General features: G+C 33.6%; 5 protein-coding genes, 2 long non-coding RNA genes and 2 pseudogenes across 7 annotated transcripts; 7 read left to right on the top strand and 2 right to left on the bottom strand.

Annotated features, from left to right (window-relative positions):
• The first annotated feature begins 38,329 nt into the window (after positions 1 to 38,329).
• Positions 38,330 to 39,481, top strand: LOC116111935. Its single transcript, XR_004125151.1, has 4 exons — positions 38,330 to 38,359; positions 38,591 to 38,681; positions 38,884 to 38,951; positions 39,385 to 39,481. It is a non-coding gene; the product is annotated as an uncharacterized LOC116111935 (long non-coding RNA).
• Positions 39,482 to 39,808: 327 nt separating this feature from the next.
• LOC116111933 lies at positions 39,809 to 69,819 on the top strand. Its single transcript, XR_004125150.1, has 3 exons — positions 39,809 to 39,859; positions 67,288 to 67,394; positions 69,763 to 69,819. It is a non-coding gene; the product is annotated as an uncharacterized LOC116111933 (long non-coding RNA).
• Positions 65,517 to 66,034, bottom strand: LOC116111932. The gene is made up of 2 exons (XM_031398090.1): positions 65,929 to 66,034; positions 65,517 to 65,856 (listed from the first exon to the last, which is right to left on the bottom strand). The coding sequence occupies exons 1-2, from the start codon at positions 66,017 to 66,019 to the stop codon at positions 65,519 to 65,521; spliced, it is 429 nt and encodes a 142-aa protein (XP_031253950.1). The 5' UTR covers positions 66,020 to 66,034; the 3' UTR covers positions 65,517 to 65,518.
• A 4,708-nt stretch (positions 69,820 to 74,527) lies between the features above and the next one.
• LOC116111937 (caffeic acid 3-O-methyltransferase 1-like) lies at positions 74,528 to 76,203 on the top strand. The gene is made up of 4 exons (XM_031398097.1): positions 74,528 to 74,883; positions 74,974 to 75,290; positions 75,729 to 75,793; positions 75,904 to 76,203. The coding sequence occupies exons 1-4, from the start codon at positions 74,537 to 74,539 to the stop codon at positions 76,201 to 76,203; spliced, it is 1,029 nt and encodes a 342-aa protein (XP_031253957.1). The 5' UTR covers positions 74,528 to 74,536.
• Positions 76,204 to 82,174: 5,971 nt separating this feature from the next.
• On the top strand, positions 82,175 to 82,546 carry LOC116111918 (caffeic acid 3-O-methyltransferase-like). Its single transcript, XM_031398076.1, has one exon. The coding sequence runs from the start codon at positions 82,175 to 82,177 to the stop codon at positions 82,544 to 82,546; it is 372 nt and encodes a 123-aa protein (XP_031253936.1).
• A 4,030-nt stretch (positions 82,547 to 86,576) lies between these two features.
• LOC116111916 lies at positions 86,577 to 87,525 on the top strand (annotated as a pseudogene).
• Positions 87,526 to 92,157: 4,632 nt separating this feature from the next.
• On the top strand, positions 92,158 to 92,994 carry LOC116111938. The gene has a single exon (XM_031398098.1). It carries the CDS (start codon positions 92,248 to 92,250, stop codon positions 92,782 to 92,784), a length of 537 nt encoding a protein of 178 aa, XP_031253958.1. The 5' UTR covers positions 92,158 to 92,247; the 3' UTR covers positions 92,785 to 92,994.
• A 421-nt stretch (positions 92,995 to 93,415) lies between these two features.
• LOC116111913 (mitogen-activated protein kinase kinase 9-like) lies at positions 93,416 to 93,892 on the bottom strand (the record flags this gene model as incomplete). The annotated part of the gene is made up of 1 exon (XM_031398075.1): positions 93,416 to 93,892. A coding segment is annotated over exon 1 (477 nt), but the record flags the coding sequence as incomplete, so codon positions are not given.
• An 11,282-nt stretch (positions 93,893 to 105,174) lies between these two features.
• Positions 105,175 to 122,018, top strand: LOC116111915 (annotated as a pseudogene).
• Positions 122,019 to 135,395: the final 13,377 nt, after the last annotated feature.

The following is a 135,395-nucleotide window of genomic DNA, read 5'->3' as shown; positions in this document are numbered from 1 at the left end:
TGATATTCGTACCATCCCGAGGGTAGACTGCGGATGGTGCCATCCCGAGGGTAGATTGCGGGTGGTGTAGCTTCATGTCTAAGTTAGGGACTGGTTCCGATAGTTATGATCCAGGCCCCTAAGTGCTAGTAGGGTGGTGATAATTGATTTATTTTATATGATAGTGGTGTGTGATTTCATGGCATCGAAGAATATATATATATATTGTTGTTGCCTTATCATGTAAGTGCATTAGTGTTGTGTGGCATACAATTATTCATGCATGTGTTCAAAGTTAAAGTTATTTTCATATAAAATATATTATCCGCTTACTGGGCTTCCCAGCTCACTGTTTTATGCTTCCTCCCCCAGGACCATAGATCGGGTTCGTGTAGAGCATACTCTACGCTCTAGGTTGGCCTTGACGCATGATGATTTGCATCTTTTACAAACTTTAGTGGACTCTGATACTACGTTTCTTTTGTAACTGGATTTCAGTTCCTGTTTTTAGAATAATTATTTGTGTATTTCCACCTTCTAAACCTTAAACATGCAAATGCACTACCTTTCACTTTCGTCTATAGACGGAATTGTTTTTATGAATGTTTTTTTTTTAAAGAGTATTCACTTTTCTTTCGGGATCTTGAGTCTCCTGGAGTGCCCGGATCCAGTGGGATAGGGATACTTGGGAGGGGGCGTGACAGATTGCTCACCTACTCGATTGATTTCCTTGACTTGTGCAGGGATTGGACATGTGGAACGTTTCCAGCCTTTCATCACTCTGGTGTATACCCACTACACTGGCAGGAGCATGCTGCTCATGTCAGCATGCGACGTGCCTGTGTCTGAACGGCTGCAGAACCTACCTAAGCTCTAACTGCCCACGTTGACAAGGTTTGGCATCAACCCTACTTTTTCAGGCATAATAGTTATGACTATAATTACTGGTGTAATATATGTTGAGTCTTCACCAACCATATTTCAAGAAAACGAAAAAAAAAAAAAAAATCAGAGTTTGATGTGAAGGACTTGATAATAATCTTGAAATTTAGAGGTTACTTAAGCTTAAGTGGGATGGTAACTTACTACCCTTTTAATTGGATGGCAACTTAACAATAATCTTGAAATTACTTTAGCGTCGATTTAAAGGTTATTTAAGTTAGGCGGGATGACAACTTACTATCGTTTTAGGTGGATAGCAACTTAACAATAATCTTGGAATTAGCGCCTACTTAAGGGTTACACTCATCTAAATTTATTCTACAATTGCAAATAAAATATAACAAAGGATAGAAGATGGGCTCTATAGATAACAAAGAAACATAGTCCATTAGCAAAGCAAATGAAGTATTTGTTGAAGCCATGCTCTTCTGCAACTCAATTGTGTTCCCCATGGTCCTCAAAGCAGCCATCGAGCTGAATTTGTTTAAAATAATTGCTAAAGTAGGCCCTGGTGCTCACATTTCAGTTGATACGCTACCTTCCAGTAGGCCATCCACACCTTCAATGCTTGATCATGTGCTGTATTTCCTGGCTAGCCATTCAATGCTATCCTACTCATTGCGCACCCTTGAAGACGGTAGAATTGAGAAACTTTACGCTTTTACACCCGCCTCTCAACTCTTTGTCAATAACAATGATGAACTCATCCGCTAATCTGACGTATCGGCTCTTTTTTTACCACCCAGCTGCGCTACCAGTTTGGTATGGATCATGATCTTTTTCTTATCTAGAGTTATTACTTGAACAAACAAATGCTTGGGAATTGGGATTGACAATTACTAATGTTGATACAGAAATTTGCACTAACCAGAGAATTCCGATTGACTTTACCGGAACATAAATGGATGTGTACGTAATTTAATAAAAATCAACAATGAAGAAAAAAGAAAGAGCCATAAATAAGAATACAAGACAATTTTTAAAGTGGTTTGACAAGTTAGAACTTGAGCCTACGTCCACTGTTATTTTATTGCTTTTGAGAGCTTACAAAGAACAGTATAATTCCTAGTAAAATTTGCTTAGAAAAATTGCCCAACCCCCCTGAAAACAAGTTATGATGGGTTTATATAGCACACATTTACATGATAGAGTTGAGATAAGATTCAAATACGTAGAATCAGGAAGTTGCATGATCTTCGGCTACCTTAGTTGGAGTCTAAGTCAATCTGAATATATTCCTTCCAAATTGGACCAATCTAAATATCTTCTCTCCTAATAGGGAATTATCCTCTCCGGATTAACCGCACAACAATAGGCCCCTAGTTTTTGGAGTGTGTAATTGTGCTTAAAAAACTCATGTCTTTGATTTGGATGGTTGTCGCACTATAGGCTGCAGTCTTGAATTGAAGAACTTGAGTTATGCTTGGCGCAATCTAAGAGATCTTGAACACGCGATCTCAAGCGAATGAGTGAGCTTATGAGCTTAATCAAGAAGCATAAAGAGCTCAATCTGAGAACATAAATAGTTCGATCAGAGAGCATAAAGAGCTCGAGCTGAGAGTGCGAAGAGTTCGATTAAAAAGCATGGAGAGCTAGAGAGCTAGCTTGAGAGTTTGATAGCTTGGGAGCTAGAGAGCTAGCTTGAGAGTTCAATAGCTTGGGAGCTAGAGAGCTCAATAGCTTAGGAGTTAGAGAGCTAGCTTGAGAGCTTGATAACCTGGGAGCTAGAGAGCTAGCTTTAGAGCTCAATAGCATGGGAGCTCGAGAGCTCTGTCTAATCTAAGAGATCTGAGCACTCGATCTAAGCGATTTGCTTATGTGATCTGAAGTTGAAGATCAAAGTGATCTAAGCGCGTGATCTAAGCTATCTGACCACGCGGTCTAAGAGCTCTGATTTGGAACGTGCTTCAATATTTTGACAATAACTTGAGCTGTAGACCTCGGATTTGGATGATTCTTGACCGTTGGAAAGCTAACTCAAAGGGCTACAATTCTTGTGTTTACCACTTTGCTAGATTCAGACTTTATCCTACTCAGATTTTCACATTTGATAACATGATTCTAGAAAAAGAAGCTCGGATTCGCTGAAGAATGAGACTTGTTGGAAAAACACGGAGAGTTGATGTGAATCAGGCCCTCCTTCTATTGCCAAAATGTTGATACATAAATCTGTACGAACCAGAAAATTCTGATTGACTCTGTCGGAATCGGAATAGATGTGCATGTGAGTTAATGAAAATCAAAAATTGAATAATTAAAGCGAAAATACAATAATATGAGGCAATTTTTAAAGTGGTTCGGCAAGGTAGACCTTGAGCCTACGTCTACTGTTTCTCTTGTTGAATGAGAATTACAAATGATGAATCTTTTCCTAGAACAATTGCCCAACCCCCCTAAAAACAAGTTATGATGGGTTTATATAGCACCCCTTTATATGATAGAGTTAAGATAAGATTCAAATACGTAGAATTAGGAAGTTGCATGATCTTCAGCTATCTTAGTTGGAGTCTAAGTCAATCTGAATATCTTTCTTCCAAATTGAGCCAATCTAAATATCTTCTCTCATAATAGGAAATTATCCTCTCTAGATTGACCGCACAACAATAGCCCCCTAGTTTTTGGAGTGCGTAATCGCGCTTCAAAAACTCATGTCTTTGATCTGGATGGTTGTCGCACTATAGGCTGCAGTCTCTAACTGAAGAACTTGAGTTATGCCTGGCATGATCTAAGAGATCTGAGAGATCTTGAACACATGATCTCAAGCAAATGAGCAAGCTTATGAGCTTAATTAGGGAGCATAAAGAGCTCGATCTGAGAACATAAAGAGCTTGATCAGAGAGCATAAAGAGCTCGAGCTGAGAGCGTGATGAGTTCGATTAGAAAGCATAGAGAGCTTGATCTGAGAGCATAAATCAATTAGAAAGCATGGAGAGCTTGATGTGAGCATAACTTGATTAGAAAGCATGAAAAGCTTGATATGAGAGCATAGCTTGATCAAAAAGCATGGAGAGCTTGATTTGAGAGCATTGCTCAGAAAGCATGGAGAGCTTGATCTGAGAGCATAGCTCGATCAGAAAGCATGGAGAGCTTGATATGAGAGCACATCTCAATTAAAAAGCATGGAGAGCTTCATCTGAGAGCATAGCTCAATCAAAAAGCATGAAAAGCTTTATCTGAGAGCATAGCTCGATTAGAAAGCATGGAGAGCTTGATATGAGAAATAGACTTCAATATCTTGACAATAAATTGAGCTACAGACCTTGGATTCGGATGATTCTTGAACTGTTGGAAAGCTTACTCAAAGATCTACAACTCTTATGTTTACCATTTTGCCAGACATATACTTTATAATGCTTAATACTCCCCATCTGTCAGCGGCTTTGATTCCAGAGTTTGATTTGGTGACATGGATTGTAGCCACGGCTGATTTTTTTTTTTTTTTGGTTGGAAGATGGAAAAGAAACTGCTGGAAAACAGAGAGAGGTCAAAGTGTTCTAGCCCTCCTTTTAGCGCCAAAATGTTGATACATAAATTTGCACCAACCAGAGAATTTCGATTGACCCTACCGGAACTGGAACGGATGTGTGCGTGATTTAATGAAAATTAGCAATGAATTAAAAAAAAAAGAGTAATAAATAAGAACACAAGACAATTTTTAAAGTGGTTCGGCAATTTAATTTGAACTTGAGCCTACGTTTACTATTATCTTATTGCTTATGAGAGCTTATAAAGAACAACATAATTTCTAAGAAAATTTGCTTAGAATAATTGTCCAACCCCCCTGAAAACAAGTTATGATAGGTTATATAGCACCTATTTACATGATAGAGTTGAGATAAGATTCAAATACGTAGAATTAGGAAGTAACATGATCTCCGGCTACCTTAGTTGGAGTCTAAGTCAATCTGAATATCTTCCTTCCAAATTGAGCAAATCTAAATATTTTCTCTCTTAATAGGGAATTATCCTCTCCGGATTGACCGCACAACAACTAAATAAGAATGTAACAAATAAGTATATTTGAACCATTGATTAGTGTAAATTCACATATACCATGAAATTCTTAAAATTTCACGAAAGTTCAAATTATGAGAGGATCCAAATTCATTGGTATATGCATTGAAATGTATTCAAAACCTAATTTCGTAGTTTTTTTTTTTTTAATTCTTTTTTCTGTTGAGTTATTAATCTCATTGTTTGTACAATGTACAGGTGGAATATGAAGGAAGTGATTCTTGAAGGAGTTGGTGATTTGTTCAAGAAAGTTAATGGTATTACCTTGTATGAGTACATGTGCAATGATCCAACTTTGAATAAGGCGCTGGATATGGTATTTCCCAATTTCTGATGAGATGAGGTATGCAGAGGATATGAGGGACTTGCATCATTGGTTGATGTTGGTGTGGTGGAACCGGCAAACGCCTCCACATGATCACCTCTATGTACCCTCACATTAAGGGCATTAATTTTGATTTCCCTCATGTTATACAAAATGCACCAACTTTTCCTGCTATTCATTTCTATACATAGATACTCCCAGATGCCTAATCAGAGTTGTGTAAAATTTTAAAACACAGTAAAACTTTTGTACAGGTATCGAACATGTTGGAGGAGATATGTTTTCAAGTGTCCCAACCGCAGAAGCAATTATGTTACAGGTTGTTTGGAAATTAACTATTATTTCACTAGAATTTTACATTCAACATTCAATGACTTAAATGGTTCACTTTCTCTTTCTTTCATAATTGTTATTATCTCTTTTTTTTACAGCATGTACTTAATAATTGGAGCAGTGAAAACTGCATAAAGCACCGGAAGAATTGTTACACGGCACTGCCAAAACATGGAAAACTGATTATTATAACTGTAGTAATGCTAGAAGAACCTGTGTCAAACAAGTATTCTATGTATACTTCTAGATTGGACATGACAATGCTTTCTCATCTTTCAGCTGGGTTAGAAAGGACAACAAAAGAATTTGAGAGCTTGTGCTAAAAAGCTGGATTTTCCAACTTTCATGTAGCTTTCCAGGGCCTTGAAGCCGTCTTAGAATCTTATAAGGGTGTGTGTGAAGTGTGATCAACCTACGGGGGTATTTTCTTTCTTTTGAAATAAAATCAAACACCTGAATGCCGATGGGTAGGTCAGATTGTACTGTGTAAAGCCATTATATAGTACTAAATAGTACAGTACAATGTTTGGTGTATCTCTGTATTGTATTAGCTAATAATACAAGGTACAAAGTACGTAATCAATATATGATGTACTATTTAGTACTCTTAAGTTATCATCTCATCTAAAAATTCAAACTATTAGGTGAAGGTTCAACACGATATTAGTAGGCTCGACAAATCAGCACACTAAGAAGCTGTTAAAGTTAGTCGTGTATCTCAACATTATATATGTTTATGAAATTTCATGGCATATATTCGTTATGGTGTTCTGATCTTGAGATTGATTCAATCTCTATTGTTGTATTATGTTATGTATATATTAGCCTTTGCTCTACTTACGCAAAACCTCATTTACTGGAATTATGTCCAAATCAACAAAACATATAGTATTGTCGAACGGAATACAAAACAAAATAACATAGAAGATTATTCAACAAAATCTGTAAGTATCTTTCCAAATTAATTACATATATTTTTTTGAACATCAAACAAGATTTATTCAACTTTTTCTTTTTATTTCTTAAATCATTCTGGCATTGAAGGTATTGAATAGTTTTTCCAATTGTCAAAACTATAGAATTTCACTCTTGGCTCCAACCTTCCTTACAAGTTCAAAGAATAAGTTATATATGTTGGCTTTCCAGGACCAAACGTGCTCCGAAAACTGTGCAGTAAATCAAGAGCCTATCTCTTATATATGTAATAATTATTCATTCATAGAAATGCCAAAGATTAATTTGGATGCATCTTGAGATGGTACATGAATCTCAGCTAATATCAAAATGTATATTATGAGTAATTTATAGAATTAATACATATTTGTTAAATTATTTCTTCTATAGGTTTATCACTCAATAAACTTTTTTTTTTTTTTTAATGTATTAATAGGAGTGATCATTAAAGTTTTTACCAAACCGATAATTCTAGAGTCTCGAGAGGTTAGTTGAAATATACGTAAACTGATTCGTACACTCCCGATGGTAAATTTTTTTCTATGAAACGTCTAGTAATAAAAAAGATTTAATCAAAGATACCGATAAGTTCTTTTAAAGAGATTCAAACAGTTTAGTTATAGTTGTCATTTGGCCATGTAACCCAGTCAAAAAGGAATAAATAATGTTCTCCTCAAGTTTAGAAAGCAAGTTTTTTATTCCAAATTATGTATCATTATTATATATTAGTAATACATGTGAATCATATGATTATGATCAACCAATATATTATATACTTGAATTGATGTTATTCGAGACTAAAATATAGTACGCTATACACCATTTGGATAAAATCTAGGCGGACGTTAGTTGGATTTTGTTGAATTATATTTATTTAGTTCTTCATTAAAAAAAATCTAAAATATTATAAAATTACCAGAATAGTCATACCACAAGATAATATTTTTATAACACTCACTTAATTTTTTTTTCTTGTTATTTTTATATTGCATAGTAAAATCAATGAGATTTATTCTTTAGATGAATTAGTAACATGATTATAGTAAACAAAATATATAATCAAGCTACGATTAAACTAAATTAAAGAGATATATATTGTTAATGAAGCATAAATATCTATATGAAATCTATAGTAGCAAGATTACAAATTTTTAACTACCACTGGATGACTTGATCATAAAATAGCAAAATGAGGTTCCATAAACTCTTGAGTTCGAATCCATACAGACCCTAATAAATGTGGCTCTTAATAAGGGTGACATTTGAAGGGTTTACTTGGTTGTCAACTTCAGGGTTTCGGGAGATTAGTTGAGATATGCACAAGTTGGCTTGGATACCTTCGGGCACAAACAAACAAAAAAAAAAAAAAAAAAAAAAAGAGAAAATTATTTACCCCTACGGTTTTGGAAAGTCTGTTGTTTCGGATAGTTATGACCTTTTAAATCACCTCACTCCCAGATGTTTCAAAGACTACCTCTAAAATCCTATTTCCGTCCAACTTCTGTTAAATTCATAAGGGTATAATGGTATTTTCATTCTCCTCTCCTCCCCTTTCTTTTCTCTTTCTCCCCCACCTTCTTTCGCTTTTCCTTTGTCCCCTCCTTTCCTTTTTTTTTTTTCTTTTTTCTTTCTCTCTCCCTCACCCTTGAACCTCTCGAGGTATTAATCCATTAGCATCTTTGTAGTTTGTACTCTCTTTGTTGTATTCTCTATGCTTCCCAACCATGTTGATCATGGGGGAGAAGTTCAACTATCAACTTTTCAAGTACTGTGGCGGTTTCAATCAAGTCGATGGCGGCTTTTAATTCTGCTGGAAATCGACAAAACCTACAAATTCCACCACCTTCAGGTGTTCATGAGGACATTTTTGCATATCTATATTTTTCTTTTCTTCCGCTAAAATGGACACATATATAGTATCTGCATACATTAATTAATTAATTTGATAAAATTTAATTACCTTTAATGCTAATTTATGTAAATAAGGACAAGTATTCTTCGTGTGAGAAACCAAACCAATAAGGCTTCGTCTAGAACTTCGAACCATTTAAATTTAATTAATTACTAACCACAATCAACCAGTATATATTTGTGCAACTCGAGAATCTTGAGCCAAGGAGAATGCTTTCAAATTGAGTACATAAAGTTCGTTACTGGAACTACCAAAAGAGAAGCAGAACCACCAATTAATACATTGTTAAGATGTATCTTGATCTCACGTCCAACCTATTTAAAAGATACAAGAATCGGGGAAGAAACTTCAATTTCTTCAATTTAGTGGCAACACTGGATTTCTAGGTAATTGAGTTGGGTTGATGAACCAACAGCCTTTAAGGTTGTAAAATTTGAAGAGTATGTATGCCACATGTAATTGCTCTAGAAGTGGGCAATTGTAATTAAAAACCTCTTGGGTAATGCTCACAGCTTCTAAACACACAGATATTCTCATCGTCGCAACTGTTTGTGTGACAACCGTGGGGACATATTTCCAGTTAAATGCCGAGAATTAACATTGGCATTCTTTTCTGCTACCTCAGCAACTCTTTATGTGTACCTGTACTTAATATATTACTACTACGTGAAGTTTAAGATGTCAGGCTTCTTCCAGACCAGCTTATGTTTTGTCTTGGCTTAGGAATCCTTTGTGGAAATATCATCTCTCTTGTCCCTGGCCTCCCATTTAACATATGTTTTTCTGTTTTGTGAGAAAGAAGTTTTGACTTAAACTGATGAATTGGGATATGGTAGAAATAGTTTTTGGTGGTGCTGGGAGATGGTTACGTTGATGGTTCAACAGTAAGGGAGAGAAAGAAAGGGCAAAAAAAAAAAAAGGAATGGAGAGGGAGGAAGGAAAAAGGGAAAGAAGGAGAGGGGGAGAAAGGAGAACAAGGAATAGAGGGAAGTGAAAATCCCACTATACCCTTATGAATTTAGAAGAAGTTGGACGAAATTAGGGTTTTAAGGGGTTACTGACTAGTTTCTGAAACATGGTTTGATAAAATTAATATCGTAATGTTCTTATTACAGAATTTCCTATATAGAGTAAAACCTTAATTTAAAACCTAAACCTACTTGTACATAAGGATGTCAACGGGGTGGGGCAAGGCCAGGTTTCCCATTCCTACCTAACCCATTCCACCATCAACTTTTTCGACCAACAATCCATTTACCAACGAAATGCAACGCGGAAGCCGTGGCGATGTCTGCCATGCCAATGCCTGCCATGGTGGCGCTCGCTTTGGCGACCCCCTTGGTGTCCACCAATAATGTTTTGATGACCTTATCTCTTTGCTCAGATGACTTTATACCTGTTTTACAAAAGAAGGCAAAGTCCTTACAATTGTTAAAAGCAAAATTGTATTCATCAAAGGTCCTTGTTCCTTGGAAAACTCGGTGGCAGTCTTCACAACCTCATCGGGTGGCTTGTAGTACTTCAAATTACTATATAAAATATATAATGAATGGCCATCAAGAAAGCAATCCAGACATGTTTTGACGATCCCACCATGTAATCTTGGTGTGTGCTTACATTTTGGGCATGTGAAAGAAGAGTTACTTTGCTTTGTAGGTGGTAGCCAATGAATGACCATGTCGTCCCCCACATATATTCCTATTAAAATCAAGAGAGTTTTCAACTAAAGATAATATAAATACATATACAATATGATTGTATATGATTTTTATTGAATAAAATATAAGAATAACAATTTAGATTAATATATGGAGTCTATGATATACTTACCTACCAAATTATCAGTAGTACCACAAAATATAATAAGATTGCAATAATTCCACTGAAAATTTTGTCAATTATCTTAAGAATACAGATTTATGTTGCCGCAAAAAGTTGGTGAAAAATTGAGTTGATATATCATTAAAATTGAAGAAAGCTTAGATGGTGTACGTTATCAACTGTGTATATATAATATATACTAGGTTTTTGTTTTAGAAAGTGAATTATATTTATATATACTTCCAATTAGATGTAAGTTTAAAGAGTGTGAAAACTGAAAAACTTACCGTGATAATTGTAGTTTACAAACATGGATCTGTCAGTAGTGATGAGATCACCCGGTTGGAGCTGGCTTGAATTTTGTCCCATCTTAATAAAATTTTCCTTTAATTTCCAATTTGTGATTAGAGATTAACTGCTTTTTAATTAAACCATTGCAAATTTATAGATAGATGGAGAGAAAATGCAAGAATAATTAGAGATTGGAATATATTCTTAAAAGAATATGAATTCATTATAAATGAATTTTTTTATAGCAAATGTTAAACTGTTAAGGAATAAACTTTAATAATAGCTCTTTTGTGAAATCCTACCAAGATATGCCAATAGATTAATTAAAAATATAGTTTAGAAGATAGAGAATCCATGAAAATAGGAAAAAACGAACAAATTAAACTGTTAGTTTATCGAATAACGTTTTATATGAGTGGTTAGACTAAAAATGTTTAGGAATCACTTTATGTTAATTATTTACGTGTTATATATTCCACAGATTGCGTCATCCTGTAGTCTTGAGCCTTAAATACCATTGCTTTCTATTTCCAATGGCCTGTCTGAAAATTTTAAGCAATAAAATAGTATTTACCAAAGCCATTTCCTTGGAGAAGATCAATGCCTACGTTGACAACTTCGTCGGGTGATTTCGAAACTTATTAGCCTGCAAGAACCATGACATTTAAAAAATATATATTTTTAGTATTACTGAATTTTGAAACAATGACAACTGTATCTTATATGTGTGATTGAAATTAGCAAATTATACCCAAAAAAAAAAAAAAAAAGAAAAAAAAAAGAGTATTCCATATATTCATGCAGAGATATAGACATTAGAATAATTCAGGTGTGAAAATTTAGTTGAAAAAATGGAATAAAACTACTAGTTTGTCAAGGAATCGTTTTACTTTTATGTGAATGGCATGGCCTTAGCTATACAAGAGAATACCTTGATAGTTGAGCAATCTTCATACTTTGGGTGATGCATATGATCAAAAAGCATGGAGATGCTTTTAATGTTAGAATAAACTTTAAGCAAAGGCTAAAAATAAATGTTAGAATAAACTTTAAGCAAAGGCTAAAAATAATCAGTACGAAGTTCATTAAAAAATGATATATATCCTCTGTCTCTTCAAATATTCCGGGAAAAAAAAAAAAAAAACCGAAAAATGAAAGAAATATGCAATTGTTTCAGGGACTAATTGACCACCTCATTAATTTGCTCTTCATTTCAGAGACTAATATTGATGATTATTGATATTAAAGAGATGAATGAAGAATAAGGGATTTGCAAAGACTTGTAGCCGCCATCTTAGCTTGAGAATGTTGACTTTATTTGAGAGACATGAAGCTAAAATTTTGCTTCCAATTCGGTGGCATTAAATGTCTCCATAGAAGTCCAATTTCAAGTCTTTAAACGTGTGAATGTGAGACAAAAATATTCATGGTATTTATGAGCTATAGACCAAAACCATGTGAACTCACCTTTGCACTATTTAAGCTACCTTTTCTAAACCCACCCTAACCTTTGATAACATAAACGGACGCCTGTTTTGCAATAGGATGCAAAATCCTCGCAATTGTTTAATGCAAGGTTGTACTTGCCAAAATCTAGTTTTCCTTGGAGAAACTCAGTGACAATCCTGATAACTTCATCTGGTGGCTTGCAACGGATGAGATGTTTAAAGATAAAAAAGGTAATTGTCATCAAGGAAACAGTCAATACAAGTTTTGATGATTCCACTATCCCGGTCTCCACTGTAGCCACAGTTTGGACACAGAGAAACTGATTTATCTTCCTTTGCAGCTGCCATAAGATGAATCACCATGCCGTCGCCCACATATATTCCTATAATTACAAAGGAAGAATGCATTAATGTAAGAACTCGAACAAAATTATAATTAAATATAAAGTGAATGAAAATTACTTTCCGTGATGATGGTAGAGAATCCCCGCCCTATTACTAAAAATATGATCTCCCGGATTAAGCATAGACGAGTGCTTTGTTTTAGTCCCATTTAATTTCTCTCGTCTAATCTGAGCTACTTGGCAATACAAACATTTCTCAACCAAGGATATAAATATAGATTTGGATCAATAGTTTAGCAGCACAAGATCGAACAAAAGCTAAAAGCTAACATGGTCCAATATTGATTCCCATGATAAACCTGGATAGTCAAGGAATATATTGCTTTTATATATATGAATGGTTACAGATAAACTTTAAGGAATTGCTTTAGGTAAATAATCCTCATGTAATTGCAATATATATATTCCATAAGTTCAGAATTTCTTCAAAATGTGCTACATGTTACTGCTAGCATCAGATGCTAATGTCTTTAAAAATATTCTAGACATTATTGGCAGTGTAGTTAACATAACTTTGTAATTTTATAATAACACAACCATTAACCTTTAATTTTTTTTAAAAGAATTCAAATAATAAATAAGAGATAGGCATATGCAAATTAGAATTTGAACTATAGATAGGTATGTTCAAAGATCACAAACATTTAGTCCTACTGTCAGAATTAAACTTTTACATATAATTCTAAAAGTAACTGGGATCTGCCAGAAGCATGATATTATGAAAAAAACAAGAAGGGTTGTTGGATAGATATGGTGAATAATAACCCTCTCAGGGCTAAGTTTCAGGATAAATTCACTTATTTATAAATTAACAAGATATCACATAATTAATTATTTACATGTTATATATTCCACAGATGTGTCATCCTGTAGTCTTGAGTCTTAAATACCATTGTTTTCTATTTCCTTTTGTTGAATAATGCTTTGTACTTTGCTGCTGCTAGCGCCAATGGCCTGTCTGAATTTTTTTAGCAATAAAATAGTATTTACCAAAGCCATTTCATTGGAGAAGATCAGTGCCTACGTTGACAACTTCATCAGGTGATTTCGAAACTTACAAGCAGGCAAGGACCATGGCTTTATTTTTTATTTTTTAAATATTTTTATTATCATTGAATTTTAACGAGGACAACTGTATCTTATATGTGTGATGGAAATTAGCAAATTATTAAAAAAAAAGTATTCCATATATTCATACATAGATAGATGTATAGAATAATTCAGGTGTGAAAATTTAGTTGTGAAGGATTAATAGCTGAATTGAAAAGAGAATTCAAGAAGTGAACGAATTAAGAGAGAAAAGAGAAAAATCTGTTTCAAGTGTTCCGTTATTGAAAAATTGGTAAAGCAGAATGGTTACAGACGACTTTATATAGTCTGTTACATTTGTTCATAAAACGCATCGTGTGGTGCCAACTTTTGTTTCTGTACAAAAACAACCCTACTCAACTTCTAATGTTTGCAGAAACAACCCTGCTTCAGTGCTTCTTATACTTATTCCAATTTCTTCCCGTAAACCAAAGCCCCTGAACTGATTCAGTTAATCTCTCTTGATCAATATCTTCCCGTAAGCCAGAGCCCCTAAACTGACTTTATTACTCTTTCTTAATCAATATCATTCATCACAAACAAAAAATTTGCAAAATTCCACTGCAAAATTTCCATTGCATTCCACTTGTATCACAAAACAGATTTCATTCCATTGCATCACAAAACAGCTTTCATTCCACTACATTTCACTGCATCACAAAACAGATTTCATTCCACTGCATCACAAAACAGATTTCCTGCTGCAGAGACTCCAAACCATATCTCCTTACTGCAAAATCTTACAGCTTCACAAACAACAAAACAAGTTTCTGCAAACTGAAAAATTTCACTGCATCACAAACAACAATAAATTTCTGCAAACTGCAAAATCCCACAGCATCAGAAACAACAAACAAACTGCAACATTCCACTGCAAAATCCCACAGCATCACTGCATCACAAACAACAATAAATTTATGTAAACTGCAAAATCCCACAGCATCACAAACAACAAACAAACTACAAAATTCCACTGCAAAATCCCACAGCATTGCTACATCACAAACACCATAAATTTCTGCAAACTGCAAAATCCCACAGCATCACAAACAACAAACAAACTGCAAAATTCCACTGCAAAAATCCCACAACATCACTGCATCAAAATCAACAATAAATTTCTGCAAAATTCCACTACATTCCACTGCATCACAAACAACAATAAATTTCTACAAAACCTACTGCAAAATTCCACTACATTTCCTGCTGCAGAGACTTCAAACCATATTTACTACTGCAAATTCTTACTGCATCACAAACAAATATTTCTGCACAAAATCCTACTACATTACAAACTATATCTCCTGACTACTGTGAACACTGGTTACAAGCTTAGATGTGACAGTTAGCTTCTCCCTTAGCATAGCAAACCGTGAACAAGGGAGGGCTTTAGTTAGGATATTAGCTATCCGATATTCAGATGAAACATACTGCACATTTAACAACCTTTTTGTAACTAATTCCCTAACAAAATGTGCATCAATTTTGATGTGCTTTGTTCGGGCATGAAACACCGGATTTGAGGATAATACCCCAGCACTCATGTTATCACACCATATGATGGGAGTGTTGTTTATATGAATGCCAAGTTCCTTGAATAAGTTCTGAATCCAAACAAGTTCAGTGGCCATTTGACTAAGAGATCGTTATTCAGCTTCTGTAGAAGATAAGGACACTACCTTCTATTTTCTAGATGACCATTGGACCAAGTTATCTCCAAGAAATACATTGTACCCACTGGTCGACCTCCTATCAGTTTCATCTCTAGCCCAATCAGCATCTGAAAATGCTTCTAAAGTAAAGGGCTGTTTCTTGGTAAAAAGAATACCATGCTGCAATGTTCCCTTGACATATCCGAGGATTCGTTTACATGCTGTCCAGTGAGCTTCAGTGGGCTGCTGCAAAAATTGACTGAGCTTGTTGACAGCAAAAGCTAAGTCTGGCCGAGATAGTGTCAAGTATTGAAGTCCACCAATGAACACTTCTATACAGTGTAGGTTGTTCAAACACCTTGCTATCCTCCTTGCCAAGTCGAAGACTAGTAGCCATGGGAGTGGAACAGGGCTTCGAATCTGCCATTCCTGCCTTAATGAGAAGATCATGTGCATATTTGGTCTGGGACAGCAGTAAACCAGAATCATTTCTCTTTACCTCAAACCCCAGGAAGTACTGCACTGTACCAAGAGTTTTTAGGGCAAATTTGCTATTCAAGTCTTTAACTAAGCTTGATATGAGCTCAGAATCATTCCCTGTTACAAGGATATCATCTACATACACTAACAAATACATTAATTTGAAATCCTTTTTGTAAAAAAACAAACTCACATCTGAAACAGAATTTTCAAAACCCCAACTGATCAAGGCAGATTTGAGTTTATCAAACCAAGCTTTAGGAGCTTGTTTTAGACCATACTACGCTTTATGAAGTTTGCAAACCTGCTCAAGATGACCCTTGGCTGCTGTAGTACCAGAATATCCTTCAGAAGGAAGCATAAACATAATTTCAATTAGTTCCCCATTCAGGAACACATTATTAACATCCAACTGCTGGATTTCTCAATTTTGGTGCACTGCATAGGATAACATGACTCTAATTGTGGCTGCTTTAACAACCGAAGAAAATGTGTCGAAATAATCTAGACCAGGTGTTTGTTGAAAGCCTTTAGCCACCAACCTGGCCTTATATTTTTGAAGTGTCCCATCAGAGTTTAATTTTGTTCTAAACACCCATTTGCATCCTACAATATTCATTCCCTCTTCATAAGGAACAATCTCCCATGTGTTATTGCTCATCAAAGCTTGATATTCAGAGTCCATGGCATGTTTCCATTCAGGACTTAATAATGCTTCAGTAACTATTTTAGGTTCCAGAAGAATAGGAATATGAGTAACTTCAGTTTGATAGGCAGTGGAACCAGGATAAGTGGCTGACTTTGATCTGGTGATCATGGGATGTGTGTTTAGAGATGAGATAGAGGGCAATGGAAGAACTACTTCTAAGTTGATGCCAGGATGTGTTAAGTCTGATTCAAGGAAGGAGGAATTTGCATTTATAACTGATGTATCAGATTTATCCGGTTGAACTGATGATATGGGAGAAAGATTGGATGTAGCAGCAGGTTGAACAGGTTCTGAATCAGGTTGTAATGGTGATATTGGAGCATGATTGGATGAGGTAGCATGTTGAACAGATTCTGGATCAGGAACACATTGGGGTGTGAAAGTAGATTGAGAATAATGTTCAGTAGGAGTAGAGTTGGATGAAACTGCAGGTGAACCAGAGTCTGTACAAACAAGAACACTTTGAGGTAGGATCCACGAGCTATTAGAGGTGTTCAAACTAAGATCAACTGGAGAGGTACACCTATGCATTGTGAGGGAACCAAAATCACCTTTGAAGGGAAAATCTGTCTCATTAAACTTGACTTGCTTGGCAATATACAATCTGCCAGTGGAGGCCAAACACAAATATCCTTTATGGGCAAGGCTATATCCAAGAAAAGCACACTTCTCAGTGTGATAAGAGAGTTTGTGTTTGTGATATGGTCTCAAGTAAGGATAACAACTACAGCCAAAAACCTTCAATTCAGTGTAGTTGGGTTGCTGTTTAAACAAAACAGAATATGGTGAGGCAGATTCAAGAAATGAGGTGGGTAATCTGTTTATCAGGTATGTGGCTGTGCTAAAGGCTTCCCACCAATACTTTAGTGGCATACCAGGATGAGCTAGAAGGGATAACCTAAATTCTGTAATAGTTCTGTGTTTCCTCTCCACTCTTCCATTTTGTTGGTGTAAATGTGGACATGGATGCCTAAATAAAATACCATTATGCTGTAAATAACCATTGAATGATCTATATTCACCTCCCTAATCAGTTTGTAGGCTCTTTAGTTTATAACCTAACTGTTTTTCCACAAAGCAATGAAATTGTACAAATGCTCCATGAGCTTCTGATTTGAGTTTTAAAGGATAAATCCAAGTAAAATGGCTAAAATCATCAAAAAATATGATATAATACTTGAATCCTTCCCTAGAGTTGATTGGAGCTGGTCCCCAAAGATCAGAATTAAACTAACTCTAAAGGATCCTTGGCTCTAGAGTGAGAAATAGGAAATTGGCATTGTTGTAACTTACCAAACTGACATGCCTCACAAAAGAAACTTTTATTTCTACTTAAAGAGTGCTTTACATTCAGTTTGTCCAAAATGACATGAAGGGTTCTAACATTGGGATGTCCTAACCTTGCATGCCATAACATACACAAATCTGAATTTGCAAACTTATTCAAAACAGTAACAGATTGAACATCGTCAGTGGAACATTTATTAACCATAGTTGTGATAGGAGCATGAGAGGATTCTGAGAACTGACAAGCAGCAGGGAGATATGAAACTGAGTTGGATGACTGATGAACCAGTGGGCTGACAAACTATGACAACTCAAGCTGATACAATCCATCCTTGACTACAACTTGAAGAAGCACAACTCTACTACACTTATCCTTTACCAAACAATGGTTAGAATGAAACTCCACAATGACATTGTTATCTTTAGTGATTTGAGAAATACTTAGTAAGTTCTTGGCAATATTGGGAACACATAGTATATTCTTAAGATGAATCAATCTAGTTGTATCATAAGAGGGTACTAACATCATACCTGAATGAGTAATAGGGATGGATTCCCCATTCCCAACTTGTACCTTTGAGCCTCCTGAGTGAGCAGTTTTGAATGCCAAGTTGGAACCATCTGCAATCATGTGATTTAAGGCTCCAGAGTCCATATACCAGGACTGGTCTTGCAGAATTTATGGAGAGGCTACTACTTGATAAGAGGTTGATGAAGATTGAGATACTTCATTGGTGACTGTTTTTGGTGTAAAGCTGACAGAATGACCAGTATTGGTTGAAGTTCCAGGATAGTATTGTTAATGTGGTACTGAAGAGAAATGAGCAGGAGGTGGTGCATTTGATTTAGACATAGGAGGAGTTGAGTAATCATGAAAATCTGCAAAATTATTGTGGAAGGTATTGGTGGAGTGTTGTGTGTAGTTTGCTGCAATTAAGGCTTGTGCAGGTTTAGTAGAATGCTCAGTAACAAACAGTTGGAGAGGGACCTATTGAATTGTATAGAGTAGACTATATTTGGGAGCTGTAAGAATTGGCAGTAAAGCCTTGATACTCCTAATCAAATCGGTGGTAACACTAGATGGCAGAATGGCCTGTTTGCCCACATACTTGACATACTAATCTTGGCTTAAAGTAACTTCGGCCTCTGCCCCTGCCTCTCATCATGTTGTTTTGAAACTGAAAGTGTCCAGCAGAGTGACATGTGTTGGGTGAATAACCAGTTCTTCCATAATTTGTTCCTTGATAACTGTTCTGTCCAAAATCAAAATTACTTGTTGTATGATATGTTGAACCAGGGGTTGGACCCGAGGTTGGAATGTTAACATTGGGGCTGTGTGAATACTCATGACCAATAGCTTGAGGACAAAATGGTACAACCATTCTTTGACCAGATGAATTAGTGAGAGGATTAGAGCAATTGGTGGTGTTTTCTTACTTGGAAGCAAACAGAGCAGAATTTAAATGCTTATGAAAGTTTGACAGAGCCGAGTGTTTAACAAACCTTCTCTTGCTAGTATATTCATTCGTTGTTGGCCAATATGGCCAAGCCGTGCATATCATTCATTCACATCATCATTATTGGAACATGTAATGAAGGAAAAACAAGCATTACTATAATTATAATCAATGTCAAGTACGATAAAATCACCAGAAATATAACCACAACCATAGTATGTTGTGTCCAAAAATAAATGGACACCAATACTGGAAAAGTAAAATTAAAACCTAGTTTAATAAGTTCTAACACGGAAATCAAATTTCGACGAATATCGGGTGCATATAACACGTCATGTAGGTATAGGATTTGCCCTCCACGCATGATCAATTTGCATCTGTCGATCCTTTTAACTTCCACTTTTGAATTATTACCGATTGTATTATATATATATATATATATATATATATATATAATAATATATATATATATATATCATATATATATATATATAATGCCACTTTATTTCCCATGGTATTCGTCAAAACTCCACGAAAGCACTCCTGTCTTTCACTATGTGGTTTCTTGCTGCTGAATCTACAGTCCACAATTCAGTTAGAAAAACAAAATTGGAAACATTTATAGAACTTACTTGTGCAAACAAGTAATTTACCTTCTTCAGCTTGCTACAATTGCGAGCAAAATGTCCATTGTTGCCACAGTTATGACATTTCACCTTTGCCATGTTTCTCTTCCTGGCATGATGCTTTCATTTTCCGTGTTTATAAAATTTTCTTTTCTTCCTTTGAGCTTTATCAATATTGCCTTTTCTTTGGGATCCACCTTGGAATGTACGCTTAAATCCCTTCCTACCATGTGAACTGGAACCAGTCATATACACATCAATATTTGTCTTACTCACATTAAGGCCATCTTCTTCCAGTTCTAGATGTCGTGTGGCATCTTTTAAATTTTTGATGCCTTCATTGTGGGTAAGTAGTATCTTCATGTGTTCCCAATTTTGAGGCAATGATCTTACAACAGCTTGAACCTGTTGTTCATCAGTTAGGACATGATCTGCATCTCTTAACTCACTAATCATGTGTGACAAATGCCTTAAGTGTACTCTCATAGTATATTCAAGCTTTTTTTTATATGTGTCAAACTTGATTGTAAGTGACCAGAGTTTGGTAATAGACGTACTGCTAGACTTTGTAGCAAGGGCGGGCCATATGTCCTTTACTAATTCGTATTCTCGATACTTTTTATGAGATTATTGTCCATACTACTCAACAAAGTGATGTGAGCAGTGGAATTTTTCTTCTTCCACATGTCATAAGCCACACGATCTCTTCTATGTTGAGTGGTGGCTCCTTTTTCTGGCTCTTCCATGGTTGTGGTAAGAACCTCCTGTTCTTCTAAGACATATTGGATTTTCATGCTCTATATCTCATAATTTTTGCTGTTAATTTTTCTCTTTTATTAGTTTCAATGACAATGTCCTTAGATGTAGATTCTAAAAACAATTACACATTGAATAATGCATGTTATTCAATGCTCAGAACATACATATATTTAATTAATTATATTAGTAATAATTGCATATTAGATTTGGAATCAAAAGTTAGCTATGTCAACAATCGTCATCCAAAATTCTAATCTTCAATTATCATAAATATAATTGATTGCAATTCTAAAAAAATATTAAGACATAGAATAAATAATTCAAATTATTATTAAAAAATAAATAAATGAAATTCAATATGTAGTGACATTAAAACAAACAAATGTCTTAAAAAAACTAAATGTAACACCACATCCCATAAACCGGGAAGGATTTTATAAGCCTTATCCTAAGGTTTTTATCTAACTTGTAAGTAATCCTAGGCAAGAGAACTCCTAATTTCTTGTGATGTCCTTTACGAGTGGAGACTCCAATAGATGCACCAGCTATATTTTTGTCACCCCAATCTATGTACTCCTTGGTGTAGTTGTTGACTAAACGTCAATAATCTTTATTAGCATCCTTAGGGTTTTGAACTTTCAGCTTGTGCCAAACCAAATCAAATCAAGGAGACCAACGAGACTAGGGTAATTAAGAGTCTCTTGGACTTCGTATTTCAACTCATCTCTAATTAATCCCTCTTTCTAAACAATTTCCTATATCTTTTCATTCACATGAATGAAATCATTTACTAGTTGTACCAACTCATCCTCCTCTGTGTCTCTTAATATTAAGGTGTGAGTTTTTAGAGTTCTAATCATGTTCATAACATTTTCCTTCTAAACAGGTGTTTTAGCAACCATTGCACGTCTATAACTTAACATTTTTTTGTAACAAAAAAAAAAAAAAAAAAAAAAAAAATATATTCATTTATCAAATAAAAGTTAACTATATTTGATAAATAATATATTTATATGTTTTTATGGCTCAACAACTAAAAATAGACTCGCAATATCATACCAAGTATGCATTTTATTCTTTAAAGAAAAGGAAATGACACCTTTAGAACCATCCACGCACCGCCACGAGACTCCACGAGCCACCAGGAGTGTCCACGTGCCTCAATCTCTTAGTCGGTTTGACTTGTTTCATCTTTGACCAGGTTAACTTGACCTGTTTGGCCCGTTGACTTTGTTTGACCACCTGTTTGACCATACGAGTCATCTGTTGATCGAGTCGGGTGACCCGGCTTACCTTTGACTGGGTTTGACTAACCTGTTTGGTCGTATTGGCTGGGGTTGATTGGGTTGGTTGACCCAATTGACCATTTACTGGGTTTGACTAACCTGTTTGAGGTTTTAGGTCGAATACTCGGGTCAATTTGACCCAATTTATATTGTTTTGAGTTGGGCCTGGGCTGAAATATTATGGATTTGCAACAATAATTAACACAAATCAAAACTTAGCCCAATGGTTAGGGATTTGGACCTTATTCTAGAGACTTAGGTTCAAGTCTCACCAACCTCATTTTTTCTTCAACAATTTATACAAATGACATATGGTATGGAAGGCTGAAAATAAAACGACATGTAGGTCAATATGGTCATCTTCTACCTCTGCCACTTGGTACTCGACTTGGAAAATAACCCATTATGAACCTAAATCTTGCAGGAACCATAACTAAGCCATTTTAACTCCCTTTTTTGTGATTCAAAAGCCATTCTCTTCATAATTCCATAAAAAATCTAATAATCTAATTATTATTACCAGAAAACAATTCTTTAGACTTAAAAAAAAAAAAAAAAGGAAAATACATAACTGAACTTAATAAAATTATGCAGAATGCTTTAACATAATAGCACGAAAATTAAAAAAATGCAAACCACGGCTCTAATACCATCGTTAGAAAATTAAGAATAACAAACATTTGATTTCTATCCCAAGATCTTATTAGCATAATCATCATTGCAATCACATTAACATAATCAACAAATTGCAATAAATAACAACACAACATAAATACCTTTCGTAGATACCCAAATAATTCTTCAAAACCACATAGATTGACAGAACGTAATTGGAGAGTATGTTCATTGCTCTGTGAAAAATAGAGAGAATAGTGTTTTTTTGTGTGCAGAAGAAGAGTTAAGAGTTTTTAATCAAAACTCTTATACTAAATGGCGAAGATAGTGGTAACTGCCAAAGTTACCACAACACAATCCATTTAATATTCAAATTGGGTGGGTCCCATCATGGGTGTCCCACCCATATCCAATAAAGATAATTTACCAAAACCTCATTAAAAGAGACTAGCTTACTTCATTAAGTGAGAAACGTTAGTCTTACAAAGAGAAATACAAAAAGGGGCATACAAAGTGACGTGGCAAGTGATGTGGCATTGGACACAATCTTTTTTTCTTTTTCCTGAATTTTCTTATTCTTCTTCGTCTCTCTCTCTTTTTTCCCCTTCTTTCTTTGATGTTTTCTTCCCCTTCCTCCCTTCTCTCTCTCTTTTATTCCTCTCTTTACCAATTAAAGAAAACGCTGCAGCCATGACCGTATTTGTCTATTTGAGCAAGGCCGAGCATGGGTCACCGCCACAGAAGGTCACCGATGAACGATAGCCTGTCACTACTTGACCCAAGCTTAAGCCGACTATGCTTCTCTCCTAAGCTGCCACACTCTGGCCTTGTGATTTTTATGTGAAAAAAATTAAGAGATTTTGAAAAGAATTTGTTGACTTTGTTAGATTTTTGTTGATTTTATTCCATGTAAAATTTAAATTAGTGTTGGGTGATTTTGTGCAGGCAGTGTTGAGTGTTTTGTTGGCTGGTAGTGTTAGGTGTTTAGAGTTGCAGTGGTGAGTGTTTGTGGTGGTTGTCATTGTGGTTGTAGTGGTGGTGGTGAGCGGTGGCGGCGGCGGTGACGGTGAAAGCAACTGGCTGCAATGTTTTCTTTAATTGGTAAAGAGAGAGAAATAAAAGAGAGATGAAAGAGCGGAAAGAGACGAAAGAATCAAAGAAAGGGGAAAAAGAGAGAGAGACGAGAGAGAGAAAGAAGAAGAGAATTCAGAAAAAAAAAAAAAAAAATTGTGTGGCAAGTAAGTGATCTACCACATCACTTTGTATGCCTCTATTTGTATTTCTCTATGTAAAACTAACATTTCTCATGTATAATTAGTACATTTTTTTATTTAATAGTGGTCAAGCACATAGTCTAATAGAATTAATATCATAACGTCCTTACATCCCATATAGAGTAAAGCCTTAATAAAAATCAAAACGTATAGATATACCAATCCTTCCATCACTGATTTCTGAACCAACAGTCACTTTACCATTGGCTAAAACCGACCTTGTGTCTGCTTTACAAAAGGATACAAAGTGGTCACAGGTGTTAGAAGCAAAATTATAGTCATCAAAGGACCTTTTCCTTTGGAAAAACTCGATGGCTGTCCTCACAACCTCATCAGGTGGCTTGTAGTGCATCAAACTAGTATAAATATCTAATGAGTGGCCATTGCGAAAGCAATTCAGGCATGTTTTGACGATCCCACTATGTAAGCTTGGTGTGTGTTTACAATTTGGGCATGGGAAAGAATAGTTACTTTGCTTTGCAGGTGGTATAAAGTGAATGAACGTGTTGTCCTCCACATATACTCCTATTATAATCAAGAGAGTTTTCAACGAAAGAGAATATAAATACATATTCAATATAATTATATATGATTTTTATTGAATAAAATATAGGAATGACAATTTAGAATATATGGTGTCTATGATACTTACATACCAAATAATCAGAAGTACCACAAAATATAATAAGATTACAATAATTGCACTAAAATTTTTGCCAATCTATCTTAAGAACACAAAATTAAGTCGCTCTAAAAAGTTGGTGCAAAATCGAGTTGATATATCATTAAAATTGAAGAAAGCTTAGATGGCGTACGTTATCAATACTATATATATAATATATACTAGATTTTTGTTTTGGAAAGTGAATTATATTTATATTTATATATACTTCCAATTAGATGTAAGTTTAAAAGAGTGTGAAAATTGGAAAACTTACCGTGATGATTGTAGGCACCTGCAAATTTGTTAGTAGTGATGTGATCACCTGGTTGGAGCCTCCGTGGCTGGCTTGAACTTTGTCCCATCTTAATAAAATTTTCCTTTAATTTCCAATTTGTGATTAGATTATCCATTTTCTAATTAAACGATTACAAATTTATAGGTAGATGGGGAAAAAATGCAAGGACTATTAGAGATTGGAATAGAATCTTAAAATAATATGAATTCATTACAAAGGAATTGCTTTATAATAAATGTTACACTGTTAAGGAATAAATTTTAATAATTGCTCATCTGTGAAGTCCTATTGAGATATGCCAATAGATTAATTGGGATTTATTCATTTTTAGAATAAGAGTAATATTAGGTTAACAACCCAATGTTACAACCTTCTCTCACAACCCCCGAAGTGGCAGCTCGTCATTGGTCAGCTCATAAAATGGGTCCCACCTACCAATTTGCGAGTTAACCAATGACAAGCTGCCACATTGGAGGTTGTGAGAGAAGGTTGTGGACCTAACATTATTGTTTAGAATAAAATTAAAAAGAAAAATATATTGGAGTATCTCATTCTAGTTGTAAAATTCTCAAAAGAAGTGACAAGCCTATCTATAATGACCAAGGACAAGAGCAACCAAAAGTTTAATGTGGCTAGTATTACTCTTACAAAGTTTGTATACAAAATTAAGCATACAAAGTCATATGGAATTGTCCTTTAATTAAAATTTCGTTTATTTTCATTTAATGAGTTACTTTATATTTTCAATTTTCCAATTACTGTATGACACATCACTTTGTATACTAAACTTTGTGTATGAACTTATTAAGACTAGTATTTCAAAGTAAAAGAGTTGTTTTCATTGCTTGTTTATTGTAAGGAAAGAAAAGAAGCAAACAAAGAATCATTTAAGTTGAAAGATCCTCATTCTTTACGTTATTACATATAAATTATGTACAATGTCCATGAACTTCGAAGAATTGAACTCAAGAACGATCACTGCTAGAAATTGTGTCTTTATGATGCCAGAAATTGACATTGGCGTTTACATAGATCGCGTTGGAATAATTCTTCTAAGTGAGTTTTTTATGATATGTGATAGCATTTTTTAGATATCATATATTGCATCCATGATTGGGTCTGAAAATCAATGTTCTAAAACCCGAACCAGGAGGTGACCCACTCAGGTGAAATCGACCCAAACCCATTCTTTTATATATATATAAAAGATATCATATTTTGCTTCCTTTATTGGGTCTGAAAATCAATGTTCTAAAACCCGAACCAGGAGGTGACCCACTCAGGCGAAATCGGCCCAAACCCATTCTTTTATATATATGATCAGTAAACAACATGTTCCTAACTAAAGATTAGCAAAAATCCAAGTTCTCACCCATGTTTTCATTTATTACAGATTCCCTCCCTTAAATTAACACCGTTAATGATTTTTGGGTTCTAAGTGTTTTTACTAAACTACCCTTATAAATAAATTAATAAATTAATTTTTAACCCAAGGAAATCTGGATTTTTTGGGCATCCACAAGGAAGGGGAAAATCGCAAAGAAAAGGCTTAGATTCAACCAAAATGGAGGTGGACAAGGTTGGGGGATGGATGGTTTTTGTTAGTGATGAGTAGGGGAAGCTAATGGTGGTGGTGGTGATGTCAAACGGTGCCGGAATCTGGCTAGATCTGGATTTTTCCGACAGTCGCGAGAGAGGAAAAAATCACGGAAAAAAGGCTTAGATCAGGCCAAAATGGAGGCGGGCGAGGCTGGGGGATGGATGGGTTTTGTCGGGGATGAGTGGGGGAAACTAGTGGCGGTGATGTCAAATGGCGTTGGAATCTGGCTATATCTGGATTTTTTTTACAACAGTGAGGGAGGGAAAAATTGCAAGGAAAAGGCTTAGATTCAGCCAAAATAGAGGCAGATGAGGTTGGGAGATGGATAGGTTTTGTTAGGGATGAGTGGAGGAAGCTAGTGGTGGTGGCGGTGATGTCCAACAGCGTCGGAATCCGGCCAGATCTAATTTTTTTGCGACAGCCACGAGGAAGGGGAGTGATGATGGGTGTTTGTGAGAGAAATTTGAGATGTAGAGGATTATTTTGAAATTTTTATTTTCATTTCAGATTCAATGCAGTTCAAATGACCACTTTACCCTTTGACCGTTACATTAAATGATTTTTTGTTAATTTAAGGGTGTGAATTTGGAATAAATGATACCAAGGGTGATAACTTGGAATTTTGCTAATCTTTGGGTAGGAACATGTTGTTTACTCTAGAAAAATTTGTTAATTGTGTCAGTTTTCTTTGTGGTCACATAAATAACTTAATATACACATCCCTACTAGGTCAACATTACAAAATAATGGTGGCTCATAATTGAACGTTGTAATTGATAAAAGAGAGATATAAAATTGGCTTATTATATTCGTAGCATTTTACAACTTTAAATACATCTCAAGGAACCATTTCAGCTCTACAAACAAGGAAGAAAAAACTAACCACAATCTCCACAACACATTACACGTTCAACCACAAACAAACTAAAACTAAAAGAAAGCCTATGATTTAGGAGCAGTTCTTATCATATCTATCATGCCTTCGCAAGAGCAAGTCATTCGGTAGAATGCTAAGCTCGGATTCGATGAGATTAGAACAGAGCCCGGGCTAGTGGTTTTGTGAGAGAATCGATCAACTGGTCAGAAGTATGCACATGAGAAACATGAAGTTGCTTCTTGAATATTTGATCTCAAACAAAGTGAAAATCAATAGCAATGTGCTTCATTCGTGAGTGGAATACCAGATTAGCACATACATATGTTGCTTCGACATTATCATAGCAAATAGTAGGCATAGTGGATAGATTAAAACCAAGTTCTTGGAGGAGGTGAGATAACCAGTTAACTTCAACTGTAGTGGAAGCTATGGCGCGATATTTAGCCTCCGTAATGGACCGAGCCATAGTTGGTTCCTTCTTGGAGCTCCAGCTGATGAGATTAGAACCTAGGAATATGGCATAGGCAGAAGTAGAGGAATAGTTATCTTTGTTGTGAGCATAATCAGCATCGACAAAGGCATGGAGAGCCAAAGAAGAATGACAACGAAGAAGTAATCCGTAGTGAAATGTACCCTTAAGATAACGAAGAATACGTTTGACTACATTCCAATGATTAGTAGACGATCGATGCATGAACTAAGAGAGCTTATTGACTGCAAAGGAGACATTGGGACGTGTAAGAGACAAGTATTGGAGAGGACCAAGGACCTACCTATACTCCGTGGCATTGTGATCTGGGAAACCATCATGAAGCAAAAGAGACTCAGTAGAAGTCACTAGAGTATTAACAGGTTTAGCCTCAGTCATGTGTATTTTGGCTAGAAGATCATGAACATACTGATGCTGTGAGAGATGAAGACTATAAGATGTATGAGTAGCTTCAACACCCAAAAAGAAACTTAAAGAGCCTAAATCTTTTAGTGAGAATCGATTGGAGAGAGTATCAATAAACTTCTGAATAGCAACGTCACTATTACCTGTAATAATTATGTCATCCGCATAAACAAGGAGATAGAGAGTAATAGTAGAAGTCCGACTCACAAATAGAGAAATATCATAGCGTGAATTACAGAAACCATTGAGGGTGAGGAAAGCTCACAGCTTATTTTACCAAGCACGAGGAGCTTGGCGAAGGCCATAAATGGCTTTGTTTAGTTTACACACATAGTCTGGAAACTGAGGATGTACAAACCTTTGAGGTTGTTGCATAAAGATATCTTCACCCAGCCAGCCTTGCAAGAAAGCGTTGTTCACATCCAATTGCCGCAAGGACTAGCCCCAAGAAATGGCAATGCTAAGAACAAGGCGAACAGTAGTCGGTTTAACAGGACTAAATGTGTCTGTGAAATCAACTCCAGGTCATTGGTGAAAGCCCTTAGCAACTAGACGAACCTTGTAACGAGCAATAGAACCATTCGGATGTCATTTGATGCGATACACCTACTTACTTCCGATAATATTCGGTTTGGGAAAGGAAGGAACAAGAAACCATGTGGAACTGTTAAGCAGAGTAACAAACTCTTTGCACATATCCTCTTGCCAAGGTTAGTTTCTAGGCTTGGGTAAAGGAGGTTGGTTTAGAGAGTATAAAGGTAGAGGAAGAGAGCGATGTGTTTAAATCAAAGATTTTTTTGAGTTTGAATATATTGTTGTGAGAATGAGTAATGATGCGAGAAGAGTGATCAGGATTGATTGTAGGTGGTAAGTGGTGGGTAGTCTGATTTAGAGAGGTGGCAAAGGAAGGAGAAGTAGGAGAGGAACTTACTTGAGCTAGAGGAGAGGCAGACACATCTAATGGCAGTGAAGACATCGAGATAGGAACCTCGAAATCAGCCGATTTTTGTGGAGAGGAGGAGCGATTTGCGTTGGGTGTAGGTCAGTGCATCGATAGTTGAGATGGACACAAGGAAGACACGGTAGAAGGTGATTTAGGTGGAGAAGGTGGGTGAGGAAGGGACTGTGCAGGTGATTGTGCAGGTGATGGGAGTTGTTTGAGAGGCATATTGGAGGATGGAACTTTATCTAGGAAGGCTGCAGAAGAAATGGGCCTGGTGAGTGGTGGGCCTTATCGGAAAGTAGGAGAAGATAGGCCATGTTGGGTGGGTTGGAAGAGAGTGTTAAGGAATTCGTTAGTGGAGGTAGGATCTACCTGAGAAGCAATAGGGGAGAGTTGTTGAAAAGGAAATAAAGTCATTTCAAATTTAACATGGCGGGACACAAAGGTTTTATTACTGTGTGGGTCAAAACAATAAAAAGAGTGTTAAGCAATGGAATAACATTGCTCGAATTTTAGAAGGATCCGGTTCTACAACCCTATCGGACACAATGTGATTAAAAAATTCGAGTCTTGTCACCCTAAACAAACATTTTTCTTGTTTAGTAGATAATTGATTGTCTTGCAAACATTGTAGGACCATGGCCAAGTAATACTCATGCTTGATATGTCTCGACTGTACACAAGAATATCATCAAAAAAATAATAACAAATTTGCGTAGGAAAGGTCGAACTCATTCATTGTGCTTTGGAAGGTGACAGAAGCATTTGTCAGGCCAAAAGACATAACAACAAATTCATAGTGGCCATCATGAGTTTGAATTGTTGTTTTGGAAATATCTTGATCATCCATTCGAATCTGATGGTAACTTGAGCATAAATCGATTTTGGAAAAAACTTTAGCGCCAAATAACTCATCCAAGGGTTCATCAACTATGGGAATTGGAAATTTGTTTGGAATTCTTATTTTATTCAAGGTTCGGTAGTCCACGCAAAAACACCACGAACCATCCCTTTTTTTCACTAACAATACCAGCGAGGAAAAAAGACTATGACTTGGGCGAATCAAACCACTGGTCAACATCAATTGCACCATAAGCTCGAGCTCGCCTTTTTGAAAATGTGGGTAACGGTAAGGTCGAACTTGCATAGGTGTAGCATTTTGGGGAAGACAAATACGATAATCGTTAGAGCGATGCGGTGGAAGGCTTGTTGGCAGTGCAAATATATCATTGTACTGCTGTAAAACGCCAAACTAGTAAATCCGTAGGTTTTGGAGAAGGTTGCGAAGGTGCACATACTGTCAAAATGAAACACTGAAAGGTAGAATCAATGGAGTCGACATTAAACATTCTAACCAACTGATTTAGCTGAACTGCTTCAATTGATGGTGTTGGTGACCTGTCAATGTCAACACCAATCCATTCCACATGAAGGATGAAGTAAAAGCTTGTAGTCCATCAAATTTTTTCCAAGGGTGGCGAACCAAATATTGCGCCACCAATACCACATCGACTCCACGAATGGGAATGACAAATAAGTCAACCACAAACTGATGACCATCCAAGAGCAAGGGAACCCCCGAGCACACTCCCACACAACGCATGGTATCCCCATTCCTGATCATAACATGGAAATTAGGAGAAGTGGAAATAGCCAAGCCAAGATGCACTCATGCACAACGAGACGTTCTTGAATAAAATTGTGAGTAGAACCCCCATCAACCAAGACCTCAATTCGACAACCCTGAAGACTACCATGAATATGAATAGTACTGGGAATACGTTGTCCAAGCAATGCACGAAGACTAATGGCGGCCAAACCTGAATCGAGAGGCAAGTTTTCATCTGCCTCGTCCATCGAAGGTTGTAGTAAGTCGACCTCTTCATCGTCTATAAGCAAGAAAAACGTGGATTTGCAATGATGACCAAGCTGAAATCTTTCATCACAGTTATAACAGAAGCCTTTTTCACACCTCTCCCAAAGTTGTGCTGGAGTTAGCCGTTTTATAGGAATTGCAAGTGGACGTTGTGACGGTTGTACAATGGTCAAAGGTGGTGTAGGCAGTATTGGTGGTAGAGTTTGTTTAGAATTATCCCAGTCACGTGACCCCACAGGATGAAGTTGAGCATGCAAATCCCGTAGCTTATACTCTTGAAGACGCGCCAAACCCATTGCCTGAGTCAAGGAGTGAGGCCGAAAAGACTAAGCCTCCCGGAAAATTTTAGGCTTCAATCCTGCAATAAAACAACTTAATAAAAATTAATCAAAAACACCAGAAACTTGGTTTGGTAACTCCTCGAAACAGGACTGATAAGCAGCCATGGAACCGGTCTGCATAAGTTTGGAAAGCTAGTCTTGGTGATCAACGAATTCTAAGGGACCAAAATGAATTTTCAAATCATTGATGAAAGAACGCTAGGAACGCAATCGTTGTTCCGGTAATGTTTCATGATAAGTAAAATATTGCTCTGCCTTAAAAATCTAGCCATGCGGATCTGTGCCATCAAATCGAGGGAATTTTAAACGAAAAGGTTTGGGAGGAAAACTCTCGAAAGTCGGTCCACACATCCCGGTCATATCTGAAGACGACTCACCGGAAAGTTGTTTTTGCTGGTGGTTTTGACCGAACTTCTTGTTTAGAGTCGAGATCTGCAAAGTAACGTCTTGAAAACCTTTTGCCAAAACCTCCAATTTCTCTGTTAAGGAAGTGAGAGTCTCTTCTTGGGCAGTTTGAAGTGCTGTAATTTTAGAAATCTGCTCATCCAAAAGACGCAAGCGAGTACCTTCGGCCATAATCCGGGACGAGAGCACCAAATGATAGAGACTAGATCTATTCTATGTGAGGGAACAATAGCTTCCAGAAATATTAGAGAAGAAAGATTCAAGTTAATTCATCATGTTTTTTATTCCATAAGTCTATCCTTATATAGGCAACAATCCAAACACCACAATGACTTAAACTCATAACTAAACCAAGTATAAATAAACCAAACACCTACTGCATCCTAATACTTTGCGGAGACTGAATTAACCAATCCAACTAAGACACAAATAACCAAATCCAAACTAAGCTGAAGACAAATTAACGAAAGCTTATGCATCATAATCCTTTAACAACGTTGGTTGTTGTCTAACTTGCTTGGGAAACCTCCTTCGATCTTCCACACTACTGTCCAAATTCCTAAAAGGTACAATTACTGCTTGGTTGTTGTGTGTTTGGCTATGTTTGTCAACTCTCTGTTATGTGGTTGGATCCATTTTGTCTACTACAAAGGGATTTGGTTAGTGATGCTACCCTCCCTAATTATGTTGTGATGACCTGCTCTTTGTTTCTTGTGATGTTATGTGAGAATTGGTGGGTGGTCTTTGGGGGGTTGGCCTTTACACTGGTTAATTAGGAAGTTCTATTATTGCGGAAGAAGTGGTTTTTGCCGTGGTGTTTTAGCTTGAAGTATTTCAGCAAGGGGGAACGAGGCTGCTCTATTATGGATTAGTTGTTGTGTGCTGGAGAGGGATTATGAGTTGGTTAAATATTGGAAAGATTTGGGCTGGCGTCTGACTTGGGGTGGTAATTTGAGGCGGCTGGTTTTTTTCCGGGCTGGACAAGGATGATTATTGGGTTTTTGGGCCTTTTGAAGGGTGTCTGCATGCTGGTCTGTTTGGTGGGGGGCCTGCTGTCCATTTCTCCGTCGGCTGGGGTGTGCCTTTCTCCTTATTTGGGCTATTGTTGTGGGCCTCTTTTATAGCGGGCAGGCCTTTGCGTATTTGTTTGGGCCTGTGCTCTTCTTAGTGTTGCTGGGTTGTGCCCTTTTTTTTGGGCTATTGCTTTGTTTTTATTTGGTTAAACCCGGTTAATTCAGCTTAATTTCTCTGCTATATAAATCAACAGCTAAGTGCAGCAGACTCTCACCAATAAGAGCCACGCCTGCATAGAGGTGGAACAAATGGGTTAGGGTTGAGCGGATCAACCCTAACCCAGCCCGTATTAAAGAGGGTTCAACCCAACCCGCATGCAGGCCCCGGACGAGCCGGGTTGCTATATGGCAACCCGATGACCCGTGGGTTGCACTTTTGTGCTTTCTAAGAAAGGACCGCCAACCCGGCGGGTTGCAACAGCCAACCCGCCAGGTTGACCGAAAAAAATTAAAAAAAAAACTAATTTTTTTTTGTTTTTTTGAATTCCCCTTTTATCTTTGAAATATAACCATTTTATGGCAATTTGAGGGGTCTTTTTCGTTATTTTATTTCCCCAATTTTTTCTATAAATTGGCACTAAACTCTCATATTTTCTCACAACTCAAATTCTCTCATTCTCTCTAATCTCTAATCTTTATTGAAATCTCTCAATTATTCTCTTAATCTCTTTGTTATCATTTATCAATTTGCTCTTATTTTAATTTTTATTAGTTTTTGCAATTTTCAATTCATATTTCCAATTTTCCATATTCCAATATCCAATTCTCTTTCTTTAATTTTTTATTTCTTCTACATCAAATTTTTTTTTTTTTTAACTACAATGGATATATATTTATCTTCTATCAATTTCAATGAGGAATGAAACTACTATTTTAGTCCTAGTCCCGTTGAATTTACTAACATGAATGCAGGAAGAGATTCAAATAGTCCCGCTTTCCCGGTCTCAGAATCTGATACACCTCAAAATATGCCCCCGATTACTCCCCATGCTGCTACATCTACAGCTCCCGGTGGTTTTAGAAGTCGTCCTCGTAATCGTCGTCCTCGTCCAACTTCATCTCAAGCTGAAGCAGGTTCATCAACTGTTGTCGAAAGCGATTGACGACAAACACACATCAAACATTTGGATGCATTTCGATAAGTTTTACGAGATAGAAAATAGAGTTCAAGTGAAGAAAGCAAGATGCAAGTATTGTGGAAATGTTTATAAAGCTAATTCAGGTAATGGTACTAGTACTTTAAAAATGCATGCTAATAAACATATTGCTCAACATGGAAATAGAGAAACCAATCAAACTCAAATAACTAATATAGGTATTACTTGGCGTTATAATTCTGATGTATATAGGGAACAATTAGCTTTATATATTGCTGCAACTGATCAACCTATTAATATGGCTGAAGATAAATATTTTGAAAGATTTATTAAAAATTCATTTTTTTCTAGGATTTAAAAGTTATTCTAAAACTGCAACTATAAATGATTTAATAAAATTGTTTAAGAAAATGAAATTAGAATTAAAAAATAAAATACATACTTGTCATATTAGTGTGGCTCTAACTACCGATATTTGGGGTAGTAGAACTAAACAATATTATATTTGTGTGACTAGTCATTATTTTGATAATGAATGTAAATTAAATAAATCTTTATTAGGATTTAGATTAATGGATGTTGATCATAGTGGTCAATAAATTTATAATAAAACTGTTGAAGTTTTAGAAGATTATGATATTGTTACTAAAGTGATAAGTTTAACTTTAGATAATGCAAATTCTAAGAGTAGACCTATAGATTATTTTCAAAGTAATTATCCTTTATATAACAATTTGAAGTTTTTTCACCAACGGTATAAAAACAATTGAAGAAAATATTGACAGAATTAGAGATTGTTTAGCTTGGATTACTGGTAGTAATAAAAGAAATACTGAATTTCAAGGTGCTTGTATAAAATCAAATATGTCTCCTAGAACATTTGCATTAGACATGCCTGTTAGATGGAATAGTAATTATTTAATGTTTGATTCATGTTTACCTTATGCTAATTTAATTAGTTATTTTGTAGCAAATAATAGAGGTCATCATTATTTGGTAGAAAATGATTGGCAAATAGCTAAAGTATTTCATTCTTTTCTTAAAATTTTTTACCAATCCGCTTTACAACTTTCTTGTGTGTATTATCCTACTAGTCCATTGGTAATACATACAATTATAAAAATTTTAGAGTTATTTACAAAGAACAAAAACAATGAAATTTTAAAAGAACCAATAAAGGCAACGGAAATTATTTTTTTTAATATTTTAAACCCATTCCTTTTCTTTATTGTTTAGGTGCCATTTTTTATCCTATAATTAAACAAGAAGGTTTAGAAAATGGTTTAGAGACATTAACTGAAAATTTACAAAACTTAGCATTTGTCAATCAAATAGGAGAGGTAAAAAATTCTCTTACGGAGGTGTATTTCCAATATGAAAACAGGTATGGGAACTCGTAAAGACACGAAATGCAAAGGGAAGTTTCATCAGAAGAAACAACTGAAGACTTCTACACATGGAGTGCATTTAATAGGCCGAAGAGGAACCGGACCCGAAGTACAGGCGCAGCCTTTTGTTCAGAAGCACCAACGGCAACAACGAATCTACTATCTGCCATGTAGTCACAGAGTAACGAGCTTCAACAATATTTGGGAACTCTTGAAATGTTACCAACAGATCCACAACAAAGAGCCAACTTTGATGTTTTGGAATATTGGAAAACCAGAAAATGTATTTTTCCGGTATTATCAAGACTTGCCTTGGATGTTTTTGCTGTTCCAGTCTCAACCGTCTCATCCAAACAAACATTTAGTACAAGTGGAAGAATTTTAAATGAAAGGAGGACTAAACTTTCACAAAAAATGATTGAAGTCCTCACATGTCTTCGAGATTGGGAATGGTCGTGCCATCAAGATCAATACGAGGTTCTCGACAATACTTTAATAGAATCATTTCAATTTTGTAATATAGATGATACGGATGAGGGAGGTCCTAGTCAACCCCAAAATTAATTGTTTTGTAAATTATAACTTGTAAATTAATTGTCAATTATTGCACTTTTTTTTCTTTACCAAGTTTTTGTCCCATTGGGTTTTTCTTGGTGGGGTTTTTAACGAGACAATAATTATTGTAATTTCTTATTTTATTTTTTGATAAATGAATAAATTTATTTTTTCTTATATTACAATTTTAATGTATTAAAATTGAATTAATATTTAAAATGTTTAAAAAAAATTAATTTAATTGAATTATTGATATTTGAAAAGAAGTTAACTAAAAACAATTACATTTATTTATTTATAAATTGTTAATTATTCATTTGAAAAATTAATTAAACATTTAAATTTAAACAAAACAAAACATTAAAAAAAAAAAAAAAAAGGGGGGGGGGGGGTTAACCTGGCCCAACCCATAGCCTAACCCGATGGGTAAGGGTTAGCAGGCCGGGTTGGGCCAACCAATCCCCCAAAATTGGGAGGCCTAACCTGGCCTGCCTTTGTTGGCGGGCAAGTCAGGATCAACCCGTCAAATTGTGTAACCTGCCACGGGTCAGGCGGGTTACTTTTCCACCTCTACGCCGGCCGCGGAATAAAGTACGGCTGTCTCCACCGCCGTCGCTTCCGCCGTGGTGCTGATAGCAGAGAGTCTGTGAAACTTAAAATGCTTCAAAACTTAGTGCTTCCAAAAAACTTTGAGTCTGTTTTTACTCCCAATATCACCTTCAAGTCTCCGTTTCATAAAATTTCACTTGGAAAACCACACAAAGCGAACTTTCTAATGGAAAATCAACCTAGCAAGTCTTATGAAACTTCCAATCTAACTTGCCAAGCCTCACGTGACTCGCTCGGGACTTCTTCTCCCTGGTCCAAACTTTACTTTCAGTAATTTGCTTCACTTATTTATTTATTGAAATTGAGTTCTCTTTTATACGAAATTATATTATGTTCCAGTATCCTTGCTTGTAGCGTACCCTGTTGTATTAGTGACATTCAGCTTAAAGTTAGAAAGGTATCGTTTTTGCATTGTAACGGGACCATTAGAAAAGTATCTTTTGGTTCTATCAAATTCCATATGATGGTAATCTATAAATTCAAACGGTTTAATTAGTTACATTTTCTCAGTGTCCAAGGTAGAATTGAGTGTTATATCAACATTGTAGTGTAGGCATATGATTCAAGTCTTTAGAGTTGCCATCTTTTATGCTAAAAAAGAAATGCTCAATAGTTATTCGAAGCACCTTTTCTGGACCCTTTCATGGTAGGAATCGTATTTTATGGTTAAATATTTGATGGTCTATTATTTAATATAGGAATCCAACTGTGTAGGAAGGATGATTCAATTGTCCAGAAACTCGAAGAAAGCTCGAGTGGTGAGTCTTCAGGTAAGTTTCAGATATTAAATAGTACTGGCTGAAATATCATTGTGTTGATAGCTTCAAACAGATTGAAGTATTGCCCAGACAACTGTAATGCTTATGCAATTTTCATTTTTTGGAAAAATTATCGAAGTGAAATAGGCTGCATGTTTTTCTATTTGGAGTATCCTTTCCTTCTTACTACATATGTTTTGCTGAAAGTCGGAATTTTTTTTAGCTTTCAAATTTATATTTTTCTCGCTTACACTAGATAGTATTGTTGCTGGGGTTTTATTGTTTCACCATTCCATCTTAGCTTCTTATGATTCTGATATACCTCCTGTCAATATAGTCTATAAGTCAAGGGGGCATAAAAAGGGAGCACTAAGGGGAAATGAGTGTGACTGTGTGAGTGAGGGTTGTTACACTAAGGGGAGATGAGTCTGTATGAGGGTTGTTACAGTTTGTTACGAGATTCTGCAGGCATGTGGCTGAATAGAATAAAGTTTTTAGAGTATGGGTAGTATAGGAAGTAATTGGGTATAAATAGCTAGGGTGTGGTAAAGGAGGTATCAAGTTGATTCAGATAAGTGTTGTGGGAGGTCTCCAGCTCCTCGAATTGCTGGGAATTGTTCTGGGTTCACTTTTCTTGCTACTGTTATTTCATTCAGCTTCAATATTAACCTTCAGTTTAATCCAATTAAGTGTTATTTCGATTCTGCTCTTGTGTGTGTGTGTTGGGATTGAGTTGCTTGAACAGGTGGTTCCATCAGATTCCAAGTTGACAATTGCTTACATTTTTGCTTAATGTCTCTCCAATTTAGCATGATATTTAAGTTGCTTCCTACTATTTGCTTATTGCAGTCACACCTTGTGTTGGGATTATCATGAACTCAGATTCAGATCTTGCTGTTATGAATGACGCTGCAAAGATCTTGAGCATGTGTGTTGTACCTTACAAGTTTGCATAGTCGTGTTTTATAGTTTACTTTTGAAATTATGTATAAGGTATCTTTTTGTATAATCCAATGCTAACTCTGGAAATCGTATATACTATGAGTTTTCAGATTAGAACAATTTCAGCCATCGAACTCCTAGAATGATGCTTGATTATGCCTTATCTGCTCCGGAGTGAGGCATTCGGACCATCATTGCTGGTGATAGTAGTGCAGCCCACTTGCCAGGCAGGTTTATACATTCTGCTCTATGTCTAGTGAAGTAATGCACAAACGGTCTTACAGGGATTATGTGCTCTTTCTTAATATTTAGGTACCCGTTATTGGTGTCCCTTTGCGTGCTTCAGCATTGGATGGACTCGATTCACTCTTATCAGTTGTTCAGGTAGACTGTAGTACAAAAATGTTTCTTTTTCTATCTTATCCTCTTTAAATACTTTGAAATGGATATTTTAGCACATCTCCAAAATTCAGAACTGGAACCTAGAAGGTGCCCTTTTATTGTTGTTTGCTTTCTTGAGATTTTTTTTTATCTATTGAAAAGCTTTTATTGCTTTCTTCAAAATGACATTTGATTTATTTATTTAACATGATTTGTCTATCTACAATGTTCCAGTTGCAACACTCGCAATAGATAATGCAAGAAGTGCAGGCTTATTGGCAGCAGAAATGTTGGGAGTAAATGGCAATGTTGATCTACTTGCAAGGTTGGATCCTCTCTCTTTGTGGTTGTAAATAATGCAAACTTTTAATTTTTTAAAATAAATAAATAAAAAATTGGATGAATTGTATTTAAATTCCAAACTAATAAAATTATAATATTGCTCTCTCTTGTTGAAATATGGCGTATTATAAACTATATAACTTTCATGTTGTTCCAATTTCTGATATTGAACATGCTATTTGCAGAGTGAGCCAATATCAGGAAGATGCAGGGGATGATGTCTTGAAAAAAGCAGAGAAGTTACAGGAAGATGGTTGGTCATTTTATTGAATCCTTGGGTACCTCAATGCTTTTTTGGTGATTTATATTTAAATATGGTATTTCATCAGCTACTATAAGTTTAAGTTTGTTGAATAGTATACTTGAAATCAGAAAAATTAGTATTAAGATTTTATCAAGCCAGATTGAAAAACTTCTATAGTATTCTTTCCTTCAGTCAGCTCCATCTCTTTGCTGAAACTATTGTCTTTTGACCTGGGTTTGCAAATAATGATACTATTTACCCCCTTTCACCAATTTGAGAGTTGCGATGTTTGATTCATATTGGCATTTTATTAGTAGATCATACTGTAAGCAACAGTTGTTTACATTGGTTATGATTTGTAGCTGGATGCACTTTTGCTTAATGCCTTCACCATTGAATTGAGAAAGTATGACACTGAAATTCTGTTATTTGCTTAATACAGTTACCCCACATGTTGAGATAATTATGGGCTCTGATTCAGATCTTCCTGTTATGAAGGATGCTGCTAAGATCCTTAGCTTATTTGATGTACCTCATAAGGTTAACCTTACCGTTTTATGCATATATTCATATTCTTCAGCCATTTGATGTGTCATATTATAATCTATTTCTACGTGACCTTTTGTAATTATAATTCTCAGGTTAAAATAGTTTCAGTGCATCGGACTCCTGAAATGATGTTTTCTTATGCCTTTTCTGCTCAGGATCAAGGCACCTCCATTACCATTGCTGGTGCTGGTGGTGCAGCCCACTTTAATGACATTCTCCATATAAGCATCATAATCCACAATTTTTTGTGTGAATTACATCAGCTCGGAGAGACCTAGGTATGTGCTGCCCTTACTCCCTTGCCTGTAGGCGTTCCTGTGCGGTCTTCTGCATTGAATGGAATTGATTCACTCTTATCAATTGTGCAGGTAGTCTGTTTATTTAACTCTTACTATTATATTTATAGGAGACGTAATGCTCAGAATATTCATTCTCCTATGGTCTTAATGTTTATGAATTAATCTATTGGCACCCAATTCATGTATGATATATCTAAGAGATACCCTTTTGGTTTGTCGTTAAAAGAATATTTGTAATAGCCAGGGGCTATACATTGTAGTCTTTTGGATATGTTTAGTTAATTACTATTCATATATTATATTTTTCATGAAATCATATTTATTTATGTTAGGCCTCATTATTGGATCTGTAACTTTCACGGCACTAGAAATATTTAAATGACATGACATAAAACTACTTAACCTGTTGGCGTATCCATGATGACTTCCCTTGCACAAAAGTAATGTCCAATTGTATAGCCTGACATACCAATTATTGCTTGTATCAATTTTTCAAGAGCAATTTATATGTTATATTAGTGCTTTCGATTTTTTTTTTTTTTTAATTTTTCCACATACTGTAAATTCTAATTTGATTATTCAGATCGTGGGGATTTCCCAGTTCGCAATAAGTATGCAACAATGCGGGTTTGTTAGCAGTAAGGATGTTGGGGGTTGGCAATGCTGATCTACTGGGAAGGTGGGTTCCTCTCTCCCTATGGTTATATGATAATTCATGAAAATAGTAATTTAATGATTTTCCTTTGCTCCTGCTTATTGTGTTTTGAACAGAAGAGCCAGTACTTGAAAGACATGAAGAACATGTCTTGACAAAAACTGAGAAGCTAAGCAAGATGGTTGGGAGTCTTATTTGAATCATTAACTATGTTAATGCTGTTATGGAGAGGTTTTTTTTTTTTTTTTGGTCCACTAACAGTGAGAAAGTCAGTTACATATTTGTGATTATAAAATCAATAAAGATTGACTCATATCCAATCTTACAAAATTTCTCTCACAATCTTGAAATGATAACTCACAATTAGAGGGTGGGATCCATAGTGAATAGGCGGATCCGTTTGCCAGTTGCCATTTCAGTTATGAGAAAAATTTATAGATTAGATTGTAAGTATAGATTTGTCCTTACATATAAATTGGTAACTTTAATAGGATAAAATGTAGAAAAGTTCATTGTAGGGCAAAGGTTGAGGAAGAGGCAAGTTTTTTGTCTGTGATTTTGTTGCCATAAGATGGTTTAAAATTAAAATTCTATGTTTTTTTTTATCTTTACTAGGTTTGTTACTATTTAATTTATAGATAGATGGAGAGCAAATGCAAGGACTGCTAGTATGGATATAATCTTAAAAGAATATGAATTCATTATAAAAGAGCTCTTTAATAATGTTAAACTATTAAGGAATAAATTTTAATAATGGTTCTTTGTGAAGTCCTAATAGATATGCTCATAGATTAATTGGGGTTTATTCCTTTTTAGAATAAATAAAGAAAAGTACATTGGAAACCTATCTAATTAATGACCTGGACAAGACAACCAAAAGTACTTTAATGTGGGTAGTACTTCTTATAAAGATTGTATACAAAATTAAGCAAGTGGATTTCCCTTTAATTAAAATTTCCTTTATTTTCATTTTATGAGTGATTTTATTTTTCACTTTGAATGCTAAACTTCATAAATTGTTTTCATTGAAGTAGCTGTTTACCGAATTTTAACAGATTTCAAAGCTGATGTGCTTTTTTCAATATCGCCCCTCAAGCGAAACAACAAGGTGAACTAAAGCTTCTCACAAGTTGCTGTTTCTTTCTTCTAGGCATATTCTCTAGACTCTAGTTAGTACATTCTTTTATTAATAGTGATCGAGCACGATCTATCAAGATTAATATCATGTGTGCCTACTTGAGAATTTCCAATATAGAATAAAACCTTAATCTACCGCGAAAGCTCCCAACCTATGGATATAGTACCATCCAGCTCTCTACCAGAGATACGTGGAGTAACAGTCGGGCTTTCACAAAGTTCGGCTTCACCGCCCATGTCAGGCAGCTAAAGAGCCAAAGTAACTAAATTTTTTCTTTGGTTGGATGACTTTGTGCCTATTTTACAAAAGGATGCAAAGTCCTCACAGTTGTTAAAAGCAAAATTGTAGTCAGCAAAGGTCCTTATTCCTGGAAAAACTCAGTGGCAGTCTTCACAACCTCATCGGGCGGCTTGCAGTTAGTCGGGTTAATATATATAAGAGTGGCCATCAAGAAGCAATCCAGGCACGTTTTGACGATCCCACCATGTAACCTGTTGTGCCCACTTTTTGCATGGAAGAGAGTTACTTTGCTTGCAAGTGGGTAGCAATGATGACCATGCCGTCCCCCACTATATTCCTGTTTATAATCAAGGGAGTTCTCGACGAAAGAGAACATAAATACATATACAATATGATTATATATGACTTTTATTGAATTGAATAAAATATAAATAACAATTTAGAATATATGGAGTCTATATACTTACCTACCAAATGATCAGTAGTACCACAAAATATAATGAGATTACAATAATTCCACTGAAAATTTTGCCAATGCAAAAGTTGGTGAAATTGATTTGATATATCATTAAAATTGGCGAAAGCTTAGATGGTGTCCGTTATCAACACTATATATAATTATATATAATATATTAGTTTGGTTTTGAAAGTGAAATATGTAATGTATATGTATATATATATACTCCAATTAGATGCAAGTTTAAAAAGTGTGAAAACTGAAAACTACCGTGATGATAGTAGGCACCTCTGTTCTAGCGATTTGATCACCCAGTTGGGCCCCGTGGCTGGCTTGAACTTTGTCCCATCTTAATAAAATTTTCCCTTAATTTTCAATTTGTGATTAGAGATTATCTGCTTTGTAATTAAACCATTAAATTTATAGATAGATTATGAGAAAATGCAAGGACTACTAGAGATTGGAATATAATCTTAAAATGATATGAATCAATTACAAAGGAATTGCTTTATAATAATATTAAAATTGTTAAGGAATAAATTTTAATAATGGCTCTTCTGTGAAGTCCTATTGAGATATGCCCATAGATTAATTGAATTATTCCTTTTCAGAATAAGAGTAAAAGAAAAATATATTGGAGTATCTCATTCTAATTGTAAAATTTTGAAGAGAATGACAGCATATCTATAATGACGATGCCGTAGGGTGAGCACGGTAGCGGATAGAACCGGAACCGGGGTAAGAACGGAACCAGAACCGGTAAGAACCGGAACCGAAACCTACCCAGACCTGCACTGTGCGGTAGGTTCCGGTTCCAATTTTTTGAACCGCTACTGTCGCGGTTCCGGTTCCGGTTCTTGCATGTGAGGAACCGGAACCTGTAAAAAGGGTACCCTGTTTGGAACCTGTAGGGGATACCCGGTTTGGAACCTGCTTTGGAACCTGTTTGGAACCTGTTTGGAACCTGTTTAAGAACCTATTTGGAACCTGTTTTGGACCTGTTTGGCACCTGTTTTGGAACCTGTTTTTAGAACCTATTTTGGAACCTGGACTAAATGAAATATTTGTGAAATGTAAATAATGGGTGAGTTTTCATTATTTACATATAAAAAATTTAAAATAGAAAAGTTAATTTTTAGAATAACCTAATTAAATAAATATACGAATACAAATACTTTAATAACATTTTACACCATATTAAAACTTTAATATATTTAATACATTAATATTAAAGTTTTGATCAATTAAGTGAATAACTGGAATTGTGATCCAATTAAAAGTGCTTTACATTTTTAATGTTAAAAATTATTTTTGAATAAATAGTATATTTGATTGAGTAATAATATTTATTTATTTACTTCAATTATCAGTTATAAGTATATCTATAATAAATTAGTAATTAATTAATTATATATGATAAATTGATAAACATTAATAAATTTAATTATTGTTAAATATCATATTTAATCAATTAACAACATTACATTATGTTAAATGATTACTTAATTATTTATAATTTTATAACTTACTTATTGATTTATAGTATAATTAATTATAGCATTACATTAATTGATTACTACTAATTAATTAACTTAAATTTATAGCATATTAATAGTTAATTAATTGACTTATAATTAGAAATTTAATTAATTATAGCATTACGTTATAGATTTATAGTATAATTACTTAATCAATTATAACATTTTATTATAACATTAGTACAAACTTAATTAAATGATTAAAAATTTAATTAATTATAATATTATTAAAAATTTATAGTTAATTACTTAATAGTTAATTCACTATAACATTACATTATAGTATTTTATATAATAAATTGTAACATTACATAATTAAATAATTACTTAATTGATTATGTCATTATATAAATATTAGTAATCACTAATTTACTACATAACATTAGCATAATACTTAATTAATATAAGAAATTTAATTAATCATAACTACCTTAAAACATTTCATTATAAACATTAATTAAGCATTACATTATTTAATAATTACTCAATTAAATTATAATATTATTATATTACATTATATATTATGAAACTACTTAATTATAGCATTATATAGTAAATGATTACGAATTACATAATTAGTTATAATTTATAACATTACACTATAACATTAGTAATTTACTAATTTACTATATTATTATATTACTTAATTAAACGATTAAAAATTTAATTAATTATAAAATTACTTTATATATTTATAATTAGTACTTAATCAATTATAACATTCCATTATAAACTGAGTATATTATCAATGATTTGAAATTTAATTAATTATAATATTAAATTATAGATTTATAGTATGATTACTTAATTTATTATAACATTACATTATACTATTATAGTTGATCATATAATTAATATAACATTACATAATTAAATGATTATTAATTGATTATGAGTTATGATATATGTTTTAAACTTATTGATTACTAATTTACTCATAAACATTACACAATACTAATTAAATGATAAAATTTAATTAATTATAACTTTACCTTATAAACATTCATTATAAACATTATTAACATTACATATAGTTAAATATTACTCAATTAAATTATAATATTATTATATTACATTATATATTATGATCACTTACTATTAATAGCATTACATAGTTAAATGATTACATATTACTTATTAGTTATGAATTTATAACATTACATTATACATTAGTAATTTACTATATTATTATATTACTTAATTAAACGTTAAAAATTTAATTAATTATAACTATTACCTTATATATTTATAATAATTACTTAATCAATTATGACATTCCATTATAAACATAGTATATTAATCAAATGATTGAAATTTTTAATTATAATATAAATTATAGATTTATGTATATTGCTTAATTCATTATAACATTACATTATACTATTATGTATGATCATATATAATATAACATTATATAATTAAATGATTACTTAATTGATTATGAGTTATGATATTATGTTTTAAACATTAGTAATTAGTAATTTCTACTAAACATTAGCACAATATTAATTAAATGATAAGAAATTTAATTAATTATAAAATTACCTTATAAACATTTCTTATAAACATTAATTAAACATTACATTATAGTTAAATAATTACTCAATTAATTATAATATTATTATATTACATTATATATTATGATCACTTATTTAATTATAGCATTACATAGTTAAATGATTACATAATTATAAATTAGTTATAAATTATAACATTACATTATAAACATTAGTAATTTATACTATTATATTACTTAATTAAACGATTAAAAATTTAATTAATTATAACATTACCTATATTTTATAAAATAATTACTTAATCAATATAACTTATATTAAAACATTAGTAATTAAGCAAATGATTTGAATTTAATTAATTATAATATTAAATTATAGTTTATGTATGATTACTTAATTCATTATACATTACATTATACTATTATAGTATGATCATGTAATTAATATAACATTACATAATTAAATGATTACTTAATTGATTATGATTTTATGATATTATGTTTTAAACATTAGTAATTACTATTTACTACATAAACATTAGCACATATTTAATTAAATGATAGAAATTTATTATTATAACATTACCTATAAACATTATTAAGCATTACATTATAGTTAATAATATTCAATTAAATTATAAATTATTTAATATTACATTATATATTATGAAAACTTATTAATTATAGCTTACATAGTTAAATGATTACATATTACATAATTAGTTATGAATATAACATTACATTAAACTTAGTAAATTAATCAAATGATTTGAAATTTAAATAATAATATTAAATTATAGATTATACTATGATTACTTAATTCATTATAACATTACATTATACTATTATAGTATGATCATAATTAATAATAACATTACATAATTAATGATTACTTATTTGATATGATTATGATATTATGTTTTAAATATTAGTAATTACTAATTTACTACATAAGCATTAGCACATACTTAATTAAATGATAAAAAATTTAATTAATTATAACATTACCTCATAAACATTTCATTATAAACATTAATTAAGCATTATATTATAGTTAATAATTACTCAATTAATTTAATATTATATATTACATTATATTAGATCCTATTACTACTATAGCATTATATAGTTAAATGATTACATTTACATAATTAGTTATGAATTTATACATACATTATAACATTAGTAATTTACTAACTATTACATTACTTAATAACGATTAAAAATTTAATTATTATAACATTACTTTATATATTTGTAGTATGATTACTTAATCATTATCAACTTCCATTATAAATATTAGTATATTAATTAAATGATTTGAAATTTAATTAATTATATATTAAATTATAGATTTATAGTAGGATTACTTAATTCATTATAACATTACATTATACTATTATAGTATGATCTATAATTAATATAACATTACATAATTAAATGATTACTTAATTGATTATCCATTATATTATAAACATTAGTAATTTACTAATTTATACAATACTTAATCAAATTATTATAACATTATATTATAAATTTTGGTATGATTTTTAATTAATTATAACATCTATTATAAACATATTACAATACTTAATTAAATGATTAACATTCAAGTGTTGCTTAGAGATTACAGGTTATAGTTACATTGGACACAAATGAATGAATAATGAAAATTTTGTTAGGGGTGTATTTGTAAACTTATAAGATATTTTTGTTATTTTTTAAACTAATAGGGGGGTAATTGTTTTTTATAGGGTACCCTGGAAAGGAACCGAAACTTGCATTTTAGGTTCCGGTTCCTTGAATTGAAGAACCTGCACTGTGCGGTTCCGGTTCCGGTTCCTTTTTTTGGGAACCTGCACTATACGGTTCCGGTTCCGGTTCCCTCGAAAAATGCAGGGTACCCGAAATCGCTCACCCCTAGACGATGGATAAGAGCAACCAAAAGTTTAACGTGGATAGTATTACTCTTACAAAGTTTGTATACAAAATTAAGCATACAAAGTCATGTGGAATTGTCCTTAAATTAAATTTTCGTTTATTTTCATTTAATGAGTTGCTTTATATTTTCACTCTTCCAATTATTGTACGACACATCATTTTGTATGCTAAACTTTGTGTATAAACTTATTAAGACTAGTATTTCAAAATCCAGAACTTGTTTTCATTGACTGTATGGGGGCGTTTGGTTCAGGAATGTTAGATTACTGGGAATGTTAGATTACTAGAAAGATGAATTACCTTGGAAGATTACTGGGACTCTTTAAAAAAATGTATTTGGTTAGTTGGTAGGTATATTATATTAATATGTTTGGTTATGGGGAATAAATTGGTGAATATGTTATTTAAATTACTAAATTGTCCCCCTTTTAAATATTAATATAAAATTATTTTTATTATTAATTTTTGAATAATTTCTTTTTAACCCCCAATATTTCAGATTTAGCTAAAACACCCCCGCTTATATAGAATTTTAATTTATGACAAAATCACCCCCACCTCTTGCCGCCACTGCAAACCACCGCTAGGAATCTCCGAAAGCACCCGTGAGTACGTCACCGTGACGAAGAGGCTCCGATATGGTCGTTTCTGGCCATATTGATGGCCAAAAACAGCCATATCAAGCTGTTCTAGCCATTTCCGGCTAGATCTCTGGCCATTATCAGCCAGGTCTGGGCAAGATCTGGCCGTTAACGGCCACAGATATGGCTGTTAATGGCCAGATCTCGCCCAGACCTGGCCGTTAATGGCCAGGGATTTGGCCGTTAACGGCTAGTTCCATCGATCTAGCCCGATATGGCCGTTTTTGGCCATCAATATGACCAGAAACGGCCATATAGAAGCCTCCCGGAGTCTCCCACCGAATCTCGTTCTTTTTTTGGGGACTACGGTGATTTTTCGGCGGTGGCCCATGGTGGTTGGCTCGCCGGCGGTGGTGGCTGGGTGGCAGTGGTGGTGGTGGCTGGGCGACAGTAGTGGTCTGTAAATTATTTTAAATATAAGGGCATTATTGTCCAAAATTTTAATTAAACAGGGGTAAAATTGAAATTGGATATTAATGTAAATTTCTTTTAAAGTAGGAGATTATTGTCCAAAATTTTTGTTAATAAGGGATAAAATTGTAACAAAAAATAATAACCCTGGTAATCTCAGAATACCTAAGAAAATGGAGGTAATCAGATTACCTCTTATATTACCAATAGTAACTACTATTGTTATTTGAAGATTATCTGTATTTTATATTACTTGACAACCAAACATGGTAATCAAGTAATATAAGATGACATTACCCCAGTAATCCTACATAAACCCTAACCAAACGCCCCCTATAGTGTAAGAAAAGAAGCACATATAGAATCATTTAAGTTGAAAGGTCCATGAACTTCCAAGAATTGAATTGTGAATGNGATAATTCATGAAAATAGTAATTTAAATGATTTTCCTTTGCTCCTGCTTATTGATGTTTTGAACAGAATGAGCCAGTACTTGAAAGACATGAAGAACGATGTCTTGACAAAAACTGAGAAGCTAGAGCAAGATGGTTGGGAGTCTTATTTGAATCATTAACTATGTTAATGCTGTTATGGAGAGGTTTTTTTTTTTTTTTGGTCCACTAACAAGTGAGAAAGTCAGTTACAATATTTGTGATTATAAAATCAATAAAGATTGACTCATAATCCAATCTTACAAAATTTCTCTCACAATCTTGACATGATAACTCACAATTAGAGAGGTGGGATCCATAGTGAATAGGCGGGATCCGTTTGCCAGTTGCCATTTCAAGATTATGAGAAAAAGTTTATGAGATTAGATTGTAAGTATAGTATTGTCCTTACATAATAAATTGGTAACTTTAATAGGATAGAAATGTAGCAAAGTTCATTGTAGGGCAAAAGGTTGAGGGAAGAGGCAAGTTTTTTGTCTGTGATTTTGTTGCCATAAGATGGGTTTAAAATTAAAATCAGTTTTTCCTTTACTGGTTTGATTAACTATTTAATTTATAGATAGATGGAGAGAAAATGGAAGGACTACTAGAGATTGAAATATAATCTTAAAAGAATATGAATTCATTATAAAAGAGCTGCTTTATAATGAATGTTAAACTATTAAGGAATAAATTTTAATAATGGTTCTTTGTGAAGTCCTAATAAGATATGCTCATAGATTAATTGGGGTTTATTCCTTTTTAGAATAAAATTAAAAAGAAAAGTACATTGGAAACCTATCTATATTAATGACCATGGACAAGAGCAACCAAAAGTACTTTAATGTGGGTAGTACTTTCTTATAAAGATTGTATACAAAATTATGCAGTGGAATTGCCCTTTAATTAAAATTTCCTTTATTTTCATTTTATGAGTTGATTTTATATTTTCACTTTGTATGCTAAACTTCATAAATTGTTTTCATTGAAGTAGCTGTTTACCGAATTTTAACAGATTTTCAAAGCTGATGAGCTTTTTTCAAATATCGCCCCTCAAGCGAAACAACAAGGTGAACTAAAGCTTCTCACAAGTTGCTGTTTCTTTCTTCAGGCATATTCTCTAGACTCTAGTTAGTACATTCTTTTATTTAATAGTGATCGAGCACGATCTATCAGAATTAATATCATGATGTGCCTACTTGAGAATTTCCAATATAGAATAAAACCTTAATCTACCGCGAAAGCTCCCAACCTATGGATATAGTACCATCCAGCTCTCTACCAGAGATACGTGGAGTAACAGTCGGGCTTTCACGAAAGTTCGGCTTCACCGCCCATGTCAAGGCAGCTAAAGAGCCAAAAGTAACTAAATTTTTTCTTTGGTTGGATGACTTTGTGCCTATTTTACAAAAGGATGCAAAGTCCTCACAGTTGTTAAAAGCAAAATTGTAGTCAGCAAAGGTCCTTATTCCTTGGAAAAACTCAGTGGCAGTCTTCACAACCTCATCGGGCGGCTTGCAGTTAGTCGGGTTAATAATATATAATGAGTGGCCATCAAGAAAGCAATCCAGGCACGTTTTGACGATCCCACCATGTAAGCCTGGTGTGTGCCCACATTTTTGGCATGGGGAAGAAGAGTTACTTTGCTTTGCAAGTGGTAGCAAATGAATGACCATGCCGTCCCCCACATATATTCCTGTTATAATCAAGGGAGTTCTCGATGAAAGAGAACATAAATACATATACAATATGATTATATATGACTTTTATTGAATTGAATAAAATATAAGAATAACAATTTAGAATATATGGAGTCTATGATACTTACCTACCAAATGATCAGTAGTACCACAAAATATAATGAGATTACAATAATTCCACTGAAAATTTTGCCAATGCAAAAAGTTGGTGAAAAATTGAGTTGATATATCATTAAAATTGGCGAAAGCTTAGATGGTGTCCGTTATCAACACTATATATAATTATATATAATATATATTAGGTTTGGTTTTGGAAAGTGAAATATGTATATGTATATGTATATATATATACTTCCAATTAGATGCAAGTTTAAAAGAGTGTGAAAACTGAAAAACTTACCGTGATGATAGTAGGCACCTCTGTTACTAGCGATTTGATCACCCAGTTGGGGCCTCCGTGGCTGGCTTGAACTTTGTCCCATCTTAATAAAATTTTCCCTTAATTTTCAATTTGTGATTAGAGATTATCTGCTTTGTAATTAAACCATTACAAATTTATAGATAGATTATGAGAAAATGCAAGGACTACTAGAGATTGGAATATAATCTTAAAATGATATGAATCAATTACAAAGGAATTGCTTTATAATAAATATTAAAATTGTTAAGGAATAAATTTTAATAATGGCTCTTCTGTGAAGTCCTATTGAGATATGCCCATAGATTAATTGAGATTTATTCCTTTTCAGAATAAGAGTAAAAAGAAAAATATATTGGAGTATCTCATTCTAATTGTAAAATTTTGAAGAGAAGTGACAAGCATATCTATAATGACGATGCCGTAGGGGTGAGCACGGGTAGCGGATAGAACCGGAACCGGGGGTAAGAACCGGAACCAGAACCGGGGGTAAGAACCGGAACCGAAACCTACCCAGAACCTGCACTGTGCGGGTAGGTTCCGGTTCCAATTTTTTGGAACCGCTACTGTGCGGTTCCGGTTCCGGTTCTTGCATGTGGAGGAACCGGAACCTGTAAAAAGGGTACCCTGTTTGGAACCTGTAGGGGATACCCGGTTTGGAACCTGCTTTGGAACCTGTTTGGAACCTGTTTTGGAACCTGTTTAAGAACCTATTTGGAACCTGTTTTGGAACCTGTTTGGCACCTGTTTTGGAACCTGTTTAGAACCTATTTTGGAACTGGACTATAATGAAATATTTGTGAAATGTAATAAGGGGTGAGTCATTATTTTACATAAAAAAATTTAAAATAGAAGTTAAATTTTTAGAATAACCTAATTAAATAATATACGAATACAATTATACTTATTACATATAAATTACACCTATAAAAGCTTTAATATATTATAATACTTAATATTAAAGTTTTGATCAATTAAGTGAATACTGGAATTGTGATCCAATTAAAGGTGCTTTACATTTTTAATGTTATTAAAAGAATTATTTTTGAATAAATAGTATATTGATTGAGTAATATATTTAGTTATTTACTTCAATTATCAAGTTATAAGTATATCTATAATAAATTAGTAATTAATTAATTATATATGATAAATTGATAAACATTAATAAATTTAATTATTAGTTAAATATCTATTTAATCAATTATAACATTACATTATAGTTAAATGATTACTTATTAATTATAATTTTATAACATTACTTAATTGATTTTAGTATAATTAATATAGCATTACAAATTGTTACTACTTATTAATTAACTTATAGTTATAGCATAATTATAGTTAATTAATTGACTTATAATTAGAAATAATTAATTATTCATTACGTTATAGATTTATAGTATAATTACTTAATCAATTATAACATTTTTATAAACATTAGTACAACTTAATTAAATGATTAAAAATTTAATTAATTATATATTATATAAAAAATTTATAGTATAATTACTTAATAGTTTTCACTATAACATTACATTATAGTATGATTATATAATTATTGTAACATTACATAATTAATAATTACTTAATTGATTATGTCATTATATTATAATATTAGTAATCACTAATTTATACATAAACATTAGCATAATACTTAATTAAATGATGAAATTTAATTAATCATAACTACCTTATAAACATTTCATTAAAACATTAATTAGCATTACATATAGTTAAATAATTACTCAATTAAATTAATATTATTTTTACATTATATATTATGATACTTACTTAATTATAGAATTATAAGTTAAATGATTACAGAATTACATAATTAGTTATGAATTTATAACATTACACTATAAACATTAATTTACTAATTTACTATATATTATATTACTTAATTAAACGATTAAAATTTAATTAATTATAAAATTACTTTATATATTTATAATATGTTTACTTAATCATATAACATCCCTTATAAACATGAGTATATTAATCAAATGATTTGAAATTTAATTAATTATAATATTAAATTATAGATTTATAGTATGATTACTTAATTTTATAACATACATTATACTATTATAGTATGATCTATAATTAATATAACATTACATAATTAAATGATTACTAATTGATTATGATTTAGATTTTATGTTTTAACACTTAGTGATTACTAATTTACTACATAAACATTAGCACAATACTTAATTAAATGTAAGAAATTTAATTAATTATAACATTACCTTATAACATTTCATTATAAACATAATTAAACTTACATTATAGTTAAATAATTACTCATTAAATTATAATATTATTATATTACATTATATATTATGATCACTTACTTAATATAGCATTACATAGTTAATGATTACATATTACTTAATTAGTTATGAATTTATAACATTACATTATAAACATTAGTATTTACTATATTATTATATTACTAATTAAACGATTAAAAATTTAATTAATTATAACATTACCTTATATTTATAATAATATTACTTAATCAATTATGACATTCCATTATAAACATTAGTATATTAATCAAATGATTTGAAATTTAATTAATTATAATATTAAATTATAATTATAGTATAATTGCTTAATTCATTATACATTACATTATACATTATAGTATGATCTATTTAATAAACATATATATAAATGATCTAATTGATTATGAGTTATGATATTATGTTTTAAAACATTAGTAATTAGTAATTTACTACTAAACATTAGCACAATATTTAATTAAATGATAAGAAATTTAATTAATTATAACATACCTTATAAACATTTCATTTAAACATTAATTACCATTACATTATAGTTAAATATTACTCAATTAAATATAATATTATTATATTCATTAATATATGATCACTTATTTATTTATAGCATTACATAGTTAAATGATTACATAATTATATAATTAGTTATAAATTTATAAACATTACATTATAAACATTAGTAATTACTATACTATTATATTACTTAATTAAACATTAAAAATTTAATTAATTAAACATTACCTTATATATTTATAATATAATTACTTAATCAATTAACATTATATTATAAACATTAGTATATAAGCAATGATTTGAATTTATTAATTATAATATTAATTATAGATTTATAGTATGATTACTTAATTCATTATAACATTACATTATACTATTATAGTATGATCATGTATTATATAACATTACATAATTAAATGATTACTTAATTGATTTGGTTATGATATTATGTTTTAAACATTAGTAATTACTAATTTACTACATAAACATTACACAATATTTAATTAAATGATAGAAATTTAATTAATTTAACATTCCTTACTTATAAACATTAATTAGCATTACATATAGTTAAATAATTATTCAATTAAATTATAATATTATATTACATTATATATTTGAAAACTTATTAATTATAGCATTACATGTAAATGATTACATAATTACATAATTAGTTATGAATTTATAACATTACATTATAAACATTAGTAAATTAATCAAATGATTTGAAATTTAATTAATTAAATATAAATTATAGATTTATACTATGATTACTTAATTCATTTAACATTACATTATACTATTATAGTATGATCATATAATTAATATAACATTACATATTAAATGATTACTTAATTGATTATGAGTTATGATATTATGTTTTAAATATTAGTAATTACTAATTTACTACATAAGCATTAGCACAATACTTAATTAAATGATAAAAAATTTAATTATTTATACATTACCTCATAACCATTTCATTATAAACATTAATTAAGCATTATATATAGTTAAATAATTACTCAATTAAATTTAATATTATTATATTACATTATATTATGATCACTTACTTAACTATACATTATATAGTTAAATGTTACATAATTACATAATTAGTTATAATTTATAACATTACATTATAAACATTAGTAATTTACTATACATTACATTACTTAATTAAACGATTAAAAATTTAATTAATTAAAACATTACTTTATATATTTGTAGTATGATTACTTAATCAATTATACATCCATTATAATATTAGTATATAATTAAATGATTTGAAATTTAATTAATTATAATATTAAATTATAGATTTATAGTATGATTACTTAATTCATTATAACATTACATTATACTATTATTATGATCATATAATTAATATACATTACATAATTAAATGATTACTTATTGATTATGACATTATATTATAAACATTAGTAATTTACTAATTTATACAATACTTAATCAATTATTATAACATTATATTATAAATTTATGGTATGATTATTTAATTAATTATAACATTCTATTATAAACAATATTACAAACTTAATTAATGATTAACAATTCAAGTGTTCTTAGAGATTACAGGTTATGAGTACATTGGACACAAATGAATGATAATGAAATTTGTTGGGTGTATTTGTAACTTATAAGATTTTTTTGTTATTTTTTAAACTATAGGGGGGTAATTTTTTTAATAGGGTACCCTGGAAAGGAACCGAAACTGCATTTTAGGTTCCGTTCCTTGAATTGAAGAACCTGCACTGTGCGGTTCCGGTTCCGGTTCCTTTTTTTGGGAACCTGCACTATACGGTTCCGGTTCCGGTTCCCTCGAAAAATGCAGGGTACCCGAAATCGCTCACCCCTAGACGATGATAAGAGCAACCAAAAGTTTAACGTGGATAGTATTACTCTTACAAAGTTTGTATACAAAATTAAGCATACAAAGTCATGTGGAATGTCCTTAAATTACATTTTTCGTTTATTTTCATTTAATGAGTTGCTTTATATTTTCACTCTTCCAATTATTGTACGACACGTCATTTTGTATGCTAAACTTTGTGTATAAACTTATTAAGACTAGTATTTCAAAATCCAGAACTTGTTTTCATTGACTGTATGGGGGCGTTTGGTTCAGGAATGTTAGATTACTGGGAATGTTAGATTACTAGAAAGATGAATTACCTTGGAAGATTACTGGGACTCTTTAAAAAAATGTATTTGGTTAGTTGGTAGGTATATTATATTAATATGTTTGGTTATGGGGAATAAATTGGTGAATATGTTATTTAAATTACTAAATTGTCCCCCTTTTAAATATTAATATAAAATTATTTTTATTATTAATTTTTGAATAATTTCTTTTTAACCCCCAATATTTCAGATTTAGCTAAAACACCCCCGCTTATATAGAATTTTAATTTATGACAAAATCACCCCCACCTCTTGCCGCCACTGCAAACCACCGCTAGGAATCTCCGAAAGCACCCGTGAGTACGTCACCGTGACGAAGAGGCTCCGATATGGTCGTTTCTGGCCATATTGATGGCCAAAAACAGCCATATCAAGCTGTTCTAGCCATTTCCGGCTAGATCTCTGGCCATTATCAGCCAGGTCTGGGCAAGATCTGGCCGTTAACGGCCACAGATATGGCTGTTAATGGCCAGATCTCGCCCAGACCTGGCCGTTAATGGCCAGGGATTTGGCCGTTAACGGCTAGTTCCATCGATCTAGCCCGATATGGCCGTTTTTGGCCATCAATATGACCAGAAACGGCCATATAGAAGCCTCCCGGAGTCTCCCACCGAATCTCGTTCTTTTTTTGGGGACTACGGTGATTTTTCGGCGGTGGCCCATGGTGGTTGGCTCGCCGGCGGTGGTGGCTGGGTGGCAGTGGTGGTGGTGGCTGGGCGACAGTAGTGGTCTGTAAATTATTTTAAATATAAGGGCATTATTGTCCAAAATTTTAATTAAACAGGGGTAAAATTGAAATTGGATATTAATGTAAATTTCTTTTAAAGTAGGAGATTATTGTCCAAAATTTTTGTTAATAAGGGATAAAATTGTAACAAAAAATAATAACCCTGGTAATCTCAGAATACCTAAGAAAATGGAGGTAATCAGATTACCTCTTATATTACCAATAGTAACTACTATTGTTATTTGAAGATTATCTGTATTTTATATTACTTGACAACCAAACATGGTAATCAAGTAATATAAGATGACATTACCCCAGTAATCCTACATAAACCCTAACCAAACGCCCCCTATAGTGTAAGAAAAGAAGCACATATAGAATCATTTAAGTTGAAAGGTCCATGAACTTCCAAGAATTGAATTGTGAATGTCACTACTGGAAATTTTGTCTTTATGACGCGAGAAACTGGCATTGGCATTTACATAGATCATGTCGAAATAATTCTTCTAATCGAGTTTTTATGATATGTGATAGCATTTTTAGATATCATATATTGCATCCATGATTGGGTCTGAAAATGATGACACATATATTGATGGGTAACAAATGCACCAATTTATTAATTTCATTAGATTATTCGTGCAAATGTCATATATTTTTAAACTTTCTTTTTTATCAATATTGCCACCTCCATTGTAGGTGATACAAAATGGAAAAGAAAGCAGGGAATTGTGAATTAAGTTATTCGCATTCATCAAAGAAGTAGTGCTCATTTGTTTATATACAAAATGAAAAATGCCAATCTGGCAATCCGTGTGACACTGTCAAGTCATCAACAACAAACACGAATCATAAACAAGAAATGGTAGTTATTATTATTGTTTCAGGAATAATGTTATGCTTACAATTGAGTCATACAACCAGACAAAAATTTTACAAAATTCATGTAAAACGACTACTCTGTGTTATGTTTTTTGTCTGGTTGTAGGACATAGTTGTAAGCGTAGCATTATTCTTGCTTCAGAAGCAAATTGACTTTGTTACGAAAAAGAAGAGTTTTAGATGACCTTTGTTAAAATGCACCGCTTCATTTGATTCCCTTTAACGACATCGTAATGATAGCCACAACATCTGTTAGTTTCCAACTGTTTTTAAGTAGGGTAATACTACGTCCACAAACCCTTCTCACAAACGCGACATGACAACTCGCAATTGGTCAACTTGCAATGGGTCTCGCCTGACCAATTGCAAGTTACTACGTCGCGTTTGTGAGAGAATGTTAGTAAGAATGATTTGTCAATCTATCTTTATTGTTTTAAGTAACGAACTCTAGTAATGGCTCTGTTTGAAGTAGCCGTTTATCGAATTTTAACAAAATTTCAAAGCTGATGAGCTTTTTTCAATGTCACCCCTCGTGTGAAACAACAAGGTTATTGGGATTGTGCCTTGAATCCCATATTGCTTGGGAATGGGAGTTGTAAGGGGTCTTTCCTTTAAATAGACTAGTAGATTGGGCTTTTAAAGTATTTTAAAAAATGTAAGATAGACACCAAAAGAATAGTCATTGTGGGCTGTTATTAAGGGTGTAATTGGGCTTTTTGGGATAGTGTAAGGAGTTTACAATTTTTCTTTTCTAAAAATTGCACAGTTGTAAGTTTTTGCTTAGTGGATTGTTTGAGTGGACAATGGATGCAAGCTAAATTGATTGGGCCGAACCACTTTAGAATTCTTGTGTTTTGTTTGCTTTATTTTTTTGTTGCTTGCCATAATTTTGTGTTTGGGTTGTGGGAATCTTTTTCAATAAGTGGTATCAGAGCCCACGGTTTGTGATCTGGGAGAAGACAAGCTCTAAAGGAGGCTGGATTTAAGAGTAGATCAGTGACTATCAAGCATCTCAAATTTTTCTAGAGGTATGTCTAAGTTTGAGGTTCTTTATTTGATGGTAAAATTAATTTTATGTTATGGAAAAGTACGATACAAGACCTTTTGGTTTGTATTCTCTGAAGATGGATGAATGTACTAGTCTCCATGATCATTTTAATAGGCTAGTATCTCAATTGTTGGCTAATTCTGATGAGTTAAAGGATGAAGAAAAGGCATTGATATTGTTGTCATCTTTGCCTAAATATTATAGACCTTTAGTTCAAACTTTGTTAGTAGGCAGATCTACTTTAAAATTAGATGATGTGACTACCTTGTTGCGTAAGAATGAAAGTTTATGGGATCAGAGAACTCATCACTTAGAGGAGATCTACTAGTTGCAGAAGGTTCTAATTGAGGGAGGACTCAAAAGAGGAGGCGATAAATCAAAAGTAAGAGATTACAGTAATAACGAGTGTTATTATTGTGGAGAGAAGAGACATATCCAACCACGCTGTAAGAAATTAAGAGGGGATATGCTTGCTTTCAAGAAGGCTCAACATATGAAGGATTCGAAGGATGATGCTTGGATTGCTGATAATGAAGATGAATTTTTAGTAACATGTCAAGATGAAACTCAAACTTCAAAGGGTGAAAAAGGTTGGGTTTTAGATTCAGCTGCATCCATGCATGTTTGTAATGGTAAAGATTGTTTAATTTGTTGAATTGAAAAAAGATGAAAATTATGGAAATATTTTTGTCAGTAATAACGAGAAAGTGAAGATTGAAGGCGTTGGTAACGTTCGTCTCAAGCTTCACGATGGTGTTGTCAAGAGGCTTCGTCATGTGAGGTATATACTGAGTTGTAGTCACAATTTGATTTCTTTGGGTAAGTTGGCTTCTCGTGGATATACCTACATTAGTCAAAGAGATGGATGCGAAGTGTATAAAGATGATGTTATGATTTTGCAAGGCAAAAAGAATGAAAAACAACTATATTTGCTTGATGAAGGTGTGTGTCTTAAGAAATCAAGAGATAATGTTGTTCCAATTCCAGCTGTGAAAGAAAAGAAGACTGTCAATAGAGTATGATTTTTGGATGCTACTGTGATGGTTGGGGATTCAAGTCAAGGGAGGAATTGTTGGGATTGTGCCTTGAATCCCATACTACTTGGGAATGAATGAGAGTTGCAAGGGGAATCTACCCTTTAAATAGACTAGTAGATTAGGCTTTAAAAGTATCTTAAAAAGTGTAAGATAGACATCAAAAGAATAGTCATTGTGAGCTATTATTAATGGTGTAATTGGGCTTTTTGGGATAATGTAAGGAGTGTGTAATTTTTCTCTTCTAAAAATCACACATTTATAAGCTTTTGCTTAATGGATTGTTTGAGTGAATAGTGGACGTAAGCTAAATTGATTGAGCCGAACCACTTTAAAATTCTTGTGTTTAGTTTGCTTTATTTTTTTGTTGCTTACCATAATTTTGTGTTTGAGTTGTGAGAATCTTTTTAAACAAAGGTGAGTTGAAGCTTGTCTCAAGTTGCTATTTCTTTCTTCTAGCGAGCTTGCCTCAACACCACCCTTCTAGCGAGACAAAGAAGTAAGTTGAAGCTTATTACGAAGAAGTAAAGACCGAGCTGTGGAGAGAAAATTATGAAACAATGACAACCGTATCTTATTTGTGTGACTGAAAGCAAATTATACATAAAAAACAGTATTCAATACATGCATACATAGATAGATAGTTTACTAGATAGAGAATCCGCGAAAATTTGAAGAATCGAACAAATAAAACTGTTAGTTTGTCAAGGAACGTTTTATATGAATGGCCTTGCCTTAGCTATATATACAAGAATTCCTTAAATAGTTGACCAATCTTCACACGTTGGGTGATGCATGTGATCAAATAAAAGCATGGAGATGCTTCTAACGTTAGCATAACCTTAGAGCAAAGGTTAAAATCACTAAAAAGTATAGGGATCAGTTGAGCAATGAAACTGTATTTAACTATTTATAATCAAATTAGTTTTCTTGGAGTATGTGGATCAGTGGCTAGTTTGACAACTTCATTAGGTGACTTCGAAACCAGTACTAGTCCGCAAGAAGCACTCTTTTTTTCTTTTTTTTTTTTCTTTTTTAATGTATCATTGAATTTGGAAAAGTGACAAGAGTCTTCTAATATATTCATAGATAGATGAATAAACAGAATTGTGGTTATGTAATCAAGAAACCATGAAATTAAGCCGGAAAATTTCGATTATAAGGGTTATTTGATTTTGTTATGCAATCGTATATGAATTTTTACACTAAAAAAGCATGGAGATGTTTTTTTAGCAAAGGTTAAAACTAGAATGGCGATTTCTTCCATTTTAATATATTCTAAATTTTATCTCTTTTAGCAGCTAGTATGACCATTTTATTTTCTGATTTGATTCCGAAAATTTTAGTAATTTTCATTTTCTTATTTGATTCTGAAAATTATTAGTAATGTTATAAATGAAGTCAAAGATCTTAACCAACTCAACTCAAGTCATAATTAATTATTAGTCTTAATTAAGTGTATAGGCTAAAAGGGTCTGACGAGACATAATAACAAAATAAACATTTCATAGCCCAATGTCTTAATCCAATTTCGGTTAGACCTACACTTAAAGTCATTCTGTGAACTACCCACTCAATGAGTTAGACTATTCTATAAGTTAAGTTGAATTAGGTTCCGACCCATTAACCTACAACAGCCCATAAATTGGAAAGTAAAATCATATTCTATTTCCTCTTCTACTGAGATTCTGAATCTTACTCAAACAAGTAAACTTAATTTGATAAAGGCAAGAAATCATATTTCTTTCTTATCTCCCAAAATATGACTTAGTGTCCTACTAAGATTCCAACCCTTTGAGTTCACTATAAAAACAGATTTCTATCCTCTCATTAAAGAGGGAATCTCCAGTATTCAATTTTCATTACTAAAAGCCACCTACTTGCTCCTAAGTTCTTGCTCTCGAGAATTCAACACCTTCGCCATAGTCCTGACCTCTGACAAGACTCCCGATAATCCTTCTTTCTCTTAATTCTTATTAAATCTCTTCTTTCAGTCTTGCTGACTTGAGTATCAGAGTGCCTACGATAAACACCACCTCAGTATTTTATGTAAGATTCACACTTATCTCTTCATGTGTACAAGCCCAGCAGATTATCAATTGTCCCAACCTCACATGATCTGGGTTAAGAATGACTAATTTGATTATTGTTTGCATTCTAATTAAATATATTATGCGTTCTCAATATATAATAAGCTTGACATTTATTAAAAGCTGACAACGATCTCATATTTGAGTCGACTTTCAATAACTCACCTTGGGCTAATTGCAGCCTATATTGAGTTGTGACTGAGGTTGCCACTTGTCAGTTATTAGTTAATGTGATTATTATTTATCTTGTGCTGGGGATATCAAGAAATGAAGATATTTAATCAAAACCTCATTTAAACGAGACTTGCTTGCTTCATGAAGTGCTTAACAAAAGAAAAAGCTAGTCGCAACCCTCAACCTCCCCAACGTCAATCCAGTCGCGCCCCTCTTGCCTTAACGAAGATTCGCGATCTTGCACAATTCACTCTCTTCTAGCCATCTTAAACCATTGTTTTGGAGGTATCTTCTCCGGGTGTTGTGTGATTGAATGAGCAAGGAGGTTGTTGTTTCAAGAAGGAAATTCGACTCAGGGCTTGTGATCCGAAGCAGAACTTGTTGGGGCAAGTGCGGTTAATTTTTCAAATTTTCTCAACTTTGTTTGGTTTCTGAGAAAGTTTTTGGTTTTCCCAGAAGTTTTAGTCTTTGCTTGAATAAATTTGGGAGAAAGAGGAGATCTTTGGGTCAAAGATGCAGCAAGATCAACCAAAGAAGTTTACTTTCTCTATATTTCTTTCTTGGGTCTGTTTGGTTGCCGAGAAAGTTAGAGAAAGATTAGATCTGGTTAATGGGTTTTCCTCTGTTGAATTCTTGAGGAAGTTGATGAAAAACAAACAGAATTATTCACTTAGCCTAAATTTTTATTTTATCTGGACTACTTTTCTATTTCTTTTGTAGGGATCCTAAAAGTAGACCAGATAGAAACTATAAATTCTTGTTATACTTAGTTTCTCTGTAAATGTGTTAATGTTTTTCTGAGTCTTGTTTTCATGGTTCATTAACAGTTAATTTTGGATGAAGTTAACATAGCTCATAATTCTGAACATAATCTGCAATGTTGTTTTAAATCTATGAGCAACAATTGTTATTATTTATATGGTTGTAATAGGAAGTGCTATCGTGATTCAGTTTCTGCTGGTAATTTGAGGTGATAAATGGAGTTAATTAAATTCTATGCTGGTGGAGGTGAAGAAGAAGAAGAAAAGAGAAGGAGAAGAGAGGCAGCGAAGGTGAAAGAAGAAAAGAGTGGAAGAAGAGAGAAGGATATTTTCGTCTTTACATTTACTAATAGATCTTGAAGATGGGTGGAAAAGTGTCTTTTTGAAACTTTTCGGGTGAGAAAGTATTTTAGGCCAAACCTTTGTGATTTGTTTTATGATTTGATAATATCAGCTTACTTGAAACTTACAGAGAGCAAATTTATTGAGAAGTATATAACTCGATTTCAGGAAAAAGTACCTCAGTTGTTGATGTGTATGGAGGAAAAATTGATTTTCTGGATGTGAATCCTAAATTTCAGAGGTCTGTAAAATGAAAGAGTTCACATAAAACTTTCTCTTTGCTAAAGGGTGTTTCTAATTTCTAAATTTTAGTTTTACTGAAGGGAAAATTGATTTACATGTATACTTCTTAGGTCTAAATTTGTTTTCTTGAGTCTAGCATGAAATTTGTTCTATGATCATATAATATCAGTGAGTCAACTATACATACATATAAATAAAAAATCAAAGTTAAAAAGAATGTGAAAATTGACCGTGGAGTTCACACCGGTTGCTGGCTTGGATGTTGTCCCATCTCAATTAATTTCACTTTTAATTTCCCATTTTATCTACGTTGTAATCAAGATATTAAAAATCATAAAATAGAGAATAAACAAAGACTATTAAAGATTGGAATATAAAAAAGGACTAACATCAATTATTGGACTTACTATGTGTATGTGTGTGTGTGAGAGACAACTAATCTACTTTACCAATAATTTTGGAATAGCATCGATTGTCGTTGACCTTTTGTCGAACCGCTGGTGTGCACGCTTGGAACGGTGGAAGGTGATGGCATCGAGGTGTGTCAGCGATTGGAAAATCAACAAACAAACCACAAACATTTCAAATGAACCTTTCTCGATCGTCTTTCAACCCAACAAACACAAAAAACCGAATTAATCAAACCCAATTCATCAATCAGAACTCGAAAAACCTTAGGGTGGGGAAGCTTCAATCGCCAGTGATTGGTAAACAAACAGGATCGGGAATGTTAGGGCTTTTTTAGAGGAATAGCCTGTGAGTCTATTGGTGGTGACAAGGACGATCTCCAGTGACGAAATCAACCGGAAAAGAAAATAGTGCGCAAAAACCAATCGAATCTACGATTGATGAACGGCGGGCAAACATGGGTGGGACGGAAGTGGGTTTTGGCGAGGGAAGTGGGAGAAGTATTTTGGTGGTGGTGGAAGAGATCGACAACACCAGAAAAATGCCAATTTGGCCTTGGTCAGTGGTTGAGCGAGGGTGCGTTATTATGGGAAGAAAAGCGCCATTCCAACTAGATTAAGGACAATTAGGCTAGGGAAAAGGTACAATCGACGAATGGAAGAAGATTCAATCGGATTTCATGAAAAAACCAGATGAAATCAGATTGAACCATCACCGATTTCCCGTGACCCACGACCACTGCGTGGTTGCCATTTTCAGGCCATTTGTGGCCTGAATCAAGCGTCGTTGAGCCTTCCCATCACCACCAAGATACTCCCTAGCACTCCCTCACCAAAACACCTCCCACTCTCGTCCGTTTAACCCCTCCATTCGCTAGCCACCGCACACGGTTGGTTCACGCGATTCTTGCCCTTTTTCAGCCACTTTCGGCATCGAAAATCCCTTTTGAGACCACCAATCAACTCACTATCCCACCTCCAAAACCCCTAACCTTCCCAACGCCAATTGCATGCTGTTCACCACTCTCCACCACCTAGGGTTTTGCAGTTTTTGCATCGATTTAGCTTGATTCTGTGGCCAAAATCCAATCTTCCACCACTCCTTCAACCTCTGACCTCCCCTCTTCAAAACCCGTCAAACCCCAGCACTTGGTTACTCGCCATTCATCGGTCGTGAATCACCACCCTTTTTCTTCGTTCGTCGTTTTCCCAGCAAGGTGAAATTTTAAATTTATACTCCTACCCTTCTTCACAAGGAAATTTACTAACCAAACTATGCTTTAGGTAATAAAATTGTATTTTGAAATTTTTTAGGTGACAAAGTGTCATAGTGCCATTATTTGGGTGGGAAAAATTTGTCATAGTGCCATTATTTAGACGGGAAAAATTTGTTTACTCTTTGCTAAAGACTTGTTTTAATTCCTTGGAGAAACTCAGTGGCAATCTTGATAACTTTATCGGGTAACAATCTCTGTTTTAAAAACCGGTCTGACCAAGACCTTGGAGCTTCTCCGGTCCAGTTTAGGTCTTAGGGGTTTTTATAATATTTCAAAATTATAAGGGTTAATTTGTAATTTTATAGGGATGTTTTGGAGATATGTCAAAAGTTTAGGGATTAATTGGTGATTTTTTGGGGTATTTTCGAAATAAATAAAAATTTTAGGGACTAACGACTTTTAGGGGAATTTTTGTAATATATTAAAATTTGAGGGATCAATATATAATTTTTTAAAAATAAAATTGTCGTTGATGTCATCGATCTAACCGGTTGGACCAGTTGACCCGTGACCCGGACAACAAAACGAGTTGCCCTCTGATCTGGGTTTTAAAACAATGGTGACGATACGGTTAATGAACAATCAAGTCAAGATTTGACTATTCAAGAAATTCTAATTTCTCTCTTTTTATTTTTTAGTCTTACAGTAGTATGCAAAATCCTTGCAATTATTAAAAAAGGAATCGTAAGCACCAAAGTGTCGTTTTCCCTCGAGAAACTCAGTTGCAATTCTGATAACTTCATGGGGTGAATTACAAGCGCAGCTATATTGATAAATATATAGCTCACTCTCACTTAGGAAACAATCAAGGCAAGTTTTGATGATTCCATCATCAGTGTCCGGATTGTAGCCACATTTTTGGCATGGAGAAGATGAATTACCTTTCTTTGCAGGTACTTTCTTTCCAGGTGCTTTGTCTGCAGGTGCCATGAGATGAATTACCATGTCGCCGCCCACATATATTCCTGTATATATAATTACAAAATACATCAACAAATTATAGAAACTCAAAAGAATAGTGAATGAAAACTACTTACCGTGATGATAGTAGAGACCTCCCAGCCTTGGACCACAGACATGATCACTCGGTTTCAACTTAGACCGAGTAGTGCTTTGTTTATTTCCCATCTAATTTCTCTATTTCAAATTNAAAAAAAAAAAAAAAAAAAAAAAAAAAAAACAGAAACCACGACAAACTTGAAAAAGAAAACAAAAGTAAAAGGAATAAAACCCTAAACCTGTCAGTAGAATCGATTCAGAAAGACAGGAATAAGGTGAAGCTGGCTGAGGTTGCTTAAGATCTGAGGCTCTGTTTTACGTATTGTCTTTGTTCTTTGGTTTAGGATGCTGAGTGTGGCTGTGCAGTGTGCGGTGCATATGCAGAATATCAAACTGGAGAATTTGTCAATTTGAGAGTGAGAGAGATGAGTTTGAGACAAGCTGGGACTTGAGTACTTGACTAGGGCATAAAGGATTTGCCGATTTGGGGCTTTTGCCTTTGAAAATTGAATTATTGAAAATCTGCCATTTTTTTTTTTATTAAAACCGGTTACCTTAAAGCAAATAACCGATACCCGAACCGAAAATTCAGGTATCACATTATAACTACCCGAAACCGACCCGAATTTTCGGGTATCCGATTTTCCGGATTCGGTTCGGTTCGGTTACCGTGTTTGATTCAGTTAGCGGTTTTTTTTGCACAGCCCTATCATAATCCACAATTTTTCGTTTGGAATTACATCGGCTCTGGGATGAACTCTAGGTATGGTTGCTGCACTTACTCCCTTGCCTGTTATTGGCGTTCCTGTGCGGTCTTTGCATTGATTCACTCTTATCAATTGTGCAGGTAGTCTGTTTATTTAACTCTTACTATTATATTTATAGGAGACGTAATGCTCAGAATATTCATTCTCCTATGGTCTTAAATGTTTATGAAATTAATCTATTGGCACCCAAAATTCATGTATGATATATCTAAGAGGTACCCTTTTGGTTTGTCGGTCTCTTTTCTTATAAGCATTTTTGCAATAGCCAGGGGCTAATTACATTGTAGTCTTTTGGATATTTTTAGTGAAATCACTATTCATTAAGTTTATTTTCTTGACTCATGTAAGCTCTAGAAACATCATGACGCTATTATGTTAGGCCAAATTTATTGGATCTATAACTTTCACGGTACTAGAGAATATTTAAATGACAGAATGACATAAAAACTATTTAAATCCTGTTGGTGTAACCATGATGACTTCCCTTGCACAAAAGTAACGTCCAATTGTATAGCCTGCTATACCAATATTGCTTGTATCAATTTCTTCAAGATGGAAAGTTATATGTTATATTAGTGGTTTCAGAATTTTTTTTCCCTCGTACTGATAAATTCTAATTTGATTATTCAGATGCGTGGGGATGTCCCAGTTGCAACAGTCGCAATAAATAATGCAACAAATGCGGGTTTGTTAGCAGTAAGGATGTTGGGGGTTGGCAATGCTGATCTACTGGGAAGGTGGGTTCCTCTCTCCTTATGGTTATATATAATGTTCTGAAAACCGGACCAGACAATGACCCGTTCAAGGGTCCGGTTTTCGGTTTGACCGATTGGATCGGTCGATTGGACCGTAATTTATAAAAAAAATTTAGTCCCTAAAGGTTTGAAATTCATCAAAAACACCCCTATAATACTCCCTTAAGGTTTAAAATCTATCTAAAACACCCTTGTCAAGCGAAGATTCTGGTGAGTGGTGGCGGTAGCGACGATCGACGGCCAATCGAAGCTGGAATCTTGGGGCTTTTGATGTGTAGGTGTCGACAACTCTGATGGTGGTGCCAGGGAGTTCCATCGGCGTCGGAAATCGCCAGAATCAACAAAAGAAGTTTGACGGTCGCGTGAAGTTCAGGTGGACCGCGAGCAACGATGACTGGATGACGGCCACTGAAAATGGTTGGGTTTTGTAGTGGAGATGCTATCAAGTCTAATGGCGGTGATTTCTCCCTCTATCGGTGCCAGAATTCGGTGGGATTCAACTGCGATTAGGGGTGAGCACGGGTAGCGGGTAGAACCGGAACCGGGGGTAAGAACCGAAACCGGAACCGGAACCTACCCAGAACCTGCACTGTGCGGGTAGGTTCCGGTTCCAATTTTTTGGAACCGCTACTGTGCGGTTCCGGTTCCGGTTCTTACCCCCGGAGGAAGAGGAACCGGAACCTGTAAAAAAGGTACCCTGTTTGGAACCTATAGGGGGTACCCTGTTTGGAACCTGTTTAGAACCTGTTTTGGAACCTGTTTTGGAACCTGTTTGGAACCTGTTTGGAACCTATATTGAAACCTGTTTTTGGAACCTGTTTAGAACCTATTTTGGAACCTGGACTATAATGAAATATTTGTGAAATGTAAATAATGGGGGAGTTTCTATTATTTTACATATAAAAAAATTTAAAATAGAAAAAGTTAAATTTTTAGAATAACCTAATTAAATAAATATACGAATACAATTATACTTATTACATATAAATTACACCATATTAAAAGCTTTAATATATTATAATACATTAATATTAAAGTTTTGATCAATTAAGTGAATAATTGGAATTATGATCCAATTAAAAGTGTTTTACATTTTTAATGTTATTAAAAGAATTATTTTTGAATAAAATAGTATATTTGATTGAGTAATAATATATTTAGTTATTTACTTCAATTATCAAGTTCTAAGTATATCTATAATAAATTAGTAATTAATTAATTATATATGATAAATTGATAAACATTAATAAATTTAATTACTAGTTAAATATCATACTTAATCAATTATAACATTACATTATAGTTAAATGATTACTTAATTAATTATAATTTTATAACATTACTTAATTGATTTATAGTATAATTAATTATAGCATTACATTAATTGATTACTTTATTGACTTTATTATAACATTAGTGCAAACTTAATTAAATGATTAAAAATTTAATTAATTATAATATTACATTAAAAATTTATAGTATGATTATTTAATAGTTAATTCACTATAACATTACTTATAGTATAATTATATAATTAATTATAACATTACATAATTAAATAATTACTTAATTGATTATGAGTTATAATATTATGTTTTAAACATTAGTAATTACTATTGCTACATAAACATTAGCACAATACTTAATTAAATGATAAGAAATTATTAATTATAACATTACCTTATAAACATTTCATTAAAACATTAATATAACATTACATTATAGTTAAATAATTACTCAATTAAATTATAATATTATTATATTACATTATATATTAATCACTTACTTAATTATAGCATTACATAGTTAAATGATACATTTACATAATAGTTATGAATTTATAACATTATATTATAAACATTAGTAATTTACTAATTTACTATATATTACATTACTATTAAACGATTAAAATTTATTATTATAACATTACCTTATTTTTAATTTATATATTTATAATATAATTACTTAATCAATTATAACATTCTATTATAAACATTAGTATATTAATCAAATGATTTGAAATTTAATTAATTATAATATTAAATTATAGATTTATAGTATGATTATTTAATTCATTATAACATTACATTATACTATTATAGTCTGCGATTGGACCGCGATTCGGCACTATTCCAGCGGTCCAACCACGGTCCAATCCGGTTTAAATGCAATTAACGGTTTTTGAAGTATTCCGGACCAAAAATGTTGTCAGTCACTGATCGAACCGGTCTGACCGGACGGTCCTGTCCGGTTTTCAGAACCTTGGTTATATAGATAATTCATGAAAATAGTAATTTAAATGATTTTCCTTTGCTCCTGCTTTTTGATGTTTTGAAAAAAAATTGTGCAGAATGAGCCAGTACTTGAAAGACATCAAGAACGATGTCTTGACAAAAACTGAGAAGCAGCAAGATGGTTGGGAGTCTTATTTGAATCATTAACTATGTTAATGCTTTTATGGAGAGGTGTTTTTTGTTTTTTGCCTGAAAACTTGGGTCTACTAATAAGTATAAAAATCGGTTACAACATTTGTCGGATTACAGAATCAATAAAGATTAACTCACAATCTAATCTTATATACTTTCTCTCATAAACTTGACATGACAGTTAACAATTGATCAGTTCACAATTGAACATGTGGGACTCATAGCGAGTAGACGAGACTCATTTGCGAGTTGCACTTCGGGATTGCGTGAGAAAGTTTGTGAGATTGGATTGTAAGTATAGTATTACTCTTATAGAATAAATTGACAACTCTAACAGGATTGAAATGTAGCAAAGATCATTGTAGGGAAAAAGGTTGAGGGAATAGGTAGCCTTTTTGTCTGTGATTTTGTTGCTATAAGGTGGGTTTAATGGATAAATTAAAATCGGTTTTTCTTGTACTGGTTTGATTAACTATTTAATTTGGGCATGCATCTTATTTATATTAGCAAAAATATTACGTTTACAATCTTTTCTTATAAATTTTCTCTCACAATCTTGACCATTTCAACTTGACTGTCCGTTATTGGTCAGCTTGCAAATAGATAGGTGAAATCCATGACGAATAGGCGGGACTCATTTACGAACTCTCACGTCGGGATTGTGAGAAAAAGTTTGTGAGAAGAGGTTGTGAGTGTAGTATTACTCCTATATTAGAGGTAATCTCATGTGAAATTATCAAAACCTCTTTTCAACCTTTTCTTTTTAGTTAATTTCGGTAGCTACTTAGTTTTGCAATTTGTTATAAGATTAAGAAATTAATTTTGGGGATATACTTAGTCAATACCTCACGGTCCTCACACCTTCCTCTCAATTCTTTGTTCGAAAGAATAGTGTGATGAACCCAGCTTATCTGACGTAGCAGTATTCCACAGTCACCCAACTATGCTGCAATGTCGGTATGCACTCAAACTAAGGCTTTAATTTATGAAAAATGATACGGTCACCGAAAAAGGGATACCGAATTCATGCACCGATAGACGTGGCATCATCATGATTATTGATTAGTTATGAATTTTGTTTTTAAAAAAAGCGGATAATGTCACGTTTGTTCGGTGCATGAATTTGATATACTTTTTCAGTAATTGTAGCATTGTTTTTAATTTATTTTTCACTTCAGATTTAAATTCATCCACATTAAAATTAGGGATTAGTACTTTTTAAACCTTGAAACTTGGATTATACAGTGTTAAGTCACTATCCCACTTATAAAAGCTTAAGCTAGTAAGTGAAGACTCAACATTATATTAGTTTAATTATAATCAACTTGGTTTGTAGTCGGATGACAAGATCTTAAGTTATCCAGAAAACTTATAAAAAAAAAAAGAAAAACTACAAAACTTAAAATTAACTGGTTTTTATAAGAGGGTCGAATAAATCATTATTATTAAGTGTTTGTCTCTTTAACAAATTTCATATGTACGAAAATTATTGTTTGAACTATACAAAATAAAACATAAGCGTTCTCAAGAGATATTAATTATAGGCATACAAATAGAATAAATTATGGTTGTCAAATCGCGTATTGTATTATGTATCGAAAACCTAATTTTTTAAATCGTGTATCGCGTATTGTAGGATACATCTTTTTCATAATTTTTTTTTCTAAAAATTAATATCATCCCCAAGATTAATTAACGAATTTTGTGGTATTATTGACTTTAAATTATGGTATTACATAATCAAAATTAATCACAAAATTAAGTATCTATATAATTTCCTCTCAACCATTGATATCATTTCCAATATCAATGTCAACATCTATATTTCTACTCATGTTATTATTATCATGTAAAATGGACAACATATATTCCTTTTCACTTTCTCCATACAAAATGGGTAAATTTGGGTGGGTTTCAGTGAACTGGGTTGGGTGACCTGGATCTAACCCGAAAACTTTTTTGGGCCTTCGACCAAAATTAATAAAGTCGTATCGATATTTTTAAAGATACAAACCGATATGTATTGTATGGTATGATACATATCAACGTATCGAAAGGTTTAAGATACACACATCATCTGATACGTATCGTTAAAGACCCGTATCGAATTGTTTTGTAAAATACATATCATATATTGTAGGATACTAATAACCATGGAATAAACACACATCAAGAAGTAAAATGAATTGGACATTTAAGAGAAGAAGCTAAATTTTACAATTTCCTAATTTCTTGATCATAAAAATCCAAATCTAATTTCTTATTTCTAGATCATTCTGACATCAACATCGAAAGTGTTGAATAGTTTCCCCAATCTTTATTGTTATGAAAATTCATAATCAATTCTATGCCTAATCACATGCACAAATAACACAGATAACACACGTAATACCAAATCAAAACCACAACCAACTCAAGAACATCAAATATATCGTGGTTCACCTTTCCACAAAGGAAAGATTACATCTACGTTAAGCTCTAGGAATTTTGGGGCTCACTACACTAGGAATAAAACGTTATTACAGATTACAGATAATAGATAACTCTCACTGATTTTACCCAAATATCAATCAAGAAACCCACTCACACAAACCTGAAAAATTCCTAGAGATGACTTGACCTAGTCTCTCTAAACCTGAAGGAACAACCTGCCTTCACCCAAGATTACACAGATTTGTAACTCACACAAGATTGAAAACAAACTCTCAACACAAAGGGCAAAACAGATCTGTCGCGCAAAAGAGAAGAAGCAAAAAATCACTGTTCTATGTAAAGACTCTCCCTTTATATAGTTTGACCTCATGAGCTAATCCTGGCCGCTGGATTTGCTTTATTTCAGTGGCTGAGATTTGATCTTATTTGCAGTGAAACAACAATGTATTGATTAGTGATATTGTGCAGAAACGTTACCGTTTTGTGCTTCATATATCAACATTTATTAATTACAAACTGCTACATTATGACTTTGTTAACAATAGTGTTGTTTATTGTTTTGACTCTTATGCTTTAGTCATTTAGAAAGAATGTGTTAGCCTGTTAGGTGGACGAGCATTTATTTGAGACAACATTATTTCAATTTTGTAATATATTCTTTTATATTAATGTTAAAGTCTTCTATTTAGATTAGTCCTTACGGTGAGTTAATAGACATGAGGCACTAAATTCAATATTGTCAATAAAAATCCCAGTACCAATGTTGATTTTCTACGGATTTTTATTTTTTTCTCCTTCTAGTTCTTCATATTCTTTTTTTATCATATCCCCAAAATCTTGGGAGTTGAAAAAACCTACATTTGATCGCTCCACTATTTGTAATATTCTCCTTCAAATAACTATTTGTAATATTCTCCTTCAAATATTGGTATTTGACATAGAAAATATGAAAATAAAGTTGAAAGAATATTTGATGGGTAATCTGGATTTGATACCACAAATATTGGAACTTGATTTAGAAATTATATATGAACACAAAGTAGGGACAATATTTGATGTCATAATTTGAGTGGGGATCATCAGCCTCCAATGTAGATCCGCCCATGTGTGACTTTGATACCATTTGTAAGAAGATTTTTTGATATTAGCTACAGAAGAGAATTAACATTTAAAATTTAAGAAATAACAATCTTATTGATTGAGAATAGACTACAAGAATTTTCTCAATGATTCTTTTATAAAATTTTTCCTAAATCTAGTAAGACTAAAACTTTTATCTTAGTTCTAGTCTAATCGGACAATTGTGTTCGAATATTTCAGTTATAAGAACAAAAAAATAAAAATATCTTTTAGGGTTAGGATTACAAATTTCTTGAATGAAGGCTTTTATACAAAAGAGGAACAGTAAGAAATTTTAGAGCATCAAAAGACATATTATAACAAAATTTAACGACCCCCATTATAAGACATTGAGAGAAGAACCTAAATTTTAATATTTCCTAATTTCTTGAACATCAATCCAAATCAATCGAACTTTTTTTTTTTAAATAATAATTTCTCAAATCAGTATGAAATTGAAGGTGTTAAATAGTTTCTCCAATCTCTATTACAATGATGATTTTTCTACGAGTTTTTTTGTTTTTAATCATTAGGGAGGAGTGTTTTAATTGGATGAGTATTTTGTTTCGAGTGAAAATATTATTTTATATGAACTATTAAATTCATGTATTCAAATAACTGCCTGTCATGAGTTAAAAGGTGGGAAATTTAATCTCAATAAAAGTCCCAGGATTGGACTAACATTAATGTTGATTTTTCTACAGCTTTCAGCTTCTTTTTTTTATATTTTTTTCTTTTGGTTTTAAGCCATTAGGGTTAGGGAGATGTTTTTGTCGGACAAGTGACATTTTATTTTATATGAACATTAAAGTCTTGTATTTAAGTCTTGTATTTAGAAAGTAAAAATAAATTTATTATTTTGGTCATTGATGTTGAACAATGCTCATTTTTCTATGGATTTTTTGTTTTAGTCATTGATGTTGAATAATTGTGACACATTGTTGACGCCACGTTTTTATAATTGATTGCAATGAGGGGGGTAAGTGATCACTATAAAAGTCTAACTATCATGCTGATTGAACTACAAATAAATCTTTGTAATCTTAAAATAACAGCATATTAGAAGATAGAAAGATGGGTTCTCTGGATAACAAACAACAACAGTCCATTAACAACACAGGGAATGAAGATTGCTTGAATGCCTTTATGTTCAGCAACTTAATCGCGTTCCCTATTGTCCTCAAAGCCGCCATTGAGCTGAATTTATTTGCAATAATGGCTAAAGCAGGCCCTGGTGCTCATATTTCCGCCTCTGAAATAGCGTCTCAGCTACCTACTAACAACCCATCCGCAGCTTCAATGCTTGATCGCATGCTGCGGTTGTTGGCTAGCCATTCCATGCTTAAGTGCTCTTTGCGCACGCTTGAAGATGGTAGAGTTGAAAAGCTTTACGCTCTCACACCTTCCTCTCAACTTTTTGTCAGCAACGATGATGAATTGAGCTTATCAGACGTATCGATCCTTTCCTATCACCCAGCTCTGATGGAAGCTCGGTATGCAGTGGAACTTCAATACGCAAAAACGTCTTCAACTTCAACACCTAATGTTGTATTTATTTTAACTTGGTTTTTGTGTTTGTATAGGTTTCGCTTGAAGGATGCAATTCTTGAAGAAACTGACGGTGATTTGTTCAAGAAAGTTCATGGTCTGACTTTGTTCGAGTACATGAACAATGATCCAACTTTCAACAATATTTTCAACAGAGCAATGGTCGGTCTGTCTCAGTTTGTGATGAAGGGGATTCTAGAGGTATACAGAGGATACGAAGGGCTTTCATCATTGGTTGATGTTGGTGGTGGAATTGGGAAATGCCTACACATGATCACCTCCAAGTACCCTCATATTAAGGGCATTAATTATGATTTGCCTCATGTCATACAAAGCGCACCATCTTATCCTGGTATTAATTTGTTGTATATACTTATATTCTCAGATACTTAAATTAATAATCTTTTTTATAAAAAAATTTATAAATGATTTTTATTTAAATTAATATAATAATAAAAAGCATTAGAAATAAACCAAAAAAAGAAAACTGGCCAGCGGAGTCGCCACTCTGGTGGCCGATTGCCGTTGTTGCCGCCAATGACGAATGGAGCAACAACCACTGAGATCATCGTTTGACAATCTAAGGAATGGTGTTGCCAGTTTGGTCAAAGGCAGCAACAAGCCCAAAAAGATTCAGTAGAACTTCTCCGACACCATTAGTTAGATTGTTGACTGGAATTCTCAACGGTATCAACAGTGTCAACACCTAAGCAAAACAAACACCTTGAAACTTTTACGTAAAGTCTTAATCTCTATATAATTTTTAAAGCTTGATACCACTTGTACACAGGTATCGAACATGTTGGAGGAGATATGTTTTCAAACGTCCCAACAGCAGATACAATTACGTTAAAGGTTTGTTTGGAAATAAACTTCTCTTCCGTAAGATCTGATATATATATTGAACATTTCAGTGGCTAATTAGTTGGCTTAATTTGTTCTCTTGTCCTCTCTCCTCTTTACAGAATATACTTCATGACTGGAGTGATGAAAACTGCATTAAAATTTTAAGGAACTGTTACACAGCTTTGCCAAGTGATGGGAAACTTATCATTTTAAGCGCAGTATTGCCAGAAGAACCTGACTCAAGCAAGTACTCTATGTATGTTTCTAGAGCTGACAACCTTATGTTAATGCATACTCCAGCTGGGAAAGAGAGGACAGAAAAAGAACATGAAACCTTGTGCAGAAAAGCTGGATTTTCCAACTTTCAACTTGTATGTTCTTTTCAGGGTATTCATGCAATCATAGAATGTTATAAGTAAGGGCGTATGATCTATCTGCGAGAGTATTTTCTCTGTCAAAATAGAAAATAAAAATCATGAATCTATTTTTGATGTATCTGCGAGAATGTTTTCTTTCTATCAAAATAAAATAATGAATTTATATATCAACAATTTCCTTAATTACTTACTATCTTTTGCTCCTAGTGTTAATAATTGATAAGCTAATACTTTGAATATAAAATATATTTTTTTGTCTTTTATGCAAGAGAATTAAAACAGAATGAAATATCATTATATAGTATGTTATAAAACAAAGGCAAAGAAGATCAAACAATAACACAAAAATATCCGCCTTGAACAGTCGGTCGTGCGATTGGAGGTGGTGGGAATGGTGAGTGAAGATGACAAATGAAGGTTTGGGCTTTGTAGTGGGGATTTTGTGGGTTTTCTTGGAAGTGATTTTGAATGATGGGATTAGCTGGCAAACAGCAAAAACAGCCGACTGCGATGCTGCTAATGTTGCCATCTCTTGCTAACATGCATAGTCCCTTTTCTTTTCTCTTCTTCTTCTTTGGCGGCTAAAATGTTTGTTGAACTTTTTACTCTTACTTATAATAGACTTTTAATCATCTTACCCTTCTTTATAACAAAAATTACTAACAAAATTATGCTTTAAATACTAAAGTGGTATTTTAAAAATCTGAAGGTGAAAAAACGTGATTAAAGTTTTTTTTAGTTTGTTTGTTTGTTTGTTTGCTGGGAAAACGTTGTTAACTCTATTATTAAGTTTTTAATAGATTTGACTAATGTTACGCCACTGATGAAGTTTGTGCATATCTGACCTAGTCATTCGGAACTCTACAATTAATAATCAGATAAGTTTCCAGTGGTTGCCCCTTGTTAGTAGTATTTCACGTGATAATGTAAAATAATATTTTTACTAATTCATGCATTCGTACTAATGTGTTATGTGTCTGGGTGACTGAAAATTAAAGTAATTAAAATAAATTGTATTGGATTTATAATAAAATAAGCATATTTGTTTACTTCAATTAAAATAATAATAATAAGCTTCTAACTCTCAATAAATTACAAGTATTTGATTAGAAGTTCAAAAATCAAAACGAAAGTCTTGACCAACTTCACCAAGATAAGAAGCTCTGTTAAATCATAAATGTTCATTAATTAATGTAATTAAAAACTAGAGCCGTGCTGAATAGGGTCAGAGGCAGGGAATTTATTTTTAGGGGTCCACATGTAATGTTCAACAAATAATTTGTTCAAATATAGAAAATAAATTTAGGAAGTCACCTTTTTTTTTTTTTTTTTTTTTTTTTTTTTTTTTTTTTTTTTTTTAATTAGGGGCTTAGTGTCAAATTCAACGAACGAGAAGGTTAAAAAAATCAATATTTAAAAATGAAAAGACATGTCTTTTGTATAAATTAAAACTTTGTTGGTTGGGTGGCCTTCGTATAGCTCCGTCATACTTGTGTAACCCTACAATGCTTGAAAAACACTTATAAAAGCTTCAATTAATTTTTGAGAATATGAAAATAATAACTTTATTTAAAATCTCGTTTTCTTCGAGAAGTTAAAAATAATGGTTTTTGGTTATGTAATTGAATCTGAATCCTTGTTGTTTCTATTTTAAAAAAGTATTTGATAAAGGTTTATTTAAAGAAAACTTAAAAAAATAAAAAAAAAAAAATCAATGGTTGATTTTCTAAAACAAAAAGTCCTCTAAGTAATTTTTTTATATATGAAATATATTTTAGTAGATCTGGGTAGGGACTGGTCCTTACCGGGCTTGGGTTTGAGCCTGATTGGGACAAGTCACTCATGGGCTTGGATCGGTCCTAGGCCCATGAGAAATTTTGGGACCTGGACCGATCCTGGTCCTACAGGCCTGAAAAATTATTTTTCACCCCCTAATTTTTTTTTTTATATTTACAAAAAAATTATGTAGGGGGGTCTATGTAATTTTTAGGGGCTTGGAAAATTTTTCTACCCCTGAGAGATTAGTAAATTTTTAATTAATTTTAAAAAATAATAAAATAATAAATAAATTAATGGTTAATTATAATTAATAATTATTTATAAATATGGGGATTTACATTTAAACTTTAAAGAGATAATTTAATTAATTAATTTTAACATAAATGTAATATTCACACAATCACACTTTAGATATAAACAATTAAATAAATTTGTTTTTATTAAATTATTCATCATCGACAATATTTATATCATTCAAATATGTGTTCATAAAGAGTTCGACATCTTCAGGGTGCTGCTGTAGTCTTCTCTCTGCATGAGTCCAATCCCCGTAAACACGTTATCACTTCAATCATCTCATTGGTTAAAGAGTATCTTCTGTCTTCAACAATTCGGCCACTCATTGAGAATGCTGACTCGGATGCAATTGTAGAAACTAGCACAGATAAAATGTCACGTGCCATTTGGGCTACAATGGGGAATCGACTTTGATGTTGTTTCCACCATTGAAGCACATCAATCTCATGTTTCTCATTCTTCATCATGTAGGACATGTCCATTTGTAGATAACGATTCAACTTATTTGGTCTACGTATATACTAGCTGGAGTTGCTACTTCCGTCGCCATGTTCCATATACGTCCACATGCTTGATTCTTGATAGTTGTCTTCATCAGGGTCATCTCTGCTTGACGTTCTAGTTCCATTGTACCTGCTCTGATATAAAGGAAAAAGGCTTTCCAATTTTTGCTTAAAGTTAATCAAATAATACGTATAATCATATCCTAAATGTTGGCCTATCTCAGTAATTATATAATTAACTACTTGTAATTTAAACCTAGGATCTACAACAAGGCCTAATCCATATAAGAATGAAATATTTAACCAATATTTCTCGTATTTTTTTATATCTTTGAAACAATTTCCATTAAAACGTCATTATATATATATATTTAGCAAAAGTTTTAGAAATTTGAAGTAAAATATCTAACACTAAATTAGTAGTAGGATAATAAATACCACTTAATGTATTAATGGATTCATAAAAAACTTTAAGAAATGAATAAAAAAGTTCACAAACCACCCAATTATCATAGCTGACAACTTCCTGCGGATTCTTTTGGTTGATGAAATCTATAATTTGTTTTGCGGTTGACAAAGCTTTTTCCAACATCAAGTAGGTGGAGTTCCAATGGATAGGCATGTCCATACATAACTTCAAAGGTCGAACCGATGGATCCTCTTGTTTATACTATTTGATGTACTCTTGCCATCTTTTATTGCTACTGCCGAAGATGAATCCGATAGCCACGCGCACCCTCTCAATCTTTGAATTTATAGCTTTTAAACCTACTTTAATTAACAATCAAATTGATGATGTGGCAAACACATCTCTGGTGAAAAAATTTACCTTTACCACATGGATCCAATCTCTTTTCAAATAAAGAGATAGCCGCGGTGTTAGTAGTTGCATTATCTAGCGTTAGCATTACAACTCTATCAACTAATACATATTCTTGTAAAATTTCAAGTATTGTAAAATAAATAGTGTCAGCATTATGTGCAGTATATAATGGTCTAAAACCTATCAATTTTTATTGTAAACCCCAACCATGATCTAAGTAATTTATTGTAATAGTTAAAAAATCTGTTTTTGATCTATAAGCCCATATGTCCGAAGTAAGTGTAATAGATATATTCCTAAAATTTTGAAATTCGTTTTTAAGTTGAATATTTATTTGGTTATAAAGTTTTAGTATGTCTCTTCTACTTGTACTTTTACTAATAGAGGTATATGCTGGACAAAATACAGTTTTAATCAAGTGAATAAAAAAATGATTTTCAGATAAAGAAAGGGGAGAGTCCGTAGCAACCATGTATTTTGCTATTTCTTCTCGTGCTTAGAGTGCATTGTATTACCATGTTGATAGAGTTGAGAATTGTGGATTAAAATTAAGTTGAGTTTGAATTTGCTTACCTAGTCTAGTTGAAGATGAACCGGACAGTTGCATTATTTGGGGTGCTTCTTCTCCAAATGTCGTGGCATCGTCAAAGCCTCCTTCTCAGTGTCGATAACGGTTCCATAGAAATTACATACCCCACACAATTCTTCCACCTCCCCATTCGCCTTTACCCGTTTTAATTTGGTGAAGTGTCGCTATACATCGGACACAACCCTCTTTAACTGTCAGGGGGGTTAGGTTGTGGAGTTGTAGCTCGCTTGTGTTTGGTTGCACCCCGTCTCAGCTGAATGTGGTTGTTGTCGTTGAATTGCAGCTGTTGTCTCTGAAAATGGTGAAAATGGATCGAACCCTTCCATTTCTTCAATTGATGGAATGTAGAACTTATTTGACCCTTCAATTATGAATTTATGATAAAATAATAAATAATTAAAATTAAAAAAATTAAATAATAATATGAATAAGAGATAATATTGAAAACTAGAAAAAATTGAATAATATAAATAAATTATAAATATAAATATAAATTGAATCGAAGAAAATATGAATGAGAATTGGAACGCCAAGGGTTGGGGGGGGGGGGGGTGTTTGTTGTTTTTGTAAAATATCAATTTAACCCTTAATATTTTTGTCAATTTCAAAACATTCAAAGGGTTTTTAGATATTTGACATAAGACTTTTCAAAATTAAGCAAAAAGGTTTGGTCCCAGGCCCGGGCCTTGGAGGAGGGCCCGATCAAAAGACTAGGCCCTACAAGGACCGATCCTAGGACCATTCCTTTGGGCTGAGTTTTTAGGACCAATCCCAAATGCCCAGGTCTATATTTTATGATATCCTTTTCACTTACTTTTACAAATATCGATACAATAGTTTCAAAGGACATCCAAGTGGGTCCTAAATCTCTTGCTAAATTAATTAATGAATATTGTAATAGAAAATGGAAAAAACTTCCCACGTTTGGAATGATTTGTGTTAAAAACTCTTTTATTTTCCACACATTTAGACCAAATGACATATTCCCACCCAGGTTTAGCAAAATCCCAAGTTATATCTCTGATTGCATTTATTTCAGATTCTCATTTTTAAAGTAATGTCATTTTTTTTAATAGATTCTTGACTTTTTACTATAATGTGGCGCACGTTAGCATGCTAAAGTACGCCAGTGATTTCTTTGACAAAAGATGGGCTCATGTTAGCAAAAACGGATTCACATTAGCAGCGTCCAAGCCGATGGTTGTTGGCTTTTTTTGATTGATTTCGAAGTCAAAAATCACTTATGAGTTCACCCATGGACTCCCCACAATCTCCTATACAAAACTCATACCTTCACTTGTTGACCTCGTTTACCATTTCCAACCACCTCCAACAATCACTAATGGTGTTAGTTTAAGGGTGAAAATTTGAAATAAATATAACTAGAGGTATCAACTTGAGATTTCGCTAAAGCTCGGGTGAGAATATGTCGTTTACTCCACACATTTATTATAAAAAGTAATTTATGTGATTCCTACGCAATTAGGTCATCATAATTGACTGGTTTTTTTTTTTTTTTTTTTTTTTTTTTTTTTTTTTTTTAATAATTTGCAAAGTTGACTAGATTTTCTTAGACATGATTTTTTTGTACATCATACAAATGCTGATTAAAATATAAAAATAAATGTTATGATTATAATTACTGGTGTAATATATGTTGAGTCTTCACAAACCATCTTTCAAGAAAATGGGAAAAAAAAAAAAAAGTTTGATGTGAGAGGACTTAATAATAATCTTGAAATTTAGAGGTTACTCAAGCTTAAATGGCCTGGATGGTAACTTACTACCCTTTTAATTGGATGGTAACTTACTACCCTTTTAATTGGATGGCAACTTAACAATAATCTTGAAATTACTTTAGCGTTGATTTAAAGGTTATTTAAGCTTAGGCGGGATGACAACTTACTATCGTTTTAGGTGGATAGCAGCTTAACAATAATCTTGGAATTAGCGCCTACTTAAGGGTTACACTCATCTAAATTTATTCTGCAACTGCAGATAAAATATAACAAAAGATAGAAGATGGGCTCTATAGATAACAAAGAAACATTGTCCATTAACAAAGCAAATGAAGTATTTGTTGATGCCATGCTCTTCTACAACTCAATTGTGTTCCCCATGGTCCTCAAAGCAGCCATCGAGCTGAATTTGTTTAAAATAATTGCTAAAGCAGACCCTGGTGCTCACATTTCAGCCTCTAAGGTAGCGTCTCAACTACCTTCCAATAGCCCATCCACACCTTCAATGCTTGATCGTGTGCTGTATTTCCTGGCTAGCCATTCAATGCTATCCGACTCATTGCGCACCCTCGAAGACAGTAGAATTGAGAAACTTTATGCTCTTACAGCCGCCTCTCAACTCTTTGTCAACAATAATGATGAACTCATGCGCTAATCTGATGTATCGCTCCTTTTTTACCACCTAGCTGCGTGCCAGCTTGGTATGGATCATGATCTTTTTCTTATCTAGAGTTATTACTTGAACAAATAAATGTTGGGAATTGTGATTAATGTTGATATAGAAATTTGCACTGACCAGAGAATTCTGATTGACCCTGCCGGAACCAAAATGGATGTGCACGTGATTTAATAAAAATCAACAATGAAGAAAAAAGAAAGAGCCATAAATAAGAATACAAGATAATTTTTAAAGTGGTTTGGCAAGTTAGAACTTGAGCTTACGTCCACTGTTATCTTATTGCTTTTGAGAGCTTATAAAGAACAATATAATTCCTAGGAAAATTTGCTTAGAAAAATTGCCCAACCCCCCTGAAAACAAGTTATGATGGGTTTATATAGCACTCATTTATATGATAGAGTTGAGATAAGATTCAAATACGTAGTATTAGGAAGTTGCATGATCTTCGGCTACCTTAGTTGGAGTCTAAGTCAATCTGAATATATTCCTTCCAAATTGAGCCAATCTAAATATCTTCTCTCCTAATAGGGAATTATCCTCTCCGGATTAACCGCACAACAATAGGCCCCTAGTTTTTGGAGTGTGTAATTGTGCTTAAAAAACTCATGTCTTTGATCTGGATGGTTGTCGCACTATAGGTTACAGTCTCGAATTGAAGAACTTGAGTTATGCTTGGCGCAATCTAAGAGATCTGAAAGATCTTGAACACGTGATCTCAAGCAAATGAGTTAGCTTATGAGCTTAATCAGGGATCATAAAGAGCTCGATTAGAAAGCATAAAGAGCTCGAGCTGAGAGTGCTAGGAGTTCGATTAAAAAGCGTAAAAAGCTTGATCTGAGAGCATATCTCGATCAGAAAGCATGTAGAGCTTAATGTGAGAGCATAGCTCGATCAGAAAGTAGGGAAAGCTTGATTTGAGAGCATAGCTCAATCAGAGAGCATGGAGAGCTTGATATGAGAGCATTGCTCGATCAAAAAACATGGAGAGCTTGATCTGAGAGTATAGCTCGATCAAAAAGCATGGAGAGCTCGAGAGCTAAAGAGCTAGCTTGAGAGCTCGATAGCTTGGGAGTTAGAGAGCTAGCTTGAGTGCTCAATAGCTTGGGAGCTCAAGAGCTCGATAGCTTGGAAGCTAGAGAGTTAGCTTGAGAGCTTGATAGCTTGGGAGCTAGAAAGCTTGAGAGCTAGCTTGAAAGTTCGATAGCTTGGGAGCTAGAGAGCTCGATAGCTTAGGAGCTAGAGAACTCGATAGCTTAGGAGCTAGAGAGCTAGCTTTAGAGCTCAATAGCGTGGGAGCTCGAGAGCTCTTTCTAATCTGAGAGATCTGAGTGCTTGATCTAAGCGATTTGGTCACTTGATCTGAAGCTGAAGATCAAAGTGCATGATCTAAGCATTCTGACCACGCGGTCTAAGAGCTCTGATTTGGAACATGCTTCAATATTTTGACGATAACTTGAGCTGTAGACCTCGGATTTGGATGATTCTTGACCATCGGAAAGCTAACTCAAAGGGCTACAATTCTTGTGTTTACCGCTTAGCCAGATTCAGACTTTATCCTACTTATATTTTCATATTTGACACGTGATTCTAGAAAAAGAAGCTCGGATGCTGAAGAATGAGACTTGTTGGAAAAACATGGAGAGTTGATGTGAATCAGGCCCTCCTTCTTTTGCCAAAATATTGATACAGAATCTGTACAACCGGAGAATTCTGATTGATTCCGTCGGAACCGGAATGAATGTGCACGTGATTTAATAAAAATCAACAATTGAATAATTAAAGAGAAAATACAAGTAATAATAGTAGGCAATTTTTAAAGTGGTTTGGCAAGTTAAAACTTGAGCCTACGTCCACTGTTTCTCTTGTTGAATAAGAATTACAAATGATGAATCTTTTCCTAGAACAATTGCCCAGCCTCCCTGAAAACAAGTTATGATGGGTTTATATAGCACCCATTTATATGATAGAGTTAAGATAAAATTCAAATACGTAGAATTAGGAAGTTGTATGATCTTTAGCTACCTTAGTTGGAGTTTAAGTCAATCTGAATATCTTTCTTCCAAATTGAGCCAGTCCAAATATCTTCTCTCCTAATAGGAAATTATCCTCTCCAAATTGACCGCACAACAATAGTCCCCTAGTTTTTGGGGTGCGTAATTGCGCTTTAAAAACTCATGTCTTTGATCTGGATGGCTGTTGCACTATAGGCTACAGTCTCTAACTGAAGAACTTGAGTTATGCTTGGTGTGATCTAAGAGATCTAAGAGATCTTGAACACATGATCTCAAGCGAATAAGCAAGCTTATAAGCTTAATCAGGGAGCATAAAGAGCTCGACCTGAGAACATAAAGAGCTTGATCAAAGAGCATAAAGAGCTTGACTTGAGAGCGCGAAGAGTTCGATTAGAAAATGTAGAGAGCTTGATCGGAGACCATAGATCAATAAGAAAGCATGGAGAGCTTGATGTGAGAGCATAGCTCGATCAAAAAGCATAGAGAGCTTGATCTGAAAGCATTGCTTAGAAAGCATGGAGAGCTTCATCTAAGAGCATAGCTTGATCAGAAAGCATGAAGAGCTTGATCTAAGAGCATTGTAAGATCAGAAAGCATGAAGAGCTTGATTTGAGAGCATAGCTCGATCAGAAAGCATGAAGAGCTTGATTTGAGAGCATAGCTCGATCAAAAAGCATGGAGAGCTTGATATGAGAGCATAGCTCGATCAGAAAGCATGGAGAGCTTGATATGAGAGCATAGCTCAATTAGAAAGCATGGAGAGTTTCATCTGAGAGCATAGCTCGATCAGAAAGCATGGAGAGCTTGATCTGAGAGCATAGCTCGATCAGAACGCATGGAGAGCTTGATCTGAGAGCATGGAGAGCTTGATTTGAGAGCATGGAGAGCTTGATCTGAGAGCATAGCTCGATCAGAACGCATGGAGAGCTTAATTTAAGAGTATAGTTCGATCAGAACACATGGAGAGCTTCATTTGAGAGTATAACTCGATTAGAAAGCATGAAGAGCTTGATATGAGAGCATAACTCGATTAAAAAGCATGGAGAACTTCATCTAAGAGCATAGCTCAATCAGAAAGCATGAAAAGCTTAATCTGAGAGCATAACTTGATCAAAAAGCATGGAGAGCTTGATATGAGAAATAGGCTTCAATATCTTGACAATAACTTGAGCCACAGACCTCAGATTCGGATGATTCTTGAACCGTTGGAAAGCTTACTCGAAGATCTACAAATCTTATGTTTTCCATTTTGCCAGACTTATACTTTATAATGCTCAATACTGCTCATCTGTAAGTGGCTTCAATTCCATAGTTTGATTTGGTGACATGGATTGTAGCCACAGCTGAATTTATTTATTTATTTATTATTTTTTTTTTTTTTAGTAGTTGGAAGATGGAAAAGAAACTGCTAGAAAACAGAGAGAGGTCAAAGTGTTCAAGCCCTCCTTCTAGTGCCAAAATGTTGATACATAAATTTACAGCAACCAGAGAATTTTGATTGACCCTGCCAGAACCGGAATAGATGTGTGCGTGATTTAATGAAAATCAGCAATGAATTTAAAAAAAAAATGGTCATACATAAGAACACAAGATAATTTTTAAAGTGGTTTGGCAAGTTAGAACTTGAGCCTATGTCCACTATTATCTTATTGCTTTTGAGAGTTTACAAAGAATAGTATAATTCCTAAGAAAATTTGCTTAAAACACTTGTCCAACCCCCTTAAAAACAAGTTATAATAGGTTTATATAGCACCCATTTACATGATAGAGTTGATATAAGATTCAAATACGTAGAATTAGGAAGTTGCATGATCTTGGGCTACCTTACTTGGAGTTTAAGTCAATCTGAATATCTTCCTTCCAAATTGAGCAAATCTAAATATCTTCTCTTTTAATAAAGAATTATCCTCTCCAGATTGACCGCACAACAACTAAATCAGAATGTTACAAATAAATATATTTGAATCATTGATAAGTGTAAATTCAACCATACCATGAAATTCTTAAAATTTCACGAAAGTTCAAATTATGAGAGGATCCAAATTCATTGGTATATGCATTGAAATGTATTCAAAACCTAATTTCGTAGTTTTTTTTTTTTATTCTTTTTTCTGTTGAGTTATTAATCTCTTGTTTGTATAATGTACAGGTTGAATATGAAGGATGGGATTCTCGAAGGGGTTGGTGATTTGTTCAAGAAAGTTAATGGTATTACCTTGTACGAGTACATGAGCAATGATCCAATTGTGAATGAGGCGCTGGATGGTATTTCCCAATTTCTGATGAAGGGGGTTCTACAGGTATACAGAGGATATGAGGGACTTGCATCATTGGTTGATGTTGGTGTGGTGGAACAGGCAAACGCCTCCACATGATCACCTCTATGTACCCTCACATTAAGGGCATTAATTTTGATTTGCCTCATGTTATACAAAATGCACCAACTTTTCCTGGTATTCATTTCTATACATAGATACACCTAGATACCTAATCAGAGTTGTGTAAAATTTTAAAACACAGTAAAACTTTTGTAAAGGTATCGAACATGTTGGAGGGGATATGTTTTCAAGTGTCCCAAACGCAGACGCAATTATGCTGCAGGTTTGTTTGGAAATTAACTATTATTTCACTAGAATTTGACATTCAACATTCAATGACTTAAATGGTTCACTTTCTCTTTCTTTCATAATTGTTATTATCTCTTTTTTTTTTTTACAGCATGTACTTAATAATTGGAGCAATGAAAACTGCATAAAGCTCCTGAAGAATTGTTACACAGTACCGCCAAAACATGGAAAACTGATTATTATAACTGTAGTAATGCTAGAAGAACCTGTTTCAAACAAGTATTCTACGTATACTTCTAAATTGGACATGACAATGCTTTCACATCTTTCAGCTGGGAAAGAAAGGACAAGAAAAGAATTTGAGAGCTTGTGCTAAAAAGCTGGATTTTCCAACTTTCATGTAGATTTCCAGGGCCTTGAAGCCGTCTTAGAATCTTATAAGGGTGTGTGTGATCAACCTACGAAGGCATTTTCTTTCTTTTGAAATAAAATCAAACACCTCAATGCCGATGGGTAGGTCAGATTGTACTGTGTAAAGCCATTATATAGTACTAAATAATACAGTACAATGTTTGGTGTATCTTTGTATTGTATTAGCTAATAATACAAGGTACAAGTACTTAATCAATATATATATGATGTACTATTTAGTACTCTTAAGTTATCATTTCACCTAAAAATTCAAACTATTAGGTGAAGGCTCAATACGATATTAGTAGGCTCAATAATTCAGCACACTAAGAAACTGTTAAAGTTAGTCGTTTATCTCAACATTATATATGTTTATGAAATTTCATGGCATATATTAGTTATGGTGTTCTGATCTTGAGATTGATTCAATCTCTATTGTCGTATTATGTTATGTATATATTAGCCTTTGGAGTCTCTACTTACGCAAAACCTCATTTACTGGAATTATGTGCAAATTAACAAAACATATACTATTGTTGAACGGAATACAAAACAAAATAACATAGAAGCTTATTCAACAAAATCTGTAAGTCTCTTTCCAAATTAATTACTTATATTTTTTTGAACATCAAACCTGATTTATTCAACTTTTTCTTTTTATTTCTTAAATCATTTTGGCATTGAAGGTATTGAATAGTTTTTCCAATTGCCAAAACTACGGCTTCATTTGGTTGCCAATTAGGAATACTACTTTTAGTATTCCCAAAAAAGTTAAAAAGTAAAATACTCAAAAACTCTAAATATTATTCAACTTTTTTTAAACCCCCCTAAATTTGTTAATTTAATTAAATACCCATAAATATTTTTTTAAAAATTGCAAAAACACCCCAACAATCCACATTTACCAGATTCCGGCTACCACTGCCGGAAAATGGCCGGAATCTGGTAGGATGGAGCACTACCGGCTGAATCTGGCCGGTAGTGCGCTGATCTAGCCTTTTCCGGCCAGATCCACTGTGGATCTAGCTGGAAAAGGCCAGATCTAAGGCCAAAGATCTAGCCATTGACGGCCAGATCTTTAGCCGTAACTAGTCGGTAACGACGGCCAACAAATGGTTGTCGTTGACCATCAATGACAACCGTTTGTTGGCGTCGTTGAATAGCAAATACGGCCAGATCTGGCCGTCAATGGCCAGATCTAGCCGTAGATCTGGCCTTTGCCGGCCAGATCCACCGTGGATCTAGTTGGAAAAGGCCATATCGGTGCACGACCAGCAAGATCCAATCGATCATGCGCCGATACGGCTACTCCGGCCACCCTCTGACGGTGGTGGTCGGCTGTCCGTATTTGAGGGTGGGTTGGGGGTATTTTTGTTAACTTTTAATGTTTTATTATAGAGGATGTTTTGTGAAAAAACAAACATAAGGGGTATTTTATTAATTTATAAATCTTACATCGTAATACCCGCCTAATTCAATTTTTTTTTTAACTTTTTTAAAAAAACCTTTCCCAACAACACAAAATTCTGAATTAAACGGAGCCTACATAATTTCACTTTTGGCTCTAACCTTCCTGACAAGTTCAAAGAATAAATTCTATATATGTTGGCTTCCAGGACCAAACGTGCTCCGAAAACCGTGCAGTAAATCAAGAGCCTATCTCTTATATATGTAATAATTATTCATTCATAGAAATGCCAAAGATTAATTTGGATGCATCTTGAGATGGTACATGAATCTCAAGCTGATATCAAAATGTATATTATGAGTAATTTATAGAATTAATAAATATTTGTTAAATTATTTCTTCTACAGGTTTATCACTTAATAAACCTTTTTTTTTGTAATGTGTTAATAGAAATGAGCATAGAGTTTTTACCCAACTAGTAATTCTAGAGATTCGAAAGATTAATTGAGATATATGTAAATTAACCTGTACAATCTTTGTGGTAAATTTTTTTCTATGAAACGTCTAGTAATAAAAAAAATTTAATCAAAAATATCAACACGATCTTTTAAAGAGATTCAGGCAAGTTATAGCAGTCATTTGACCATGTAACCGAGTCAAAAAGGAATAAATAATGTTCTCTTCTCAAGTTTAGAAAGCAAGTTTTTTATTCCAAATTATGTATCATTATTATATATTAGTAATACATGTAAATCATATGATTATGATCAACGAATATATTATATACTTGAATTGATGTTATTCGAGACTAAAATATAGAACGCTATAGACCATTTGGATAAAATATAGGCGGATGTTAGTTCGATTTTGTTGAATTATATTTATTTAGTTCTTCATAAAAAAAATCTAAAATATTATAAAAATACCGGAATAGTCATACCACAAGCTAATATTTTTATAACACTGACTTAATTTTTTTTTCTTATTATTTTTATATTGCATAGTAATATCAATGGGATTTATTATAAATAAGGGCAATTTAGTAATCTATATAATATATCCACCAATTTATTCCAACCTAACCAAATACATTTCTTTAAACATTATCAACAATCTTCAAAGTAATATATATTTTCATTAATATAACATTCCCAATAATATAACATTCTCCAAACCAAACACACTCTTAGGGGTTAAAGTATCAATTTTAACAAATAAGGGGACCAAAAATACTTAATAAATGAAGGATGTTTGTGTCATTAAGCAAATAAGGGCAACCTTAGGGGTTAAACTATCTATTTTTTATTTATTGGGGGAGTTTGTTAATGAAGGATGTTTGTGTCGATGGCGACTTTTAATTCTGCTGGAAATCGACAAAACCTACAAATTCCACCACCTTCAGGTGTTCATGAGGACATTTTTGCATATCTATATATTTCTTTTCTTCCGCTAAAATGGACACATATATAGTACCTGCATACATTAATTAATTAATTAACTGCAACAGATTATCTGATATAATTTAATTACCTTTAATGCTAATTTATGCAAATAAGGACAAGTATTCATCGTGTGAGAAACCAAACCAATAAGGCTTCGTCTAGAACTTCAACCATTTAAATTTAATTAATTACTAACCACAATTAACCAGTATATATTTGTGGAACTCGGGAATCTTGAGCCAAGGAGAATGCTCTTAAATTGAGTACATAAAGTTCATTACTGGAACTACCAAAAGAGAAGCAGAACCACCAATTAATACATTGTTAAGATGTATCTTGATCTCACGTCCAATCTATTTAAAATATACAAGACTCGGGGAAGAAACTTCAATTTAGTGGCAACACTGGATTTCTAGGTAGTTGAGTTGGGTTGATGAACCAACAGCCTTTAAAGTTGTAAAATTTGAAGAGTATGTATGCTACAGTAATTGCTCTAGAAGTGGGCAACTGTAATTAAAAACCTCAAGAATCTCTTGGGTAATGTTCACAGCTTCTAAACACAGAGATCTGAGACACTTAACCTTTGATAAAAAAATGAGGAATCGGAATCGTTTTGTATTGAATTTGAATCGGATAAAAAAATAATTTCCAGTTAAATGCCGAGAATTAACATTGGCATTTTTTTCTGCTACCTCAGCAACTGTCTATGTGTACCTGTACTTAATATATTACTACTACGCGAAGTTTAAGATGTCAGGCTTCTTCCAGACGAGCTTATGTTTTGTCTTGGCTTAGGAATCCTTCGTGGAAATATCATCTCTCTTGTCCCTGGCCTCCCATTTAACATATGTTTTTCCATACTATCATCCTTATAATTATTTTCTTTCTCTTTTTATTTAATTGTAGAAATGATTTCTTTTTCTGTTAAATGACTTGGTATTCATTTGGATGATTAAGGAAGATATTAATATTCGTTCGATTAGTATAGTAAAGTTATAGAATCTGATCACTCAATTCTACAATGACTATTTGATTCTCCTCATTCACTTCAATTGTAACTTGCAATTCATCGAAATCGGAGGTCCTAATTTTGTAATACTTAAAACAATTAAAAATTTTCTATGACTTCACATCAGTTGTCATGCAGCAATTACATTTACAATTCCATCAATAACAGTTATCTTTGTTGGTTTTAAAACATGATGTTCTATCTGTTTCAAAAGTAGACAATTGAAGCTCTGAATTGAAATCCTAATATTATTAAAACATGAATTAAAATTCTAATATTGTACTACTAAAACATGAATTACGAAATAAGAAATTTTTTTAACTACACCTCTATTAAATTATAATCTCCTCATAAAACAATTCCTTAAAAGTTTATTAGTAACAACTTCCTTGGAGAAGATCAGTGCCTAAGTTGACAACTTCATCAGGTGATTTCGAAACTTATAAGCCTGCAAGAACCATGGCTTTTTTTTTTTTTTAATAAATATTTTTAGTATCATTGAATTTTGAAACAATGACAACTGTATCTTATATGTGTTATTGAAATTAGAAAATTATTTTAAAAAAAAAAAAGTATTCCATATATTCATACATAGATAGATAAATAGAATAATTTAGGTGGGGAAATTTAGTTGAAAAAATGGAATAAAACTATTAGTTTGTCAAGGAATCACTTTATATCAATGGCATGGCCTTAGCTGTACAAGAGAATATCATAAGTATTTGAGCAATNTTGCATTCTTGGGCTGGAGGGTTAACTGAATTTGGGGATGGGAGGAATCAAGAAAGCACAAGTGAGGCTGTGAACGCATACTATTCAGCGGCTTTGATGGGGCTAGCGTATGGAGACACCCACCTTGTGGCCACTGGATCAATGCTAGCCTCAATGGAGATTCAGGCAGCACAGACATGGTGGCATATAAGAGAGCAAGACACTCTGTATGACAAAGATTTCACTCGAGAGAATAGAGTGGTAGGTGTTTTGTGGGCTAACAAAAGAGATAGTGGACTCTGGTTTGCTCCTCCTGCTTGGAGAGAGTGTAGGCTTGGCATTCAACTGCTCCCCCTATTGCCAATCACTGAGGTTTTGTTTTCTGATGTTGGATTCACGAGAGAACTTGTGCAGTGGACATTACCGGCTTTAGGAAGAGAGGGAGTTGGAGAAGGATGGAAGGGTTTTGTTTATGCTTTGGAAGGGATTTATGACAAAGAAAATGCTTTGCAGAAGATCAGAAACTTGAACGGTTATGATGATGGGAACTCACTTACTAATCTCTTATGGTGGATTCACAGTAGGGGTGATGAAGAGGAAGAAGGATGCGGTGGACTGGGGAAATTGTGCTGGTTTCATCACTACTGTCACTAATCTCTTATTTTTATATCAGCCTGTCCCTTTGTTCATGGGGATTTAGTCTGGGCTTCATCTGGATTTGATTGCTAGTTTATACTTGATAAATGTTGTCTTCGGTTTACATGCTTGTACATACATTTTAAAATAAGATTGATGTATCTCATCAAAGCTTTTCCTACAATCATTTGCCTCATTGCTATATTTCTGGTGTTGGTTTTGAGGTTTCAGTTTGACAATATCAATAAAGCTACAGTCACCGGGGTTTTTCACCGAAAATGTGTATTAGTTTACGTGTCCATTGACTCACACCATCAGTCCAGACACGTAATTAAATAATAAATATTTTTCTAGTGAACGGTCCCATCAAATATAGATGGTCGTTCACTTACATGGACTTCTGTCTATATTATATGGACGGGGGTCTATTTACTACGGATGGGCATTCACATTTAAAGGATGTCCGTCCATAAGTAAAATAGAATAATTTTTTTTTTTATAAAAATTAGGGACGATTGTTTATCCTTTAGGGACGACCATTCCTTTATTTTGGACGGGCATCTGTAAATAAGGACACTCCTCCTTAATCAAAATATAAAAATAAAAAAAATAAAAAACTAATTGGACGGGCGTCCATTCCGTCCATTATTTTGGTTTTTATACAGTGAGTGCGAGAAACCATGCATGCGAGTTTTTGTTCAGAGAAAGTCCCTTTTTTTTGCAGTAATGTTTCGAGAGTGCCGGCGTCCATGTACTCCATCACCATGGCAATATCCCCTGACGGTTTTTCGAACACGCCGTGGCACTGGACGACAAAAGGAGAGTCGGTACGGCGGAGGATTTCCATTTCGCGGAAGACTTGGCGGCGGAGTGTGGAGTCGCTCTCGCCGTGGACAACTTTCAAAGCAAATATCTTGTCAGTCCGTTTATGACGGACTTTGTAGACAGTTCCACCATTTCCGTGGTCGAGGACTTGTAGCCTGTCCAAGTCTGCGCATGTTATGGCGGCAGAATTGCCGGAGGGGGCGGCAGCTGGAGGGAGAGGTAAGGGGAAACGTGGGCAAGGGTCGGATTCTGGTAAAGGGAGTTTCAGATTCAACTGTCTGCGCTGCCTGACAACTGCCATTAATACAACTAAGAGCTTCCAGTTCAGGGTTTGACGAGATAAAATGAAGCGAGGGATTATATATAAAAATTTTGAAGGGAGAAGAAATGAATGATTCATGAAGGGAGAGAGCTAATTGGGGAAGTTGAAGATATTCATGGATATTTATGGACTGGAGTTCGTCTCATGAATGCGCTTTTGAGTACGGTTAATCAATGGTTTAGTTTTACTTGCATGAAAAATCAAGGTTGTTGTATGTTTATTTGTTATCAGAAGATTTGTTCGAATAATAATTAATCCTCTGGTTAAGGTTGCTGTATGTTTATTTGTTATCAAAGTGACTGGGCTCTTATGATCTTCTGTACCACTTTATTAATTTTACTGATTAAAAAGTTTTTTTTTTTAGGGGTTAATTTTTCTAAGTTTTCAGTGTTTAAAGCTACTAAAAATGATAGTTTCTGTTGGAGATAGCTTAATGTTGCTGTAAGTTTTAGTTTCTCAAAATTTATGGTTCGAGTAAAGGAAATGGATGCTTAAGTTTTGATTTCTATGATTGTAGTTCCAGAAAAAACCTCAGTTGCTGGAGATGGCAGTCGTGTTCGGTGATCTTAACTCAGCCTCTGGTTTGAAGAAACTTGATGAGTACCTTCTGACTCGTAGTTATATTACTGGGTGAGTTTTATTTTGCCGTATATTTGTCTGTGTGCTCCCAAGAATAGTGTCAGTATCCATGGCTTTTTCCTGCTAGAGGGCTTTTTTGTCGAGCTTTATGCCTATGATGGCTATGATTACTCTTCTTCTTTCCTTTCTGAACATTATCTTCTTTTCCCTCAACATTCTTCTCTGAACCTTTGTGTCTTCTCTCTTTACCATGACTTCTGTGGTGTTTGCTTCTTCTTGAGCTAGTATTGCCTTGACCAGGCATCTCTTCACCACCAATATTCTCTGATTCTAGAGGAAGATCAATATTCTTCTCCTTCCCTTTTCTCCTGCTAGATGGCTTATCAGACTGGTTAGTTAGTGATGAAGCAGGTACAACTTCATTACCTAAAAGAACATCCCGCACTGTGCTTTCTCTACGTGGTAGCAGTATCCATGTTTAGAATTTTTTTCTTTTTTTAAAGCATGACGGGCGTCCATTCCGTTCCAAACATAAGGGACGGTCATCCAAAATTTATGGACTATCATCCCTAAAGTTTTTTTTTTTTTCATATTTTGATTAAAGATGAACGTCTTTTATTTGTGGGCATCCATCCAAAATAAAGGGACGGCCGTCTATAATAGATGAACGACCGTTCCAAATGTTTATAAAAATTTTTTATTGTATTTTATTTATAAACGGGCGTCCTTTAAATGGGAATAACCATCCGTTATATATGAACCTCGTCCATATAATATGGACGGGGGTCTATGTAAGTAAACGGTCGTCCATATTTGATGGACGGCCGTTCACTAGAAAAATATTCATAAAAAAATCGAGTCATGCGTACACGTAGGTTGGTATACATTTTCGGTGCAAAATTTTCGATGTCCGTAGCTTGTTGTTGACGATATATGGCTGAGATTATCCAGAGCTTTTCCTGGACTTCAAACTTTTTCTTGATTGGTTTAGATGTGATTCTGCCTTGTTTGGAATGCTGAAAGGTGAAAAATGGAAGAGCAAATTTCGCTTAGTACCCGTGTTTTACGCGAATGCCAAGTTTAGCACTATTCTCAATTAACCCCCAAAACTATTTAACAATTATCTGATAACATCCCTTTTCATCAACTCTGTCAAAGATGAAGTAACAGAATACGAGTGTTTTACGTTTTTGCCCCTATCACGCATTGAATATTAACCGAACAAGACAAATAGACAACTACTGTGTTACCATGTTATTTCAAAAAGACAATAAAACCAACCAATTAAAATAAGAATTTATGTTATCAAATTTATTTATTTTTGTAGTTGATATTGTCCAATGGTCATATAATATGTGATGAGGAAAGTAATGAGGAGGGGACAAGTCAATGAAGGAGGAGTGAGATTACCAAATTACTACTGCAACGTTAACGCTTTTCAAACGGCATCAAGGAAAAAGGGTGGTTTGTATGTAATTCTTGAATAATATAGGGTTGCCAGGAACTTATAGCGTCAAACTTGGCACTCGCAGTTTCTAAAAATACAGGGGTACTAAGTGAAATTTGCTCCAACAATGGAAGTTCCGCAAGCAGCTATAGTTTAAAGCAGGGTGTTCAGTTCCGGTATCTTACAATTTTTTTTAAGGAACCCAATTGACAATTCCTTGAAATTTGAAACAATAACACTACGAACATCGAAATATCAGCACCGAATTTCTGTACCGACCTACGTGTAACGCGTCTTTCTATTTTTTTATAATTTTTTTCTAGTGAACGGTCGTCCATCAAATTTGGACGACCGTTCACTCACATGGATGCCCGTTCATGTTATATGGACGGGCGTCCATATGCGAGAGACGGCCGTCCATATAATATGGACACCCGTCCCTATTAAAATAAAATAAAAAAATTTGTAAAAGCTTAGGGATGGCCGTCCATTAATTTTGGACGGGCGTCCATATTATATGGACGGCCATCCCTCGCATAGGGACGGCCGTCCATATAATATGGACCCCCGTCCCTATTAAAATAAAAATAAAAAATTTGTAAAAGCTTAGGGACGGCCGTCCATCTATTATGGACGACCGTCCATTAATTTTGGACGGGCGTCCACAAATAATGGACGCCCGTCCTTCACCTAAATATGAAAAAAAAAAATTTCTTTGGGGACGCCCGTCCACAAATTGTGGATGGCCGTCCGTAATTTTTGGACGCCCGTCCAAAATTAATCTTTTACAAATCTTAAAAAAAGCGATGGACGTTGTGGACGGCCGTCCTTTTATTGTGGACGGGCGTCCGTAAGTAATGGACGCCCGTCCAAAATTAATTCGTAAAAAAAATATTTTTTAAACACTGGACAGCCGTCCACAATTAATGGACGGTCGTCCCTTTTGTAAAGGACGGTCGTCCAACCCTTATGGACGGCCGTCCATAATGTTATTAAAATTAAAAAAAAAAAAAAATTCGCGTTGTAGTAATATTTTTTTGTTTACATTAGCTTCTTCGATACACTTCTCCAACAAGCGCTAAAATTCTTCGAGCGAAAGAAAACCAGCGCCAAAATTCGTCGTCCCCTTCTACTTCATCGTTGCCGTCTGTTCTTCGTCTCAGTGTTGCGTCTGCATTCCTTAGCCATTTCTTCCCGCAACAAACATTTTCTCCTCATTTTCCAGCTACCGTGTGAAGAACGAAAGCTATCATCTTTTCATTTCATCAAACCATAGCCATTTTTTACAGTCGAAAGAGAGATCCATTCTTTACAGGGAAAGGGAGATTAGAGAGATTTGTGCAGGTTAATAAACGATTTTTATATAATTTATACATTTATTTAGTTTTTTACCGTGGAAATTTTTATATAACTTATCCATGTATTTAGTTTTGTATTATATTTTGGATTGAATAAATGTTCCAATAGAAAAAAACTGATAGAGAAAATTTGTTGGTGATTGTTATGAATCAGATTTCGTGAACGTGAACACTAGTATTGGATTTGCATTAAATTATAGAATATGGAAGAGTCCAGTTTGGCTCAGAATATGGAAGAGTCCAGTTTGCCTCAGAATGTGGAAGAGTCCAGTTTGCCTCATTTCAATGATGTTGAGGTAAATTTATTGTATCGTATTGTTTATTTATTTTGATGTGTTGTATTAGTACATTCTAATTTTATGTATTATTAAACCATTTAATCAGGAAATGAACGTGATGAATTAGAAGATATGGGATGTGCAGAGGAAGAGTAGAGCTCATATTGGAATGGTGTGATTCAGTTGATAGTCTGGTGAAGTATTACCAACGGTATTGTAACAAAATAGGATTTGAAGCAATGATACGTACGTCAAAGAAAGGCGAAGTGGAGAGATGAGATATGTGACAGTCGCATGTTCTTTCTGGAAAGAGGAGATGTAAGTCCATAAAACCTTGAAAAAACAACCTGTTGCCAAAACAGATTGTAAGAGTCGGATTAGTGCAGCTTTGAATGGTGAATGCAAATGGGAAATTAAATCAGTTGTACTTGAACATAACCATGATCTTACAAGTCTGACAAAAAGAAGATATTTCAAGGTTAACCGAACGATACAACCTTATGTGAAAAGGCGACTTGAAGTTAATGATGTGGTTGGGATTAGACCGTGTAAAAATTTTCAGTCATGTTCAGTTGAGGCAGAAGGTGTAGAGAATTTGACGTTTCTAGAAAAAGATTGTGAAATACATTGAAAAAGTGAGAAAGTTACGACTTGGAGTTGGAGTGCTTCCGCAGTACTTGAGTATGTTAGGAAAATGCAAAAGCAGAATTCAAATTTCTGGTCATGATTGATGTAGATGAAGAGAGTCGATTATAAATGTGTTATGGGTTGATGCTAGATATAGGGTGCATATAAGAATTTGGTGATGTTATCACCTTCGACACAACGTATCTGACGAACAAGTATAACATGCCATTTGCTGCTTTTATGGGGGTTGATCATCATGGACATTCTACGTTGTTAGGTTGGTGGGTTAATCATGAGGCACTAAGACAATTGTATGGCATTTCGTTCTTGGCTTGAATGCATGGATGCGCTCCTAATGGAATAATCACTGATCAAAATAAGGCCATGCAAAATGCAATTGAGATTGTTTTCCCTGGTACAAGACATAGGTGGTGTTTGTGGCTATAATGAAGAAACTACCTGAAATGTAAGGGGGTTAAGGAATATGAAACTATCAAGTTTAAGTTGCAAAATGTTGGTATGATTCCTTTACGGTGAAGAGTTCGAAGAGCGGTGGAAACCAATTGTTGATGTGCACAACCTTCACGATAATGCATGGTTATGTAGATTGTACAAAGAAAGAGTACGATGGGGTGCCTGCATTTCTTAAAGATACTTTCTGGCAGGTATGGCTACTACCAACGTAATGATTATGCATGCATTTTTTGATGGGTATGTCAATTCCCAAAACCACTTTGAAACAATTTGTGGAACAATATGATAATGCATTGCGAGCTAAAGTGGAAAAAGAAAGAGAGGCTGATTTTAGATCTTTTAAATCTTGGATACATGCATAACTAATTACCCATTGAGAAACAATTTCAAAGTGCATACACACTGCAAAGTTTAAAGAGCTTCAAGATGAGATTGCGGGAAGATTTATTGTGAGTTATTTTTCTGAAAAAATGTGATTCATGCAGGAGTTTCAAGTTTGGGAAGATGTTTGGTTAGAGAAATAGTCGTCGTGTTCCTCATGTAGTATACTTTAATGAAAGTTCGTGGGACATTCGTTGTACTTGTCATTTGTTGAGTTCGGGGGGATTTTATGCAGACTGCCATTATGGTGTTGATTCATAAAAGGGTTTCACACGTTCCGGAAAAGTACATTTTACGGGGGTTGGAGGAAGAATGTGAATAGATGTCATACGAAAATAATAAGGTCAGTTATAATAGGTGGAGCACCAACATTGAAGGACAATGTTTGATAAGTGTCTAATTTAATGCTGACAGTAGCGGATGTTGGCATCAAACAATGAGGAAGATATTAATATGATGACGGAGATTATGATTGACATGAGGAAACAGTGGAGCAAAAGGAAAGTGAGGGAGAGCTTGGTACAACAGTGAACATCTCTTCTAAAACCGGTTTGACTAGTCAAGATGGGGACAGTCCTCCTAAAGAGGGGAATACCCTAATCATTAGTCCACAGGCAGCTCGTAGCAAAGGTCGTCCTCCATGTAGAAGAAAGCAGTCGAAGGTTGAAGAAATGTACGTAGGGTTAAAAAGAAAAATTACAAAAACAAAGAATTGGTATGACTTATACATTATTCAGTAATTTTTTTGAAACATTATTTACTTATTGAAGTTTAGAATATATCAACTTGATTATTAATGTGTTATGATACTTTTAGGAAAAGGATCATCGGTCTAAGCGACAACAGGAACCGTTTCTTTCATGGACTTCCGGGCCGATGCGGAAACTCAAGTGTTGTCAAATGATGTTTTTACTACACAAGTATGTGTTATATATCTGTTAATTGTAAATGCCTAAGTTTTCTATACCGTATGCTAAATTGTGGTTGTTAAACAATGACAGATGTCCACTGGTCCAGTTCCAAATCTCGCAGGACAAAGTAGTTTCTATACTGGACAGGAGTTTGTAAATGATGAACATGTCTCGTTGGGAGATGTTTGATATTTTTGCCAAATTGAAGCATATAGAATTGTATTTGTTAGAAATTTTCATGCTTGGTTAATTTCTACCGAATGCAGTTGAGTGTATGCTTATACAGTTGTTTTATTTTTTGTATTTTCGTCATTGATTGTGTAGGATAGTGAATCATGATAATGACGTTAATGTTATGGCATTTTGGATATGCATTTCTTTTTAGATTTGAATTTTTATGTCTTTGGGTATGTCTAGTATACATATACATATACATTGAAAAGAGTTATAGACATATGTATAAACAAAAGACAAATATTTATAAACAAAAGACAGCTTTATTTATAAACAAACTACAATTTATTAACAACATCCGCTCAAATCAATCTATTTATAAACAAAAGGGAAAAATTCTTCATCATGATGCAGGGGGTGGAGGTTACTAGGATGAGGAGGCTGTTGAGAAGTTCTTCATCATGTTGAAAATCTTTGTCATGCGGTCTCCAATGATGTCAACTGTTTCTTCAATTCTTGATGCAACGTGTTGAAATCACTTTGCAGTTCTTACATTTGCTCTCAGTACGTGAAAAACGCTCTTCTTGAAACTTTACATCCGCTCAAATCTGCTTTCTATTTCCTGTAAAGTATGAGAAGCCATATCTTCTACATTCTCAGATGGTCTAGGTTCAGTACCCGTTCTTCTTTTTTGCGCACTAGACTTGTCCTTTAGTAACCCCTTCTGGAATACTGACACCTTCTTGAACCGTTGCATCTCCCTCCATTTCATCTTTAATAAGATACCATTGTCCTACACATCTTTTTAATCAAACCAATTCTATTCAATGCACATCCCCAACACATTAGTTGTAGAAAACAATCTTATGTTTACATCATTAGGGGTGATCTCAATATTCAAATTCTCACATATTAACGTAAACAGCATCCCCAATATATTTCTCCTTCTCTGCAAGGATCTCTCCCAACTTCTTAATCAATAACTTGCTGAATTAACTTGCCTCCTGCTATGCTGCTTCCATGAACAATAAATCCTTAACCGTCACATTTCCATTGTCTCTTTCCTACCATTAAATGTGAAAGTCAGATATCTGTGAAATACTCTCATAGCAGGATTCGGTAACTTTGTAGATTTACACCTATGTGGATGGTAAGTCCTATTCCGGAAACATTAATCCAAGCTTGTTGGAATCCCAATTTCTAGGTACGTTTTCCAACAACTTCACAATCAAATCCTATCCAGGTTGCTAAATCTTGGGGTGTCACTACAAAGTTCTGATTCTTTAATTTAAAGACATTGTATAGCTTGAAACTCATCACTGTCTGTCCTACAACTTCCAAACTACACAAAAAACTCATATATCAAATGCTATACCATCATATCTCATATGACTAAACAGTCTCCTTTCAAATGATTAGTCAACCATTGATTTCATCACCTAACCTAAACTTGTTAGAAGGCCTAAATCCAACTTCTTCCAAGGCAAATATCTCTTTTCGACACGTCCTCGTAGTTTTTTATGTGCTAGTCTCGAAATTGAAATACAGATGAGGATGGCCTTCCTGAGGAATGGTTGTATTTTTGCCCTCACCATTTTCTGCTTTCTTCTAAAACCTGTATACATAAAAAAATCGTCATCATAATCTGCCAAAGACACATAGCCAAATTAAGCCTGTTGTTCAAATAAAATCCATGTAGATGAATGCCAGAAAGCTTACTACTGGAAATGAAAAGTATGTTGATCTTCTGGATGGATGAACAGTCGTAAAATATGTACAACATTAAAAAATATGTTTTCTTGGTTCTCTAAACAGGATATGTGAAAAACATACAAATGGGATGAATCTTAAAATTCATAACAATACACAACGCAGTTTGCTTCCGAATTATCCATTTATTGCTCCGACAGTATCTGTGTGCAAAAAATAAGGATTGAATACAGTATATTCATCATTTTACAATTGGCTGCTGATTTTTTTGTTAAGTTGAATAGTACCTTAAGAGATGTAAAACACACAGCTCAAAAGTGGGCTACCAACATTTCCACTTGCTAGAATAAACAATAGAGCAATATGAATGATATTCAAACAGTTAGATAGGTGTAGATGATTTTGTATATGTAGATATTCTTTCATATCTCTTTGCTTTTTTTATTCCCATTATATTAGTAGGCAGCCAGAATTATTGAAGCTAAGAAGAAAAATTAGTCATCAAGGGGTATAACACTAACTTAATTAAATTAATTAATACCTTCTCTGGTATAATGGAATTGAAAAGAGAATTGAATATTTAAAGGCTTCTACTTTATTTGCAACTTTCTACTGTTACATTATCTCTTCTTCTTCTTGGTATTGAGATGAAAAAGTATATAACTTTAACAAAGAAAGGTATCAGAATCATTCAACAAGTCCAAAAATTTAGAAGGTATACGATTCTTCTTCAAGCAAAGGAGCTGTTCCATTTGTCAGGCGGCCAGAATATTCATATTCAACATGCATGCAGTTTCAAACTTGAAGATTTAAAATTCGATTTTAACTGTTTAAAGACTTCTCTCCATGAAAATAGTGTAACTTTCTAAGCACTATAGTAAAACCGTGGCCAATATTTATTTTTTCTTGCCATAAATAAGAAAGGGTTGATTTGAAGCAGCCGAGCGAAAAGGGTTGATTTCATTTCCAGTAGTAAGTGATTTACAGGTAAGATTTATAAAGGGTGTAGATGGGTAGAGTGACTTGGAAAGGGTTGAAGAAGGAAAATTGAAGGATCTACCAATTCAACTGGTACAGGGGCTGAGTGTGGTGACTGCTGAGGAGACTTCTGAGGGATTTGATTCAAGTTTCATTGCTTACTCCGAGCAGATCAATGAGCTGTGTAGTCAAGGGAAATACAAGGGGATGCAATGCACATTTTTGAGGAAACAAAACAAAATGGTATCCCTATAAACAAATCGATCTACATGAATTTAATGGATGGACTAATCAAAAAGCAAAAAAGCATTTCAAAAGCTGACGATAGTAGCTAATCTCTCTTGGCATCAAATGAGAGCAATTTGACATAGATTCAGCTGCTATTGAACACAAAAGGTAAGTTTTTTTTTTTTTTCCAGAAGTTGTTTTATTTACTAAAGATCCTGCCAGCTTGCAATTCCCCTTTTGTGTGATGCTGTTTGTGGCATTTCATTGTATTTATAATTTTTTGATATTTGGAATTAATTGATGGAGGTAGATGCATTGTTTGAATGCTGGCACACCTTGTATAGTACGTGCCATAGGTCGATATACATACGTAGCAGTGTATTGTGTAAGTGTATACATGTATTAAAAGTTTGAATATAAGTTGCCGATATTAGTGAAGTGGGCAAGATAATGAATGTGTGCCTACACCTTATCTTACTGATTATATTTCATAGCAAGGAAATGAGAAATCAACAACATTCAAGCACGGATACTGGAAGTCTATGGCTTGTTTCCATATCGTGTATTCTTATCCTTGTTTTCGAATCAAATTTGTATAAATTGTGCCTAAAATCAATTTATACATAGCCTAAAATCAATTTTTCTTTCACAGTAGTTCACACAAATCAGCATGTAAAATAAACTACATTTATCTTTATCAATGGCAGAACACTTCTATTCATCAATCACACAAACCAGTCCCACCAAATTGACTGGATTTTATCTCATCAACTCAACTCCATTCAACACATTCATCCAACCAAAAAAAAAAAAAAAAATTCAAAAAAAAACTTGAAAAAGGAAAGTGTTTAATTACCAAGCCGAAGAACAAGCGCAGAACAGGAGTCCAGAAGAAAAACACCGCGAAGACGAAGAAGATGCAGTAATGCAGATGGAAGATGAAGAAGATGGTAATGGCTGCCTGGGTGTTAAAAAAATTTGAAACTTCCCCAAATGTTTTAACCTAAAACGTGAAAAAAAAAATTTTTAAATTTTTTTAATAACATTATGGACGGCCGTCCATAAGGGTTGGACGACCATCCTTTACAAAAGGGACAGCCGTCCATTAATTGTGGACGGCCATCCATAATGAATGGACGGGCATCCATTCAGTATGGACGCCCGTCCACAATTAATGGACGGCCGTCCACAAGTTAGGGACGGCCGTCCAGTGTTAAAAATATTTTTTTTTACGAATTGATTTTGGACGGGCGACAATAAAAGGACTTGTGGACGGCCGTCCATCGCTTTTTTTAAGATTTGTAAAAGATTAATTTTGGACGGGCGTCCAAAAATTACGGACGCCCGTTCAACATTAAGGGACGGCCGTCCACAATTGGTGGACGGGCGTCCCCAAAGAATTTTATTTTTTTTCATATTTTGGTGAAGGACGGGCGTCCATTATTTGTGGACGCCCGTCCAAAATTAATGGACGGCCGTCCATAATAGATGGACGGCCGTCCCTAAGCTTTTACAAATTTTTTATTTTTATTTTAATAGGGACGGGCATCCATATTATATGGATGGCCGTCCCTTGCATATGGACGCCCGTCCGTATAACATGGACACCCGTCCAAAATTAATGGACGACCGTCCATAATAGATGGACGGCCGTCCCTAAGCTTTTACAAATTTTTTTATTTTATTTTAATAGGGACAGGCGTCCATATTATATGGACAGTCGTCTCTCGCATATGGACGCCCGTCCATATAACATGGACGGGTGTCCATGTGAGTGAACGGCCGTCCGAATTTGATGGACGGCCGTTCACTAGAAAAAAAATTATAAAAAAATGGAGAGACGCGTTATACGTAGGCTATTACAATTTCGGTGTCCGTATTATTATCGAATTTGAAATTTGGAACCGGATACCCGCCAGTTCCGATTACTATCTGTTCTTTTGAACACTTAAAGCCCTTTAAAATCAAACAACGAATTAAATAATGGTTACAAAGCCCTTTAAAATTCCCAAGAAATCGTATAAACCCTTCAGTTCCATTTCTCCATCAACAGTGCCTGAACCTGAAGCTGAAACGCCAGCCATGGAGTCGCGACAGTACAAAAAGCAACCAACTTTACCATTTCTGTTCACTAAAACTGAGTCAAACTTACAGTCACAAAGCCCTTTAAAATTCCCAAGAAACCCTATAAACCCTCCAGTTCCATTTTCTTCATCACCAGTGCCTGAACCTGAAGCTAAAACCGGCGATGGAGCCTCAACATTACGAAAAGCAACTAACTTTACCGTTTTTGTTCCCTAAAACAAACTCAACTGTACGGTCTCTCTTCTCATCTCCTCTCCCCGCAAACTCTTTCTTCCAAAACTTCACGGTCAAAGCTGGTGATCAGGCCGAATACATCCACCCATGTCATATTAAATCATCTCTCCGTTCACTATCTGTCTCCTACCCATCTCGGTTCCACAACTCTTCTTTAATATACCAATTTTTCAAAGCTGATTTCATCATTTCAGGGTGTAAAAAAGCCGACAATAATTCTCAAAAAAGTCACATAATTTCCTCTTACAGAGATCTCAGTGTCACTCTTGATATCCCCTCCTCACATCTTCGTTTCTTTCTGGATAGAGGAAGCCCTTTTGTGACTTGTTCTGGGACAAGTGACATCCTATTTTGATATCAACTGTTCATTTTATTCTATCACTTGATACCAATAATGCACTCAATAAATACACCATTAAACTTAACAATAACCAAACTTGGTATTGTATTCGTCTTTGCCGATCAATTTTAGTCGAAATGGTGTTTCTTCAATCATTTCCCGTGGGTTTCAGGCATTATTAGAATTGCGGTGATGCCGGATTCTGTTTCTCAAAATCAGTCAATTCTTGATCGGTTCAGTTCTTGTTATCCTTTGAGGTGATGCTGTTTTCCTTAAGCCATTTTGTTAAGTACAAATGTATAGATGTTGGTGATTCTTGGGTGGGTAGTGTAACCAGATTCGGTTTCGGCAACTTGGCATTCAATTAATGGAATTAGAGAAGAATCATAAGCTGAAATAGTTTCAGCTCTTTCTAAGGATGTTGATGCCGTGCATTCAAGTCCTATAACCACGACCTATTTTTACGGGAAATTGATTGCTAGAGCCGCAAGATTGGCTTTGATTGCTGAAGAGGTGTGTTTTCTTGATGTAATACCAGTGATAAGGAAGATCTTGAAGGATACAATTGAGCCCTGGTTAGAAGGGGCTTTTAGGTAAATTGCTTTTTGTATAATGGAAAATGGGTGGAATTTTGACTAAACAAGGCTCAAAAAAGTCTGGAGCAGATTTTGGATTTGGAGTGTACAATGAGTCAATGACCACCATTACCATTTGGGATACTTTGTTTTATGCAATTGCAGTACTTGCAAATATTGATCCAGCTTGGGGGAGTAAGCATAAGCCTCAAGCTATTCACTTATGGCTGATTTTATGAACTTGGGGCGGAGAGCAAATTAAAATTATCCGCGTTTGAGATGCTTGGACTTGTACAAATTGCATTCTTGGGCTGGGGGGTTAACTGAATTTTGGGATGGGAGGAATCAGGAGAGCACAAGTGACGCTGTGAACGCATACTACTCAGCAGCTTTGATGGGGCTAGCCTATGCAGACAACCACCTTCTTGCCACTAGATCCCTGCCTGTCTCAATGGAGATTCATGCAGCACAGACATGTTGGCATGTAAGAAAGCAAGATACTCTGTATGACAGTGATTTCACTAGAGAGAATATAGTAGCTGTTCAGTGGGCAAACAAAACGGATAGTGGACTCTGGTTTGGTCCTCCTGCTTGGAGAGAGTGTAGGCTTGGCATTCTGCTGCTCCCCCTACTGCCAATCACTGAGGTTTTGTTTTCTGATGTTGAATTCGCAAGAGAACTTGTGAGGTGGACATTAACCGCTTTAGTAAGAGAGGGAGTTGGAGAAGGATGGAAGGGTTTTGTTTATGCTTTGGAAGGAAATTATGACAAAGAAAATGTTCTGCAGAAGAGTAGAAACTTGAATGGTTTTGATGATGGGAACTCACTCAGTAATCTTTTATGGTGGATTCATAGTATGGGGCGATGAAGGGGATGAAGGATGTGATGGAGTACTGGAAAGTCACTACTGTCATTGTTTATCTTATATATATATATATATATATATATGTCTGTCTGAAACTTTGTTTATGGGGATTAATCTAACATCCAGATTTCATTGCTGTTTTTGTTTGATATGTTGTCTTTGGTTGGTTTGCATATTTTAAACAGTAATACTACGGACACCGAATTTTTATACCGAAGGACGCGGCATCTAGTCAAACGCAACCACATTGAAAACAAAACACGTCTTTCGTGAATGAACAATCGTCCAACAATTATGAACGTTCGTCCATATTTTCATCAAGAATGGATGAGCGTTCACAAAAATATGAGTGGACTCTCGTTCATATTATATGGACGAGTGTCCATTCCATAAAATTATAAAAACAAAACAATGGACGCCATTGTTTAGCTAACACTCCATTATTAAGTAAATCAATCTAAATTCTAACATGAACTCTTCTTCTCAGTTGGTGCAATAATTTGAGGACAAAATGAGTATGACAAATCTGTCATTTAGCTAACACTCCAACTGAAAGAAGATATTCTCAAGCATATGTTGAAAAACATGTGGCAACGGTTTTTTACGTGAACTGGATGTTTTTTTCTTTCTTCCACTTCAAAAACTACTCTTTTCTTCTTCCCTTTAATCTCTTCCATCTCTAAAATCTGGTATAAAAGTGACTGACATAACCCCGCTGAAGTAGTTCCCTTCAAAGTTGAAACAACCCAACTCTTTTCTTTGGTTTTTGTTTACATTTATGGCTCAAATCACAACGCAAGGTCGTTTAAAGCTGCTTTTCAATGGTGATGGAGCGTCATTTGGTGTGGAAACAAGAGACCCTTTTCACTACAAGTTTCGAACTTTAAGATCAATTCAAGCTCCCAGGAGAAGGCTCAGGTTTCTTAAGTCTACCACAAGATTTTACTCTTCAGTGTGAAGAAATCGAGACCGTTCAATGTAGAGGCGAGTATTAATGTGAGTGATTCAGGGATTCAGGATAAAAGCGAAGAGTATGACAGTGATTTTCAGACTGATGGCTTGGCTTGTTTTAGATGACTGGTTTTGGATCTCTCTTATAGGCAAGTTGTTTCTGGAGCTTACTTCATGCCTAACATTTTTGTTCTGTTTTGATTCTTTTAATGTTAGTTCGTGCTTGTTTATTGAGAAGATGGTTTATTTACTACATTGGTTTTTGTTAGATTTTGATTTGGGTTGTGGGTTTAGAATTTTTTCTAGCTGTTTGTGTTTTGTAAAGAGTTAATTTGAGTTGGAATTAAGTAATTCAGCGGTTTGTATGCAGTTGATGATGCGGGAGTATGCTTTTCTTAGCTATTATTTGAACCAAGTATTAATTTTATGATGCGTCCATTGTTTTGTTTTTATAATTTTATGGACGAGCGTCCAAATGAGGTGGACGTTCGTCCATATAATATGGACGGGAGTCCACTGATATTTTTGTAGACGTTCGTTCGTTCTTGATGAACGATCGTCCATAAAATATGGACGGATGTCCATAATTGTTGGACGATCGTTTATTCACAGAAGACGTGTTTTGTCGTCAATGTGGCCGCATTTGATTGGATGGCATATCCTTAGGTACAAAAATTCGGTATCCGTAGCATTATTGTATTTTAAAATAAGATTAATCAATCTCATCAAAGTTTTTCCTACACTTATTTGCCTCATTGGTATATTTCTGGTGTTGGTTTTGAGCTTTCTATTTATCAACATATACCTGAGATTATCCAGAGCTTCCCTTTCAAATTTTTCTTGATTAGTTTAGATGTGAAAGACACCGGAAAAATCAAACTAATGGCCTTGCCATAACTAACCCCATAACTTTTGTTATTGTTTGAAGAGTGAATGATTTTTCCCACCCAAATAATGGCTTAATAACATTTTTTTACCCACAGACTTTTAAAATACTACTTTAATACCCAAATTTATATTTCGTTTTCAATTCTAACATCGTTGCGACCCCCACCACCACCATTATCATCCCCTATCATCACTCACCAAAACCCTTCAAACCCTACTTCTGCCGACTGTGCCAATCACCAACAATCAAGCAATTAGGGTTTAAACAGTCACCCCTCTCAAGTCAAATTTCAATCAATCACAACCACCAAAATTCAACATTCCACCACCAAAAGACTCATCGGTCTCCTCTCTTCAAAAACTTTAACAGTCTAGACCGAGTTTGCTCTCTATTCATCATAAGAATATAAATTTGGATAGTAAAATGACATTTTAAAAGTTTGTGAGTGGATAAGTGGCATTAAGCCATTATTTGAGTGGAAAAAATTGCGTACTCTTGTTTGAAAAACAAAGATACACATGTGGGGCTTCATTTTCCCATTTTCTTTTCAATCAAGCATGGGAACTTCACCTATCTTTATAGGGAATAGATTATTAACATTGGCAAGTTTCTGCTATGGAATGAGATGCCACTGGAGGCAGGAAACCATAATAAGATACACAATTTCAAAAATAGTCCACTCAATGTAAGTAAACTTGTCCAGCACACATCATGAAATTTCTTTCTACTCACACTTCAGCACTTCTTCACGTTAAACGTAAAAAGAGAATATTTCCGCCCCTCTAAAATACATAAGACAAAGAAGAATGCACATAAGAAACAGTTTTCCTTTTTAAACGTTTATTAATTTCCTTAATGCTATCTATCATTTCTCTCATCTCATTCATGCACTTCTCCAGCTGGTGAAGAAAATCGGTAGCCTCATTTCTATGTTCTTCAAGGTTTTGTTCGTAGATTTCACTTCTGGGTATGTCGTCTTCCCAAACCTGATACCGGCACATATTGGTTGATTGTGATGTCTTCATGACAAACACGTGAGAGAGGGACAGGTAAAGAACTTTATCAAGCATGCTCACAAAAATGGAAGTTCGTAGTTTCTAAAATAATACACCGATGATCAAACATATTATATCGTGTTATGTACTACAAAATTTGGAAATGCAATGGAGCAATGGCAATAAAGATAGCACCAAGTAGCTCAAGATCAAAGGAAACAGAACTCAGTAGAGATAGTATCCACTTCCATCAAATAGAGGCCAAAGAGGCAGAAGAAGTTAAGATCAAATAGGTATAATCACATATGAATTGATGATTGAAATCCCTTTATATGCCATACTAAAACAATCCATGATCTCAACCCTGTCTCTGTATACGTAAACAAACAAATATATGTAACAATCCCCAAGTAGAATGATCCATACAGTAAAAATCATAGTGGCTCAACTCAAATGTCCCTATGCTAAATCCAATGCCAATATTCTAAGCAGCTTTCTAATAACTGCACTTTCTACAGCTTTCTGATTCACTCGCTACATATAAGTTGGATGAGAAGATTTTTTTTTTTTTAACAAAAAAAAAAGAAAAAGAAAAGTTGAATGGTTAAAACCTCCGGCTTCCAGTAGAGATCAGGGTTCAAAACCGCTTTGAATAGGATAAAGTAGTCCTTGTTTAAAACTCAGTGAATTCATGAGATAAGAGGACTTCTATGAGCACGGGTAGCGGGTAGAACCGGAACCGGGGGGTAGAACCGGAACCGGTACTATGCGGAGACCGGTTTCGGTTCCAATTTTTTGGAACCGATACTGTGCAGTTCCGGTTCTTGTGTGTGGAGGAATCGAAACCAGAACCGGAACCTGTAAAAAAGGTACCCTATTTGGAACCTGTAGGGGGTACCCGGTTTGGAACCGATTTTTGGAACCTGTTTGGAACCTGTTTTGAAACCTGTTTGGAACCTGTTTTGAAACTTGTTTGGAACCTATTTTGGAACTTAGACTACAATGAAATATTTGTGAAATGTGAATAATGGAGGGTTTCTATTATTTTACATATAAAAAAATTTAAAATAGAAAAAGTTAAATTTTTAGAATAACCTAATTAAATAAATATATGAATACAATTATACTTATTACATATAAATTACATCATATTAAAAGCTTTAGTATATTATAATACATTAATATTAAAGTTTTGATTAATTAAGTGAATAATTGGAATTATGATCCAATTAAAAGTGTTTTACATTTTTAATGTTATTAAAAGAATTATTTTTGAATAAAATAGTATATTTGATTGAGTAATAATATATTTAGTTATTTACTTCAATTATCAAGTTCTAAGTATATCTATAATAAATTAGTAATTAATTAATTATATATGATAAATTGATAAACATTAATAAATTTAATTACTAGTTAAATATCATACTTAATCAATTATAACATTACATTATAGTTAAATGATTACTTAATTAATTATAATTTTATAACATTACTTAATTGATTTATAGTATAATTAATTATAGCATTACATTAATTGATTACTACTTAATTAATTGACTTATAAGTTATAACATAATTAAATAGTTAATTAATTGACTTATAATTAGAAATTTAATTAATTATAGCATTACGTTATAGATTTATAGTATAATTACTTAATCAATTATAACATTTTATTATAAACATTAGTACAAACTTAATTAAATGATTAAAAATTTAATTAATTATAATATTACATTAAAAATTTATAGTATGATTACTTAATAGTTAATTCACTATAACATTACATTATAGTATGATTATATAATTAATTATAACATTACATAATTAAATAATTACTTAATTGATTATGTCATTATATTATAAATATTAGTAATTAATAATTTACTACATAAACATTAGCATAATACTTAATTAAATGATAAGAAATTTAATTAATTATAACATTACCTTATAAACATTTCATTATAAACATTAATTAAGCATTACATTATAGTTAAATAATTACTCAATTAAATTATAATATTATTATATTACATTATATTATAATCACTTACTTAATTATAGCATTATATAGTTAAATGATTACATAATTACTTAATTAGTTATGAATTTATAACATTACATTATAAACATTAGTAATTTACTATACTATTACATTACTTAATTAAACGATTAAAAATTTAATTAATTATAACATTACCTTATATATTTATAATATGATTACTTAATCAATTATAACATTCCATTATAAACATTAGTATATTAATCAAATGATTTGAAATTTAATTAATTATAATATTAAATTATAGATTTATAGTATGATTACTTAATTCATTATAACATTACATTATACTATTATAGTATGATCATATAATTAATATAACATTACATAATTAAATGATTACTTAATTGATTATGACATTATATTATAAACATTAGTAATTTACTAATTTACACAATACTTAATTAAATGATTAGAATTTTATTAATTATAACATTACATTATAAATTTATGGTATGATTACTTAATTAATTATAACATTCTATTGTAAACAATATTACAATACTTAATTAAATGATTAACAATTTAATTAATTATAATATTACATTATAATTAAACCCTAAACCCAAAAAGTATATTTGTTAGGGGTGTATTTGTAAACTTTTAAGATATTTTTGTCATTTTTTAAACTAATAAAGGGTAATAATTTTTTACAGGGTACCCTGGAAAGGAACCGAAACCTGTATTTTAGGTTCCGGTTCCTTGAATTGAAGAACCTGTACTGTGCGGTTCCGGTTCCTTTTTTTGGGAACCTGCACTTTGCGGTTCCGATTCCGATTCTCCCGGAAAATGAAGGGTGCCTGGAATTGCTCACCCCTCCTTCTAGGTATCCATAAAAAAAAAAAGGCTATTTTCTTACTTTCATCACCACAAAGGAATGTGTTTCCACCCAAAATTTAAAGCTGCTGGATCATTTTTAACTTATTTGAAGGCTAGAGAACTATGCACACAGCTCTATTTTTACATCATCTAGTAACACTTATTCTTCCAAAAGGTTCAGCACCATGGAAGCAACTATTGAGCAAGGCAAACTATGCAATTGATGCATCAGCTTTCCATGGAAGTCTGTAGACAAAGAACTTATTTATCTGTACATGAACTATCATAATTTGCAAAATATTTACATAGCAATTACTAACCCATATAACAAAATAATCAAACTAAATTCCACAAAACCCTGTTTGTTTCCCAGTAAAATAACGAAATCATTTCTTTCCAGGAAAAAAAAAAAAAAAAAAAAATGTAAACCCTATTCAGCAAATTCCTCCAATGTTCAATTAAGTTCATTACCTCTTGAGTCTAGATGATCTAAATGCTAAATTGTTTCATTTCATTTTCTACCATTTTCTCAGAAATCCAAAGGGTGGCTCACACAAAACATAACAGAAGAAACAAGCAGTTTTATTGAAAATAAGCGTAAATTACAGTTTCCTGAGGTGGGATTTTGTTGCGGCGGCGCGTACCTGCACGCAAGGAGCGAAGTAGCGTGAATTTGAGGCCTGAAGGTCTCAGAGAGTGAGCGGGTACTGGGTTGTGACTGAAAATCTAGGGGCTTAATAAAAATTTATTTTACTCTTTAATATAAAATAAAATAGAAAATATAAATATTCATAAAACAATTAAAAAGGATCACAAGTTAAAAAAACAAAACAAAACAAAACAAAAAACGGGTAGTTAACAATATAAAACTGTTTAGTTTAACTTAAAAAAAGACGTAAATATGAATAATACTACACCAATAATTTTCTCTACGTGACAATTTACAATTAATTAGTTCACAATAGGTCTTACATGTGTCTCATTAATTAATTACGAACTGATCAATTATAAACTATTATGTTAAGAATATGAAATAAATTGTGAGAAATGATTATTGGTGTAATATTACTCGTCTACATATAAATCAAGTCAAAAGAGATATCAATAAATAATATTTTGGCCCATCATAGAACTTTTCTTGCTCCGTCCCTAAACAAGACAAAAACTTAAGTCTGAATTTTTGGAATAGCATTCTATTTTGGACAGGATTTTTGGAAAATAAGATAGGAAAATGTTTTTAGTGTATTTTTGGAAAATATTATATTATTATATTTTAACCCTTAAGTTTGTTAATTTAACTAAAAAAACCTCACAATAAAAGTTTATAAATTGACAAAAACACCCTCACCCAGCCAATTATTGTCGGCAGCCGACCACCACCGCCGGACAATGGTCGAAAGCCTCCAAGATAACGCATGAACAACTAGATCTGACCGATCGTACGTCAATCTAGTTTTTTCCAGATAAATCCACCGTAGATCTAGATAGAAACGGCCAGAACTACGACCACAAATCTGGTCGTTGTTGATGGCCAGATTTCTGGCCGTCGTCAACGGCCGGATCTTTGGTTGTAGATCTGGCCTGGAAACGAAAAGATCGACGCACTTTTCAATTTTTAAGATAGGATAATGTAAAAATAGTGTGTCAAACACACGACTAACTTTTGGGTTAAAAAAAAAAAAAAAAAAAAAACACTTAAATCTAATCTTTTATATTATGCCTAATTTTTCTATGTTCCCTGATTAAAAGAATGTTTTTTTTTTTTCTTTTAGACTTTGATAATTAATCTAAAAATGTAAAATTAAATATGTGATTTATTTAAGCTTACTCCTATATTGTGAAATATATACAAAATCATACATATAAACAACATCACAATGTATAGTACTTTATTTAATATATCTCCATAAGTATAAATAAAACAAGAATAAATCATAAAATATCATCATCACATTATTCTCACAAGATCTCAAGTTGTATTATTGCAAATTCACCGTTGGGTAGGGAATGCAACAAGCAACTAAATCTAATAATAAACCAATCAATAATAATGCACAACTTTTCGATAATTAATCTCCTTTGTGATGAAAAATTACCTAGGCGTTATGTTACTATCAATTAAGTCATGGTTTCGCAATAAGATACATAAGAACCCCCTTTGGGTAGGTTACTATATGTAAAATATAAAAAAATAAATTTCACAAATAAATGACAGAGAAATTTATGAGTATTTTCTCACCCATAAATCCTCCGAACATGAAATTTATGTATTTAACAACATGCCCATTGTTGATGCGTGATTTTTACACCAACGAAATATACGTGTGAAATGTTGAGCTGGCCCAAAAAGGCACACGTGAATGTAAAGAAAAATGACAATAAATGCAATGGGGACAGTTTTTAAAATGGTTCGGATGCTAAAGTAGCAAGTTCTACGTCCACTGATGCTTATATTGATGATAAGGGTCAGGTCACTTTGACTGACTGACTTTACAATGGTAATACAAGGTATCAAATACCGAAAAACTCTAGAGAGAGAGAGAGTAGCTAATCAGATGTAAAATATGCGAATCCCCTTCAATAAGAGAGGGGCTTTCAATTTATAGAGGAATGGATCGAGGCAATCATCACTGAATTTGCGGGTTGGTGAGATTATCCGTGTAAAATCCTTCTTTATGTCACATTGTCCACATGCGATTTGGAGCATGGATTGGACACGTGGGATCATCACAGCTCTTAGTTGGCCTGGCGCATGTCCACTATTATGACAGAAGCAGGTTACGGGCATTCCCATGATCTGACTTTTGGATGCTGACTGAACCTTACATCAGCCCTTATATTTTTTAGGCATAACACCCATAAATTACTTTAATCATATTCCCACACATATATACAACTATTTGTGTATATATAAAATAATAATAATAATAAATTATAAATCATGAGAATTATTGAAACATGAAATTTTCTTATCAATAATATAATTTGTTGTACATTCTCACTAACACGATATTATCTTTTTTCCATCTCCTAAAATTGTTATCAATCAGAACCTCAATTCGTGGCATTATTATTGTTAACAGCAAAATAGACTATCATAAATAATGCAACAAATCAGTATTACAAGCAATAGTCAAAATAGCTTTAAAACCTTATAGGCTACTTCTTATAGGGATTCTCGATGCATCGTCATTAGCTCCCCTTTGAGCGGAGAAAATGACATGATGTTAGGGCCCCAATCATAAAGTTAAGGAAATAAACAACACAACATATGACTTCAAAAACTAAACTATCCCCTTTTCGGTAGATAGAATTTTTAGGTCATTGTCCACCCACCACTTAATAGGAGTTTTTTCAGGACCAATATATTTCCAACATTTACCTTATCCAACCATCAATTTCAACACAAGTAATATCCACCTTCGGGCAGAAAATTATATGCATCAAAACTAAAGAATGTATCATTTACTGAACAAATAACTTGCAAATTTCAATGAATGCACCGCTTTGGCGATTAAGCATTCTAGCAGCTCACAAAATTATTTTAATAATACTAAACAATATGATCATAATCATTGTTTAAAAAGCCGGACCGTTCATTGACTTGATCAAGGGACTGGTTTGCGGGTTGACCGATCAAACTGATTGGACCGATCGGTCTGACTGGTGTATATAACAGTCACATCTTTAAACAATTTTATTAATTTTTATAAGTTTGAAAACTAGCAAATATATCCTTAAAAATTACCTATAAACCCCTATAAGTTTAAAATAAATCAAATGCACCCTAAGATTTTATTATTAATTTCTTTTTCTCTCTCCNTTACAATGTTACCCATAATTATTAAAACTTTTGGACAAGAGTGCCCTTGTTTTGAAAACAATTTATAAGAATGAACTATTTTATCCTTATACACAAACCTTTTAGACAAGAATGATCTTGTATTAAAAACAATTTACAAGAATGTTAGCTGCCAGCCAATACCACCGACCGCCAACAAACATTGTTGGAACGACGCACAACTGACCGATATGGTCAATCATGTGCCGATTTGGCAGTCGTTGACGACTAGATTTTGACTGTTAACGATGACTAGAGATTTGGTCGTCAACGACCAGAACCTGTCGTAGATCTGGTCATTTTCGGCCAGATTCATCCATAGATTTGGCCGGAAGTGGCCAAATTGGCGCACAACCAGTCGGCTGTCCTCTTGAGTGGCTAGGTTGTATTTGTTAATTTTCAAACTTTTATTGTATGGGTGTCCTAGTTAAATTCTCAAACGTACGGGGTTTAAAAAAATAATCCAAATAATAATAATATTATTAATATTAAAAAACAAGGGCAATTCAGTAATCTATATAACATACCTACCAATTTATTACAATCTAAGCAAATACATTTTATATAACATTCCCAGTATTCTTCAAAGTAATCTATCTTCTCATTAATATAATATTCTCAAGCCGTTTGGTTAAGGGTAATAGAAGATGACCTCGGTTATCTATCTTAAAAACGGGATATTACTGTGTTTGGTTTTTAGATAATCAATGATTTCGGTAATCTTTCAATGCAAATAGTGTTTACTGTAGGCAAAATAGTGGGTAATCTGATTACCGAGTGGAAGGGTGTTATTTTAAGATTATCGGGGTAATCCATTTTTATTCCCATTTTACCCTTAGTTAATTAACATTTGAAACTTTGCTAAAACACCTTAACCACAATAAAAGTTTAAAATTTAACAAAATACCTCTAACCACCCAAAACGACTGCCGGCCGTCAGCCACCACTACCAACAGTTGTCGAAATGGCTCACATCCAGCTAGATCTGGCAGGAAACGACTATAAGCCAAATCTCTTATGGCATTTTCGGCTAGATCAGCGCACGGTCGGTCAGATCTGATCGATCGTGTACTGTTCAGGTCACTTTTGACGATGGCCGATGATGGTAATCGACAGTCGCTTGGGTGATCAGGGGTATTCTGTTAAATTTTAAACTTCTGTTGTGGCTGAGGTGTTTTAGCCAAATTCTCAAATGTTAAGGGTTAAAAAATAATCTAAATAATATTTTTTTAAAAGGGCAATTTAATAAAAGGTCTCACAAAATTCTTTTATTCATTCCAACCAAATATATCAATTATTTATATCCACCAATCTAATCAAACATTTATTATAAAACATTCTCCTTAATCTTCAAGTTAATCTATCTTACTAATAATCTAATTTTTTTAATAATACAATATTCTTTGAACCAAACGATCCGTCGACCTCTCCTAATAATACAACATCCTCTTAACTAAATGCCCCTAAATCTAATAAGTCTAAAATAGTCTTAATTAGCCTTTCGTTGAAGACTGACACGTTACTTACAAGTTTCAGAGCACTTTCATTTCATTAGTGCTAATTAAATGTAAGCAACTACCATAAAGTTTAAATTGCCTACTATGGACCATCATCATTTTATTCAATGAAATCATAGGCTATGCTACCACTACTACTACATAAAGTCATAAATCTCATTGGGTAGGGTGGTCATAATCCCCGACTTGTCCAATTAACCTGTTGTATTTCAATTAGATTTACAAAAGATTCTCTCTTTAAGACAATCATTCCATTCCTCTTTCATGAATAGAATTTGAAGTCTTTCCTTAAACTAATCACATGATTAAGGAGCCGATACTTTTGAGGGGTCATTATAATTTTACAGGATACCCAAAATCAGAACCAAAATTGTTGTTACAGGTTCTGGTTCTGGGTATTTAGGAACCAGAACCATCGATTCCGGTTCCTTCAAAAAGTGTAAGGTACCCAGAACCGAACACCCCTACATATAATTCCCATGTTTTATTAGTAATATCAACATTCAAATCAATCTATAGATATAATTCTTCTCCCTCAATTCGATCTTGAGATTAATTGAGGTACGTACAAACTGTCCTGGGTTATTCTAAAAAAAAAAAAAAAAATCTCATAAGGGAGAACGACATTGTCCCACCCAAGGTTTGACAAAATGACATTTTCCCACCCTTCAAGTTTCAAAATGACACTTTCCCACCCTTCGTTAGGTTTTGTTAATATTTTACAGAAAAGACAAAAATACCCTTAAATATTTGACTTTATAAATTTTTTATTATTTTTTAATTAGCCAAAAAGTAAAAAAAGAAAAAATAGTTAACCCAACCTAAAAAATTAGGAGTAATGATATGGAATTATTTAAAGTTAAAGGACCTTAATATTTATTTATTTATAATATCATCAATATCTCATCACTATTATTCAATAATCTATTAAATTTATAATTTTTTTTTTACTAATTAACATATAATATTAATATTCCTAATTAATTAAATAAATAAAGGAAAAAAAAATCTTTACACTTAAACTAATAAATAGTCGAGTAAAGACTTTAGTTAACTAAATTTTAATTTATAATAAATTATTTAAGAAATAAATTATTTAAAGATATTTTCATGTTTTCATCAATATTAACAGAAAATAGTAATAGAACCTGATAAAAGTAAGAAAATGTCATTTTAAAACTTTGACGGGTGAGAAAGTGTCGTTTTGCCAAACTTGGGTGGAAAAATGTCGTCAAACATCTCATAATGCCATAACTTACAAAACAAGTTTTGTCTAATTATTCTTAACATGACATGACATGACTCATATTTTACAGGTTATGAGTTACATTGGACACAAATGAATGAATAATGAAAATTTGTTAGGGGTGTATTTGTAAACTTATAAGGTGTTTTTGTTATTTTTTAAACTAATAGGGGGGTAATTGATTTTTTACAGGGTACCCTGGAAAGGAACCGGAACCTGCATTTTAGGTTCCGGTTCCTTGAATTGAAGAACCTGCACTGTGCGGTTCCAGTTCTGGTTCCTTTTTTTGGGAACCTGCACTGTGCGGTTCCGGTTCCGGTTCCCTCAGAAAATGCAGGGTACCCGGAACCGCTCACCCCTTCGCTTAAAGGTAATCATGTTTGTGGATGTTTTCTTCAGTTGGTTCTCTTTTGATTGTGCTCACTTGTTCTAGTAATGTGCAAACATATGTTAAAAAAATAAAATAAAATATATTTTTTAGTGACTATTTACTTTCTAGGGTTTGTATATTTAAAGGGACAACTTTTCTCTTTTGCAAAAAAGACACCTCTCTCTCTCTCTCTCGACCTACCGCCTCCATCTTCTTTCACATTTCTTTATTCTCATTTGTCTCCTCTTTGTCCTACATTGTTTTTAATCATGATGAATCGTGATCACTCTTCTTTAAGCAAGAAACATCAGGCCATTCTTAAGATAAAAAGGGCCAGACAAGAACAATAAGCCTCGGAATCTGAAACCAAATCTTCGTCTTTCTCATCTAGATAGGAAACTTCTTCAGCTGACTCGCAAAGTGTGTCCTCGTGATCTTCAGAAGGTCCTCCATGAAAGAAACTAACTTCTTCAAAGGTTTCAAAACCCAAGTTAAAAGCATCTTCCTCAAAGTCTTCAAAGAGAAAGAAAGCTCAAAAATCAGGTAAAAAGCACATAACTTTTGAATCAGGTTCAACTTCTCTTCGTTTCTCAAAACTTGTTGTCTTGAGGACTCTTAGTTGTGAAACTCGTTTGAATTTAGAAGATTTCCCTAATGTTATGTCTATTGTTGCTATGAGAGATTGGATAAACATTGTTGAAAATTTTGAGCCTCCATCTAGGACCCTTGTTCAAGAATTTTTTACTAATTATGGTCAGGAATTAGAAATGTTTGATGATGTCTTTCTAGTGTTTGTGAGAGGAAAACGAGTAGAGTTTGATGTTTAAGTAGTTAGAGATGCTCTTGCCTTACCTGTAGTTAGACTTGGCAAAACGAGTGGGTGGGTCGAGTATGGTCCGGGTCAAACGGGTATGAGCCCTTATACGGGTCTAATATTTTGGACCCGTGCCCTACCCTATACGGGTATGGGTGGACCCGCGGGTGGACTCGTTTTTTCTCTCTCCAGATTTCAGTTTTTACAGTTTCACCCTAACAGTTTTCAATTATGACAATTACACTCCCAAAATTCCTACAATTTTAATTTTTTACATTTACACCCCCTAAATCAACTACTCTAAATTCAATTCAATTAAGAATATAAACAAATAAGAACCAAAATAAACAAATAACACATAAACAAACAATAACATATAATACAAAACTACAAATACCAACCAAAATAAACAAATACAAAATCACTAATACACAATTACACATAAACAAACAAAATAAGTCAATAAACTATAAATACCAACTAAAATAAACAAATACATAATCCAATGTTCAACAAAAAAATTCTTAGGACAGCAAATGTTCATCCCACAGTGGGCGTGATAGAGTCTCTTGATTCCACAGTCTCGAGATCAGTCAATGGCACATCAAGATCATCATCCGAATCATCATTCACCTCATCATCTACAAAACAATGATCAACTACAAATATTAATAAATGTAAATAATAAAACATAAGAAAGTAAAAAGTGCTGCTTGAAGTCTATATCCATTCCCCATATTTACATTTTTGGCCTATTATATTAAGCCCTTTATGATGCCTCTATGTTTTGCTGCAGACTGCAGTAGTTAAGGAACTGCAAGACTTGAAGGAGGTGGTTATGAAAGGTGAATTGGAAGGAAAGAACAAAAAGGAAAAATTTGATCCTGAGAAGCACATTGATGCTTACTTGCCTATTCGAGTTAATGAGCAGAGAGTGAGCAATCTGTTGCAGTCTCTCTTAGTGGTGGCAGTAGTGCGCGCCATGCCTGCCATCAAGCAAATTCCTACATCAGTTCTTTGGGGTTATTTTGCTTACATGTCCATCGACAATCTCCCAGGGAACCAATTCTGGGAAAGGATGCTACTACTATTCATTACACCTAGCCGACAGTACAAGTGAGTATTCCTTCTTTTTGAGCATTCAATCTGAGAACACATAATTCAACTTGTTTTGGCACTATGAAACACAAATTAGTTGCTTACGATTGTCTTGTTTCTCCTACGACTTCGGTTCTTTCTCTGCAGGGTCATGGAGTTGGCTCATGCGTCGTTTGTGGAGTCAGTTCCATACAAATACATTATCATATTTACTCTCTTCCAGCTTGGATATAGACTTCAAGCAGCACTTTAATCAACTACAAGCCCTATATCCATCAATTAACACTACATATAACATGTCAAACTCTAATTTGATCACATATGTAGATAATATAATCAAAATATATATATATCAAAAAGTAATGAATTCTGTTATGCATGCGAAAATGTGTATCTCATGGAAATAAAAAGGGGCCACCGAATATTTAAAATGCAGTACTCAAGAACTCAATACAATTTCCACTCAAATTGCCTTACCTTCCAGCATTTTAAAACACCATGAACTCAATTTTCTCAAAGACATTCCAGCTGGGAGCATGCAAGTGTATTCAACCAACCAACCCTTAAATCAAATACATAACTCAAGCATCTCCCAAATGTTGACCAGCCGAGTGCATGCTATTAAAGTATCCAGCCAACATCACAATTTATTGAAACAACCAAATGCATGCAAGTTCAATTAGCAAGCAAATTACATTCCATTTTAAAACTCAAATTCAACATGCAGTAGCATAAACTAGCAAAATTTCATGCTTACAAAAAGATTCCAGTAGCCAAACATAATTCAACCAACTTCCCACTATATCCTAGCCGAGTGTAAGCAAATAGGATGTCCAACAAAACATTGAATTAAAAACACTATTAAGTCATTTTCTAATATAACCTCCAGCAAGCTTAACAATTAAGAACAAGAACCAACTCAAGAATTTTCTAATATCTTGTCCAACCAAATATATATTTATGCACACAAAAATTTCCAACAACATCACCAAGAGATAGAGTAGCCGAAAGCAATGGAACTAACATCCCACAACATCATGTTTAATATCAATTTCTTTGCACAACACATGAAAAGCAAATCAAAACTCTAACATGCAAGGATCATTAACATGCAAAGACATCAATCAACATTTTTAAGGAAAAACAGTTTTAGAAATATAAAGTTTAGTGACTAGCAAATACACATAACCGATAATAATTGATTCCAGTATACATCCCTTATACATTTAAGTAAACCCCACTTGCAAAACCCATCAACCAGGGGAACCCAACACAAACACACTCAATGAAAACAACTCTACACAGATCTACGTACAGGGAAAGCTCAACCAGACAACAATATAAGTGTAAACAATGTTAATCTCACAAACTAAAATTAAAATACAAAATAGTAACCATTCAAACAAATAAGAAAACACAAAATCTATCAAAAAAACAAAAGCAAACACACAAAATTAGGGGTAAGGGATTCATTACTAGCCGACGAGGATGAGTGACGGCGACCGGCGACTGTGATACTAGGAATGGGAATGACTGACGACGACGAGTGACGAACTGACTATTAATCGAAGATGGAGACACCGAGACAGGGAGTTGAACTTCAGACGAAGAAGAATGATGAGAGATTGTGATGCGACCGCGATAAAGTTACTAAGAATCTAAGAGTGAGAGATCAGAGATGAGATGAGACTGAGAGTGAGAGGCGTGACTGCATGATAAAATTAGGGGTTACTGTTAGGGATTCAAATTCATTAGTGCAAATACGGGTGCCCGCGGGTTCACCTGTATAAACTGTGTGTATTTGGGCTGGGTACGGGTACGGGTCTCAAAAAACGGGTTTAATAAATTGGACCCGTATCCTATATTTTTTACCCAGGTACGGTCCAACCCGCGGGTCCAGACCCGTTTTGCCAAGTCTACCTGTAATGGATGAGGTTGATAAGTTTCAAGATTTGAACCTTAATGAAGTGGCTTCTGAATTGATTGGAGGTGATTTGACTGTTTGGCCTGAATGTGGTTATTTGTTTCCAAATGTGCTGACATTTATTTAAAAGGTGTTGTTCAAATTGACCTTGACAAATTGGTCACCTTCTTTGCACAATGCCTTTGTCAGGATAGAAAGGCTCAATTTTTGTTTGCAGTTATTGAGCAGAGAATAAGATGAAGAGAAGTCTGTTTTGAGGGAAGATATTATGCAGAAGATGAGCTAAAAGTACTAACTTGTTACTGTTCTTATGTTTGTAATACGCAACATTTTTAGACAAGTTTTAAAACACTGTGTTTTTGTATTACTCTGCATTACACAGCAACTATAAAAGAATATGTGTACAATTTTATTAGTTAATGAAAAATAACATAACAAAAATTCATTCAACACAGTAGCGTATTCTGTCTTCTTTCTTCTTGATTTTTCTTTAATTTTTCTTCAATACACAAATCTCTTCATGGTATCAGAGCCTTAGACATGCGTCTATGGTGAATCCAAACTCTAATTTAGCTAATTCATCCTCAGTTTTAGGAGCGATGGACTCCATTTTTATGAGCTGTGCAACTACAACTGCTACTCCTACTTTACCTTCAATCTCGGTCAAGTTGTTGGCGAGGAATTATACATTCTAGAGGTCACAAATTCTGCCAACTTTAACCTCTCATGGATTGGACAGCTTTGTTACAGGAGAGAAAGCATGTCCTTCAATGTTTCTGATAAAGAAGTCAGATGAATCAGGGGAGACAGTAAAGAAACCTAACCCTAACTACTTTCCTTAGAAGAAATTTGATCAATTTCTTGTTGGTTGGTTATTTTCCACTATCTCTGAGTCGATGTTTAGACATCTAGCTAAATGCAATATTTCTTATGAAATCTGGAACATTTTGGAACTGCATTTTCAATCAGTTTCTAAAGCTAGGACACTACATTTAAGGAACTTACTACAAACTACTAGAAATTTAATGTAGTATTAGTGAATATGTACTAAAGATAAAAGAATTTGGGGATGAATTGATTGCTAATAGAGTGAATATAAATGTTGAGGAGCTATTGTTGTACATTCTTGACGGGTTAGGACCAAAATATGATGTCGTGGTAGCTAACCTTACTTCCTATAGTAGTAACACTACATTACAAGAGGCTCAGTTCCTACTTCATAAGCACGAGATACGGCTTGAGAGACAACATAATGCCTACAATAATCTTCATGATCAGCTTGCTTTAGCCTTTGTAGTTTCTAAACAAGGATTCAGTCAAGGAAGCAATGATATGTCCTTAGTATCTCAGAATAAAAACATCTCTGTATCAAATATGAATAGAGGTGTGAATTTGTCAAATCAGACCTTCATGCCATCTAATGTACTGTTGTCTTCTAACATGTCAATGCACTTTTTTGCACCAATGGTTTCTAATGTGCTTAATATGCCTCAACCTGTTAGAAATCCCATGAGTCAAGGAAATCCCAAACCTGAATTTTCTTTACCTTACCAATCTCTGTTTGTACCAGCAAATAACTCATTCAGTAACTTTGACTCTGGCATGTTTTCGTATAATCCATATATGATGAGAAGTAAGGGTTGAGGCAGAGGTTGTTTTAGGCCTAAACTAATTTGCCCAGTTTGTGGTAAAGGAGGACATTTTACGATACAGTGATATCTCAGGTTCGATCAAGGATTTCAAGGTATTCTTGTACCTGTTGCTAGCCCCATAATGCCATCTCACAATAGTCAGAATCCTGGACAACCAAGTGAATCAGCTCAAGCCATGTTTGCGACAAAGAATCTGCCTGGACAGTCAATGCAACAATTAGCTTCCACTTACTCGAATCTTACAGGTGTTCAAGGGAGTTCTCCATACTGTCAAGGTTTTCAAAGCTTTCAAGGCTTTAGTTCAATAAACTTTTAGAATGGTTGTTCAGGTCTTACAGGATCTAATCAAGAATATGCAGGCATTCCTCAACAAAATAAGTTCTTACAGTCTGCTAGTTCTTCAACCAATGTTCCTAGCATGACTTCGATACCAAAGAATGCTCTTTCAAGTGTTTAAGGACAACTTAATCAATTGTCCATAGTTGCTCCACAAACTGTTAATGACCAAACTTGGTATGTGGATTCAAGAGCCACAAGTCACATGACTGCCGATGCCACTAATCTGCTACTTAAAAACAATTATCAATGTGGTTTTACAGTCCAAGTAGGGAATGGCCAATATGTCCTTGTTACACACACAGGTGAGTCCTTTTTGCTTTCTAAGTCATCTTCAAAGTTGTTGCATCTTAGAAACATGTTATGTGTTCCATATATAGCCAAGAATTTGCTGAGTATATCTCAAATAACCAAGATAATGGTGTAATTGTTGAGTTTTATTTTGACCAATGCCTTGTTAAAGATAAACTCTCCAGAGAAGTACTACTCCAAGGCTCCCTAAAGAATGGTTTATATCAGCTTCAACTCTCACTTCCCAATATGGCTTCCCTTTCACCTGGTGCTAGCACTAAAGCATGTGATGCACACTGCCATGTTGCTGTTTTGGCCAACTCTTATGTGTCTTCTAGTAATAATAGTAGTCTACATGTTGAGAATCACAACAATGATCATAATTGTATGAATAAAGATTGTTTGGAAGTTCCTATTAGTCTTCCAACTTTGTGGCATCCTCGGTTAGGGCATCCACAAGAGAAAACTCCAAAGTTGATACTGAATAAAGTTCATGTATGTGATTCTAATAAGAATAAAAGCCTGAATTTTTATGAAGCCTGCCGATTTGGCAAAATGCATCATAATTCTTTTCCTGCCTCTAACCTTCAAACCAATGGTCCACTTGAATTGGTATATTCTGACTTATAGGGACCTCTACCAGTTTATTCTTCAGAGGGGTTTTGATACTATATGATGTTTGTAGACGATTATAGTAGGTACATCTGGATTTATCCATTGAAACTAAAATCTAAAGCTTTCAAAGTCTTTACTCAGTTTCATTGTTTGCTAAAAATCAATTGAATGCCAAAATGAAATGTTTACAAATTGACTGGGGAGGTGAGTTTAGACCTTTTGCTAGTTATCTTCAACAACATGGCATTCATTTTAGGCATACTTGTCTATACTTACATTAGCAAAATGGAAGAATAGAGAAGAGACATAGGATTATCACTGAATTTGGGTTGACTTTGCTAGTACATACTGGAATGCCTCTCTGTTTCTGGTGGCAGACCTTTAACACAGCAACCTATCTTGTCAATAGGCTGCCCTCAACTCCACTTGCAAACCTATCTCCCTTTCAGAAGTTGTTTAAAAAAGAACCAATTTATTTATACTGATCTTAAGGTTTTTGGATGTTGTTGTTATCCTTTTAGTATACCATACCAGCAACATAAACTATCATATCACACTGAAAGATGTGTGTTTATAGGTTACAGCAGTGCCCATAAAGGCTATAAGTGCCTTTCAGCTTCAGGGACGGTTTATATTGTTCGACAGTGTAAATTTAATGAAACAACATTTCCTTTTAAAGATGGATTTAATTGTTTTCTTTTCAAAGATTGCGATATTGCAAGCTCAAGTTCAAGTTTAGAGTCTAATGTAGCAGGAGATGTTTCCTCATGGAACTTTAATCACTGCATCAGCTCAAGCTCTAGTCCAGATTCTCTCACTAATATTGTTTCAGAAGCTTCTCCTTCTGATGATTCAGCAGCAATTTGTAGAGAAACCATCAATACCTCTGCTAACACCATGCCTTTTTCATCAGCACCTCACCTTACTTCTCATGCAATTCCCACTGGAAACAAACCTGTAGAAACAACAGCTATTGATACGAAAACTTCCACTCGCTCAGGTGTGCCTCCTGACTTCTGTTCTCCTGGAATACAATTGGAAGTGGTGTTGCCTTTTACAAAAGAGAACATGCCTACTACTGATCACACTATCATTCCTCCGTTAGTGCCTTATTCTACTTCTGATGCAGTTCTAACCACTGCTGTGATGTCTACGACTGTCTTAAACGGTTCTCCTGATTGTTGTTTTCCTGGATTACAACTGGAAGTGGTGCTGCCCTTTCCAAAGGAAACCATTACTGGTAATCATCACCCTATGATGAATAGGTCCAAAACTTCAAAGGCTTCAACAAGTCATATTGCAGGCCATGCTTATCTAACCACCCAGACTATACTTCCGGGACCAAAACTAGCTGCTAAGGCCCTCACCATTCCAGAATGGAAAACAACAATGGAAGATGAATTTCAAGTTCTTCTACTTCAGAAATGAACTCAATAGGTTGCAAATGGGTCTTTAAAACTAAGTTAAAACTTGATGGCACACTTCAAAAGTACAAGGCCCGATTGGTAGCCAAGGGGTTTCAACAAACCCCAGGCCTTGACTACTTCGATACTTTTTCTCCAATAATTAAACCAGCCATAATCAGGATCATCTATCACTAGTTGTTCACAACTAGTGGGACGTTCAACAATTAGACATTAACAATGCCTTCTTGAATGGTGAACTAAAAGAATCTGTTTTTATGGTACAACCTAAAGATTTTGCTGATTTTCAGTTCCCTCTTTTTGTTTGCAAGCTTAACAAAGCCTTGTATGGACTCAAGCAAGCCCCCAGAGCTTGGTTCGACAAGCTGAAGAATTCTCTGACTGATTGGGGTTTCATCAGCTCTATTTCATACACAAATCTGTTTTACTTCAAACAAGGCAATCAAATTATCTACTTGCTTGTATATGTGGATGATATAGTCACCATAGGTACTAATCCCTCCTTGATTGCTCAGATTATGGAAGATCTAAACAACAATTTTTCTTTGAAAGCTTTAGGTGCATTGAATTATTTCCTTGGGTTTGAAGTTGACAGAAATAGTTCAGGGATATTACTTACTCAATCTAAGTATGCTCAGGATCTACTTCTTAAGGCTGGAATGGCAGATTGCAAACCTTGCAATACTCCTATAGCAACAGGGATTAAATTAGGCAAAAAAGATAGTGATCCTTTTGATCAGCCATCAATTTATAGAAGCATTGTAGAGGGTTTACAATACTTAACTCTCTCACGGCCTGACTTAGCTTTTGTCATAAACAGACTAAGTCAATTCTTACAATACCCCACAGTTGCTTATTGGACAGCTTGTAAGTGAGTTCTCAAGTACATTAAGGGCACTGTTCAGCATGATTTAATCTTTACAAGAAACCAGAATTTTATTTTAAAAGGATATACAGATGCTGACTGATAAGAGTGTAATTTATATATTTTTATTCCTTCCATATTATGTTTTTTGTTATGTTTTATGCCTATTTGAGTTGATTAGAGTTTATTTTGTGAGTTTGGCATAGTTGGATAGACTTTAGGAAATAAGTGATAAAAGATTAGAAAATTCCAGATTTTTGTTATTCTAACCAGTGCTACGTTTTTTAGGTTTTTCATGGAGTCAGAATTCTCGATTGCACAGTGTTCTTCAGAAAAAATAAAGTTGACGAATCAAGCTTTCCATAAAGGTATTATGGGCGAGAATCCGAGTTCGTTTGGGTCTTCATTAGTTGTTGCAAAACCGGACCTGGAATCCTAGTCGTGGAAGGATTTCCTGGCTGAGTATTGAATCTTCGAACGGGCCTAACTAGAGCGTCAGATATCGAAAGCGGGTGATTCAAAAGCCCAGATTCATCTACACATCCGGGACTACAATGTTTATGAAGTGACTGAGCCCAGAAAAGATCTTTTACATTGCGAGAATCCTGGTGCAAGCTGGAGACAAATTCTGGAATCCATATCTGATAAGATTTTGTCAAATCTGGAAGTCTATCTTTTAGGAAACGTCTAGGAAAGATTTTCCGTGATTCCTGGGGTAGAATTAGAGAAAAACATGTTATTTATTCATGGGTTATTAGGTTAAACGGGAGAAGAGAGACAGCAGTAGTTTTTAGTTTTTTTTTCGGTTTTCTTTTACTTTCTATGTCAAGATGTGAGGCTGATCTTTCTTCTTCAGTTCAAGGGGATTTTGAAGCCTAAATTCATGTCATTGGTGTAGCCTAACTTCAGTAACATTGTTCTTAATCTTGTTTTTATTGGAATTGTTTATGTTATTCTGTTTTAATTGTTTATAATTTTCTGTTTGGGTGATTTAGTAATGGCCTGCTGAATTATTTCATCGGAATTTTATCTGTTAGAGTTAGGAATTGTGATCCGTAATTGTCCTTTTTCTATTCAACGAGTGACACATGATGATAGCTGATTATGGACAAGTTTTCGGTCTATTGTCTTGAATAACATAACCTAAGTTAAATAATCCGAGCTTGCGTGATTGTTGCTTAGATTGATCTATTCTCCTAATTCTTAAGGCTGCCATTGAATTAAATTTAGAGAGCTTGTTCTAGGTTGTTCAAGGGTTAGTATCTACTCGAAGAGCTTATTTCAGTAGTGACAAACTAAGGGAGAATTCGGGTAACAGAGCTTGTTGTTTCCTAGGGTCAGTAGTTCCACAATAACGAGATAGAACAGTGTTACGGTTACTTTATGTCCAATGCATGTTTAGGTGGATCTTGAACCGAGAACTAATTGTGTTTAATTTGATATTTTCTACCATTTGAGATTTCTTTGTTTTACTTTAGTTTGCGTTGTCTACAACCCCCTTTCATTACCGTTGTCATGTTTACTGTTTAGGATTTTATTTGTTTTGTTATTTTTGTTGTGGTTATTGGATAGAACATAGGAATTAATCGAACCATTCCTTGTGGTATCGACCCTTACTTACCCTATATATAATTCAGTAGTTAGGTTAGGAAGGTTATTAATTTGGAGCATTCGGCACACTACCACTGACTGGGCAAGTGACATGACTGATAGACGATCAACTACTAGCTATAGCCTCTATCTTGGAGGAAATTTGATTCAATGGTCCTCTTGCAAGCAAAAGGTTGTTGCCTTGTCTTCAACAGAGGCAGAATATAGAGCCTTAAGTCAGGCAGCCACAGAATTGGTATGGATTCAGAATCTCTTTAGAGAACTTAGAATTCCCATAAATCATACTCTTGTACTTTGGTGTGACAACATGAGTGTAGGAGCTCTCTCTTCAAATCCCGACTTTCATGCCAGGACGAAACATATTGAAATAGATGTTCATTATGTGTGGGAGTTGGTTGCTAAAAAGAAATTGTGTGTACAATATGTAGCCTCAAAGTATCAAATTGTTAATGCTCTTACAAAAGCTCTGTCGGGACAAAGGTTCAATATTCTTATAGAAAAGTTGAAAGTGACTGATTCTCTAGAAAGGACTGGTTAATTCCCTTGCATGTTAAAAACACGTAGTACAATGCTATAGTAGATAAGGAAGGTTACCGTAAAGAATAAGAAGAGAAGTTTGTTTTGATGAGAGACATTGAGCAAAGAATGAGATGAAGATAAGTCTGTTTTGAGGGAAGATATTGAGCAAAAATGAGATGAAGAGAAGTCTGTTTTGAGGGAAGATATTGAGTAGAGAATGAGATGAAGAGAAGCCTGTTTTGAGGGAAGATATTGAGCAGAAAATGAGATGAAGAGAAGTCTGTTTTGAGGAAGATATTGAGCAGAGAATGAGATGAAGAGAAGTCTGTTTTGAGGGAAGATATTGTGCAGAAGAGGAGCTAAAAGTACTAACTTGTTACTGTTCTTATGTTTGTAATACATAGTGTTTTTAGACAAGTTTTAAAACACTGCATTTTTGTATTACTCTGCATTACATAGCAGCTATAAAAGAATATGTGTACAGTATTATTAGTTAATGAAAAATAACAAAACAAAAATTCATTCAACACAGTAGCGTATTTTGTCTTCTTTCTTCTTGATTTTTCCTTAATTTTTCTTAAATACACAAATCTTTTCAGCAGTTGGTATTGGAAATTCACTACAAGAATTTAGGTGTCTTGCAACAAAATAATTTGTCACTGTAAATATCAAAATTGTGACCATTTCTCTAATGTGAGGAATTATATTGGTCACCAGGTTGGTCACATTAAGCTCATACTCTTAAGTGTATAGTGACGAAAGAGCGTTTGGTCACCATAGCCTAATTATACATTATGACATTAAACTAGTTCCTTGTGATAAATTATTTGTAATAATAGAAGATAATTTTTATCACTACAAGTAATATTTTGTCACAATTGATTTACATTTAAAGACCAAATGATAAGCTTAATGGTGAGAAAATCATATATTATGACAAAATTGATTTTGTCAAAATTGTGAATGGTGACTAAATTATTTGGTCATAATTTTAATAGTGATGGAAATTTATTTGTCATTGACTTTATTGTGACAACATCTATTTTGTCACATGTTTTGCTTACATGACAATATTATTTGTCAAAAATTGTATAGTGACAGATATAATTTTGTAAAAAATTTAATAGTATGACAAACAATTTTTGATACAAATATGTTCACATGACAGACTTTTTATTGCCAAAATAATATAGGTGTGACAAATATTTTTTATCATCTCAATAATGATAAAAATATTCATGTCTATACTTCTAAAGTGTGACGAACCTTTTTCATGAAAAAAATATTCAAGTGAAAAAAATATGTTATGTGGAAATTAAAATTGTGATAAATATATTTATCAAATTTTGTTAATAACGACATAAATTTTTTTGTCAAAAACGTGAAAAGTGTAGTGACAAAAATTTAAGTCATTAAATTTTTAGACCTTATATAATTTTTTATTAATATTAAAAGTGACAAAAGTATCTTGTCAATAGTTTAAAAGAGTAACAAAAATTATTTTATAACAATTTGATCTGACAATTTTATATATACATTTCCCATTTAATAAATAAAATTATAAATAATTACCTTTTTTTTTTTCCCACAATGTAATGTGCATCTATTATCATTATCAAAATTATGAATCATATGTCACTTTCAGCTCAAGATGAAATTATATCAAGCAAAAATTTATTAAAATATATAAAGTCAACAACAGTAAAATTTGAATACCCTTAGGGGCCGTTTGGATCGAGGGTATATAAGATAACAGGGATAATCTTCGTTTATTTTGCAAGATTCTGGTGTTTGGTTTGCAAATAATGAAATATTACAGTAATCTTTTATTACAAATAGTGTTTACTGTTGGTAATGTGGGGGGATAATCTTATTACCTTTTTAAGCGCTGTTGTTAAAACATTACTGGGGGTAATCAGATTTTTCTATCCATTTTGCCCTTAATTAAAAACCATTTCGAACACAATTTCTCTCAACTGTCTACCAAATAACAATTACCCATCCCCTCTATATTTGAGAAATTAGCTAAAACACCCTAGCCACAAAAAAATTTAAAAGTTAACAAAATACCCCTAGCTACCCAAGACCACCCCTAGCCGTGACTTACCACCGCCGGTGTCAGTCATTGTAATGGTGCAGGACCAGTGGGATCTGGCCAGTCGTGTGCCGGAAAAGGCTAAATTTGGTCTGTTTTCAACTTTGCTAGCGCACGACTAGCCATATACGGTCAGTCGTGCGCCATTCTGTCGACTGTCGATGGCAACCAATGGTGGCGGTTGGTTGCCGGCAGTGGCTTGAGGTGGGTGGGGGTGATTTTACTACAAATTAAAGTTTTATATGGTTGGGGTGTTTTAGCAATATTTCAAATGTAGGGGTTTAAAAGAATGATTCAAAAAAAATAATAATAATAAGTACTGTTATGTTAATATTTAAAAAGAAGGGCAATTTAGTAATCTATATAACAAACTCACCTATTTATCCTCCCAACCAAACATATTATTCACCAATTTATTCGAACCAAACAAAAACATTTTCTAAACATTCTCGGTAATCTTCAAAGTGATATTTCTTTCCATTAATATAATATTCTCTTATAATAAAATATTACATGATCCAAACACCCCCTTAATGTACGTTTAACAAATAAAAGGTAAAGATAGTCTACTACGGCTATTTTATTGATAAAAATATGAAAGCATCCATGTGTTGATCGTCTCTTCTTGATCATTTTTCATTCTGAAAACAAAAAAAGTCATAGGAATATATATAGAGAGAGAAGGGAAAAAAATAACAATAACCTTTATATAATATTACATTAATTACTAGAAAGGCTTTTAATTAAAACATAATTTTCTTTATTACGTTCATTATATCAAAAACTACATGAAGAAGAAAACTAAAAAAATTATTTAGACCTATTAATTAAGATATGATTTTACCTTCAGGGGAAATAGAAATATCTCATCCACTCCTTTGTTGGCTTATCAATTCATCAACCTTTGACATGAGGTTTTTGTGAGATTCTTGTAAAGAATTGATTATCGCCTGTTGATTTTGTATTTGCTCATGTTGATCTTGTATTTGCTCCTTCAATTGACCATTTTGTTGTTCGAATTCGATTTTTTTCAGCATCTAAAAGAGCCTCTAACTTTGAACTTCTATTTTGTTTTACCCCCAAAACTTTCTCTAGAATTTCATGTCTAGTTATATCAATACCCTCCTCTATTGCTTGTGAGTGAATTATTTTTATTTACTCCTATTAAACATACACACACACACACAAAAAAAAAAAAAAAAAAAAAAGGATAATAATAATCATTTATAACTGCTCTATTATTATTAAAGAGAGCCTAAAAATAATCTATAAAAAAAAAAAAATAGTATAATCTGAAATTACTTACATAATTTTCTTGGGCTTGTGGGTGGATCCATGTGTCATCATTTTTTCTATGTGTTTCATAGTAAACCTTCATTTCAATAGGTTCATCATCTCTTTCTTCTACATGTTTTTCCAAATTTTCATCCACATATCTCTCAATATTTTCCTATATTTAAAATTGACATTTAAATTATAATTATTGAAATTCAATATAAAATTAAATATGATAATAAATATATTATATAGATATATAAATTTATGTTTACAATCACAAATTATAAATTTAAGTACTATTGATGGATGCCCATCTCAAAAATCATGTCAGACCAAACAAAAACGATTTGATGTGTAGTTATATATCCAAAGCTAACGTTATGATAATAAGTAGCCTCATTCTCTAGTCCTCATGTCACCAATTATAAATAACAAAAATAAATTCATGGGCAATTAAAAGTACAACTAATCATACTATTTCATACAATCGTTGACAATATGACTTTGAACCTATGGTATGTGGAATTTTCACCTTCCCTCAATTGCTTGTGTTTGATTTGCTTTGAGCCTATACATAAGATTTACATTTAATGATTATATTGTGTGCACTTTAAAGTATTGTAGAATACATTTATTGACAATTATAATAAAAAACAATTTTTTATCTTAAATTTTTCACTTTCGAAATGGTGACATAATTTACCCCGATTTCTAATTTCATATGATCAGTTGGATTTGCACGAGCCTTCTTAGGTGAAGAATACATGTTGTAATGCATATGACAATGATATTTATATGTTACAAAATGCTTTGCCATGACTTTCTAAACTACACTCTTTGTAAGTGGATCACTTTTAAATATATTAAATTCACTCTACAAATATTTTATATAAAAATTAGTTATTATATAATATCAAAATATCCACTAATAAATTGTTTTTAAGAAATAAAAAAAAAAAATTGACATATCTCACCTCAAGTTTGTCCCAAAGGGGTTTCTTATATGTATCAGTTAGATTT

The sequence above is a fragment of the Pistacia vera genome, unplaced genomic scaffold, assembly GCF_008641045.1.
Source record: "Pistacia vera cultivar Batoury unplaced genomic scaffold, PisVer_v2 Contig654, whole genome shotgun sequence".
NCBI classification, from domain to species: Eukaryota; Viridiplantae; Streptophyta; class Magnoliopsida; order Sapindales; family Anacardiaceae; genus Pistacia; species Pistacia vera.
This window is presented reverse-complemented; position numbering and strand designations above follow the sequence as displayed.

Coding starts and splice junctions, on each gene's coding strand:
- LOC116111932 (XM_031398090.1), bottom strand. CDS start 66,019: ATGGGAAATAAACAAAGCACTACTCGGTCTAAGTTGAAACCGAGTGAT. Junction 65,857..65,928: donor AGGTCTCTACTATCATCACG/GTAAGTAGTTTT, acceptor TTATATATACAG/GAATATATGTGGGCGGCGAC.
- LOC116111937 (XM_031398097.1), top strand. CDS start 74,537: ATGTTCAGCAACTTAATCGCGTTCCCTATTGTCCTCAAAGCCGCCATT. Junction 74,884..74,973: donor CCAGCTCTGATGGAAGCTCG/GTATGCAGTGGA, acceptor GTGTTTGTATAG/GTTTCGCTTGAAGGATGCAA. Junction 75,291..75,728: donor AAGCGCACCATCTTATCCTG/GTATTAATTTGT, acceptor ACTTGTACACAG/GTATCGAACATGTTGGAGGA.
- LOC116111918 (XM_031398076.1), top strand. CDS start 82,175: ATGGGCTCTATAGATAACAAAGAAACATTGTCCATTAACAAAGCAAAT.
- LOC116111938 (XM_031398098.1), top strand. CDS start 92,248: ATGGGGCTAGCGTATGGAGACACCCACCTTGTGGCCACTGGATCAATG.